Genomic DNA, 144,179 nt, shown 5'->3' on the forward strand with positions numbered 1-144,179 from the left:
ATGAATTTACTGTTGGCATTGATAACTTTGATTCCAGATCAGAATAATTAGCAAAATAAACAAATAAATAAAATCTATGAAGCCACACTAATCTAAAACCATACAATATTCTGAAGAAGAGTTAAAGTGCTGACTAAATTATGCCAACAAATCTGGAAAACCACTAATGGTCAGTAGCTTGGCATGATGTTTTACACACTTTGGTTACATTAATGACAGAAATGGTATCTACTTGTTGCACAAGATTCATCAGTTAAACAAGTTTAATGTCAAACAGTCAATTTTGTATCTCCAATTAACCTAACTGCTTTTCTTTGGACTGTGTGGGGAAACTGGTGCTCCCGGAGGAAACCCACGCAGACACGAGAAGAACATGCAAACTCCACACAGAAAGGACCTGGACCGCCCCACCTGGGGATCAAACTCAGGACCTTCTTGCTGTGAGGTGCCAGTGCTACTCTCTGAGCCACCGTGCCGCCCCTGCCTATAAAACAAACACAGTGAAACAACAAATATCGTCCCAAATGTACCTTAGATTAATAACTGACTAGAGCAACACATTTTACTGTTGACCAGACTTATGGAATGTCTCAGGGTGATAGGAACATCAGAGCAACTCTTTATTCAGCTGAGAAATCTTAACTCTGATCAACAAGCCACAGATGAACAAACAAACATACTGGTTCCACATTGGCAAAGGAGTTAAAAAAGACTGTTTTCTGACATCATTCCTTTTTAACCTGTATGCTGACTATGTAAAGAGAAGCAGGACTGGAGGAAGATGATCAAGGATTCAATATTGGTAAAAGAAACATTAATAACAGTATGTGGATAAGACAACACTTAAAGCAGATAATCAAAACAATCTGAAGGCCCTCATAAGTCAAGTTAAAGAACAGAGTGAAAAGATGGGATTTTAGGTCAATATGAAGTGGACAAAACTCATGACATATGGAATGGCCAACAGCTTTACATCCTTTGATGAAGAAGATATCAATATGTTGGACTATTTTTGCCTAATTTGATCAATTATTAACAACAAATGATTTAGGGGTCAGGATATATGACACTGATTGAGACTTGACTGAACGGAAATGAACTGGAAAATATCATTAAATGCAACAATTTGCCACTCCAAAAAGATCAGAAGTGTCCAGAAGCATCTTCTCTGTGGTTATTTATGAATATGAAAACCTGGAAAACAGAAAAGTGGGACAAAAAGAATGCCTATCAATGCCTTTTTGGTGCTGACAAAACTTTGAATAGAACCATGGATGGCAAAGAAGAAAAACAAATTGATCCTTGATCAAATCAATCTCAGATAACCAATTTGACGCTGTCTTATTTTGAGCGGCCAGCAGCAAGATGGATGGATACAATAAGAGGAACAATAAATGATACATTAAATAGCCTAAAGACCCAAACAGAAGACAGGATGTCCTGGGGAAACACTAAACATTTGCTAGGAGCTGGAACTTGACAGCAGCAATAATAATAATAATGACAACACATGAATTAAAAATATAGACATTATACAAATATAGACATTACATAGATATTAAGAATAGACAATAATTAATTATTATAGGTAATGCAGTGGTGCAGCAGATAGTATAGGTGCCAGTATAACAACAACAACAATAATAATAGCTTTTATTAGGTATGTTTATTAAATAAAAAGTCTATAATAAATAATAAAAATAATTTTGTCTTTTTGTCATTTTTTTTATTAGGTTATTTTGTGTTACAATCTGCATACACACCAAGAAAAGCCTTCCTATCTACCCAATAACTTAACTATTCACAAATGAAAACATGACGGATGAAAACCACAAAATTCTACCTAAAACATTTTTAAAACTCAACCACAAATTAGCACATGGATGATAATAAATAGACCTGGCAACCCTGTCACCAGCCATAACCTAGAGATTGAATAGTGCTGAATTTAGAAAGTGCTGATGGAGGGAACAGCTGATTAACTCGGTAAATGTGGGAACTGTAGTCCTAAGAAATAATGTGTCAGTGCTGATATAAACTCGAACAACCATGTCTTTAGCCAGTACCACTGCTGTACTTTGGCTATTATGTGCTGTTTTGGCATTTACCAGTTCAGAAGAGTGTGAAGGTAAGAACAACTTCTTAAGTTTCAGAGAGCCTGAATTTCAGTGTAAAAATAGCAACTCAGTACACATGAACGTGGCAGTACAGGCTTGTGCTTTAAGTGTGAAATGAAAATGTGTCCTTATTAAATGTGACTTGTTTTTTACACTTTGCATGAACGTTGTAGAGGTAAAACAGTGTGCAGTTAAAGAAAGACTAGAAATTAAAGTATCAAATTGTATTAACTAATGGAGAAACACAATACATGCAGGTGATTTGAGAAAAAATAAGGGAACCCTTTAATCACACATTGCATCTCAATGAACAAAGGATTTAAGTAAAAAATTTACTGATATAAATTGTGGAAAACCAAAATAATTAACCCACTGAGGCCTGGATTCAAAGAAGTTAATTATTGAAATCAAAGGCTGATACAATTTGCTTAAAAATGTGCCTCAGTAGAGTAGGACCCCCACATGCCTGTATGCACTCCTAACAAACTGAGCATGGTCCAGATAAGATGGCATATGGTGTCTTGTTGGATCTCCTTCATGACCTGGATCAGGGTACCAATGAGCTCCAGGAGTTTGTGGCACTACTTGGTGGGTTCAAATGTACTTATACATAACGCTTCAGATGGGCGGCACGGTGGCTAAGTGGGTAGCACTGTCGCCTCACAGCAAGAAGGTACTGGGTTCGATCCCCAGGTGGGGCGGTCCATGTCCTTTCTGTGTGGAGTTTGCATGTTCTCCCCGTGTCTGCGTGGGTTTCCTTCGGGTGCTCCGGTTTCCTCCCACAGTCCAAAGACATGCAAGTGAGGTGAATTGGAGACACTAAATTGTCCATGACTGTGTTTGATATAACCTTGTGAACTGATTAACCTTGTGTAATGAGTAACTACCGTTCCTGTCATGAATGTAACCAAAGTGTAAAAACATGACGTTAAAATCCTAATAATAATAATAAATAAGCGCTTCAGATGTTTTCAAGTAAAGGTCTGGGGAACATGAGGGACAGTCAATGGCTGGATCAGGGTACCAGTGAGCTCCAGGAGTTTGTGGCGCTACTTGCCGGCTTCAGCTGTACTTATACATAATGCTTCAGATGTTTTCAAGTAAAGGTTTGGGGAACATGAGGGACAGTCAGTGGCGTCAATGCTTTTGTCATCCAGGAACTACCTACACACTCTGGCCACATGAGGCCAGGCATTGTCCTGCACCAGGAACAACCCAGGGCCCACTTCACCAATCTAAGGTCTGACACTGGCTCTAAGGATTTTATTCCAGTACCTAACAGCAGTCATGGTACCGGTCATGCTGGATTATGTTGCAGGCAGCATAACATTCACCGTGGCATCTCTAGACTCTTTCACGTCTGTCACATTCTCAGTGTGAACCTGCTCTAATTTGTAAAAAGAGCGGGGTGCCAATGGCAGACCTGCCAATTCTGGTGTTCTCTGACGAATGCCATTTGAGCTGCATGGGGAACATGAGTGACTGTCAATGGCGTCAAATTCTTTGTCGTCCAGGAACTACCTACACACTCTGGCCACATGAGGCCAGGCATTGTCCTGCGCCACGAACAACCCAGGGCCCATTTCACCAGTCTAAGGTCTGACACTGGAGGATTTTATCCTGGTACCTAACAGCAGTCATGCTGGATTATGCTGCAGGCAGCATAACGTTCACCGTGGCATCTCTAGACTCTTTCACGTCTGTCACATTCTCAGTGTGAACCTGCTCTAATTTGTGAAAAGAGCGGGGTGCCAATGGCAGACCTGCCAATTCTGATGTTCTCTGACGAATGCCAATCGAGCGGCATGGTGCTGGGCTGTGAGCACATGTCTACTTGAGGACATCAGGCCATAATGCCACCCTTCTAACATTTTGGTCAGAAACATGAACACCAGTAGCCTGCTGGAGGTCATTTTGTAGAGCTCTGGCAGTGCTTCTCCTTTTCCTATTTGCACAAAGGTGCAGATACCGGTCCTGCAGCTGGGTTGATACCCTTCTTTGGCTCTGTCCAGCTCTCTTCATGTAGTGGCCTGTGTCCTTGTATTTCCTTTGTTCTTGAAACTGTGCTGTGAGATACAGCAAACCTTCTTGTGACGACGCATATGGACCATCCTAAAGGAGCTGGACTATCTGTGCAAAGCTGAATGTGCTACAGGTACTGCCTCATGCTAGCAGTAGTGAAAAAGACACTAGTAAAACGCAAAACTAGAGAAGAATCAGCCAGGAAAGATAAAGAGAGAGAAATTATCTGTAACCACAACCTGCAAAACCATTTCTTTTTTGGGGATTGTCTTGCTGTTCCATCTCTAGTGCATCTGTTGTCACTTTTATTTGCACCAAAGCAGGTGAAATTAATTCACAATCACTTATGGTTTTTAATGCTAATTTTAATTGACTTTATGTTATACTGTCATGATTAAGTGATCCTTAAAAACAGTGTAGATATGATTAATCACTTAACATCTTACCATGGTCTATGGCATGTACGTAAAATCTTTAGCTGGCCCAAATTATTTTTAATGAAGAACAATAAACCATCTATATAATAATAATAATTCTTTTAATAATCAAAATTTTATTGATGCACAGATAGCAGAAACTTTAATAAAGTTTGCTGGCCTTTAAAATTGTGTCTCTGTCATGCACATGAGATTTGACCATACATGCCATACATACATGTCTGAACTCTACAGTGAGGAAGACTGGTGGCCCTGTTACGCTGTAGTGGACATTATGCTGGTGTGGTTTGGGCCACTTGTCTCTGTAGAAGGAATGGGCTTTGCATATCAGTTCAAAGTTACTCTGATTTATCACTTGCTCTGTGTAACTGAACAGTTCTATTATGATGAATGTGGTCTTTTACTGATTGACAATGCCACCATCCACAGAGCATGAATGGTCATAAAATGGCTAAATAAGAATAGAACAATTCTAAAAATCATATGCTGTGTTCACCACAGTCACCATATCTCAGTTTTGTCATTGGGCGATTTATTTTTACCTAGTTCCTTCCTTGTGTCATCTTACTCCTAAAGTGGGGTATGCTTGTTGTTTTGGAATGAAATGTCCAACAAGCGATTGGTCAGGTGTCCACATACTTTTGGCCATATGCTGATGCAGATAAACTATACAAATATTTAAAATTTTGATCACTGGTCCTAATGATAATTAGACATAATAAGATAATAATTAAGTGTTTGTAAGATTCATTTAGTCTGACCTGGTTCTCACTTAAAAGGTGGGCCATGTCTCATAAACAGCCAATAAGTGCATGAGCTTTTTGAAACAGAAGTACTTTATGTCCTGCTGAAACACAGAAAAGTAATGCAATACTCCACTTACCATATACGTAGAAGCCCTTTGTAGTTCTACAATTACTGATTGTAGTCCATCTGTTTCTTCATACTTTTTTTAGCCTGCTTTCACCCTGTTCTTCAATGGTCAGGGCCACCACAGAGCAGGTATTATTTAGGTGGTGGATCATTCTCAGCACTGACATGGTGGTGGTGTGTTAGTGTGTGTTGTGCTGGTATGAGTGGATCAGACACAGCAGTGCTGCTGGAGTTTTTAAATATTGTGTCCACTCACTGTCCACTCTATTAGACACTCCTACCTAGTTGGTCCACCTTGTAGATGTAAAGTCAGGGACGATCGCTCATCTATTGCTGCTGTTTGAGTTGGTCATCTTCTATACCTTTATCAGTGGTCACAGGACGCTGCCCACGGGGCGCTGGTGGCTGGATGTTTTTGGTTGGTGAACTATTCTCAGTCCAGTAGTGACAGAGAGGTGTTTAAAAACTCCATCAGCGCTGCTGTGTCTGATCCACTCATACCAGCACAACACACACTAACACACCACCACCATGTCAGCGTCACTGCAGTGCTGAGAATGATCCACCACCCAAATAATACCTGCTCTGTACTGGTCCTGGGAGAGTCCTGACCATTGAAGAACTGCATGAAAGGGGGCTAACAAAACATGCAGAGAAACAGATGGACTACTGTCAGTAATTGTAGAACTACAAAGTGCTTCTTTATGGTAAGTGGAGCTGATAAAATGGACAGTGAGTGTGAATGTTATGGCTGATCAGTGTATATAGTGCACTGTATCAGTATTCTGCTGCAAGAAAACATAGGCAGAAATTTCAGGAATTTAAATTGTATTTACAAAGCAGACAAAAACTTCATAAATTATCAAATTGCAATTTAACCATAGATTAAATGCTAAGGCACTGCTAAATTACTAACCACAGAAAGAAACGTATTAGCAAATCATGCTGGGCTAAAACCTTCTAACCAGACCAAGCCAGATGGGACACAGACACACAGATTTAGCATTTTGAGTTGTGTAGTGAAAGCAAATCTTTCATGATTAATTTTGTGTGTGTACTGTGCAGTTTGTGTGGGATTTTTGGAGCGTCTGTACAGGTCTCTGGTGGCCACACACAGGGAGCTGTCCTCAGCACTTGTAGAAGATGAGCTTATAAAAACATGTGCTGTAGCTACAGGAAAGGAAAATCGTCTAGTAAGACCCATACACACTTACACATTCTCCCAACTGTGAAATGAACTAATTCTCTTCTTATTAATTGCATGTCTTTGTCTAGCCAGTTAATCACAGCCTCTAATGGCTGGGACACATATAAATAATGCCCATTGTTATTATTACCCTGTCTGGTCTATTATGTGCTGCCTCAGTAAATTCTTTGTTGTTTAGCTAAGGCAAAATTTGTGTGGGAAGGCCAGAATATGCACAGCACTGAAGTAAGCTAGTTGCTAACAATGTCTATGTAGTTAAAATATACATTGCAAAATTACAGTATTTTATAACCTGTTGAATTTACTTGCTCCTTTATGTCCTGAATACAAAGAACACATGGTGTGATCCCCACACACCTGTAGGTGTCAAGGGAAATAGAATATAATAGATATGTAATATATTTAATACATGTAGAGCAATACTGTGGCTAAAAGCCACTAACAAAATAGGGGACAAATTGCAAATAGATAAGCGGCCAAATTTTTATAAAGTAACAAATTAAAGACACAGTTACATCTGCAATCCTCAACGTGAATAGAAAAGTGAATAGAAAAGGGAATGTGAACTTTGGGATGGTCCAGTGGCACAGTGGTAAAACAAGCTAGCACACCAGTACTGACATCTCAGACTTGTGAGTTTGAATCTCAGCTCTGCTACCGGTAGGCTGGGTTAAAATACAGACAACGATTGGCTCATCTAAAGGTGGGATTGCCAGAATGGATTCCTCATAACTACTGCAATTACGACCTTTGCTCGATGCTGGCATCTTCTGGATGAGACGGGTGATAATGGTAATCGGTGCGTCTATAGTGCACGTCAGTAGGGGGTGTGTAATGGTCATGGCTCTCCTTGGTCAGGAGTGAAGGTCTGCAGTAGTAGAGGGAGTGAAAATGCAATCGGTAATTGGACATGTCTATATTGGGAGAAAAATTAGAAATTGGAAATTCAGACAATTGGAAATTCACCTTAAAATAGCCGCTCAGGTGGCGCAGCGGTAAAAACACACGCTGCAACCAGAGCTGGGATCTCGAATACATCATATCGAATCTCAGCTCTGCCTTGCCGGCTGAGGCTGAGCGGTCACATGAACAACGATTGGCCTGTTGTTCAGATGGGCTGGACTAAGCCGGATATGGGTCTCTCTCTGTCAGACTGGTGCAATTACGACCTCTGCTGGCTGATTAGAGACGCCTACACAGAGATGAGGAAAGAGTGCTCTTAGGATGTGTCTCTCTGTACACAACGCCAGGTGGCACAACACTCGTCAATGTGTCAGAGCAGGGATCAGCATAGGTGGAGAGGAAGCTTGATGCAATTGGGCAATTGGACGTGCTAAAGGGGGAGAAAAAGGGGAGAAAATGCTTTGATAACGAACAAGTTTAAAACTGTAGCTAATAACCAGAGTGACCTGAGTCAGGTGATCAACAAATCCAGCTGGCTGCGTCTGAGGGAGAAAAATGCCTTGCTTCTAAAAAATCCACTCCTACTGCATGGTTAAGATGTCCAAATGAGCAGGATTGGAATTCAGGTCATAGTGTTATCCATTGTATGTGTTAGGGCTCTCTGTAAGAATCCATTATTGACCATGTACAGATCTAGCTGACGGCTGCATATGTGCTAGACTGTGTGTGTGCTGGCCTGTTTTCTTCTTCGACCAGTAAGAATTTAGTGCAAGCTGCAGTGGTCGAGAGAGTGCAGAAAAGGAATTGCATTTAGCCTGAACCACTTAAACTGCTCTTTAGTTACCTAAGGTTTCACATTATTTTTCTTCCTTTCTTAGTGCTATTACCTTGGAGCATCCGTTGATGCTGCCGCCAAAGTAACTGGGGAGGTGAGTCGTCCTCTCAGTGCCCATGTCCCCGTGCAGAAGATATGCGAGCGACTCCAGCGCAGAGACCAGCAGATCTGTGAGCTTCGATATGGTACAACCCTGTAAACCCCATTCATCTCCATTCACTGATCTCACTGTATATTAGCACTAAAACACTGAGTAATATAGGCTGTTGAAGTATGTACTTTATGTTTTATCACTTTTATCCTTTAAAATAAATCTTTACTGTTTATATTGTGATTTAAAGAACATATGCTTGCTTTTCAGGGTTTGTTTCTTTATAGCTTCAATTATATTTTGAAGTTACTATTACAGCACTGTGTAAATTGCGCATATAAATCACACATTGTCACAAAAGGTATTTGGCTAACACCTTTCCAGAGTAATACTGTGGAAATACTGTGCTAATACTGTGCTAATTTGAAAAAAAAGTGTAGCTAATGTATTTAACAAAATTAAAAGTAGAAAAGTATGTTACTAAATGTTAGTGTTAAGACTAACTAAATGTTAAAGTAAAAGAATGTCCTTAAAAAGCCTTTCTAACTTAATGTTTAAAACATGATGTATTTTACTGAGAGCAAGAGGTACATATCCATGTGGTTTGTACTACACATGCATAAAACATCTGCAAAAATCATCCAAAAAACATCGTCCTTTGCTAACCACAGCAAAAACAGAGAAAATAAAGAATCACCCAGAACAAGACATGCCAATATTCTGTAATACAGTATATCATGACATTTAACCCCCAGCTACAGTTATCAAATTTGTAGAAAATAGACAGCAATGCTTTGCAAATTCTTTATGAACTGCTTCCACTCCTCTGGGAAAGCTTTTTTTTTTTAAAGATTTTAGAGCGTGTATGTGGGAAGTTTTTCACATTAATCCATTAGAGTATTTGTGAGGTCAGATGCAAGGGTCTGGCTCTCTGTCTCCATTCTAGCTCATCCCAACAAAAAATATTAAGCTAAAATAAGTGAGAGCACAAAGTGGAACTGCAATTGAATACAACATTAGCTACTCAATCCACCAATGTGCCACAAAACGATCACTACTTCTTTAAACCCTCAGATCTCTTTAAAGCTTCAATGCTATGATGCTTTTTACTATTAAACTTTACTTTTTAATTTAAAATTTAAAATTATTAGTTTTTAGAATGTACCTTTTTGTTTTAGCACATGTAAACACTGTGCACTCAGCCTAACTCAGAGCTGGTTTATGTTGCATTAAGTATTTGAATCCTTATAACATGTACAGTAGTTTGTGTACAACTACTGCTTGTTGACCTGTGCTTCCCTCTGCTGGTGGCCACTGTTACTTACAAAAACGGTTGAAAGGTGGACTCTTTTGGGCAGATTTTCACTTATGTATTGCTGTATTTTTTTGAGTATGTATGAGTTTTTAAAGCTAATTATGCTAATAACAGTGTCAGCAGAGGGTGCTCTGCACAATCACACCATCACTGAGATTGAATCTCAGCCGTGCCACCAACCTTGCCGGGTTTCCAACAGTCACAGTTGGCTACATCTGTAGGTGGGAGGTTGGACCTGGGTTTCTCCTATCTGTTGCTGCATACTGCCTTACCTGTCAGAGCTGAGCTGTAGAAAAACTTACAGAGATAAGCATTACTCACTGTACATGACAAAGTACCATGTGAGCACTCACTATTGACTACTACTGCAGGCGACAAGGGGGCACGTGAAAGTCTGCGGCCATATTGCAAGGTGGTGCAAGTGGCAGAACAATGCAATAAGCAAGGGGAATTAGAAGCACCAATTTAACATAAAAAAAGGTTGTGTTTCAGAATCATACCGGCCTTTAATGACTTGTACAAGAGACACTGAGGTATGAACATGGCCGTGTTTCTGCATATATCTGAAGGTGTGTTATGTGTGCTTTAGAGCATGAGGTGCTGGACTGGAGCCGAGAAGCTCTGTCTAAGATGCGGGTCCTGGAACTGAAGCGAGTACTGGCCTCGTGGGGAGAGGAATGTCGAGCATGCCTGGAAAAGACTGACTTTATAGATCTTATCCAAGAGGTGGCCCCCAAACACAGCCCAGCACATCATGCAGCTGAGCTCTAAGGGCCTCATCATGCAGCTCCACAGTGAGGGCACACAGCACAGTCCTAAGAGAAGACTTCAACTTTTCTCAAAGCAGTATTTTAGTGTTTTAACCTAATCGTTATGTAGTACATCTGTGGCATAGCAAGTGCCAAAGACAGTTATTTTGATGTACAAATCTTTATAGAGAAATGATCAGAAAAATTATTAATTCAAAACCCCTTATTGTGGGAATCCTAGTAATGAATGTAATCAAAATACATTTTAAATGTAAATATACAATTTGATTTAATTTAAAATCAAGACTAATATAATATGATGTTTTCTAAAGCTGTTATAAATGTAATTTAATTTAAGTATTTTTTAAGCTTGTTATTTACAAAGACAGTTCATAAAAGGTTGGAACAGTATAATGTACAAATATAAATTAAAAATACAGCAATTATTTGTAAATCTGTTTTGACCTATATTCAGTAAAAAATTCATGATTAAAAAGTTTTAGTTATATAAGAGTTGGGACAAGGGCATGTTTACCACTGTATTACGTCATCTTCTCTTTAATCAAATTTGTCATGATTTGGGAAATAAAGAGTATTTTTAGTGTAGGACTAAATGAGTTTTTACTTGCTAGCCTACTTCAGCTGCTCAACAGTCTGGAGTCTTCATTGTTGTATGTTAAGCTTTATAATGCACTGAACGCTTCGATGTGAGACATGTTCGGATTTCAGGCAAGCCAGTCTAGCACCTGCACTTTTTTATAGCAAAGCTATGCAGGTAAATGTGGCTTGCATTAGTCAATATTAGATAAGTTTGAGCCCAAAGGTGTTGGAAGCATTTCTGATGTTAAAATATTGCATTTGTGGAAGAAGCCCAAATATTTATACTGATTACAGAAGCATGTTGGTTTTTACTTCAGTGCCATCTGAGGGATCAAAGGTCAAGGGAATTCAGTAATGTTTTGGCTTTGCCCTTTATGCACAGAAATTAATTAAGATTTTCCACATCGTTTTAATAATGTTTTGAACTGTAGATAGTGAAATCTTTAAATTCCTTACAATCATGTTAAAAATGTATTCTGTGTTGGACCAAAAGTGTTGGACTATTTAGTTGTGCAGTTTTTTGCAGAGTGGCGAACTTTGACCCACACTTTCTCCTAAACGACTTTTATGCTTCATTTATACCAAATCATGATAGCATTATCATTATAGCATTAATGCTTCTTCCCCAACTTATTTATTATTGTGTTGCAGGTAATAAATTATGAATTATCATATAATTACAAAATCATACAATCATAATACAAAATCTTAAAGTTATGAAAGACAGTTTAAAAGACCCCTGGAATGGACAGGGTTAAAGGCCTTGCTCAAGGGCCCAACAGTGGCTGCACAGCAGAGCCTGGATTAAAACCGACAATCTTACAATTAGTGGCCCAAAGCTCTACCCACTAGGCTACCGCTGTCCCAGTTAAATTAACAGATAAATTACAGTCAAACAGTTAGAGCAGTCAAACAGCAAGTGTGTACAATATCTAAGTGCTCTTTTTCTGAAGACTTACTTATGTGTTAAATTATTGTTTACATAACTATAAACCTTATTACACTAGCACAGTGTATATGAACAAGTAGAATAACCTACCCATCATGTAAGGCTTGACCAATTGTGGTGATAAGACAATCTAAAAGACATTTGTAAAAATAAATTGCTGAATAAAAAATACATCATATTTAAAAGTGAGAAAATGAATGCTGGACAAATAAATGCAGTATTGTGCTGAGGTGGGATAAAAAGTTGCTAGAGTGGGCAATATGCAAGACTTAAAAATCAGCCCTGTGCAATACATACTTTGCCAGAGGTTTAGTGGTATTTATGCAATGGCACATTGCATACATTACACATTTACTTTGATAATACATAAAATACATAGCCCTGTTTTAGACCAGATTATTCAGACAAATTAAATAATTAATAAAGCTTTAATTCATAATATATTTTAAAAAGAATTATGAAGAAAATTTTTTTGTAAAAAGTAAATTACTGAAAATATATTACATAAGTCTTAAAAGTAAAGATCAATTGTTGGCAAAGGTATAGAATAAATTTCTTTGACATTCTGTGAACAGAAACAGTAGAAACCCCAGTAGTGTGCAATAATGGGATAATAATAGGAAAAGTTGCCACAGTGAGGTTTTATTTTGTCCCGTCTTAAGATGTGCAACAGTACGGGGTCGTTGTTGTCACATTCTTCATTTCAAAATCCTCCACACATTCTCCACTGGGGACAGGTCAGGACTGCAGGCAGGCCAGTTCAGTACCTGTACCCTCTTCTTCCGCAGCCATGCCTTTGTAATGTGTGCAGCATGTGGTTTTGCATTGTCTTGTTGAAAAATGCATGGACGTCCCTGGAAAAGATGACATCTTGAAGGCAGCATACGTTGCTCCAATGTACTTTTCTGCATTAATGCTGCCATCACAGAAGTGTAAATGACCTTTGCCAAGGGCACTGACACAGCCCCAAACCATGACAAACTCTGTCTTTTGGACTTGCTGATAACAGTCTGAATGGTCCTTTTCGTCTTTAGTCCAGAGCACACAGTGTCCACCTGGAATGCTGATTCATCTGACCACAATACACGTTTACACTGTGTGATGGTCCATCCTAGATGTCTCCGAGCCCAGAGAAGTTGATGCCGCTTCTGAACTGGTTAACATAAGGCTTCTTTTTTGCACAGTAAAGTTTCAAGTGACGTTTGTGCATGTATCTCCGTATTGTAGTGCTTGACAAAGGTTTGCCAAAGTAATCCCTCACCCATGTGGTTATATCAGCTATTGTTGAGTGGCGGTTCTTGAAGTAGTGCCGTCTGAGGGATCGAAGATCACGAGCGTTCAGCTTAAGCTTGCACCCTTGGCCTTTACGCACTGAAATTCCTCAGATTCCTTGAATCGATTAATGATATTATGCTCTGTAGAGGGAGAAATATGCAAATCCCCTCCAATCTTTCTTTGAGGTTCATTGTTTTCAAACATTTCAATAATTTTCTCACACATTTGATGACAAACTGGAGATCCTCTGATCATCTTTGCTCATCAAAGACTCAACCTTTCATAACATTGTGATTGTTGTGCATGTGTTAGTAAAGCAATAAGCCACGAGAGGCCGTGCATTACTGTGATTTTAGCACGGGGATGACGTTTTTGGCACGACGCGAAGCGGAGTAATGCACGGTCTCGAGTGGCTTATTGCTTTTATAAAACGACGGTCAACATAAAATATAATAAATACAACAATGTTTAATTCATAAATGTATTTATTGTGTATAAACTTACAATAAAGCATTCTTCCGCGACGCAAAATAGTTCGATTAACAGTGTTGCTAGGCAACATGAGGGCGAAAATAACATAAATTTTTTTTATTCAGTGGCGTATTAATATGGAATGATGTGAGGTGGTCATAGGTGTGAGTTTATCGGGGATTTTACAACGGCTTCGAACGCGGCTCAGCCAATCAGATTTTAGGACCGGAACTATCCGTTTTATAATCTTGGTTTTACTATATCTACTACATTCACTTGAACATTCTTGGTGTCCATCAGAAAACACATTGATGGTCATGGTTGGTAAAGCATTTTTCACATTACTAAGAAACACTCTACTAAATTGCTAAAATGTTTATGTATTAGATATTTAGTACAAAATTATGTACATCGGGATAGAGACAGAGTTGCTCATCAGCTACTGGCTTTGCTGTATACTGAATGTACTCTAGATTGATGTATTGTACTGCACTGGACAGAGCTAATAGCCATGATTTGATTTCCATTCACATTCATTACTGATGTGAATGACTCAAGGTCTATTTCTGACTGGATGACACATGGTCACACATAGTATGTTTTGTCAAAGGTTCAAACCTGGTGAATTTTTTTTTTAAATGGGCGTGTTATTTCTGAGCCTGGTCATGTGGTCTGTTAACGTGGACAGTCAAGACTGTTCATCTGAACGCAGCTTTTATCGTCCGTGTGTTGACGCACATGCTGCAATATGTGAGCGCGCGGTTCGAGTATGAATTGCATAATTGCGTGTGTCACACTTGTGGCCTTCAGTGAGAATTGCATTGTTGTGATGGGAACATCAGACACACACTGAAAGCAGCACACCCACGCACACACACTGCAAGACTGCTGATGTTTACATTTAGCCGGTTGCCGTGGCAACCATTAGCATTGACTTTCCTATTTCGGATGATCTACATAGGGTTGTTTTTTTTTCTGCTGACAAAGTTCCTAGATCATTGAGCCGATCTGATTGGGTGGCTTTCTTGATCTTCGCTCGTCTCCAAGTCTTGTTCATTCAGCTTTTACCACTTGTTATGACCGGTGCCTCTTCTCTTCTAATATAGGGGTAGAGAAAATAAGAAGAAACGAGAGATTGAGAGAGAGAAAATGAGGTAGGCCTTGCCCACGCAATGGAGTGGGAGACTGAGCCTCTCTTGCTTGCTGTCTCTCTTTAACACACACACACACTCAATAACTCACACATCTAGTCAGTGTATCATGCTTGCACTGTGTGGGCTGAGCTGAGCATTCCTGTCATACAGTAACAGTCTTTCTGCCTCCGCACTCTCTCTCTCTCTCTTTCTCTCTCATCTCCATCTTTCTCTCCCTCCCTTTCTCTTTCTCTACCCTAGTCCCCTCTTCTCTCATACACAATTACAAACACACACTTACACACATACACACACATATATATATATATATATATATATACACATGCACATGCTCACACAGAGCGGAGACGGATTCCTGGGGAGGAAGTCAAGATGGTATGCAATGAGAGTCCTGGTTATATAGGGTAAGTTTTGCTCGACTTGTATTTACTCATAGATTTATTATTCTAAGTTTAAACGGCAACTGTGTGATTGAGTTGTGGCAGGTTGTACAATGAGGGTGTCGAGTGCCCGTATTTTACAGCGAACACTTTGGGAGAATCAGCACAACAGTGGTATTTAATCAGAGGAATTAAAAGCACTTTTGGCTAGCTGGCACTGTGGGCATGTGAGTGTGTGTTGAGTGCTCATTGGATTTTCAGTTCTTGTACTGAAGGCACCAATCTTGCCAAGGTTTGTCTGACATCCCCATAGGCATGAATGAATTGTACATACCGGGTTGTGCAATTGCAGCATTTATCATCGTTGGAAAGGCGCGCACACTCCCAAGCTTGCTCCACATCTTTACCTGTCACTGCCTTATTTCCCTTGCTTCAGAGCCCCAACGCCCACGCGTACTCCTCTCCCCATCCTCTTTTTCTCTCTCGCTTCCTGTCTTTCCCTCTCTCCCCCTCTCTTTCGCTCTCTCTTATCTACCCTCAGCCCCCTCATCCAACAACCTCCACTTTAAACGTGTGGTCTGCGTGGCAGTGCGTCTGCTCCTCATTGCAGACTCCTCATCGCAAAGCTTTGGCCCTTTTGGAAGAGAAAAAAAAAGCATCAGGCAAAGTTTCCTGGTGATCCATTTTTCTGGTTGCCATAGCGATGTGTGAGGACTTGGAGAGGTGCGGCGGTATTGGGATGCAGCGACAGCACTTTGCTAGCAATGTGAATTCACACGCCGCCAGGGATGGAGCTTCTCCGAGACTGGGCTCGGAGCGAGCGTCGAGGTGAGACGCACACCCACACACAAACACACACACACACACACACACACACACACACACACACACACATGAACTTACATACACTAACATTCATTATCTTTGATTGGAGCAAGCTGTGGAGAGTCGTACTGTCCCTGCATGGGTGTGTTAGGTAGCAGGAATAAAGAAACACACCATTTAAAAGGGGGCGTATGTGAGTGGTAAAGTGTACATTTTCTTGTTGTGTATGTGAGCATATACATCTCAAAAGGTGCAGAAAATTGGGGCCCCAGGTAAAAATACATGGGGCCATTTTAAGTGCATTTCTTACTGACTACTTTTAATGTTGGCAATTTACATATAACATTACATGTAACATTATTACTGGTTTTAACAGTATATATACAGTATATATATCACGGGAATCTAGTGCATGTGCTAATGTCAATGTATCTTTTTAAAATGTTGAGATTTAATTGCCTTTGTAACAGGTCTTTGGGTTTTTTGGACCATTGACAGCTATCTGACCATTGACATCAAGTCAAAAATGTACTTGGAAGGGACATGTGTAGTATGTCAGGGCAGTCTTTGGATGTAATTGGGGCATGGGCAATGGTAGCTCAGTGTATAAGGTACTGGATAAATTTTTTTGAAAGGTTCCTGGTTCAAGCCTAATCAATACCACTTTGCCACTGCTGGACCACTGAGCAAGGCCCTTATCGCTTGGATTGTATATGAAGTTTGGATAAAAGCATCAGGTGATCCAGGTCCTTTCTGTGTGGAGTTTCCATGTTCCCCCCATATCCATGTGGGTTTCCACTGGGTGCTCTGGTTTCCTCCCACAGTCCAAAGACATGCGGTCAGATTAATTGGAGAGTCTAAAATTGCCTGAAGTGTGGGTGAACGTGTGAGTGAATGTGTGTGTGTTTGCCCAGTGATGGACAAGCGACCTGTCCAGGGTCTTTCCTACCTTCCACTGTGACCCTGAACAGGATAAAGTTGTGGTACAGACAATGAGTGAATGAATGATTGGCATACATACATTACTTATTAGCCCAAAAGGAATGTTCACAGAGTTCAGTTCTGTGACAGATTCATTGTGGAGTTAATTGGGCTGGAATAATAATATACACACAACTAATAAAAATTATTAACACATTATTGATTTTCTCACTCACTTTGTAAGCCGCTTATCCTAATCACGGTCGTAGGTGGTGCTTTAGCCTAATCCAGCTCTAAATGGCCGCAAGGCACACAGAAACACCCTGGACAGGGCACCAGTCCATCACAGGGTAGACACACAAACACATTCCTACCTAAACACACACACACACACACATCTAAGAACAATTTTTAGTATCTCAGTTTTTTAAATATTTTGTTTATGCATTTTCTCCCCTTTTTCTTCCAAATGTAGTGTGTTCAATTGCGATTGCATTGTGCTTCCTCTCCACTGATGCTAATCCCCACTCTAATTGAGGAGAACGAAACTAACCCCGCCCCCCCAAAACGTGTGCAAAGGCCAACTGCATCTTTTCACCTGCACTAGGCGAGTTCATATGCGGATCAGCTTTGTGTATGGAGAGCCACACCCTGATCAACACCCTGTGCAGGCGCCATCAATCAGCCAGTAGAGGTCGTAACTGCATCAGTTATGAGAGAGTCCCCTTATCCGGCTCCCGTCTGTAAGAACAACAGCCAACTGTTGTTCATGGAGTTTCGAACCGATGAGTTTGAAATGTCAGCTCTGGTGTGCTGGCGTGTTTTACCGCTGCACCACCTGAGCGCCCTTAGTATCTCTAATGAACCTGACTGCATGTTTTTGGACTGTAGGAGAAAACTGAAGAACCCCAAGGAAACCAACGTAGACACAGGGAGAACACACAGAAAGAACCCTGATCTCTCCACCTGGGAATCGAACGCAGGATCTTATTGCTGTGTTGTAGAAAGATTTATGGCTATGACTGCATCTATTAAAATAACCCAGAACAGTGGTCTTAAAAACTTCCAGGCAAAAAAAGAAAAGCTTTGGTTTCAGTTTTAATTGATCAATTTAGTGATCTTGAGCTTTTTTCTAGCTGGGCAGCCTCTGTGGCACAGAGGTGACTTCTCATCCACAATTCCCCGCCTCAGACATGGCTACCTGCATTGTAGTAAGCAGAATTCATGGTTTCAATAAGTATAGCAAGTTACCTAGGCTCTGAAGCAGCAAAGTATCCTCACAGTATCACACTACCTCCACTGTGGTTAAATGTTGGAATGAAATTTGTGTAGCTTTACAACAGTATTAACAGGACTAATGCCTTCCAAAAAGTTTAATGTTTTGACTCATTAATGTATAGAAGAGCATCTCAAATGGCCTTTATGTTACTCTTGGTTTTGGTTAGCAGTGATTTTTGTCCTGCAGTGTTACTGTTTATACCATTTGGCCTATTCTCTTTTCATTAGTAGAATCATGAATGCTGACTTCATCTGAGACGAGCAACATTTGTAGGTCGTAAGATATTTGTCTATAACTATTCAATATACACCAATTAGGCATAACATTATGACCACCTCCTTGTTTTTACACTCACTGTCCATTTTATCGGCTTCACTTACCATAAAGAAGCACTTTGTAGCTCTACAATTATTGACTGTAGTTCCTCTTTGTTAGCCCCCTTTCATGCTGTTCTTCAATGGTCAGGACCCCCACAGGACCACCACAGAGTAGGTATTATTTGGGTGGTGGATCATTCTCAGCACTGCAGTGACACTGACATGGTGATGGTGTGTTAGTGTGTGTTGTGCTGGTATGAGTGGATAAGACACAGCAGTGCTGATGGAGTTTTTAAACACCTCACTGTCCCTGCTGGACTGAGAATAGTCCACCAACCAAAAATATATCCACCCAACAGCACCCCTTGGGCAGCATCCTGTGACCACTGATAAAGGTCTAGAAGATGACCACCTCAAACAGCAGCAATAGATGAGCGATCATCTCTGACTTTACATCTACAAGGTGGACCAGCTAGGTAGGAGTGTCTAATAGAGTGGACAGTGAGTGGACACAGTATTTAAAAACTCCAGCAGCGCTGCTGTAGAACTTTAAAATGCTTCTATATGGTAAGTGGAGCTGATAAAATGGACAGTGTGTGTAAAAGGAGGTGGTTTTAATGTAATGGCTGTGTAGTTATAATAGCTCATACTGTGAGCCTTGGAAATGACTTTGTAACCCTATTCTTACATTAGCACCCAACCCCCCATACCTCCTAAAAGAAAATGGGCATGAGGTTTTAGTAAGTGCATGTCAAGTTCAGAGATTCAGGGGTCGTCAAAAAGTGTCTACACTTTTTTTAAACTCTGTTTATTAAAAAATTCAAAAACAAATTACATCACTTTTCAACATAATCACCTTCCGATGCATTTTTCCCAGCATCGTACAAACTTTATTATGCCATCAGCAAAAAATGTTTTTCGTTGAGTGTGTAGCCACTGATCCTCCACTGCTTTCACATCATCATCACATGAAAATCTTCTTCCCCTTAAAGCTTTTTTAAATGGTCCAAAAAGGTGAAAATCAGATGGCGCTAAATCCGGACTATAAGTTCTCTCTCAGTGTCTCAGACATGACCAATCACTACTCCTCCTGCCCTCACCATTTCCAACCAAAATAAAAAAGTGTGGAAACTTTATGAAGATCACTCGTATATTAAATGTTAGGCTGATGAGATGTTGTAGTTACTCGTGATAAATGTGTTAAATGCAGCATATATGGGCAAGCATAAAGAGCTGAGTAACATTGATAAGGTTCAAAACATGATAGTCAGACACTTGGTTGAAGTATCTCACACAGCAAGAGGTGCTCACAGGCTGACATGCTAGGTACCCACTAACAGTGGTCCGAGAAGGGACAATCCATGTACCACTGACAGGTTGTTGAATGGCCAAGATTCATTCATGCCAGAGGTCATTAAGGATATGTTGTATAGTACAGACCAACAGAAGTGCTACTGTGGCTCAAATTGCAGATCATTGTAACACTGGTAATAAGCTAAATGTGTCACAACATCATGAGGACAGCCGGGTACATGTAGATCATTTATCTGCAGAAGAGATAGCACTAGGATTCACTGTAGGACAATCAAACTTGTACATAAGTTATGTCCTGTTACCAGATATCACAGGATCCCTTAAAATCTTTTGGGAAGTCCATGCCTAATTGGTACAGAGCTGTTTTGCCAGTATATTAGGCAGGTGGTGGTGGACTTATAGTATATATTTATTTTTGATATATTTTAACTTTCTTATCTTTGCGACATTTTCTTTTAACTGCGGCACTGTGGTGTGTTTGTTATAATCTTATTACTTCAGTGGCTTTATTTAAGTGATGATTATCTATAGTTCCCAGTTTCTCTTTCCAAGTATGCACATGTGCCAAGTGTGTGTGTTTACTAATTGACAGTGATAAATGATGCATTATTGTAAAGCTGGTTAATAACGGTTCGAAACTCAGCTCTGCCCTCCGGCTGGGCGCCTACATAAACAACAATTGACTGTTGTTCATAAAGTGTGGGAGCCGGATAGGGACTCCTTATAACTGAGGCAATTACAACCTCTGCTGGCCAATTGATGGCGCCTGCACAGAGACGAGGAATAATGAGTTGATCAGGGTGTGGCTCTCTGTACACAAAGCTGATCCACAAATGAACTCGCCTCGTGCAGGTGAAAAGATGCAGTCGGCTACTGCACATGTGTCAGAGGGGGCGTGTGTCAGTTTCTCAATCAGGACAGGAATTAGCATCAGTAGAGAGGAAGCATAATGCAATTGGGTAATTGGATACGCTAAAAGTAAGGAGAAAAAGGGGAGAAAATGCATTCAAAAAATGTGAACACCTGATATCATGAGCTTGTTAGAGAGCCTGCTCCAAAACCATAGGCATTAATGTGGAGTTGGTGTAACAGCCTCCACTCTTCTGGCAGGGCTTTACACAATTTTTGCAATTAAATAAATTCAAAGTAAATTTAAGAAACACTGTTTTTGTTTGAATTTTTTATACTCGCCCAACTTTATGATTTGGAGGTGCATTTGAAGATAGATGTTTGAAGGAAATCATGGCTTACCTGCAGAAACATTACTGCTCCTCTGATATTTGCCTGGATAATTTTTAAACCAAACTGAAATGTTGTTTAACAACCAGGGTCTGGAAACAAGGAAACACAGTATTTCATAAAACACTATATAGTAAAACACTATACCAACATGTAAACATGTGGAGGTGCTTTGCAGTGTCAGAACCTGGATTACTTTGTTAAAGAGATGATGAACTTTTGGCCGCTCAGGTGGCACAGCGGTAAAATACGCTAGCACACCAGAGCTGGGATTTCTAATACATCGTCTCGAATCTCAGCTCCGCCATCCGGCTGGGCTAAGCAGCAATACGAACAACGTTTGGCTGTTGTTCATCCAGGGAGGGAGCCGGATAAGGGACCTCATAAGTGATGCAATTACGACCTCTGCTGGCTGATTGATGGCGCCTGCACAGAGTTGAGGGATAATGCGTTCAGGGTGTGGCTCTCCGTGCACAAGGCTGATCTGCATGTTAACTCGCCTCGTGCAGGTGAAAAAATGTAGTCGGCTACTGCAAAAAAAATGTGGGAAGAGATGGTGAACTGTTCTTAAGGAACAGTGGCTCAGTGGGTAACATTATCACCTCACAGCAAGAAGGTCCTGGGTTTGATTCCCAGATGAAGTGGTCTGGGTTCTTTCTCTGTGGAGTCTGCATGTTCTGTGTTGGTTTCCTACCACAGTCCAAAGACATTCAGACAGGTTAATCGAAGCTACTAAAATCGCCCTTGGTGTGAATGTGAGTTCCCTGTGATGGACTGGCAACCTGTCTACGGTGTTCCCTACCTCTTGCCCAGTAAATCGTGTTTATGCCAAATGTGGGTGCCTACTGTTGCAATGGCATGCAAAGTTTAAATATGTGCTGCTGTTTGTGAATCATCTTGATGGCTTGCAGTAGAAACGGAAACTAATGGTTTACTGTGGTTTGTTCTGTACCATAATTAATGAGGGTAATTACTGTGGGTGAAATGGGTGTTAGATATTTCTTAAATAAGTAAAACTAAACAACAAAAATCATTTTAAAATGTGTTGTTCCCTTAAAATCATGTTTTGTTCATCTGAAAATCAGGTAAAGCAACAATAATGCAATTACACAGGGAATCATAAAAGAGAAAGTTACTTTTTAGAAGCCTGTTAGTCACTTTAATCAATCACTCACCTTGTCTGTATTGTAGAGTTGCTTTTGGCATCTCTACATAACCACCACATCAACAACATCAACATCAAGCTGGTATGGTGGTGCATCATGTCATTTTAAATAGCTTCTTAACACATATTTGATCCCTTGATGTCTGGTGACTGTCAGTGTAAGCTTTAAAGTATACTCCCCATGTCTGTTTGGGCTTATTTTTGAAAGTTTGCCTCCACCCTTCAAAACATGTCGTTATGAAGATTGAATGCATTCACATTTTAGGCATTTAGCAGATGCTTTTATCCAAAGTGACTTACAGTACTGTGACAGTATACAGTGTAAGCATTTGAAGGTTAAGGGCCTTGCTCAAGGGCCAGCGACCTTTCGATTACTAGTCCAGTACCTTAACCACTAAACTACAACTGCCCTGAATATACACTAAAGTTGCCCTATGAGAGAAAATGTGTGATGCCCTGTATCTAGGATGTATTTACTGGAGATGAACGAGCATAGTGGTGCAGCGGGTAGTGTGGGTCTTAAACCTGACCTGAATTTATTCTTGCTACCATTCTCTGTTTGTGTAAAATATTGGATTTTCTTTTGAGTTTCCTTTAAATACTCAAAAAATAATTATGGCAGTATTTAAAAAAAACAAAAAAACAAGTACTACTATAAATTGCTAATAGGTGTAGGTTAGTGAATAAGTGTGAGCATATAATGCCCTGCAAGGATTAGCTACCTCTTTTTGGTGCCCAGAGTTGGTTGGTTTCTGGGTAGGCTTAGATCAGGAGGAAGCAGGTACTAGAAATAATATAACTAAATCAATAAATGAATTAACAAATGCTTCATCAGTGCAGCTATTAAGTGTATAAAAAATAAAGCAAAACTTAAGAAGGAATGCTGTTTTTTAAAATACTATTTTATGACAAAATACTAAATAGTGCAGTAGAGTAAAATGTATAATTTAAAGAGAAAATAATTTAAAAATCCTTGACAACTCATGCTGTAGTCCTTGCTGACTTATTCAACAAAGACAGCAAGACTAATGCCAAGTTTACACTACACGACTTTTCAAGTCGTCAGGTCGCTGTACAGTTCACACTACACGACTAGATCTCTTGTAATCGGGAGTCTTTCAAGTCGGTGTGGCTTTCACACTACACGACTGATCGGCGATAGGGGTTTTTACACTACACGATCTATCACCAACTGGAATCGCAGGCGAGCTTCTCTGGTCTCCCAAACTACATTTTGTCATGAAAACAAGCGCGAGAAGTGACGAGGGGTTTAATGATACCATGTCCAAAAATGCACGTCAACAAGTAGCGAGCGATCAAAGTTTGTGCGCTAATGTGCAGCGTAAAATCAAGGAGAAAAAATAATGAATCTAAGTGGATTTAGCTATGCGAACAGCAGGGATTGTTCTGCGTTTCTCCTCACACCGTGTCTTGCTGTTTTGGCTGTTTGACATAGCACTCATTGCCAGTTGTGCAACTCAGATCCAGATATTTGACGTCATAGAAATCTCTCGAGAGCCGCTCGGATCGAGTTGTTGAGTAGTTCACACAGCGATTGAGAGCCGAGTTTCGATCACCGAGTGAACGCTGAGTTGCTCCCAATTCGTGTAGTGTGAACCAGGCATAACAAGAACAGTATACACTCTGGGAACTTTACAATAATACAATAATTATACATTGTAAAACAGTTTTTTAATTCTAAAACTGTCATCATACATTAAAATTTTAGGCATTTGGCAGATGATTTTATTCAATGCAAATTAGTTTTTAAGGGTCAAGGGTCTAACTGGCTAGTTTGTGGTGGTGAGACTTGAACCAGTGATGTTCTAATTATTGGTTCAGTGCATAAGCCACTAGTTTACCATTGACCTATAAATAAGGTCATACATTTCATTTCAGTATGGGGGGGGGGCAATAAACAGTCAAATTTCTCAAATGCAATTCCTGAAGGATCACAAAGGGTACTACCAAAAGTACAGTTATTTTAAATAGGCTACAGGGCGGCACGGTGGCTCAGTGGGTAGTACTGTCGCCTCACAGCAAAAAGGTCCTGGGTTTGAGCCCCAGGTGAGGTGGTCCGGGTCCTTTCTGTGTGGAGTTTGCATGTTCTCCCTGTGTCTGTGTGGGTTTTCTGTGGGAGCTCCGGTTTCCTCTCACAGTCCAAAGGCATTCAAGTGATGTGAATTGGAGATACAAAATTGTCCATGACATTTAATCTTGTGTAACCAGCAACTATCGTTTCTGTCATGAATGTAACCAAAGTGTGTAAAACATGACGTTAAAATCCTAATAAATAAATAAATAGACTACAGGTTTATATGTTCAAGCAGTAATACCAAAAATGGCCTGTAGAGAGCCCACTACAGTATATGGACAATCATGCCACCAAGCTTAAATATGGACAATACTTTATAATTTACCAACTGTAACAGTTTTAAATAAAATAAATAAAAATAAGTTAAAGTAGATTAACCAAACTGCTTTGTGTTATAACCTATGTACCTGTGTAGCACACTAAAACGTTTTTCTTTGTCATAGGAGGAGACATGCACTACTGAGCTACTCTACTAAACAATAGAACCAAATGCATTTCTTTGGGTGTGGTTGATCTAACATATTCCTGGCAGATAATTTTCTTTTCTCTGTCAATTTAACTGGTCTGGCTGGCTGACAAATAAACCACACTCACGCATCATCTGTAACCTGTATTATAAATACATGTTTGGCATTTGTAACAAACCAACCTGCTTAACAATCAGTCGAAAATTCAGTGTGTAATGCTGATTTTTACAGTAGCTCTCCTGACTAGACATAGTTTACTGGTTAGCTAATTTAACTACATATTAGGAGACGTAATTTCACCTACAAAATACAGTCTGGTTTATTCTATTAAGTGGTAAAAGTTCATAGAAATGTCTGACATGTCCTTAATTTTAAGTGAACTTTTGCAAAGTACCTACTTACTGAAGATCAGCCAGGACTGACACACTTCCAGGGTTCAGGTGATAGTAAGCAGAGGTCCAAGCCACTGTGAGGCATATGAAGGGAGGAATGCAATCTTTTAAAACTATTTTGTGTCTAATTATTACCACAAGTTCTTTCAATGCAGCATATTAATATTTATTATTTTTGATTACTATATATTTTTTTTTCTCTGAATTTCCCCCCCAATTTTCTCCCTGAATGTAGTCGTATCCAATTACCCTTGTTGTGTTATACAACCCTCCACTGCTGACTAAGGAGTTTCGCAACTGACACACGCCCCCTCGGACACGTGATCGGTACCGACTGCCTTTTTTCACCTGCACGAGGCGAGTTCATATACAGACCAGCCTTGTGTATGGAGAGCCACAGCCTGATCAGCATTATTTCACAACTCTGGCACCATCAATCAGAGGTCGTAAATCCACCAGTTATGAGGAACCCTGGTTCGGTATACCAACCCTGTGAACAACAGCCAATCGTCGTTCATGTGGCCGCCCAGCCCAGCCAGATGGCAGAGCTGAGATTCGATACGATGTATTCGAAATCCCAGCTCTGGTGTGCTAGTGTGTTTTCCCGAGGCGCCACCTTTGCGCCTTATATATTATCTTTTTAAATGATTACACTGGGGAGGACAACTGTTATTCCTGCTGGTGTGGGGTGGGGGGTATGTACACATAATTTCCCTCCACGCATATAAATTAAATAGTAGGTTCTTCTAGATATTCTTTTAGTCAAGCGGACAGCTGATCATAGAAATATTTGACTTTTTGAGTTTCTTTTTATTTTAATTATTTGAGAATAAATGTTATAAATTTGACTTATCTGTCTGTTGACTTTTGTCATTATTGGTTTTGAGACATCAAACATTTCTATTCCCATGTAAAAATATGTTTTTAAATCTTATTAAGATGTAACTAAGAAATTCAGGAGGCTGTCTTGCTTAAAGAGCACTTTTACCTTCAGGGCCTAAACATAGATCTTCTCTCAGATGCCTAATTGCTAAATTGGTGAAAGCATCTACGTTGGCATAGAAAAGAGGGTATTGCCTTCTTACCTTGTCCTCTTTTCAGCAAGCTTTACACACTTCTATTTGTATTTAATAACAGAGAGAGGACATGTTCAGCTATAACTTCCTTATCATTTGATAGTATCAGGGGAATTAGCTTTCTTATCATTTGATAGTATCTGGGGAATTAGCTTTCTTATCATTTGATAGTATCTGAGAAATTAGCTTACTGCAAAGTCTTGTAACTCCTTATGCTTTAAAATAATAAATATTTACCTAGACCACCAATTGATAGTGATTCCAAAACATAATAATAAAAACACTTGGCACATATGCCTACTTGGCAGCACAGACTGAATCTATATGTGTGCTATTGTATATGTACTATATCAGAGAATTTAATGAATGTGGTAGTGTACTCATATAGTGCCCTTCAGCAAAGGAGATATTTTTAATTCTGTCACTCTGTATGCATTTAGGATTGATCAGGGGTGTATGTGGGTGGGAGGCAGCCGCTTTTATTTCTGGCCTGCTGTGTGTGTGTGTTTGAGCTAGTAAAGGAAAAGGCTAAGCTATCAGTGGCGACCAGCCTTTCCTTTGCTTCCTGACAAAACATCCTGAGGAGCCTTGGACTAATCCAGCTGGGAAGAGGTGTGGGAAGTTAGGTTGAGATCACAGGAAATCACTTGCATGATTTAAAAAAGAAAGGAACATTGAAGTCTTTTATATTAGGAGTATAAGCAGAGGCCTGCTGATCATGGATGTCCAATTTTCCAATCACAGATTACGTGTATGTATATGTGGGAATATGTGAGGGATGACATGGTAACAAATGGATATGTTTCTGATGCTTTTACTGTATTTGAGCCATGGGAGGTTGCTGTGAAGTAGTGCACATTTATTATCCAGCCATTAAAAATTAAGTACAGTGGTACCTTGAAACTCAGCGTCAGTTGGTTCTGGGAGTGGCATTGAGTTATAAAGGCGTTGAGTTTCAAGGTATTTTTTTTCTGTTAACCTGAACTGCATATATTTTAGGCTTATGTAAAAAAAACCACTGAAATTAAATTGAAAACAATTAAAAATTAAAAATCAAATAAAATACAATAAAACCTGCACTTTACCTTTACTTCTTTATTGTTTTCTTATGCTTCTTAATCGTGGAGATGCTTGATCTTGGAATAACATATTTTGTTCATGGAGATCGTGAAGATGCTTGCTTTGTTCAGTAAAGGCGCATTCACATGAGAAGCGGCACAATAGCTTTTGTGCTGCCTGTGCTGTTATTTCCTATGAAGCTTAACGTGACTTATTGTACTAAAACGAGTGAGGAATTTCATTAGTGGAGAGAACTTATAAGCAGTAATAATTAAGAGACGTTTTGTGTTCCTGTCTTTTTTTAATACATTAAGTCACATTAAGCTTTTTTTTTACGCTACGTGTTTTAGACTCAGAAAAGCTGATTCTTACAATTTCTCAGAACCTCGAGCTATAACACAAGTTTAAAAGTGAAACAGTGAGAAAAATCCAGCTAAACACAGGTACATGTGGATGCTTTCAGGGTGAATTTGCGCAGATTCGTCTCATATGCACACTTTGATGAAGTCTTACCGCACTGCTGAAGCAAATAGCTGAGCAAAGTGGTTGTTTATTGTTAATTTGAAATTAAATAAATAAATAAAATAAAAAAACTGAACACGTTAAGTTTAAGGTAAACATTTAGATTAAGGGTACAAATTTCTCGAAAGGGTTTTGAGTTTCAAAGATTTTGAGTTTAGAGGACTCGAGTTACAAGGTACCACTGTATTAAATCCTAAAGCACTATTCTTAAACTCTTCTGTAAAATGTGACTGCAAGTTAATATGGCCCTGAGGCAGCAAAGCAGTCCCAGAACCATAATAGGATGAGAAAAATATTTAAAAAATGCACCAGAAGCATTGCAGTATACAGTATCTACATATACCGTCTTTTGTATACTTGAGCAAGTTTTCTTTTATTAACACTTTTATTTGCTGTGTATTTCCTCAAGTAGACATGTGAGCTGGCATTTTTGCAGGTATTTTACTGTTAACATTGTGAATTAATGACAACCCTTAGTCATGTTTTGTAGCCTTTTGCAGCATCATGCACTTGTAATTTGCTGTCTATCTTTAAAGGTTCTCTAAAAATCTTTGATTAGAGACATGCTTCATCTGAATGGCTCTTTTCGGAAAGAAACAAACTCATATTTAGTGCGTCTTTTTTACAGACAAGGCACTTTAACAACCTAATTTAAAATTATTATTTGTAAAATCTGTAGCTTTAAGAATGAATTTACATATTCTTTTAAAAGAATAAATGTCCACTAAAGAGAATACAAAGATCTTTTATTAGTTGCTCAGAATAAGACTAAATGCTGCTAAATGTTATTAGTGTACTAATAATATAAAAAGTACCCTGACTCCATTACACTATTAAGGCCACATTTACAGTAGGTATAATGTTCCTACTTTCAAATAATGATGCTTTTTTTTGCCAAACATAAAGACCATTGCTGTCAACTTTTTTTTTGGATTTTGTGAATCAGTTAATTTTGATCGGTTCAAAGCATATTATCTCAAAAGGTTTTTTTTTGCAAATGCCTGATGAGTTATGATGTTTGCTTTGGTTAACAGTGATTTTCTCCCTGTTACCCTTCCATAAATTAAATGTTTTTTTCCAATTTTCACACTATACTGACCTTACTGAACACTGACCATAGCTGATGCTAAAAACATCTGCAGTTTTTTAGATGTTTTCTTTGGATCTTTTGATGGGGATGATGAGTTTTTGCTGAGTCCCTGAAAACACTTTAACAGACCAGACTTTTCTGAGTAGATTTACCAAGTTAGTTTTTTTAATTTATTTGTAGATCTTTTTTTTTTAATTTCCTCTGATTACAGCATAGTGTTCCTGTAAAAAAACGTCTCTTTAAAGATCAGACAATATTTTACTGGGCTGGCTGTAATAAAACTGGACTTCTGTTAGCTAAATTCCTTAACAAAAGAACACCTGTTCATAGCATAGCCATGAGGACCATTGCTTTTTAAAAAAAAAAAAGGTCATATACGTTGGATTCAAAAAGTATTCAGGCCCCAATATAAACTTTATAATGTTGTGGATTTGATTTTGAACACATATGAGTTTTTTCAAAATAAATAAAATAAAAATCAAAAACTTAAATCTCTTATTCACAAATGTATTTATTCAGTTCTTTGTAGGAGCCCCTTTGGTAGCAATTTCATCTTTGGGATAAGTCTCTAAAAGCTTTGTACACCTGGATTTGGGGCAGTTATAGGCGAGCAGTTAAGGTACTGGACTAGTAATCAGAAGGTCGCTGGTTTAAGCCCCACCACTACCAGGTTGCTGCTGTTGGGTCCTTGAGCAAGGCCCTTAACCCTCAATTGCTCAGACTGTATACTGGCACACTATTGTAAGTCACTTTGGTGTCTGCTAAATGCCGAAATGTAAAAACTTGGGCAGTCTTCACATTCTTCATGGCAGATCCTTTCAAGCTCTGTCAGATTGGATGGGCTTTAGCTGGGTCTCTCAAGAACATTCAGACAAGAACATTCAGACACTTGCCCCAACACTTCAGATTTTTTTGGCGGTTAAAACTGTTTCCCCAGTCTGAGTTTGCATGCACTGGAGGAGGACATTCCTGTATTTGGCTACATTCATCCAACCCACAAATTTCTTCTGCCACTGGTACACGCCCTCCCAACGGAGAATCTTTTTCCTCATAGCAAACTCCATGCAGGCTGTCATATGCCTTTTAGTAACTTCCAGCTTTGGTAAAAAGGCCTGATTTATGGTGTGTGGCAGAGATGGTTGTCAGTCCAACTAGTTCTTCCAGCTCAGCAGAGGACTTCTGGAGCTCTTTAACAGTGACCGTAGAACACTCAAACCCGTAGATATTGTTTTATATTCTTGCCCTGATCTCTGGCTTGCCATAGTTTATTGCATAGAGTTGCAGACTTCTTTCTGGACTTTGTTTCTTGGACTTCATGACATTATTTGGTTTCCAAACAATTTTTGCAATGTGGCAGAGCACATTATTCTGCTAATAGAGGTCACTATCATTAAGAATACCTTTGCTATGAAGGGGTGTGTATGGTCTGCAACAATGTTTAGGCAGATGGTATGTGTCTAAATAACATGCCAGTTTTCAATCACAGACAGCATGAACATTTTCAGTAATTGGTGCTACGGCATCTCTTCTTGGACCACTGTTCGCAGGTACCAACAACCGAATAGCAGTCCTCTCACAGGAAGAAGGTCCTGGGTTTGATCCCCAAGTGGGGTGGTCCGGGTCCTTTCTGTGTGGAGTTTGCATGTTCTCCCTGTGTTTGCGTGGATTTCCTCCTGGTGCTCTGGTTTCCTCCCACAGTCCAAAGACATGCAAGTAAGGTGAATTGGAGATGTCCATGACTGTGTGCAATATAACCTTGTGAACTGATGAAGCTTGTGTAATGAGTAACTACCATTTCTGTCGAGAATGTAACCAAAATGTAAAACATGACGTTAAAATCCTAATAAACAAACAAACAAACCCAAAACAATGACCACCAAACAGCCCAAAAGACTTGCCATTTTGGAAATGCTCTGACTTAGTCATCTAGCCATCGCAATTCAACCCTTGTTATAGTCATTCAGATTCCTACACATTTTTTCTGGTTCCAACACAATAACTTTAAGAATGTATTGTTCACTTGCTGCCTAATATATCCCACCCCTTGACAGCTGCCAATGAAATGTAATAATCAATGTTATTCATTCATGTTATAGCTGAGCAGTGTAAATTGTTGGCCATTATAGACCCAGGAGTGTGTCTTTCCAATATGTCCTTGTAATTTAAATTGCAACAGGTGGACTACAATTATGTCGTAAACACATCTCAAACATAATTAAAGCAAACTGAATGCACAGCAACATGCACAGGTGTCTAAATACTTTTGTAAATAGGAAATTCCCATTTAAAATTCCCAAGGGTAAAATAGCAATTATACCAACTCAAAAAATGTGCTACTATACTCAGGTCCTTGGAATCATCCCCACACTTCCCTTTTTGGGGGCCAGACTGTTAACCTTGCATCTGTGTGTAGATTCTGTTAATATTGTTGCTAAATAGAGGTATGATTTGAAGATGTAAAAACCAAGCTGACATAGTAAAACAGAGGTTGGTTCTTGCTAAAATTCTTCTAAAAAAGGTCAGTTATTGGTTGAGGTGTCTAATGCAACAATGCTGGTTGGCTGAGAGGTACAGAGCAGGAATTGGGCCCTTCCTTTTGTAGTTTCCTTTTTCCTGCAAGCCATCCTGCTTTTTGGCATGCAGAATCTGGGCTGGGCTTGATGTTTCCTGAGTTCGCAGCTACTGCTGAGAAATTCATCTCTTTTACTTTTTTAGGTGTACTTGGAATCACATTCAGAAGAGTGTCAGTAGACTGCTAATTGTTTTATCTGTTATTTGATGATTATTTGAACGAAATACTGAATTTTCTTTAAAGAAGATCCCAAGGTGCTGTACTTACTTGTCCTAAGTGTTTCATTGGAACATCACATGGGACGACCAGGTCAAAGGTGAATAAGATAAATACTGTAACATCTTAGATATAAAGATTTTAATTACTGATGCTTATTATTTACCACTGCTTATATTAGAATATTAGAATTGGTGTATTTGTGAGGTATATGTAAAGGCTATATATGTAAAATTGAACTTTTGTCATGTTTAATATAAATTATTTGATTGAGTTTTACATTAAGTACAGATCTGGATAAAAAAATGAAACATAGGACAATGGTAGAATTATTACTTAAGACAAAAAAAATCTGGCAGATTAGAACAGATATGTTAGAAGGACTTTGTAGGTAGGGTATTTTAAAACAGAGGTTTGGCAAGCAAAGGATGGTATTAGTAAACGTTGGTACAAGTTATATATTGATCACATGCAGATTGAGAGCTGCCTCTTACATAGATACAGTTGCTTACATTATTAATTCGGTATCAGTTTATAATGTCAGTTTCTTTGTGGCACAACCTCCTGATTCCTTAATAGTAATTATGATTTGACTGCACTCATTATGCTGAGCCACAAGCATTAAAATGTGAAAATATAGGCAACTATGTGCAGATATTTCTCTAGGTCTCAATATCATCTGTACAAATGAGTACATGAAGCAGTGGTCTCTTTACCAAGACAAAAACTTTTATGAACTTGGCATTATTTGGTTACAGTTCTATAATGTCAATTTCTCTGTGGCATTATTAATTTGGTTACAGTTCTGTAATGTCAATTTCTCTGTGGCATTATTAACTTGGTTATAGTTCTGTAATGTCAATTTCTTTGTGGCATTATTAATTTGATTACAGTTCTGTAATGTCAATTTCTCTGTGGCATAATTAATTTTATTACAGTTCTGTAATGTCAATTTCTCTGTGGCATTATTAACTTGGTAACAGTTCTGTAATGCCAATTTCTTTGTGGCATTATTCATTTGATTACAGTTCTGTAATGTCAATTTCTTTGTGGCATTATTCATTTGGTTACAGTTATGTAATGTCAATTTCTTTGTGGCATTATTAGTGTGGTTACAGTTCTGTAATGTCAATTTCTTTGTGGCATTATTAACTTGGTTACAGTTCTGTAATGTCAATTTCTTTGTGGCATTATTAACTTGGTTACAGTTCTGTAATGTCAATTTCTTTGTGGCATTATTAATTTGGTTACAGTTCTGTAATGTCAATTTCTTTGGGGCATTATTAATTTGGTTACAGTTCTGTAATGTCAATTTCTCTGTGGCATTATTAATTTGGTTACAGTTCTGTAATGTCAATTTCTCTGTGGCATTATTAATTTGGTTACAGTTCTGTAATGTCAATTTCTTTGGGGCATTATTAATTTGGTTACAGTTCTGTAATGTCAATTTCTTTGTGGCATTATTAATTTGGTTACAGTTCTGTAATGTCAATTTCTTTGTGGCATTATTAATTTGGTTACAGTTCTATAATGCCAATTTCTTTGTGGCATTATTATTTTGGTTACAGTTCTGTAATGTCAATTTCTTTGTGGCATTATTCATTTGGTTACAGTTCTGTAATGTCAATTTCTTTGTGGCATTTTTCATTTGGTTACAGTTCTGTAATGTCAATTTCTCTGTGACATTATTAATTTGGTTACAGTTCTGTAATGTACATTTCTTTGTGGCATTATTCATTTGGTTACAGTTCTGTAATGTCAATTTCTCTGTGGCATTATTAATTTGGTTACAGTTCTGTAATGTCAATTTCTTTGTGGCATTATTCATTTGGTTACAGTTCTGTAATGTCAATTTCTCTGTGGCATTCTTAACTTGGTTACAGTTCTGCAATGTCAATTTCTTTGTGGCATTATTAACTTGGTTACAGTTCTGTAATGTCAATTTCTCTGTGGCATTCTTAACTTGGTTACAGTTCTGTAATGTCAATTTCTTTGCGGCATTATTAATTTGGTTACAGTTCTGTAATGTCAATTTCTCTGTGGCATTATTAACTTGGTTACAGTTCTGTAATGTCAATTTCTTTGTGGCATTATTAACTTGGTTACAGTTCTGTAATGTCAATTTCTTTGTGGCATTATTAACTTGGTTACAGTTCTGTAATGTCAATTTCTTTGTGACATTATTAACTTGGTTACAGTTCTGTAATGTCAATTTCTTTGTGGCATTATTAACTTGGTTACAGTTCTGTAATGTCAATTTCTCTGTGGCAATATTAATTTGGTTACAGTTCTGTAATGTCAATTTCTTTGTGGCATTATTAACTTTGTTACAGTTCTGTAATGTCAATTTCTTTGTGGCATTATTCATTTGATTACAGTTTTGTAATGTCAATTTCTTTGTCGCATTATTCATTTGGTTACAGTTCTGTAATGTCAATTTCTTTGTGGCATTATTCATTTGGTTACAGTTCTGTAATGTACATTTCTTTGTGGCATTATTAGTTTGGTTACAGTTCTGTAATGTCAATTTCTTTGTGGCATTATTAATTTGGTTACAGTTCTGTAATGTCAATTTCTTTGTGGCATTATTCATTTGGTTACAGTTCTGTAATGTCAATTTCTCTGTGGCATTATTCATTTGGTTACAGTTCTGTAATGTCAATTTCTCTGTGGCATCATTAGTTTGGTTACAGTTCTGTAATGTCAATTTCTTTGTGGCATTATTCATTTGGTTACAGTTCTGTAATGTCAATTTCTCTGTGGCATTATTCATTTGGTTACAGTTCTGTAATGTCAATTTCTCTGTGGCATTATTAACTTGGTTACAGTTCTGTAATGTCAATTTCTCTGTGGCATTATTAATTTGGTAACAGTTCTGTAATGTCAATTTCTTTGTGGCATTATTCATTTGGTTACAGTTCTGTAATGTCAATTTCTCTGTGGAATTATTCATTTGGTTACAGTTCTGTAATGTCAATTTCTCTGTGGCATTATTAATTTGGTAACAGTTCTGTAATGTCAATTTCTCTGTGGCATTATTCATTTGGTTACAGTTCTGTAATGTCAATTTCTTTGTGGCATTATTCATTTGATTACAGTTTTGTAATGTCAATTTCTTTGTCGCATTATTCATTTGGTTACAGTTCTGTAATGTCAATTTCTTTGTGGCATTATTCATTTGGTTACAGTTCTGTAATGTACATTTCTTTGTGGCATTATTAGTTTGGTTACAGTTCTGTAATGTCAATTTCTTTGTGGCATTATTAATTTGGTTACAGTTCTGTAATGTCAATTTCTTTGTGGCATTATTCATTTGGTTACAGTTCTGTAATGTCAATTTCTCTGTGGCATTATTCATTTGGTTACAGTTCTGTAATGTCAATTTCTCTGTGGCATCATTAGTTTGGTTACAGTTCTGTAATGTCAATTTCTTTGTGGCATTATTCATTTGGTTACAGTTCTGTAATGTCAATTTCTCTGTGGCATTATTCATTTGGTTACAGTTCTGTAATGTCAATTTCTCTGTGGCATTATTAATTTGGTAACAGTTCTGTAATGTCAATTTCTTTGTGGCATTATTCATTTGGTTACAGTTCTGTAATGTCAATTTATCTGTGGAATTATTCATTTGGTTACAGTTCTGTAATGTCAATTTCTCTGTGGCATTATTAATTTGGTAACAGTTCTGTAATGTCAATTTCTCTGTGGCATTATTCATTTGGTTACAGTTCTGTAATGTACATTTCTTTGTAGCATTATTCATTTGGTTACAGTTCTGTAATGTACATTTCTCTGTGGCATTATTAATTTGGTTACAGTTCTGTAATGTCAATTTCTCTGTGGCATTATTAATTTGGTAACAGTTCTGTAATGTCAATTTCTTTGTGGCATTTTTCATTTGGTTACAGTTCTGTAATGTCAATTTCTTTGTGACATTATTAATTTGGTTACAGTTCTGTAATGTACATTTCTTTGTGGCATTATTAGTTTGGTTACAGTTCTGTAATGTCAATTTCTCTGTGGCATTATTAATTTGGTTACAGTTCTGTAATGTCAATTTCTTTGTGGCATTATTAATTTGGTTACAGTTCTGTAATGTCAATTTCTCTGTGGCATTATTAACTTGGTTACAGTTCTGTAATGTCAATTTCTTTGTGGCATTATTAACTTGGTTACAGTTCTGTAATGTCAATTTCTCTGTGGCATTCTTAACTTGGTTACAGTTCTGTAATGTCAATTTCTTTGTGGCATTATTAACTTGGTTACAGTTCTGTAATGTCAATTTCTTTGTGGCATTATTAACTTGGTTACAGTTCTGTAATGTCAATTTCACTGTGGCATTATTAACTTGGTTACAGTTCTGTAATGTCAATTTCTCTGTGGCATTATTAACTTGGTTACAGTTCTGTAATGTCAATTTCTTTGTGGCATTATTCATTTGGTTACAGTTCTGTAATGTCAATTCCTTTCCTGATTCCTTAATAGTAATTATGATTTGACTGCACTCATTATGCTGAGCCACAAGCATTAAAATGTGAAAATATAGGCAACTATGTGCAGATATTTCTGTAGGTCTAGACTCTAGGTCTCAATATCATCTGTACAAATGAGTGTTCTAAGACAAAATTGTAAAACTGTTAAAAATATACCTGGATGGTCAGAAAAGAATGGTATGCCATACTTTGCTCCATGGCCATTATGTGCTTATGTGGTGCCAGGCATTAAAATGGCTCCTGCTTCAAAAGCACCTTAAAGCTTAACTAAAGTCAGTTGCTGATAACATGAAAAAAGAAAAAGCTCTCCGGAAAAGAGTTTTTGGTCAGATAAGCCACAGTGAGCAGTAGAATGTTTGGAGGAGAAAAGTGAGGCAGTTTAACCTAGAAACACTGTACCTACTGTCGGGAAAGGTGTTGGCAATATATTTGTTTGTGGCAGTTTTGCTACCAGTGGAACTAATGTATTGCAAAAAAGTTTTTAGAGCAGTAAAACAGAAAAATGATCTTGGTTGGAACAGTCACACTGGCATTGCAATGATTAAATGAATGTTTCATTAGTAGCATAGCTTTGGGGATGGCCAAAGTCATGGCTGTAACATTATCATAAATATGTGGACTGTAATGAAAAGTCAAGTCCTTGCCTGAAAACCAACAGATTTGGTTGAACTCTACCAAGTAGCTCAACTAACGATTAAGAAGCTTTTTGATGACAATTAATAGCTTGTTTTGATGACATCCAAAGCAGCTAATCAATGTAAAATAAGCTACAAGACATATAATAAAAATATTAGGTGTGCTGTATTTCTGGACAAAAGCATTTTTTCTATTCATTAAAAACATTTTTTTTTTGCATTTTCTGTTTATGCATCTCCTTCCAATTTTCTCCCAATATAGTTGTATCCAATTACCTGACTGTAATTTGCTTCTACTGCTGCAGACCTCTACTCCTGACAGAGGAGGGTTGCAACAGTCACCTTAACAGCACCCCAAGGAATACACATGTTGCTTTTTTAATATGGGGATTTGTTATATGACTCTCACACCTACATTATACCTGGTCTCATTGTGCTGGCACCATTGATGAGCCAGCAGCTATGAGAAATCAGCTATTGTTTAGCTTTTGTCCCACCCCTTACAGACACACAGCCAATCATGTGTCTGTGTAGATGTCCAGCCAGCTGATAGCAGAGCTAAAATTCAAACTAGAGAGCTTGAGATCTCAGCACTGGTGGGCTAGCGGGTTTTACCACTGCACCACTCAAGCCTTCCCTGTTCAATGCAAACATATTTATACAATTATTTGGGCAATAAAAGTGCCATTCTATGTATGTCAGTTAATTAACAGTCAACATGTCATGTGACAGGCCTAACTGTAGTCTTTATATGTATTCTTATCTTTCCAGAGGAAAACAAACAAAAAACATCAAACAAAAAACCTTGATATAATTTATAATGGTCTCCGTTACTATTGTATTAGAATTGAACAGTTCCAGTAGGCCCTTTTTTCTATTGCTATATTTAATGTTATATAGTCTTGACAATAAATTGGTAATTGTGTATCTTAAATTCGATATCTATGAATGTAGTATATAATCAGTATTTAATTCAGATAAATCACTATTAGATTACAGTTTACTGAAACAAGGCCAATACCAGAGGACACCAGACTTGTAAAACACAAGTAAATCCTGAATGTTCAGAATCAGTTACAGCTCAGTGGTTATATAGCAAACTCAAAAACATTGCTGACCAAGGCAATATTTAACAAAAACAATGAACTAATAGTATTTGGGCACCGGTCCATAGCAGGCAAAATACAATTTCCACATTGATTCAGTTATGTACTTCTAGCACCAGTTAAAATAGCTAGTATACCATCTGCTTGATTTGGCAGGTTGAGATAAAAACAGTGCACCTGGAGGAAACAACCCCAAAAAATGTCAGTCTGGCAGTCATTTGATGAAATTGTCATATAAACAGTATACTTTAATCATCTTAATTTTAGTCCATGTTCTGATTATTAGTACTGTAAATCAAATACTTAACTTTTTGCCTAGTTATTAGGTGATTCAGCTCATATATATGGGTATTCTGCTTTGTACAACAGTGCATGTGTGAGAGAACCCTTGTTGCCTTGCCCCCACTCAACATTCTAACACACTTCCATGAAGTGTGTAAAACATGACGTTAAAAACCTAATAAATAAATACAGTTATTAAACAGTTTGGATTTGGCCATTACTATGCTGATTCACCACGAGGTAATCTACTCAATCAAACCAGAAAGATATCATGATATCAATATCGTGCTTTTGGAAAAATATACAGAAATATGCATTTTGTAAACTAAAAATATATTTAAATCATAGAACATACATACAGTGTATCACAAAAGTGAGTACACCCCTCACATTTCTGCAAATATTTTATTATATCTTTTCATGGGACAACACTATAGACATGAAACTTGGATATAACTTAGAGTAGTCAGTGTACAACTTGTATAGCAGTGTAGATTTACTGTCTTCTGAAAATAACTCAACACACAGCCATTAATGTCTAAATGGCTGGCAACATAAGTGAGTACACCCCACAGTGAACATGTCCAAATTGTGCCCAAAGTGTCAATATTTTGTGTGGCCACCATTATTATCCATCACTGCCTTAACCCTCCTGGGCATGGAATTCACCAGAGCTGCACAGGTTGCTACTGGAATCCTCTTCCACTCCTCCATGATGACATCACGGAGCTGGTGGATGTTAGACACCTTGAACTCCTCCACCTTCCACTTGAGGATGCGCCACAGGTGCTCAATTGGGTTTAGTCCATCACCTTTACCTTCAGCTTCCTCAGCAAGGCAGTTGTCATCTTAGAGGTTGTGTTTGGGGTCGTTGTCGTGTTGGAAAACTGCCATGAGGCCCAGTTTTCGAAGGGAGGGGATCATGCTCTGTTTCAGAATGTCACAGTACATGTTGGAATTCATGTTTCCCTCAATGAACTGCAGCTCCCCAGTGCCAGCAACACTCATGCAGCCCAAGACTATGATGCTACCACCACCATGCTTGACTGTAGGCAAGATACAGTTGTCTTGGTACTTCTCACCAGGGCGCCGCCACACATGCTGGACACCATCTGAGCCAAACAAGTTTATCTTGGTCTCGTCAGACCACAGGGCATTCCAGTAATCCATGTTCTTGGACTGCTTGTCTTCAGCAAACTGTTTGCGGGCTTTCTTGTGCGTCAGCTTCCTTCTGGGATGACGACCATGCAGACCGAGTTGATGCAGTGTGCGGCGTATGGTCTGAGCACTGACAGGCTGACCTCCCACATCTTCAACCTCTGCAGTAATGCTGGCAGCACTCATGTGTCTATCTTTTAAAGCCAACCTCTGGATATGACGCCGAACACGTGGACTCAACTTCTTTGGTCGACCCTGGCGAAGCCTGTTCCGAGTGGAACCTGTCCTGGAAAACCGCTGTATGACCTTGGCCACCATGCTGTAGCTCAGTTTCAGGGTGTTAGCAATCTTCTTATAGCCCAGGCCATCTTTGTGGAGAGCAACAATTCTATTTCTCACATCCTCAGAGAGTTCTTTGCCATGAGGTGCCATGTTGAATATCCAGTGGCCAGTATGAGAGAATTGTACCCAAAACACCAAATTTAACAGCCCTGCTCCCCATTTACACCTGGGACCTTGACACATGACACCAGGGAGGGACAACGACACATTTGGGCACAATTTGGACATGTTCACTGTGGGGTGTACTCACTTATGTTGCCAGCTATTTAGACATTAATGGCTGTGTGTTGAGTTATTTTCAGAAGACAGTAAATCTACACTGCTATACAAGTTGTACACTGACTACTCTAAGTTATATCCAAGTTTCATGTCTATAGTGTTGTCCCATGAAAAGATATAATGAAATATTTGCAGAAATGTGAGGGGTGTACTCACTTTTGTGATACACTGTATATTGCTGATTAACAAACTAAAACAATTTGACTTTGGGCCACTCAGGTGGCGCAGCGGTAAAAACACACGCTGGGACCTCGAATACATTGTATCAAATCTTAGCTCTGCCCATGGCTGGATTACTGACCGGGCCAGTGGGGCCAGCGCCCAGGGGCCCTTGAGGTCAGGGGGCCCCGGGGGGGCCCTGGCCCAAAACATTTTGCGATGCCTATCAACATTTATGATACAATATATTTTTATTTCCGAGGGCCCTCCATTTTAAGGATCCTCTGACTATTAGGGACTTTGACCCCAGGGCCTCTTGGGGGCCCTAGCGATGCTTTTGGGGCCCCTAGCCATGCTTTTGGGGCCCCTAGCCATGCTTTTGGGCCCTAGCCATGCTTTTCGGGGCCCTAGCCATGCTTTTGGGCCCCTTATGAAAATGGATGAGGCGTTGTGGCACTGCTCTGACTTCGACTTCTGGCTATTAGGGGTCCTAGGAAAGAGGGGGGCATATTTTTAGAGGGCCCTGGTTATGAGAGCCCCTACCAGGGGGCCCTAGAGAAGAGCAGGGCATACCATTAGAGGGCCCTTGATCATGAGGGCCCCTGCTATGGGGCCCTTGACTTCCATAGAAGTCGTTTACCATGGCTCCTTGACTTTCTAGGGACCTACAAATTGCCAGGCAAGCTACCATATTTCATAACAGACGTTTTGTTGCAAATATGCGATTCAGGCCCTTACTTAATGTTTCTGAATTTGTATTGTTTCAAAATTATTATGTTCAATTTCTCTTAGATTTTTCTTAGATTCTTGTGTTAGGGTTAGTTATTGACAGGTTGTTTAATGTATTAATTTATTTATGTTTTTGGAGGGGGGGGGGGGCGCGCGGGGTGGGGGTGGGGGTGTGTGACTATCCTTAATCCGTCCTTGGCTCTGCCTGCCGGCTAGGCTGAGCAGCCACATGAACAACGATCGGCCTGTTGTTCATATATGGGCGGGATTAAGCTGGATAGGGTCTCTCTCTCTCATAACTAATGCAATTACAACCTCTGCTGGCTGATTTATGGCGCCTGCACAGAGATGAGAAAAGAGTGCTGTCAGGGTGTGTCTCTCCGTACACAGTGCTGAACTGCACTGCACTTGTCAAAGTGTAGGTGATAAGATGCATACGGCATGCTGCCCACGTGTCGGAGGCGGTGTGAGTTAGCTTCGTTCTCCTCAATCAGAGCAGGGATTGGCATCGGTGAAGAGGAAGCATGACGCAATTGGGCAATTGGACACACTAAAAGGGAGAAAATGCATAAATTATATATATATATATATATACAGTATATACTGGTGCTGGTCATAAAATTAGAATATCATGAAAAAGTTGATTTATTTCAGTAATTCCATTCAAAAAGTGAAACTTGCATATTATATTCATTCATTACACACAGACTGATATATTTCAAATGTTTATTTCTTTTAATGTTGATGATTATAACTGACAACTAATGAAAACCCCAAATTCAGTATCTCAGAAAATTAGAATATTGTGACAAGGTACAATATTGAAGACACCTGGTGCCACACTCTAATCAGCTAATTAACTCAAAACACCTGCAAAGGCCTTTAAATGGTCTCTCAGTCTAGTTCTGTAGGCTACACAATCATGGGGAAGACTGCTGACTTGACAGTTGTCCAAAAGACGACCATTGACACCTTGCACAAGGAGGGCAAGACACAAAAGGTCATTGCTAAAGAGGCTGGCTGTTCACAGAGCTCTGTGTCCAAGCACATTAATAGAGAGGCGAAGGGAAGGAAAAGATGTGATAGAAAAAAGTGTACAAGCAATAGGGATAACCGCACCCTGGAGAGGAATGTGAAACAAAACCCATTCAAAAATGTGGGGGAGATTCACAAAGAGTGGACTGCAGCTGGAGTCAGTGCTTCAAGAACCACCACACACAGACGTATGCAAGACATGGGTTTCAGTTGTCGCATTCCTTGTGCAAGCCACTCTTGAACAAGAGACAGCGTCAGAAGCGTCTTGCCTGGGCTAAAGACAAAAAGGACTGCTGAGTGGTCCAAAGTTATGTTCTCTGATGAAAGTAAATTTTGCATTACCTTTGGAAATCAAGGTCCCAGAGTCTAGAGGAAGAGAGGAGAGGCACAGAATCCACGTTGCTTGAGGTCCAGTGTAAAGTTTCCACACTCAGTGATGGTTTGGAGTGCCATGTCATCTGCTGGTGTTGGTCCACTGTGTTTTCTGAGGTCCAAGGTCAACGCAGCCGTCTACCAGGAAGTTTTAGAGCACTTCATGCTTCCTGCTGCTGACCAACTTTATGGAGATGCAGATTTCATTTTCCAACAGGATTTGGCACCTGCACACAGTGCCAAAGCTACCAGTACCTGGTTTAAGGACCATGGTATCCCTGTTCTTAATTGGCCAGCAAACTCGCCTGACCTTAACCCCATAGAAAATCTATGGGGTATTGTAAAGAGGAAGATGCGATACGCCAGACCCAACAATTCAGAAGAGCTGAAGGCCACTATCAGAGCAACCTGGGCTCTCATAACACCTGAGCAGTGCCACAGACTGATCGACTCCATGCCACGCCGCATTGCTGCAGTAATCCAGGCAAAAGTAGCCCCAACTAAGTATTGAGTGCTGTACATGCTCATACTTTTCATGTTCATACTTTTCAGTTGGCCAACATTTATAAAAATCCTTTTTTTGTATTGGTCTTAAGTAATATTCCAATTTTCTGAGATACTGAATTTGGGGTTTTCATTAGTTGTCAGTTATAATCATCAACATTAAAAGAAATAAACATTTGAAATATATCAGTCTGTGTGTAATGAATGAATATAATATACAGTGGGGGAAATAAGTATTTGATTTCCTGCTGATTTTGTAAGTTTACCCCCTTACAAAGACTTGAACAGTCTATAATTTTTATGGAAGGTTTATTTTAACAGAGAGAGACAGAATATCAACAAAAAATCCAGAAAAAAAACATTAAATAAAAGTTATAAATTAATTTGTATTTAATTAAGGGAAATAAGTATTTGATCCCCTACCAACCAGCAAGAATTCTGACCCCCACAGACCGGTTATGTGCCCATGAGGCACACAAATTAGTCCTGTCCCTGTATAAAAGACTCCTGTCACAGAATCAGTTTCTTCCGTTCAAATCTCTCGACCACCATGGGCAAGACCAAAGAGCTATCAAAGGACATCAGGGACAAGATTGTAGACCTGCACAAGGCTGGAATGGGCTACAAGACCATCAGCAAGAAGCTTGGTGAGAAAGAGACCACTGTTGGTGCGATAATTCGAAAATGGAAGAAATACAAGATCACAGTCAATCACCCTCACTCTGGAGCTCCATGTAAGATCTCACCTGGTGGGGTAAGAATGATTCTGAGAAAGGTGAGGTCAGTCCAGAATTACACGGGAGGAGCTTGTCAATGATCTCAAGGGAGCTGGGAGCACAGTCACCAAGAAAACCATTAGTAACACACTTCGCCGTAATGGATTGAGATCCTGCAGTGCCCGCAAAGTCCCTTTGCTCAAGAAGGCTCATGTACAGGCCCGTCTGAAGTTTGCCAATGAACACCTGAATGATTCAGAGAAAGCTTGGGAGAATGTGATATGGTCAGATGAGACCAAAATTGAGCTCTTTGGCATCAACTCCACTCGCCGTGTTTGGAGGCAAAGAAATGCCCGGTGGGGATGGTGTTCTTGGGGTCATATCCAGCATTTCTCTGCAGGGGGACACGCCTGGCACTGCAGGATTTGAGTCCCTCTCGGCGTAGTGTGTTACTGATGGTAGCCTTTGTTACTTTGGTCCCAGCTCTCTGCAGGTCATTCATCAGGTCCCTCCGTGTAGTTCTGGGATTTTTGCTCACTGTTCTCATGATCATTTTGACCCCACGGGATGAGATCTTGACCCCAAGGGAGATTATCAATGGTCTTGTATGTCTTCCATTTTCTTACAATTGCTCCCACAGTTGATTTATTCACACCAACCTGCTTGCCTATTGTAGATTCACTCTTCCCAGCCTGGTGCAGGTCTACAATTTTCTTCCTGGTGTCCTTCGACAGCTCTTTGGTCTTGTCCATGGTTGAGTTTGGAGTCTGACTGTTTGAGGCTGTGGACAGGTGTCTTTTATACAGATAACGAGGTCAAACAGGTGCCATTAATACAGGTAACGAGTGGAGGACAGAAAAGCTTCTTAAAGAAGAAGTTACAGGTCTGTGAGAGCCAGAAATCTTGCTTGTTTGTTATTGACCAAACACTTATTTTCCACCATAATTTACAAATAAATTCTTTAAAAATCCTACAATGTGATCTCCTAATTTTGTCTCTCATAGTTGAAGTGTACCTATGATGAAAATTACAGACCTCTTTCATCTTTCTAAGTAGGAGAACCTGCACAATCAGTGGCTGACTAAATACTTTTTGACCCCACTGTATATATATATATATTACAATTTGGCTTTAATTAGTGCAATTTCACTATTGTCATAAAAACTGTGTACCAAATTATACTGTAGCTTCATATAATATAGCTTCTGTATCACCTCACTATTAAATTGTATTATTTAAGTTTTACTACAAACTGAGACACTCCTAAAAGATGACTTTGTTATTGTTAATCATGCAGAGCTGGTTTCCCAGCATTACATGTCCATGTATTAGATGACTAAACATTTTTCAGTCAGATTTTAACTACCCATAAATTTTCATAAATTAGTTACTTGGGAATTGAATGAAAAAGAAAGTCCAAATAAAACCCCTACTTCTTTTCCAGGTTTAAAATAGTATTGATAAAACATTATTTTTCAAGGATCCAAATCCAAAATAATTTCCAGCTGGAGCCATAGTGTCACGATAAATTTGCACATACATGAGCTGTTTAAAGATTTAAAAACAAAACCACAAAAGGGATTAGAAGTACTCAAAGTACCACTGATATGTAATGCCTGCATCAGAAAAAACTGTGACAGTTGCATAATAAGAGTAAAATGTTTTAGAATACTTATATATACTCTAAACACAATAAGTGGGTGAACTGATAACAGGTGCGGGTATTATGTTTGGGTGGGTATAAAAATGTATGTATCAAAGGTTCAGTCTGTGCAAGCAAATATTAGTCATGGCTCCCCACTTTGTGCCAGATTTCATGAGAGAAAAGAGTTTAGAATTAAAAGGTGTGCTGTGGTCAATGAGTTCATGTTTCAGCTTTTTCGGGAAAAACAGACATCGAGTTCTCCATGCCAAACATCCAGAACCATCCAGACTATAATTAGAAAGGTGCAAAAGCCAACATCTTTCATGGTACTGGGTTGCATCAGTGGCCACAGCATGGGTGAATTGCTCATGCGTAAAGGTAACATTCCCACAGGGGCATATATTTGGAGATTATAGAGACATTTGCTGGCACAGAGATTTCTTTTCTAGAGATGTCTTTAGTTGCGGTGCTCAGGTGGCGCAGCGGTAAAACACGCTAGCACACCATAGCTGACATCTCGAACTCGTCGGTTTGAAACTCAGCTCTGCCACGATTGGCTGTTGTTTATACAGGGTGGTAGCTGGACGGGACCTCATAACTGATGCAATTAGCTGATCCGCATATGAAGTCGCCGTGTGCAGGTGAAAAGATGCAGTCGGCTACTGCACACGTGTCGGAGGGGGCGAGTGTTAGTCATGGCTCTCCTCTACCAGGGTGGAGATCTAGAAACTCAATTGGATACGACTAGATTGGGAGGAAAATTGGGGAAAAATGCAAAAAAAAAAGACTATCTGTGTGTGTGTTTGACTTGCCTGCCTGTAGTCCAGATATCTCTCTTATTGAAAGTGTTGGTGCATCATGAAAGCAAATAAGACAACTCTGAACATGGATTGTTATGCAGCAAAACTGTAAAAGTATCCTCAGTTCCAAATGATTAAAAAGTGTAATAGCACCAGTGATGTAACACAGTGTTAAACATCTGTATCTGTTTCAAGTCTTTTTGAGTGTGTTGTTTCACTTTAGGTTTTCCCACTAGGACTGCTTTGCATAATCAAAGGGTCGCGCAAACCCTATCACTGAAATATTGCATAATCAGGTTTTCTGTAGTAATTATTGTTTATTGAATACTGTTCACATGTAAATGCACATAGCAAGGATCAACCCATTTGCCCTTAGGACCCATGATGCTTTGTAGCAGTCAGTAATCTATTTGTGCCAACAGGGCGGCACAGTGGCTAAGTGGGTAGCACTGTCACCTCACGGCAAGAAGGTCCTTGGTTCGATCCCCAGGTGGGGCGGTCTGGGTCTTTTCTGTGTGGAGTTTGCATGTTCTCCCCATGTCCAAGTGGGTTTACTCCGGGTGCTCCGGTTGCCTCCCACAGTCCAAAGACATGCAAGTGAGGTGAACTGGAGATACAAAATTGTCCATGACTGTGTTTGATATAATCTTGTGTGAACTGATAAACCTTGTGTAACGAGTAACTACCGTTCCTGTCATGAATATAACCAAAGTGTAAAACATGACGTTAAAATCCTAATAAACAAACTAACATTTGTGCCTACATGACACCTCACCAATAAAATTGGAATAGAACTGAAGGACTGTTAAAAGTCATCTGCTAAAACACTTATAATGGTGATTATGGCTATTTATGATCAAGGCAAGCTGACATCTTGGCCTTGTGTTTTTCTTAACTACTGTGTCCTCCTGTTTTACCGTGTTATATAAGTGAAGGCTTCCGCTCAGCCCTTCAGGACAATAGCGAGGGACTTTCTAGCACAGTGTGTGATTGCCCATGTAGTGTGTGTGTGTGTGTCTGTGTGTGTGTGTGGGAGGTGGGAGACGTGACTGCATGAGTTTCTAGTGGCAGAACAGGTGTGTGTGTGTGTGTGTAATTGAAGTTTTCTGTGGATGATAATGGTTTGAGTGGTACATGAAAGGAGTGCCAGCTGTATTTGTGTGTGTGTGAGGCATTGCAGTATGTCTATAAAGAGCAAGTGGAGGTGCCATCGCTCAGCAGAACTAGGAGAGTGCAGTGTTGCCATGGTGACATGAAATACAGGGTTCCCTCAAATTCCATTTTTTTCCCCGAGTGGATCTGTTTCTAGTGTCCATGGCAACCATTCACGACCAGCGGACCTGAAGTTTTGCTTTTGAAGTAACATGCCGACACAAAATAAAATGTCGAGATGCCCAGTTGACCTGATTACGACACCCAGAAAATTACTGTGTGTGTGTGTTTGTAGGGTTGTGAGGCCAGCGTGTTGAGCAGCGCACAACCACCCACCCCCACACCCTTACACATATTCCCAGAGCATGCCTATGAGTCCACCTGCCGACGGCAAACATGAGGCTCCAGACAGGCCGCGGCAACAGCACGCCCCTACCAACGGTAACCATGGAGAAGACAGCATTCGGACTTCTTCGGGAAGTGAGGCCGTCTCCAACGAAACCATGGAAGATCTCCATGGAAGCGCTGTCATCATTCGCATTGGAATCCCTGACCTTCAACAAACGGTAAGTGTGTGGTCCTGGCCACCCTCTCTGATTTAAATTTTAAGAAGAGGAGGAGCTTAGAATTCAGGAACCAATCCAACATTTCCATAATGCAAAACTAAAAGTATGGATATTATTCATTCACTTTTGTACATTTATGCATGTTTGGTTTTTTTAATGATTGGAATGCTTTATAGAGTGATTTAAAACGTTATTATGAAGCTAGAGTCATTTACGTAGGTAATCAGTTGGATGTAACTGTAAGCATTGGGTAAAGTAGCCACAAGTGGCGTTTTTCACTTTGCATTAATTAAAGTTTACATTTTACACCAAAATTACAAAATATTAACTCAGTATTAACTTCATTATTTTCTTCACTAATATAAACACCATTTCCAGAAAAAAATAAAAAATAAAAACAATAATCTCTGACTTGTAACATCTTTAACCTCTTTTTAACCAACAAAAGATATGGCTGACCGATTTGACTGTATTTTGTAAATATAAACAAAGATTGAATTTAATGCCGGCAATACACTCAAAAGAAATTGGGCAACAAGATAATGAGAGTACCTTGAGAGTGGTACCTTGAAACTCAGCGTTAATTGGTTCTGGGAGTGGCGTTGAGTTTCAAGGTATTTTTACCCATAAGGATGTATGAGAAACCTGTTAATGCGTTCCATGGTCCTGTGGAACTGCATATATATTAGACTAATGTAAAATAATGGGGTTGTTTTTGACACTTACACACTGAAATACAATTTAGAAACAGTTAAAAAACAATATAAAAAACAATATAACCTGCACTTTACCTTTACTTCTTTATTGTTTCCTTATGCTTCTTAATCGTGGAGGTGCTTGATCTTGGAATACCGTATTCCTTAGCGAGTTTAGTAAAGGCGCATTCACATGAGAAGTGACAAAATCACTTTTGCGCTTATTTCCTATGGAGTGTGGCGGTGTGCAAAGCTTAACGTGACTTATTGTACTAAAACAACAACGAGCGAATACATTAAGTCACATTAAGCTTTTTTTACGATAAGCGTTTTAGACTTGGAAAAGCTGATTCTTACAATTTCTCAGCACCCCGAGCTATAGCTAGAATTATTTCAAGTGAAACAGAGTGGAAATACCAGCTAAACACAGATACATGTGGACGCTTATAGACTGGTTATACCACACAAATGCAGATTTGTCTCATATGCGCACTTTGATGACGTTTTACTGCACCGCTCGCGCTGAACAAAGCAGCTGTTCATTGATAATTTGAAATTTTAAGGGTACAAATTTCTCCATGAAGGGTGTCGAGTTTCAAGAATTTGAGTTTAGGGGACGTCAAGTTACAAGGTACCACTGTGCAAACTTTATAAAATATTCAAGTTACACCATTTTGAACATTCCACAATAAGCAAGTTGCTTTCAAATTCCCCAGCCACACCCAGGCATTATCACTGTAGGGCTCTGGGACTCCTGCAAACTATAGTTAGAACCATTATCCTCAAATAGGGAACATTTCAAACAGGGGTGAACCTTCCCAGATTTGGCCGACCTACCAAATTTTACCAAGAACACACCAACAACTCATCCAGGAGGTCACAAAACATATAAACTGCAGGCCTCACTTGCCCCAGTTAAAGCCAATGTACAAGATTTTATAATAGATACACTGGGTAAAAATGGCATCCATGGGAGAGTTGCAAGTTGCAAACACTGCTGACCAATAGAACACAGTCTCGTCTTGTACTTGCCAAAAAACATCAAGTTGAGCCCCAAGGCTTTTGGGATATTCTCTGGACTGATTAGTCAAAGTTTGTGGAGGACTAGGGTTACTTTTCACCATTTACTATACATAATACTGTGAATACATTAAAGAAATCACAGTCCATGTAGGGTGAAGTTAAAAACCACTGTTGAATGTGCTTGACATGACCTTTACGCTATCTATGATTAATAAAGCCCCATGGGAACTAAGGTGCTTTGGCCAAACCATTAAAACCAGCCTCCGACTATTATTCAGAACTATTTTAAAAACAGACAGTGTTCTCCTTACAACTACCAAAGCCGGATTCTACCACCCAATCCATAAAGCTCCCGATGAACCGGACCTCTGTTAATGTTTATGCTTCCAGAAGCAGTTTGAAATGCAGTTGTCCTCTTGTCCTTGTTTTTGAGCTTGTGTGGCCTACAACTTTGTGGCTTAGCACTTACAGTTGACCTAGGTAGCTTCAGCAGGGCAAAAAAAATAAATAAAATAAACTCACTTACAGGAAAGATGCCATCCTGGGATATGACCATGTAACTGAGCTCTTTATGTATATAGAAATTACACAGTGATTGTGATGCTTAATTGTATTCACCTGTTGGGTGCAAAGGATGTGAATAAAGTTGTTAAGACCCTAATATATATGATTTACATAATAAAGAGGAGCATTTTCTGCTAGCTAGCTAGTTGAGTGGATACAATAAAAATGTCACAGAATCACTCAATTGGTACAGTGGTCTTTTATGCTAGTTCATCACTGCTGAGATATGGGTTTAAATCTCAGTGGTTCAATCTCCCGCTTGGCATCCACACAGACTTGATTGGCTATGTCTGGGGGTGGCTAAAGTCCTTTGATGGACTGGAACCCTGTCCAGGGTTTTTCTGCTTTGCACCTAGTGTTTCACGGTATTATGAGACCCGCTATAACCCTGACCAAGCGGTTGATGAAAATGAAAAATGTAGCAGAAGAAATATACCTGGTAGTAACAGAATACAGTGGTACCTTGAAACTCGAAGTCAGTTGGTTCTGGGAGTGGCGTTGAGCTTAAAAGACGTTGAGTTTCAAGGTATTTTTTCCACATAAGAATGTATGGGAAACCTGTTAATGCGTTCCATGGTCCCGTGGAACTGCATATATTTTAGGCTAATGTAAAACAATGGGGTTGTTTTTGACACTTAAACACTGAAACTAACACAAGTATAATATAAAAACACTGAAATACAATTGAAAACAGTTAAAAACCATTTATTAAAGGCGTGTTCACATGAGAAGTGGCACAATAGTTTTTGTGCTGGCTGTACCGTTTTTTTCTATGGAGTGAATTCGGAGCACCTGGAGGAAACCCACTAAGACACAAGGAGAACATGCAAACTCCACACAGAAAGGACCCGGACCGCCCCACCTGGGGATTGAACCCAGGACCTTCTTGCTGTGAAGCGACAGTGCTACCCACTTAGCCACCGTGCTGCCCAATACATGAAGTCACATTAAGCTTTTTTTAATGATAAGCGTTTTAGACTCTCTCGGAAAAGCTGATTCTTACAATTCGTAGATTATAACGAGGTTCTTCAAAAAGTTTCCACACATTTTTTATTCTGTTTATTTAGAATTTCATAAACAAATAACATCACTTTTCTACACGTTCACCTTCCCTTCCGATGCATTTTTCCCAGTGTTGTAACAACTTTTTAATGCCATCAGCAAAAAATGTTTTTAGTTGAGCGCATAGCCACTGATGCACTGCTGCTTTTACATCATCATCACATGAAAATCTTCTTCACCTTAAAGCTTTTTTGAGCGGTCCAAAAAGGTGGAAATCAGATGGCGCTAAATCCGGACTATAAGCTCTTTCTCAATCTCTCAGACACGACCAACTACTACTCCTCCCACCCTCACCATTTCCAACCAATATATAAAAGTGCTCAAACTTTTTGTAGATATTACACAAAGGACTGGTGTACCTGCAGGTTATAATACTATCCGATCACAAGCACACTTGATTCCACTTATTTAGTCATTAGCTCTTGGTTTTAAGCTGACTAATCAGTTGTATCAGGTGTGACTTCTGCCATTTGGGCAGTGGTAGCTCCATGTTTAAGGTAATGAGAAGTAATGAGAAGGTTCCTGGTTCAAGCCCCACCATTGCCAAGTTACCATAATTGGACCCCTGAGCATGCCCTTAACCCACAACTGCTTGCATTGTACTGTAAAAGTTGCAATTGTAATTCACAAAAAAACTGTAATGGTCTCCAGGTCTTATTGTATTATATTCTTTGGACTGACAGTGTAAAGGTGGAACTTTTCTGAAGGATACAGCCTCAGTTACATGCTTGAATGGCTTTCATTAAAGCTGCATTAAAGCCATTCTTCAAAGAAAAGTGAGCCAAACCTCCTTGTCTCAAAATTTGTCTTGATAGTCAGTTATAATTAATGGAGCAACAAAAACACGTCTGCCGTAAATTAACTGCTGAAATACTGGTGTCACTGCTAAGATTCAAGCAAGCGTTTTGTCAGTATTGACTTAGAGGCTGCTGATGGGGCAACACTTTAAAAGCCTACCTGAGTCCCAGCCACACTCTCTGGTTTTGTTACAAGTAACTCAGGGCAAAAAACTTAAAGCAAAGTGGTCAAAGATCCAGTTGTGCCAGAAGATTGTTGACGGCTATCAAAAGTATCTAATTAAGGTAAAAAAGTGACATAAACCTGATTATTAGGTGTGGTAATTATACTGACCCAGCAGATCATGTCGTGTTTAAAATACCAATAATAAACGTACAATAAAAATTTTTGTGACAAAGTTTAAACATTTAGCCACAGAAATATATTTAAATACACTATGTTGCCAAAAGTATTTACCTGTCTGCCTGCACACACATATGTACTTGAATGACATCCCATTCTTAATCCATAGGGATTAATATGATGTCGGCCCACCTTTGCAGCTATAACAGCTTCAACTCTTCTGGGAAGGCTTTCCACAAGGTTTAGGAGTGTGTTTATGGGAATCTTTGACCATTCTTCCAGAAGCGCATTTATGAGGTCAGACACTGATGCTGGATGAGAAGGCCTGGCTCGCAGTCTCCCCTCTAATTCATCCCAAAGGTGTTCTATCGGGTTGAGGTCAGGCTTCCACACCAAACTCACTCATCCATGTCTTTATGGACCTTGCTTTGTGCACTGGTGCGCAGTCATGTTGGAACAGGGAGGGGACATCCCCGAACTGTTCCCACAAAGTTGGGAGCATGAAATTGTCCAAAATCTCTTGGTATGCTTAAGCATTAAGAGTTCCTTTCACTGGAACTAATGGGCCAAGCCCAACTCCTGAAAAACAACCCCACACCATAATCCCCCCTCCACCAAACTTTACACTTGGCACAATGCAGTCAGACAAGTACCGTTCTCCTGGCAACCGCCAAACCCATCAGATTGCCAGACGATGAAGCGTGATTCGTCACTCCAGAGAACACGTCTCCACTGCTCTAGATTCCAGTGGCGGCGTGCTTTACACCACTGCATCCAATGCTTTGCATTGCGCTTGGGGATGTAAGGCTTGGATGCAGCTGCTCGGCCATGGAAACCCATTCCATGAAGCTCTCGTTCTTGAGCTAATCTGAAGGCCACATGAAGTTTGGAGGTCTGTAGTGATTGACTCTGCAGAAAGTTGGCGACCTCTGCACACTATGCGCCTCAGCATCCGCTGACCCCGCTCTGTCATTTTACGTGGCCTATCACTTCGTGGCTGAGTTGCTGTCATTTCCAATCGTTTCCACTTTGTTATAAAACCACTGACAGTTGACTGTGTAATATTTAGTAGCGAGTAAACTTCACGACTGGACTTGTTGCACAGGTGGCATCCTGTCACGGTACCATGCTGGAATTCACTGAGCTCCTGTGAGTGACCCATTCTTTCACAAATGTTTGTAGAAGCAGTCTGCATGCCTAGGTGCTTGGTTTTATACACCTGTGGCCATGGAAGTGATTGGAACACCAATAAATTTAATGATTCGGATAGGTGAGTGAATACTTTTGGCAATATAGTGTATATATATATATATATATATACAGTGTATCACAAAAGTGAGTACACCCCTCACATTTCTGCAAATATTTCATTATATCTTTTCATGGGACAACACTATAGACATGAAACTTGGATATAACTTAGAGTAGTCAGTGTACAACTTGTATAGCAGTGTAGATTTACTGTCTTCTGAAAATAACTCAACACACAGCCATTAATGTCTAAATAGCTGGCAACATAAGTGAGTACACCCCACAGTGAACATGTCCAAATTGTGCCCAAATGTGTCGTTGTCCCTCCCTGGTGTCATGTGTCAAGGTCCCAGGTGTAAATGGGGAGCAGGGCTGTTAAATTTGGTGTTTTGGGTACAATTCTCTCATACTGGCCACTGGATATTCAACATGGCACCTCATGGCAAAAAACTCTCTGAGGATGTGAGAAATAGAATTGTTGCTCTCCACAAAGATGGCCTGGGCTATAAGAAGATTGCTAACACCCTGAAACTGAGCTACAGCATGGTGGCCAAGGTCATACAGCGGTTTTCCAGGACAGGTTCCACTCGGAACAGGCTTCGCCAGGGTCGACCAAAGAAGTTGAGTCCACGTGTTCGGCGTCATATCCAGAGGTTGGCTTTAAAAAATAGACACATGAGTGCTGCCAGCATTGCTGCAGAGGTTGAAGACGTGGGAGGTCAGCCTGTCAGTGCTCAGACCATACGCCGCACACTGCATCAACTCGGTCTGCATGGTCGTCATCCCAGAAGGAAGCTGACGCACAAGAAAGCCCGCAAACAGTTTGCTGAAGACAAGCAGTCCAAGAACATGGATTACTGGAATGCCCTGTGGTCTGACGAGACCAAGATAAACTTGTTTGGCTCAGATGGTGTCCAGCATGTGTGGCGGCAGCCTGGTGAGAAGTACCAAGACAACTGTATCTTGCCTACAGTCAAGCATGGTGGTGGTAGCATCATTGTCTTGGGCTGCATGAGTGTTGCTGGGGACTGGGGAGCTGCAGTTCATTGAGGGAAACATGAATTCCAACATGTACTGTGACATTCTAAAACAGAGCATGATCCCCTCCCTTCGAAAACTGGGCCTCATGGCAGTTTTCCAACAGGATAACGACCCCAAACACAACCTCCAAGATGACAACTGCCTTGCTGAGGAAGCTGAATGTAAAGGTGATGGACTAAACCCAATTGAGCACCTGTGGCGCATCCTCAAGTGGAAGGTGGAGGAGTTCAAGGTGTCTAACATCCACCAGCTCCGTGATGTCATCATGGAGGAGTGGAAGAGGATTCCAGTAGCAACCTGTGCAGCTCTGGTGAATTCCATGCCCAGGAGGGTTAAGGCAGTGATGGATAATAATGGTGGTCACACAAAATATTGACACTTTGGGCACAATTTGGACATGTTCACTGTGGGGTGTACTCACTTATGTTGCCAGCCATTTAGACATTAATGGCTGTGTGTTGAGTTATTTTCAGAAGACAGTAAATGTACACTGCTATACAAGTTGTACACTGACTACTCTAAGTTATATCCAAGTTTCATGTCTATAGTGTTGTCCCATGAAAAGATATAATAAAATATTTGCAGAAATGTGAGGGGTGTACTCACTTTTGTGATACACTGTATATATATATATATATATAACCAAAGAACAAATCAGATATCTTGCAAATTCATCTGCAAACAATGTCTTGTGTGGTTAACTGATAGAATTATTTTGTGTTATTTTGCATCCTCTGTGCTATTTTATGTCTAAGACACTAGACACTAGACACACCACTGGATTGCCACTGCTTTAAAACTGAATCGCAACTTCCAAAGTTATATATGAAGGATGCTGAACGTTTCTTACAGCAAAGGGGGGGTTGGGGGGGGGGGGGGGGGGGGGGGGTGTTCGCAAAGTGGTGCAGTGTATAGTGCTGTCACCTAACAGCTGGGTTCAATTCCACAGACAGGTGGACTGTGGAGTTTGCACTTTCTCACCTTGTTTATGAGGGTTTCCTCTGTGTGCTCGGGTTTTCTCCTACAAGTCCAAAGACATGCAATCAGGAGCTACTAAACTTGCCCTACGTGTGTGTGTGTGTGTCAAATTTCAAATGTATCTGTATAGTACTTTTTACAGTGGACATTGTCTCAAAGCAAGACTGTGTGTGTGTGTCTGCTTTGTGATGGACTGGTGACCAAATGAATCAGATCCACTGCAACCCTGACCAGAATAAAGTGCTGGCAAGACAGACAATAAATGAATGTTTGTTTGTTTATTAGGATTTTATGTCGTGTTTTACACACTTTGGTTACATTCATGACAGGACAGGTAGTTACAGGTCACACATGGTTCATCAGTTCAATGTTAAATGCAGTCACAGGCAATTTTGCATCTCCAGTTTAGCTAACTTATTTTTGGACTGTGGGAGGAAACTGGAGCTCCCGAAGAAAACCCACGCAAACACAGGGTGAACATGCAAACTCCACACAGAAAGGACCTGGACCGTTCCACCTGGAAATCAAACCCAGGACCTTCTAATTGTGAAGTGACAGTACTACCCACTGAGCCACCATGCTGCCCCGATGAGTGGATGGATGGATGGATAGATGGATAGATGGATAGATGGATGGATGGATGGATGGATTAATGAATGAACATGTTTTGCAATGTTATGAAGATGTCTTGTGTATGTGAAAACAACTAAAGTACAAATTGTGGAATTTGGTTGTACAGAAGTGTCTGCGTTTGGACCTTGAAGCTCCAGTATGGGTGTGTAAGCAGCAGGTGCTGGTCACTCTGACCCAAAGCCTCACAGACGTGCTGAACTATGGCCTCTTCCTGCCAGCCTTCAATGGTCGAGCCGGCAAGTTCCTAGACGAAGAGAGACTACTCAGAGAGTATCCCTTTCCTACTGTTACACCTGTACCTTACCTAGAGGTACGTTTACACACACACACACACACACACACAGATATACTCTGTACTAATACAAATCATCTTGTTTTGTCTGTGTATGTCTACAGTTTCGCTATAAAAGACGTGTTTACACTCAGAGCCATGTGGATGACAAGCAATTAGCCAAACTTCATACAAAGGTAATGCACTTTTGCACATTTACTTAAAGTAAATGTGAATTTTGAAGGCCAGTGTTACAGAGTTTTATTATAAAGAAACCCTTCATTATTTATTAAGTGCGCTCTGCTTTTAGGCCAATCTGAAAAAGTTCATGGAGTATGTTCAGCAGAGGTGTGTGGAGAAGGTTTGCAGGTTTCTGGAGAAAGGGCTAGATCCTAACTTCCATGATGCAGACACAGGAGGTATGGATAATATTTCATTTCTTTTTTTTATATAATATAACATCTGTGGAATGAATTAGAAAATTAATTGCTCCAGTTTTTCAACAACAACAGTGCATAACCTCACAAATTCTCACAGATGCACTCCAATATCTCTAAAACATCCATGATTTTGGAATGGGATGTGCACCAAGCTAGTTATCAATTGTCCACATACTTTTGGCTGTATAGTACTTACATGCCCTTGTTTGTACCAATGGCTTTGGGAACTAAAGTTGCTAAGAAATGGTAGAATTCCTAATCAGTCTAATATGTGCACCTCAACTAGTTTTATTAATATAAGTACAGAGACATCACCAGCAACAGTCAATCATAACTACTAACAAGGAGTTAGGTGGGCACTCCACAAAGTTACAGGACATTATAGGACATCTACAAATGGGTGGCATGGTGGCTTGGTGGGTAGCACTGTCGCCTCACAGCAAGAAGGTCTTGGGTTTGATTCCCAGGTGGAGCAGTCCGGGTCCTTTCTGGGTTGAGCATGTTCTCCACGTGTCTGCGTGGGTTTCCTCCAGGAGCTCCGGTTTTCTCCCACAGTCCAAAGACATGCAAGTGAGGTGAACTGGAGATACAAAATTGTCCATGACTGTGTTTGACATTAGAGACTAAAACTGATGAATCTTGTGTAACCACTTGTCCTGCCATGAATGAACACATTATGTTTAAATCCTAATAAGAACATTTTACCCCTATTTTACAGTAGGGGTGGTGTTACCTGCCTGATTTACACCACACATACTGCTTAGAACTCAACTGGGGCTAAATTCTTTGTCAACACACTTTTTTTTCTATTTTTCTCCACACCAATTTTCTCCCCTAATCTAGTCGTATCCAATTACCCTGATTGTGTTAAGTGTCACCTCTGCCGATACAACCCTCCACTGCTGACTGAGGAGATTCGCAACTGACATACGCCCCCTCCGACACGTGTGCAGTACCGTCTGCACGAGGCGAGTTCATATGCGGACCAGCTTTGTGCATGGAGAGCCACACCCTGATCAGCATTATTCCCCAACTCTGCGCAGGCGCCATCAATCAGCCAGCAGAGGTCGTATTTGCACCAGTTATGAGGAACCCTGGTCCGGCTCGTCCCATCCCTAAACAACAGCCAATCATCATTCATGTGGCCGCCCAGCCCAGCCGGATGGCAGAGCTGAGATTCGATACGATGTATTTGAAATCCCAGCTCTGGTGTGCTAGTGTATTTTACCGCTGTGCCACCATGAGCGGCCATCAACACACTTTTAAAAGCTGATTTATATTCCATTCTTACAAGGGAAACAGTTTTAGTTGTTTTTTGAGAAGCTAAAAATGAAATCAGTCCTACTGTGGGTATTTGGTATAGCCAACATGGTGGCTACAGTCATTCATAAGAAATGTAATGAAACAGACTTGTATTGCTGTGTTTCTGGTCCAGAGTCGCCTCTCACCCTGGCAGCCCAGTTGGAGTCAAGTGCTGAGCTGATTAAGGTTTTGAGGAGTGGAGGAGCTCACCTGGATTTTAGAACCAGAGATGGCATCACTGCACTTCATAAAGCAGTGCAGGCGCACAACCATATAGCTTTAACGGTGAGTTAATGGCCTGTTTCTCACCCAGGTCCTTTTGAATTAACAACCATTTGTCAACCTGAACACCTGAATGTACAATATTTTATTGTCCCCATTTCTGACAGATATTACAAATAGAATATGGCCTTTAGTTTCATATAAAACACCTTCTCTCCACACACCAAGTTAAAAAGGAATGTATCCAAAGAGCAGGCCTAATATTAAGTGTCCACCTATTAGGAATGTATGCCTTAAAACCTGAGTGAAAGATATGAAGAGAGCTGTCAGCAACATTACAAAACTAAATGTTTCTCTCTTGTATTTTCTGCTGCCAAATCCCAATTCCTGACATAAATTATCTGTAAATTCCCAGTATGGGGCATGCTTCAGCAAATCTCCACAACCCAAGTCAATCTGGTAAATTGAATTCATCAGAATCTTTAATGACTAAATATCTCTGTGGAAAAACTCCTTGATTATGGCAGTGACTTGCAGCTAGAAGCACCTGCACCATTGTAAACTAAGAAAGATTTTTATATGCAGGGTATATGCAGGGTAAGGTGGCTCCAGGACCAAGATGAAATAAATAAGCAAACCAGTCACAGATTCAGCACATGTTTACAGTGATGCAGCTTTGACATCATCTGTCTCACCAGGCTATTACAGAAGACATACTACATAACTAGCATGGGCTCTGAGTCAATAGAGCTAAACCTCTGATACATAATGTTGTCTATAAAGGGCCATCGTAGCTGCCAGAGTTCAAATCAACTGGGTAGCAGCTTTACCTTATTCTTCTGTTCTGTAGTTCAAAGACCAGTTGATTAAAGAAGTGAAATCAGGTATCGTACTTGCCCTCCTGTGATACACATTTTAAATAGTAAACAATAAAATATTAACAATAATTATGAAATAATTTAATTAACAACTACAGTATGTTCCTCTGTCTGACACTGGGCACAAGGCAAGTATACACCCTAGAGGGCACCAATCCATCATGACTGGATATAATTGCCATTTTAATAGCAGCTATTTTATAGTTAACTGAGGTTTATTCTCAGTTATTATCTGTCAGCTAATTATAGCTTCATTTTTACTATTTTGCATCATTCTACTACATTCTATGCGATGCTTTTGTGAACTAATCCAATAATGCAGTGAAACTGAGATATGGATATGCTTGTTTTTTACAGTTATACACTTGATCCATATAATTAATTAGCCAATAACCACATTATAAAGTAAATTGTATTTAATAACAATTCATTATTATTGGATTTATACACTGTATGTTTGGGAAGTGATGAATGGTATTGATGCATGTATTTTTTACACCCATCACAACCCATCACAATCATGCATCAGATTTTTTGAAAAGGCATACCAGGTATTGTCTAAACCACTGCAATGGATGTTGCCTGAGTGATATTCTTTATCTTCATATTCTTCTTCTAATTTCTATTTTCTTCTACTTTGCTGTATGCAAACTGGCCTGGCAGTTTGTAAGATACTGATGCAGAACCAACTTTAAAATGGTTGGTTTAATTTTGAGCAGTGGGTTTAAAGATGAAGATAAAGATATACTTTATTTGTCATATATACAGATATGAAGAAGATATACTTTATATGTCATATATACATATACAGGTGTACAGTACAATGAAATTCTTTCTTCGCATATCCCAGCTTGTTTTTTTGAAGCTGGGGTCAGAGTGCAGGGTCAGCCATTGTACGGCGCCCCTGAAGCAGACAGGGTTAAGGGCCTTGCTCAAGGACTCAACAATGGCTGCATAGCCAATAGGATTTGAACCACCAATCTTCCGGTTGATAGCCTAAAGCCCTACCCACTAGGCTACCACTGTCCCTTTGTATGGAGTCAAAGTTTTTTTTGTTGTTGTTTTAAAATAGGAATGAATAGTGGAACTGTGGTCAAATCTTAGCACCCCATTATGTAACTTTAATACATTATGGGGTCCTGCAGTATTATGGAGTGCATAATACATAGCAGTACCACAGCAACCACCAAGCAACATCCTTGCAACTAATTAAAACACCCTAGCATACAATGCCACTAACCATCTACTGACTGATCAAAATTAAATTAAACATAGCCATTATTTCTTTATACTCTAGGCATATTAATATTAGTCCCATACGAGGGATGCTTTCGAAAAAAAATATATAGCTTTTTCAATAATCACAGTGTCATAATTCTGAACTTAATGTACACTTTATGTTAATTTATTACCATTTAGTTTCATTGTCCCTTAATGTCTACTGTTTCAAAAAGAGCAAAGAGTGTCTTTTTTTTTTTTTTTAACTCCAACTTACTCTTTGTTTTTGACGGAATATCAGTCCTTTTAAACTAAACTTGTTTTTTTTTTTTTATCTTTATTAATTATCATTTAAAAATAGCACATTAAGCCACTCAGGTGGCGCAGCAGTAAAAACATGCTGGAACCAGAGCTGGGATTTCGAATACATCGCATCGAATCTCAGCTCTGCCTACCGGCTAAGGCTAAGCGGCCACATGAACAACGATTGGCCTGTTGTTCAGATTTGGGCGGGACTAAGCCAGATGGGGTCTCTCTCTCATGACTGGTGCAGTTACGACCTTTGCTGGCTGATTAATGTCGCCTGCACAGAGATGAGAAAAGAGTGCTCTCAGGGTGTGTCCTCTCCATACACAATGCTGAGCTGCGCTGATAAAAGGCATACGGTACGCTGCCCACGTGTCGGAGGGGGCGTGGGTTAGCTTCATTCTCCTTATTCAGAGCAGGGATCGGCATTGGTGGAGAGGAAGCATGACGCAATAAGGCAATTGGACGCGCTATAAGGGAGAAAAAGGGGAGAAAATGCATAAACTAAAATATATATTTTTTTAAATAGCACATTAAAAATAATAATTAACATAATTTCTACTGTTCGATCAAGAAATTACACTAAAGAACATTTAATTTTTTTAGAGGACATTTTGATAAACAATGATAATATTGGACCCTTTTTAACAATACCAATTCAAGAATATTTATAATTAATGTATTTTCTTAGTTATTGGTCACTTTTGTACTGTTACTGTGTATGTTACTGAATGGGAGAGTACATGCAATATACAGGGTGTCCCAAAATGAACTGACATTTAAATTTTTTAATAAAACACATTTTTTATTTGAACATTAATAATGTTTTTTGCTTTATTTGAAAGTAAAGACATGGAGGTTATGTATGAAACAAAACGTCTGACAAATGACCGTGGCAGCACATGTTCACTTTTTTGATGAAATTTTCCATGACACGTTGACATAATTGCTGAGAAATTTCAGCAATGTTGTGTCGAATTTCTTCTTTGAGGTCCTCAGTGAATTGTGGTTTGTTGGTGTACACTTTATCCTTAAGATAACCCCAAAGAAAGAAGTCTAACGGCGTCAGGTCACATGATCTTGGCGACCAATTCACATCACCATTTTTAAAGTGAGTTTTTACAATTTCTACGCATTGTTTGATTGGGTAACTTTTCATGATTTAACCTCAACATTTACTAATGACAGCAATTTAAAAATCTCTAACAGGTTTTGCCGCGAAAAAAAGGTGCCAAATTTAAAATATCAGTTCATTTTGGGACACCCTGTAGAACATATAGATACTGTTACCTACATGTACCTAATAGGCTATACAAACTAATACACAGAATAAAGTTTAATTTTACAAATAAGGGTTCAAGTACTTAATGCAAGAACCAAAAACTTTTGTCAAATGTGTTTGTTCAGAAAAGTAATTTTTAATACATTTATTAAAATATAAAATATTCAGAGTATTTTATAAAATGTTTGTCATTTGACCATATTTCTATGTGACCATAAGCTAATTAAGAACAAAAAGATGTTTATTACCTATTTTAAAAAATGCAGTGTATTGTTTACTTTTCATTCCTAATTTTTGTCATTTTTTCTTTTATAGACAATGTTAGATCTAGGTGCATCTCCAGACTATAAAGATAGTCGTGGGCTGACTCCTCTGTACCACAGCGCCATGGTGGGTGGGGACCCATACTGCTGTGAGCTGTTACTTTATGATCATGCTCAGCTCGGGTACAGTGATGAAAATGGCTGGCAGGAAATCCACCAGGTAGCATGCACACACATGAATTGCCCTCAAACAATGAAATAAAATAATAACTAAATAAAAAGCTATTTCATGGGTGGCATTTTTTGCAGGCGTGTCGACATGGGAATGTGCAGCACCTCGAGCACTTGTTGTTCTATGGAGCTGAGATGAGTGCACAGAATGCCTCAGGAAATACAGCGCTGCATCTCTGTGCTCTATACAACCAGGTACACAAATGTCTGAACAAGAATTTAAATCTTTATCTGTTAAAACTTCTACACTGACAATATTCCATGGTTCTGGGCTGGATCGCCGTCTCCAGTCTGAGAGAGGTTTCTTGTTTTCCTTGTCTCTGTATGTCTTTAGCCCTGTCCAAGGTGTTTTTCGGATGGCTTTAGGATAAGACAGTAACAGTAACATGATGAAATGTTAATCAAATTAATGTTTGAGACTGATTAGATTAGAAAGCTTTTACTTACTATAGCAATTAACTTAAACTTTTAATGATAATATTATGCAAACAATACTTTCTTTAAGCAGCTGAATGTTCAATATGAATAAGTTGAATAGAAATAGATTCTAACTGCACGCAATTAGTTTATAGTCTACAGTGATACAATAATTTTAAGCAATGATTGATGGGTGTGGCTGAAACTCAATATCAATAACTAGGAAGGGTGTCCACATACTATATACATACATATTTGGCCATATCATGTACATTTATCTGAGAAGTATATGTAAACTTAATTTGTAGTTAATTTTTTAGTTTGTGTGGCCAGTCACATTTATAGTTTTAATATCAATTTTGAGTATTGTTCCTAAAACTGCATTTTTTATTGTAGTAAAAGAGTGTATTTTTCAAAGTTTTCATTTTAAATTAATTTTTATAATAGTTGGTTATAATAGTTGACCAAAAGTAACATTAGGCTAAAACAAATCAGATACTAAAATTAAATTTTAAACCAAATCTGTGGTCTAAAAATCTAGAATCATGTGTATTAAACTATAAACTAATATAATTAAGTCTGTGGTTTCTATGCAACCTGTGATGCTGTCGTGGAATTTTTCCTGTCAGAAAGCAAACTCAGACACAAGAGATTCTTTTTAGCTGGATTGAAGTTTAATGAAAGCACAATTGTGGGTTCTTACATACAGCATAGAAGCATACCGCTTCTGATGTAAAGTGATTTTACATAGGTCTTTTATAGCTCTTATCACCCTCTCCATCGCCAACCCCTCCTCCCCGGAGTCGGACACAAAAGAATACACACCTACTCATGTGTTATTCAAAATACGAAGTTACATCTTGGCGCCATAGCATCTGCTATGTCTGACATAGGTCTTGTGATTCGATAGCTTGTCTTTCTTAAATACACTTTGTTGTTATACCTTGCCATGTTTCTCCTTGCACGTTCTATCTGATTGTTCTGTTCTTTCTGTGACCTCGGTTGCTGGATATGTGAAAAACATCTTATACTTAATGATTACTAAATATGTGAAAACATACATTATATGATTTTTTAAAAAGCCTCTTACTCAGAAGCCTCTTACTCATATTAATTTCTATCACAATGCAGAAAGTAAGACAAGAAAGTAAGTGCTAATTTTATGTTTACACACAATGTTACACATTGTCAAGTGTGTATTCCTATATTCCTCTCTAAAGAATAAATAGAAATATAATAATGCGAGGTCGATAAAAAAGTGTTTAATTATTATATAAAATATTCCTTAGATTTAGATCCTGTTCCTAAACAATACCCAATTGTCCTACCCAAAAATCATACTTCAAACATTTACCAAACTTTGGCCTGCCACTATTTAATTTTAATATTTTATTGATTTTACTTAATTACTTGTAAATTATGTAAATTATGTCAGTGCTGTATCAATTTATTTTTCTACACGACATGCTGACTTGACATTTTACTTTATGTCTAGTAAAAAAGGTTTCTCCATACATACTTTAACTATCAATTATTTTATTTTATATACAGTATTTACAGTCTATCAAGTCACACGGTCAGTAGTTTTTTTTGGCATCTTATCAGAAACTTTGTTTGTTATGCTAAATGAAACAAATAATGTCTAACAAAGCTAAACGCAAAACATACCACATATTTCTTGTATCTGTGTAGGTTTTCACCAGGTACTCCAGTTTTGTCATGAACAAAGCCACACCGATTTAATGGTTTGGCAAAGTGGCATGTTTGTGAAAAAGAAAAATCTATAACCACATTTTATATTCAATGCCTATAAACTTTCATATTTAACAACATTTATATTTATACATTTTCTTGACCCTATACCAGTGTACCCTATCATCTCTCCCTAATCTGCACCCAAGCTTTTCTCTATCTTTCTGTCTCATACCTACAGTGTATCACAAAAGTGAGTACACCCCTCACATTTCTGCAGATATTTAAGTATATCTTTTCATGGGACAACACTGACAAAATGACACTTTGACACAATGAAAAGTAGTCTGTGTGCAGCTTATATAACAATGTAAATGTATTCTTCCCTCAAAATAACTCAATATACAGCCATTAATGTCTAAACCACCGGCAACAAAAGTGAGTACACCCCTAAGAGACTACACCCCTAAATGTCCAAATTGAGCACTGCTTGTCATTTTCCCTCCAAAATGTCATGTGATTTGTTAGTGTTACTAGGTCTCAGGTGTGCATAGGGAGCAGGTGTGTTCAATTTAGTAGTACAGCTCTCACACTCTCTCATACTGGTCACTGAAAGTTCCAACATGGCACCTCATGGCAAAGAACTCTCTGAGGATCTTAAAAGACGAATTGTTGCGCTACATGAAGATGGCCAAGGCTACAAGAAGATTGCCAACACCCTGAAACTGAGCTGCAGCACAGTGGCCAAGATCATCCAGCGTTTTAAAAGAGCAGGGTCCACTCAGAACAGACCTCGCGTTGGTCGTCCAAAGAAGCTGAGTGCACGTGCTCAGCGTCACATCCAACTGCTGTCTTTGAAAGATAGGCGCAGGAGTGCTGTCAGCATTGCTGCAGAGATTGAAAAGGTGGGGGGTCAGCCTGTCAGTGCTCAGACCATACGCCGCACACTACATCAAATTGGTCTGCATGGCTGTCACCCCAGAAGGAAGCCTCTTCTGAAGTCTCTACACAAGAAAGCCCGCAAACAGTTTGCTGAAGACATGTCAACAAAGGACATGGATTACTGGAACCATGTCCTATGGTCTGATGAGACCAAGATTAATTTGTTTGGTTCAGATGGTCTCAAGCATGTGTGGCGGCAATCAGGTGAGGAGTACAAAGATAAGTGTGTCATGCCTACAGTCAAGCATGGTGGTGGGAATGCCATGGTCTGGGGCTGCATGAGTGCAGCAGGTGTTGGGGAGTTACATTTCATTGAGGGACACATGAACTCCAATATGTACTGTGAAATACTGAGCAGAGCATGATCCCCTCCCTCCGGAAACTGGGTCGCAGGGCAGTGTTCCAGCATGATAATGACCCCAAACACACCTCTAAGACGACCACTGCTTTATTGAAGAGGCTGAGGGTAAAGGTGATGGACTGGCCAAGCATGTCTCCAGACCTAAACCCAATCGAACATCTTTGGGGCATCCTCAAGCGGAAGGTGGAGGAGTGCAAAGTCTCGAATATCCGCCAGCTCCGTGATGTCGTCATGGAGGAGTGGAAAAGCATTCCAGTGGCAACCTGTGAAGCTCTGGTAAACTCCATGCCCAGGAGAGTTAAGGCAGTTCTGGGAAATAATGGTGGCCACACAAAATATTGACACTTCAGGAACTTTCACTAAGGGGTGTACTCACTTTTGTTGCCGGTGGTTTAGACATTAATGGCTGTATATTGAGTTATTTTGAGGGAAGAATAAATTTACACTGTTATATAAGCTGCACACAGACTACTTTTCATTGTGTCAAAGTGTCATTTTGTCAGTGTTGTCCCATGAAAAGATATACTTAAATATCTGCAGAAATGTGAGGGGTGTACTCACTTTTGTGATACACTGTATATCCAACCCAACCCCTGCCCCCTCTGTACAGGATGGCTGTGCCAGAGTGCTGCTATTTCGTGGAACAAATAAGGATATTAAGAACTACAACAACCAGACAGCATTTCAGGTAGCCTACTTTGACAATGTTATATATTTCTGCTATGAGAAAACCATATCATAAAATAAATATCACAGCCAACTATGATTAGAATCCGAAAAAGCATAATTGGAACTGCTCCCTGGGTGGTAAAGATGCCATATATGTCTTTCTGTTCAGTTAGAGTGAAACAACCCTATAATGCTGAATGTGTGGCCGCATGAAAGATAAATTAGATGGCTTCATGGATTTTTAATAAAAGCACATATTGTTTTATACTCTATCACAGTAGTACTTGTAATAAGATAGAGGAAACGCAGATAGCATAATAATGGCTGTGATTAAATTGGGAGACAAAAGAGAAAAAAATTAAAACAAGAGAAGAAAAAATATTGCTTTTTATCATCATATAATGCATTAGCATGCTAAAATAATGTTTATACTGATACACTTGTAGGTGGCCATCATTGCAGGGAATTTTGACTTGGCAGAGATCATCAAGCTTCATAAAACCTCAGACGTAGGTAAGACCTTTCTTGACGTTACTAACCTCTCGTAACATGAATATACAAAAGTGGTTCCTATTTTTAGCATTAATTATACTAACTAAAAAGTTGCAGCACTGTAATCATTTAATCAAAAGTGGATTAAATGGAATAGGTACCTATTCAGTAAACATGTATTCACTAAGCACTTTAAAACTCTCAAACACTTAACTGAATGGTCAAATAACACTTAAAGACGCCACTTTAACTTGGTGAAATTATGATTTTTCCATTGAATGTTTAATTTCAAACGGTGAAAATACAATTATTAGGAATCATTTTATTAGTTTTAAATATCATATTTAACATGCTTGTTTTCAGTATTTTATTGCCCAAGAAAGCCCTAAAAATTACAAATACTTATCATCGATGTTCTGATTGATATTATTTATTACACTTACTATATTAGTTTATGTTTTACTGATAGGAGACACATATCAAAATACTTTTATATTCATGGTATTTGACAGACTTTATTATTCAGTAGAACAAATACAACTGTGCTTAACAGTATGTCAAATTAGTACACACTGAGTGATGTTAGGTCTGACATAATGTCATAGACATTATGCAATTTGCAACAGAGCTTTTTATTTATTATGGTTGAAGACAGCAAGCACACTAAATGCTGCTGATCTAATGAAACTCAAGTTTGTTGGGACAATAACAAATTTAGCACCTTCTTTCAGTTTTTATGCTTTAACCTGAAAACAACTATACGCTAATGCAAACATAATTGGCAATGGTTATTAGATGAGTATTTTTTTTACATCAGTGTTGTATTCTTTTGTTTTTTTCTTTGGCTGGAGCAGCCACGGACACTGGATGTTTCATGAACATGTTGTGGACTTTTCATTCAATTCAGTTTTGTGAGCCTTTTCTTTTAAAGAGTCAGTTTTAATGAAGCAAACATGACTCATTTAATCAATTCCAAGGAGAGGAATTGGTTATTTTATATTTAAAACATCAAAAAATATTTTCTAATACAAACCTTAGTATATGGCTTAAATATTAGATTAGTAAGCATATCCATTTACACCATTTGCATACTTTGTCATACCTTACAGGAACAACTAAAACGTCATCAAATGCTAAAAAACATAACTGTCAATAATGCACATTTATTGCATTGGCAGATATATTGTATACTTAGAATATTGTAAATATTCACACACTTACAGCCATATATCATACTGTCCCCTTCTTGATTTTCAAGGGACACGCATACCAGAAGAAATGATGCCAGCTTTGATAGACCAAAAAAGTCCTGTTAAGAATAGGAATGTGGCATCTGATGTTGATCTCACAGATAAAGTAAATAATGATTTTATTTTGGAATTTCATGGCTAGCTCTCAAAGTAAAAAGCAAAACTTAGAAATAAAGTTTAGATTTTTAGACAACAGACTTGAAAAACATACTCTGCTCTTGAATCTGTTTCTTCAGTTGAATTTGAGTCAAATATTGTACAAATTAACTCCAAATGCATATGCATGACTTCAAGTGTTACATCAGGTCCAAAAAACAATACATTTTACCACAAGGATAAAGAACAGTATACAATCCAGTTGACTTACTAAGCAAATTTAAGTGCTAATTGAACAAAGTATTAGGAAGGCAGGTAGGTTGTGAAACATTATAGTTTAGAAACACAAAATACATATAAGCTATTGCAAGACAGCTTGTAATATTATAAATGCCATATTTTGTGTAGTTTTAAGTTTACTTCAAATCAGAAGATGTTGAGACGGTGAAAAATGCAAAAAAGAAGACAAATTAAACCAATAAACAAACAAAAAAATGCCTAATTTTATTTAAATGAATCTGTATGAAAGAATGATTAATTCACATTGCTACTAAACATATATATTTTTATCAGCTTTGTAAAGTGATCAACTTTTTAAAAAGCTTTTTGACTAAAACTCCCTGACTCCTACATTAGTTAGATATGTACTTAAAGCAAGGTGTGACTGGCTCACTAGTTAAGCTCATTCATTTAAACATTATTTAGAATGTCTCAGTTTTAAATAGGAAAAACTGTGGTGTTACCGTAAATTCAATTCGGAATACAAATATCCAGTATATGATATTAATCAGTTATCCAGCAACAGTAACAGTGAAGTAGAATTGAATGTGTTGTTCTAACAAAGAACTGTCAGTAACACTTTATTTATACTTATATTGGGCCTTCATAACACATCCATAAGCATTACATATATCTTTTACTGCATTTTACAGGTTTTGTGCAGTATGTAAGATAAAATAGAACAAAAGCATTTATACTTATATGCAGAGGAGTGAGATTATTTAGACCATTGGCTGTTGGTAAAAGTACAACAGGCAGTGTTTGAAGCATTGGCAGGTGTACTGTATACTTGGAATAAAAATAAATTATACACTCTGTAGATGCCTCACTTTAATACAACCATAACAGATGCCTTTATTACTTTTTATGTAATCTCACAGATAGCACTGCTTATGTCAAACAAAAATGCTAAATAGTAAAAAGGCAATTTATCTTTATTTAGGATTTGTACCAGGACAGAGAAAGAACTAAGACCACAGGCTTACGCTTTTATCTTACATTTATTGCATTAAGAGGATACATTTAAATCCAAAAAGATTTGCATTCCAAGCAATTAAGCTTGAAGGTCTTGTTCAAGTGCCCAACAGTTGGCAACCTGCCTATTACCAGTCCAGTGCCCTAACCACTGAGCTATTACTCAGTACCCATATCTGATGAAAGTAATCAAATCTTTCAGTTAAATAATATATTACACAACTCTCTATTTGATTTCTCACATGCCAGCTAAAATCTGATTTCTGTAACTAAAATTATGATTAATTTTATATCCAAAGCACTGTACTTAAGCACTGGTTCCCATGTATAGTTAATAAAATTTATCATTTCTCCACAAAATTATCACCCCATTTACATAAGCCTAAAAATAACAGGTAGTCTGTCACAAGAATGACCATGTGTAATTAAATAGATCAGAAAAAAAATCAAGGTTAAAACTTACAGTTAAAAACAGATTACAGCTAAAAGACCTTGATAAATCTAACATGTATTTTTTGACCCTGTACAGTCATGGCCAAAAATACTATTGCCATGCCAAATTGTTGCAGTTTCAAATGCTTTAGTATTTATGTATTTATTTCTTTTGTTTGCATTAAAGCCACATGAAATAGCTGAGAGAAAAAGTCAAATCTTTTATATTTCCTCTTTAGAAGTGGACCAGACTAAATTTTTGCACCTTTACATAAAATGTATGTTTAATTTGTACTTAAATTCACCGGAGCTAAGTAAGAGATGCTGGCAATGTAGAAATTCCACTTGCAGCCACTTTAAAAAAGTGAAAAATTGACTCAGTCTTTGTGTCTGTATGTACCACACTGAGCATGAAAAAAAGAGAAAAGACTTGTTTGAGGATTTAAGAAATCCCCCAAAATTGTGCAAGCCTTCAAGTCCATCCTGTGTCCAATGTGTGCAACATGATTAAGAGGTTTACAGCCCAAGGTACTGTAGCTGTACTGGGCCCAACTGCCATGGAGAGCAGCTGGAGGGGGGGCAAGAGTTACAGAATCATGCCCATCTAACATGCAATGTACAATATAACCAGCAGAGAATGCATGGAGGTGCAGATGATTGATGTGCCATGTTTCTCTTAACTGGCAGTCATCTGTGCCTCATTTAGTGTTGACTGGCTTCAGGTAAAAGGATGTGTATTTAATGATTACAACGTGGCTGTAATGGGGCAAGTCACACCTCACTTTGCTATTGTTGGCTCGCACCGACAAGAATTGAAAATAAACCCAACCTCCAAGATGTTTAACCAAAATAGAATAATACTGTGGCTAAAGACCACAAACCGAAGGCTAGTGGACAAAATAATAGCCATAACTTGCAGCAGAGAAAATGGATAGAAAAAAGAAAGAATAACTGGTTGTCACAATAAGGTGAAACTCACAAGCCTGTGACAGGTGATACTTACCTGGCAGGTGCGAGACCGTAATCAAGAAGGTGGTTCACCCAGCCATTGTGGGACAGTGGTAGCCTAGTGTGTGGAGCTTTGGGATATCAGTCGGAAGATTGTTGGTTCAAATCCAGGCTCTGCTATGCAGTCACTGTAGGGCCATTGAGCAAGACCATTAACCCTGTCAATGTACAATGACTGACCCTGCGCTCTGACCCAAGCTTCCAAACATATTACATGCAGTAAAAGAATACATGCATATGGATATATGACAAATGATGGCATTCTTCTTCAACCAAGTTCTCAGAAAAAGATTAAAGAGAGGGCAGTGGATGCCTTGATTGTGTGCATGGAAAAAAATCTGAAGACCACTATTAGAGGTCTATTGGTCTTCCAGCTGGAGAGTTCTGAAGTGGCCGGCAATAAGTCTAGATCTATATTCCATCAAACACAAGTTGAGAGATCTCAAATGAACAGCTGGAAGAAAGCACACTTAAAGTCTGAGGGACCTCGAGCAGTTGGCAAGAGGAGATTGGTTCAAAATTCCATTAGAGAGATGTAAAAAAACGCATTCATGGTTACAGGAAGAGAATGAATAATATTAAGTTGAGGGTGCCAATACTTTTGTCCAGACTTTTTCTGGAGTTTTGTGTGGAATAAGTTGTGTGGAATGGAGTTTTTGCTTTTTTCAGCTTATGAATACCAGAATTTTTCTTTAAGAAGTTGTACATTTTTGAAACACGTGCAGGGGTGCCAGTATTTTGGTCATGACTGTATATAATCTAAGACAGTCCATCACTATACTAAGAATCTAAATTCATGTCACATGTTTTGACAGAGGCCTTTTATACATTAACCAGCAATGCTTTATATATTCTTTTATGTTTATAAATGTGTTGTGAAGGCCTGAGGTAAGTATTATTTTTAAATAAAGTGTATCCGAATAGTCTAGTAGACATATTATAATCTGTGTGGTTATAATCTGTGTGCACTCATTGTAAATCTCACTGTTCCTCTGTGTGATTTTGATGTAACTGTGAATCATCTGTTTGTAATTTCTGTATGGCTTGTTTGTGTGTGTGTATGTGTGGGTGTGTGTGTGGGGTTGTGATACATGATATATGTGTATTTCTGTGTATTCTCTGTATACTGAAGATTTCTCAGCTCAGTCTCTGGGTTGTCCATGAATATTTTCTGTAACACTTGTTCAATCCCTTTGCAATCCTTGTTCAGTCCCTCTTAAATGGGCGTCATTCTTAATGCCTTAAGACTTTTTATAGTTAGTTAAATATAAAAGCATACTTACAGTACTTAAAATAGCTCAGTCTTACACTAAGTACAAACCAACTCTTCGGTATTTACAACTTAGCGCTTAAGGCATGTTGAATAATGCCCACATATTTCATACTTTGTCCACTTCTTTTTATGAGTGTGTAAATGGTATGTGTGTGTGGTGTGAGTTTAATGTTATGTGCATGTTTGTCACCCTCGACAAATGCCTGGTGTCGTGCACCGTGAAGCACAGAGAATACACAGACACTCGACTCTGTGTATGCGTACATGACCATGAGTCGACGGTGTGTATGTGTGTGAGACTGTCTCTCTGTCGCAGTGCCTTTCAGGGAGAGCCCTTCATACTCGTCCCGCCGCCATGGGGTGTGCGCATCGCCTCGGCGCTCCCTGATGCGTTCGGCCAGTGATAACGCACTTGACGAAAGTCTACCTGCACCCTCACCAGCCCCCTCACTGCACAGCCTGCCCCCTCTGGAACCTGACAACATAGTACCAAGCCCACACAGCCCACAAGGGGTACACACACGCAGCCTCAGGAGACACACCCGCGGCCACCTCAGGTAGGCCTGACATAGAAATATCTAGATCTATATTATAAAGTTCTAACTCCTTAATTCCTTTGATTTTGTGTGCACTGAATTTGCATTGAATTTTAAATTAATATACAGTGGTTGAGTTTCAAGGTATTTTTTTTCCATAAGGATGTATGGAAAACCTGTTAATGCGTTCCGTGGTCCTGTGGAACTGCATATATTTTAGGTTAATGTATAATAATGGGGTTATTTTTGACACTTATACACTGAAAATAGCAAGTATAAAAAAACACTGAAATACAATTGGAAAAAGTAAAAAATCAATATAAAAATACAATAAAACCTGCACTTTACCTTTACTTCTTTATTGTTTCCTTACACTTCTAAATCGTGGAGATGCTTGAATCTGGAATACCATATTCCGTTTAGTAAAGGCGCATTCACAAGAGAATGGACAAAACCACTTTTTAATTGCCATTTCTACTCATGACTCTGTGCTTAAACACCCATAATGGTGAAAGGAAAACCTTTTTTTAATTAATTAAAAATCTAAAATTCAAATATCTTATTCACAAGAGTATTCAGACCCTTTGCTGTGGTTTCCAGCCTTGTGGTCAGGTACATTCTGTTTGCTTTAATTATCCTTGAAATTGGTCTAAATCTCAGCTGGGGTCCACCTGTTGCAACTTTATTTGATTGTACATAGTTTGGAAAGGCAATAAATAGAATATATCAGGACAAGGATATAACACAATATCTAAGACTTTGAGTGTTTCCAAAACCACAGTAGCCTCAATCATTTTGAAATGGAAGAAGAAACTTTGAACTTTCCAAAATAGGGCATTAAGAGAGGTAGAGAAGAGCCCAGCAGTTACTTTGAAAGGCTCCAAATGTTATGTGCAGAGATTGGAGAGCCTGTGGCATCTCAGTAGCATCTTATAACTCAGACCTTTATAGATGAGTGGCCACTGTTAAGTAAAAGACACATGACAGCCTGCTTGTAGTTAGCTGAAACGGCATGTAATGGACAATGGCAATATAAAGATGAGACAAAAACTGAACTATTTGGAACAGCAAGCACTTTATCTGGAGAACGACAGTCACTGCTCATCAGCTGGTTATTTCCATGCCTACAGTTAAATGACACTAGTGGCATCATCATGCTATGGAGTGCTTCTTAGTGACGAACAGGGAGACTGGTAAGAAATAAAGAAATGAATGATTGCAGTCAAATACAGTGTTGTGGAAAAATAAGGAACAAAGATGAGTTGACTGGATTGGAGAATATGGCCCTCCCTTTATACTGCTCTGGTCATATTACATTGGGTGTTGGACTTTGGAACCTAACTGTTGTTTCTTATCTGCTTACAACATTTTACGGAGCGGCACGGTGGCTAAGTGGGTAGCACTGTTGCCTCACAGCAAGAAGGTCCTAGGTTCGATCCCCAGGTGGGGCAGTCCAGGTCCATTCTGTGTGGAGTTTGCATGTTCTCCCCATGTCCGTGTGGGTTTCCTCTGGGTTCTCCGGTTTCCTCCCACAGTCCAAAGACGTGCAAGTGAGGTGAATTGGAAACACCAAATTGTCCAAGACTGTGTGTGATATAACTTTGTGAACTGATGAACCTTGTGTAATGAGTAACTACTGTTCCTGTCATGAATGTAACCAAAGTGTAAAACATGACGTTAAAATCCTAACAAACAAAACAAACAAACAACATTTTACATGTTGCTTATCTCTGTACTTTAGACTCCCAGCCACATCTCAAGCAGCCACATAAGGATTTAAAAACTATAAGTATTTAATGCACAAGCAGCAAAATACTAATATTCAGGTGATATTAAATATAATATCTAATTTTCCCACAACAACAAGAACACAAAAAACAAACAAAAATAAACTTACACACACAAACTCAGACTGGGGTGTTCAACAGCCATAACAACACTGGAGTGTTTTAAATCTGCGTGATGCATCTTTCCTTTGCTGCTGCAGACCCCTAGCCTGACCTAGGGGGGCTGTACCTAATACACCCCCTCCAACATGTGTAACGGTCAATCATTTTTTTCTTTACCTGCCGGAGGTGGGTAAATGCAGGGATCAGTGTTGCGTGCAGAAAGTCACGCATGGATCTCCATCATTCCCAATTTCTGTGCAGGTGCCATCGACCAGCCAGCTGAGGCTACAATTGCAGCAGCAACAAGAATTTTATTCGACCTGCCAATCCTCAGATATAGGCAATCACGTCTATGTAAGCGTCCAGCCAGCTATTATTAAAGCTAAGATTTAACTTGAGAGCTTGAGGTCTCAGCAGTGGTGGGCTTGCATTTTAGACCACTGCGCCATGCACCTCAGAGCCCAATGTTTAGGATTTTAACATTTTTTTCCATTTAAGTGTGCATTGTGTGTTTTTTTTATGCTGCAGCCCCGGCAGCCCTGTGCAAAGGGATCCCAGCCCCCCTGCTGTATCACGTGGATCCAAGCGGAGGCTCTACAGTGCGGTGCCTGGCCGTACCTTCATTGCTGTCAGCTCACACACTCCGCAGGGTGAGGGTGAGATCACACTCAACCGCGGGGAGAGGGTCAAAGGTCAGTCTGTCTTACAGTATATTAGGGACACATATACAGTGTTCCAAAACAGGTTTTTAATGTAATAATAACATAGGCAATAAATGTCATGTGGTACATATGGAAAACAGGTGGTAAAAGGTGGAATTACCTGGTGTAGCTTGTTGGACCATCCCTTTATTAAAAACAAATGGTATTAAAGTGTGATCTCTATGTCTTTTCAGCTGTAACTACAGCTACTCTTCTGAGAAGGCTTTTCACAAGACTTTGAAGTATGTCTGTGGGAATTTGTGCCCATTCAGTCAAAAGAGCAGTTGTATGGCTGGGCCAAGAAAGCCTCAACTGACTCCAGTTCAATCCAAAGCTGTTCAGTGGGGCTGAGTTCTGGGTTCTGTGCAGGTCACTGGAGTTTCTTTAAACCAAGATTTTCTTCATGCCATGGCACAGTAATACTGGAACAGGAAAGGGCCTTCCCTAAACTGTTGCTGCAAAGTCAGAAACAATTTATAATTGATTTATTAGACTTGATAGCAATTGTTGTGACTGAAACACATTAAGTTTGATAATTAGAAGGGTCGCGCCAGTATGTTTGTCCATATAGTGTTTATAAAACATGCTAAAATAAGTGACATTACATTAACTTTAATTAAACAAACCAAAAAAATGTACTTCATTTTATACTGTACTGAAATACAAATATAACCTGATGTTATAAAATGTAAATTTCTGTGGCAAGAAAGATTGCTTTGTTTGAGAACGTTTAAGATCATTCGTGAAACGTGTAAAACAATGTTTAACAATTCAATTTCTCTCCTAGTGCTGAGTATAGGTGAGGGAGGATTCTGGGAAGGATCAGTCAAAGGACGATCTGGTTGGTTTCCTGCTCACTGCGTGGAGGAAGTTCAGCTGAGACAGTACGACCCACGGCTAGGTCAGAGCACACCTATACACATACATGCACACTATACAGGTGGTGACAAATGGAAAAGGAAAAATCTCATAATACTTTGTCTAGAAACAGCCTATTCACAGAGGTCAATGAATGGCTTAAGAACTATGAAAATGATACGAAGAAACACAAATAAATACCAATAGAAAACTGGACCACCAGCACCCAGGTGGCACTAGCACACCAACGTCGAGATTCTGAACTCCTCGGTTTGAAACTCGGCGTTGCCACCGGTCAGCTGGGAGCCATCTAGCAGGCATAATTGGCAGTGCCTTCAAAACACTGTGTAAGGACCCTGATTAGCAGATAGAGAGGCGTCTGTGCTGAGTGCATAGGTGAAAAGGGTTCCGCTAAGGGCTGTGCGCGGGTCGGAGGAGGCATGAGCAGCAATATACCCAGCTTGACTGCAATTAGGGATCCCCCAGCAGCAGAGGACAAACTGACTACTGTTTGACTTGCACGATCTATGCCAAGGCACATTAAGACACTGAGACACATGATTTTGTTGTCACCTGTCCTAAAGTCCACAATAGTTGTGTGATATTTAATATAATAAATATACACCCACCTACCTCCCGTTTCTTCAAATAAAGTAAATAAAGTAATAAATATGGGGCTCTGACTGCAAAATCACCATGAAATCAAACTTAAAATTTCCTGTACCTTCCTCTACCATATTATAATTATCCTTCAGGTACTGCCTACATTTGTAAATGTGTTACGTAATAAATAATGATGTGCAAGTGTAGTCGATAAAACTTTGTTGGCCAATTTATAATAGGTGCACCTGATAAATTAGCTATAAGTGTGGCTATAAGGCAACAGTAGACATACATATATGTTTGCATAACATATATATCATGCTCATTGCACAAAAAATTGCTTATGTTTTGCAGAGACAAGAGAAGATCGCACCAAAAGGCTTTTTAGGCATTACACAGTTGGTTCCTATGATAACTTTACCTCGTACAGGTACACCTTTACTTTTTTTCTGGTTAAAAACAGTGTTACAGGTGTAATTTGGAAACAAAATTTTTTCTTACCTGTTTTACCTCAGTGATTATGTAATAGAGGAGAAAACGGCCACACTGCAAAAAAGAGATAGTGAGGGATTTGGCTTTGTTCTTCGAGGGGCTAAAGGTAGGCTACTTTCACAACAAGCACATGTATTTCTGTGCCCTACCAGTCCTACGCCAGTGATGTGTCTGTTTTACATTATCAGCTGAAACACCTATTGAAGAATTCACACCGACACCTGCATTTCCCGCTCTGCAATATCTGGAGTCAGTGGACCTGGATGGGGTGGCATGGAGGGCAGGACTGCGTACTGGCGACTTTCTTATAGAGGCAAGAGGATATATACTTTAAACTATTCCTAAATTAAACTATACAATTTAGAAAAGTGCTACTTACTTATAGGAAAAGCCAACTATGCTAAATAAATGGTTAGATGGTAATGTACAGTTATATAAGCCTTTAATTTAGAAATATGATCTGCTTTTCTATGTGTCACAGAAGGCATTGATTAAAAATAGATGTAAATACTTACACTCTAGGTACTGTTGAATTTAAAACTTTACATACACCTGTATGGGGACTTGTACGCCATGGCAGTCTTTACATTTTCATTTCTTCAACTGTTCTTTTTCTGTGACTGAATTATCAGAACACGTCTTAAATAAAAAAGAAAAACATATATGAATTTGAGGTTTTTTGAAGGGTGAAACAGTGGCTCAGTGGGTAGCTTTGTCGCCTCTCGGCATGAAAGTTCTGGGTTCGATTCCCAGGTGGAGTGATCCAGGTTCTTCCCATGTCTATGTGGGTTTCCTCCGGGTGCTCTGGTTTTCTCCCACAGTCCAAAGACATGCAGTCAGGTTAATTAGAGATACAACATTGCCCAAGGTGTGTGTGTGTGTGTGCGCGTGTGTGTGCGTGTGTGTGTGTGTGTGTGGATGGATGGACTGGCGACCTGTCCAGGGTGTTACCTGCCTTTCACACTGAGGGTAGCACCCAAATATATTCCTTAATTCCTTAAAATACACCTTTCTTGTGGTAAAGAGTTTTTTCTTTGTTAGTGATTGTGTTTGTGACATTACTGTGCTTATGTAGCCAGTTTAAAGTATGAAAAAAACAGCAGTCAGGGCGGCATGGTGGCGCAGTGGGTAGGCTAGAAGGGCCTGGATTCGCTTCCCGTTAAGGGTCCTTTCTGTGTGGAGTTTGCATGTTCTCCCTGTTTCCATGTGGGTTTTCTCCAGGTGTTCTGGTTTCCTCCCACAAGTCCAAAGACATAAAAATTGCCTTAAATGTGAGCATGTGTGTGTGTGTGCCCTGTGATGGACTGGTGACCTGTCCAGAATGTTTCCTGCTTTTCATCTTATGAATTAGACTCACTGCGACCCTGACCCGGATAAAGCGATGGTAAAACAGATAATGAATGAATGAAAAACAGCAAAAGGTCTCTTGCCAAAGGTCAAAAAGAAAACCCAAATTGAAATGCCCCTGTTCCTGCTTTTACTTTTTATGTGATCAGCAACAAACTTCAGTCAAGCATTAAGCTGCTGTTTAGGAGCAGACATTTATTTGTCATATAAGTGTAAATAAAATTTTTACTTTAACAATCAATCATATTGTGTGTGTGTAAATGTAATTTTTGGTCACTTTCTCAGGTAAATGGGGTCAGTGTGGTGAAAGTGGGCCATAGGCAGGTGGTTTCCCTGATTCGTCAGGGAGGAAGTCGTCTTCTTATGAAAGTGGTGTCAGTTACACGAAAACCAGACACTGGAGATGTTGTTCGCAAAAAAGGTACTTATACAGATACCTATTGTTTTATGTCTTCTTCTCCCAGTCTAGTCATATCCAATTATTGTAGTTGAAGTTGGGGCAGTTGTAGCCTAGTGGTTAAGGTACTGGACTAGTAATCAAAAGGTCGCTGGTTCAAGCCCCACCACTGGCAGGTTGCCACTGTTGGGCCCCTGAGCAAGGCCCTTAACCCTTAATTGCTTAGACAGTATACTGTCACTGTACTGTAAGTTGCTTTGGATAAAAAACGTCTGCTCAATGCCGAAAATGTAAATGTAACTATCCAGTTTTGTCCCTTCTCCACTGCTGTGGACTCCTGCCCTGAGAGAGGAGGCCCATACCTCAAACAAGCCCCTTCCGACACATGTGCAGTTGCAAATCCCTGTTATTTAATTGCCTGAGTAGGGTTTACACAGAAGGCAGTATAATATATGGAGAGTCACTCACTCCACTCTATCATTCATTATCTCTATGCAGGTGCAGCCAGCAGAGGCTGCAGTTACAGCAATAATGAGGATTCCCTTTGACTATCTCTAATGACAATCATTTCTGTGTAGGTGCTCGCTGTTCAATAGCACAGCTGTGAATCAGACTCCAATCTCAGCAGTGGTGGGCTAGCATATTAGACCACTGTGCCATCCGAGCATCCTAGATACCTATTCTAATTTTGTATTTTGTAATTAGTTTTTGCATAATTTTTTATTTAAATTTTAATTTACTTTTAGTTACTTTGGTTTTGTATGTTTATTATTTTATTTAAATTGTTATTGTTTAGTTAATTTTGGTAAATGGATTGCTGACAAATAAGGGTTTTAAACACAAGGTTTTATAAAAGTTTACAGTTACAGTACATAACTTTTTAGAATTCTGATAAGTCTTCATTCCGTTGTAGATTCATCTGATGATTGTGATTGGCAGGTCAAAACGCATTCATTTAATATTTCAAGTTATGGTGTTAATCTCATAATTGTCAATTGTTCAACCAACAGACTTTTAAATGTACATTTACATTCTACTATATGTATGACATTTAATTCCAGTATATGCTCCTAAACTATGTATTTCTTTTTGGTCTGCCTGTTGGCCATTTAGCTCCTCCACCTCCCAAGAGAGACCCCAGTACCAGTCTCACACTGCGCTCTAAAAGCATGACGGCAGAGCTGGAAGAGATGGGTAAAACACACAAACACACTCATTTTGCTATGTTCTCATAATGCAGGACATGAAGTAAAAACACTTTTTGGTACCTATTAGTGTATCAGCTTCAAAGTAAAACTCTCTCCTAGGCTTCACTTTCAGAAGCCAATTTAAACAAATCACCTTACATAGTGAGAGCGCAAGCCTAGCAGATACTGCCAAAGTGACAAATTACTGTAATAATCTGCAATCTGTAATAATTTTCTGTAGTAGTTTCTTCGTGTTAAGATATATGTATGATTGAAGAAGTAAGAATTGCCATAATACAGTTTACTGTAATATAAATCAGCATTTTTTTAAAGCACTACTATGACAGATTTCAAAATAGTATTGTGATAATTTACTGGATCACAGTATTTTAAACAGTGATAAGCTGTTAAATCCTGTTTAAAACCCAAGGACAAAAATCTGCTTTACTCCTTTTTGATTTAAACTGTGTGTATGTGACAAAGAAATAAACCACCCATTAATCAATATCAGCCAATATTTTATTAACTGGGCAGATATTAAGAGCCTTGACTTACACTTGCACACACAGGGTGCAGCCCAGGTTAGTTTAAAACAGCACACACACATGCTTTAATAACTAATATTATCTATATTATTCATAACAGACTAATTATATCATTTGATTGTCTTAAAAAAAAAACTCTGCATTTTCACAGCAGTGGCATTTGTTTGTTTATTAGGATTTTAATGTCATGTTTTACACTTTGGTTACATTCATGACAGACACGGTAGTCACTCACTACACAAGGTTAATTAGTTCACAAGGTTATATCGAACACAGTCATGGACAATTTAGTGTCGCCAATTCACCTCACTTGCATGTCTTTTGACTGTGGGAGGAAACCGGAGCTCCCGGAAGAAACCCACACAGACACGGGGAGAACAAGCAAACTCCACACAGAGAGGACCCGGACTGCTTCACCTGGGGATTGAACCAAGGACCTTCTTGCTGTGAGGCAACAGTGCTACCCACTTAGCCACCGTGCGGCTGTGGCATTTGTATCTGCTTTGTTTCTTCAAAATCACTTTTAAAATTAACCACACATAAAATAATAAAGACAAAATGAGTGCATTAACCAAACAGCATGGGGGAATTATATACACATACAGATTCAATAGTAGATTGTTAAAAAATTCTGTACAAAGCACTGCATATTTTGTTGCAGTATCAAACAATAATGTGTGCATAATAAATGACTACTTAAATTAAATGTTAAGTTGCAGGTTTAATTATTTTACCTTATAAATTACCAGCTTAAAACTGGCTATGTTTAGTAGACCAACAACCAATTACAAAAACAACATATGGTATAATGATTACTGCTTCTTATCCACAAGCATCAAGGAGAAGGAGGGGAGGTAAGATTAGACAAAATTAGATGGTTCTATGTGTCTGTGTTACTTCTTATTTAGCATGAAGAATTTTAATTGTCATTTTAATTGTGTGTCTTGTTGTGGATTGTGAATAGTGTAACCACAGTACACATGGATGTTTTTCATTAAACATGAATACAATGTATATAAATAGTAAAATATGTTTTTTTATACTTAGGGTCTTAGTATGTGTTAATATTTATGCCTTACAGAAAAACTGGATGAGATGCTGAGTTCACCTAAAGAGCCTGTAGTGGTGATGAGACAACGGCCTACAGACGTAGACTCCAGAGCAGCCACAGTGAAACAGAGACCAACCAGTCGACGTATCACACAAGCTGAGATCAGTGTAAAATGCCTGCACCCACATACATTTAACTTTACTATTTATTTTCTTTTGGTCAGGGTCACAGAAGGTCCGGTTCTAGTGGAAAACACTGAGCAGAGAGCAGGAAAACCATGGATAAGGTCTTAATCCATGATGAATGTTTTTTTTTCATGATAGTTAATATTTTTTATAAAGGTGATGTTGCGGTGTAATAGTACCAGTGCATCTGTGAGCTTTTTAAAGGAAAATTGGCTGAATTTTCACACAAAGTTCAAGTTAAGAAGTACTTAGTGAGTTACGAATGGGTTTGACTACTCGTAATTTACGAACGATTTTAAGTACTACGTTAGTTACGAAGGGTTTCGGGAAACATTCGTAAATTTAAGAAAACCATGGATAAGGTCTGTTGATGCATGCTCAATAATCCAGGTACACAAATCCACAAAGTTGAATCAGTTCATCTGGACACAAGTTTGTTGTAGAGATACGTTTCATCACTCAATCCGAATGACTTCTTCAGTCTGAAGAAGTCATTCGAAGGCACTCAGTCTGAGACTGAAGAAGTCATTCGGATTGAGTGACGAAACGTATCTCTACAACAAACTTGTGTCCAGATGAACTGATTCAACTTTGTGGACATGGATAAGGTCTTAATCCATAGCAGGGTTTCAGCCATCTTTCCTCAGCCCATCATCTCTGTGTAGATGCCCGGCCAGCCTGATTTCGGATGTCAATAAAAATTTTACACATTTCTTTCTGAAATGTTTGGTTCAAACACATTTTTAAAAATGTAAAGATGTACCTTCTGTAGAAAAATTGCATTTGTAAACAGTCAGCCATCTACATACAGACATGATTGGCTATTTCAGGAAGGAGGGGGGTGGCTAAGGCCACCTGATGGATTGGCATCCTGTCTGGGGTGTGTTACTGCATTGCGCCCAGTGATTCTAAGAAAACCGGACCCACTGCAGCCATGACCAGTATAAAGTGGGGGTAGTAAAATGAATAAATAATCTTTAGCTAGCAATGTGCTTAATGACCAAAGTGTTGCGCAATAATGATAATAAAGATCTAATTTAACTAATTTAACTTTTTAGAACAGGTGTATGTTGTTTGAAACAGAGCCAGAATTGTAGATGTTTATCTTAATTTAATGACTGAAGTATATAGAGGCATTTCCATCACATATTCATTGCCTATTCATAGATATTAATAGTTTCTGATATTAGTATTTAGTGTAAAGATGTAGAAATGGCTTAGAAATGTTTAATAATTTACTTAGCCAGTAAAACATACTACTATTTTTATTCTATTGACACTAGTCTTTGTTGGAGAGGCAAGGTTTGCCAGTGTCAGCTGGAGTATCTCTTGGTGTGGAAAAAAGTCACATGCACCTGCACGGGATGACCAGAACCAAATCATTTGGTAAAAAAATTCACACAATCACACAATGTAGGCACTTAGAGCAGGTACCATTGGGATTAAAGGTCTAAAACTTGGGATATTCCGCTAGCACACCAGTGCCGAGATTCTGAACTCCTCGGTTCGAAACTCGAGTTGACACCGGTCGGCTGGGCGCCATCTAGTGGGCATAATTGGCAGTGCCTGCAGCAGACACATTACTGCTAGGGTGGGATGAGTGGACCATGTGGGTGGGGTCTTCAAAACACTGTGTAAGGACCCTGATTAGCAGATAGAGAGGCGCCTGTGCAGAATGCATAGGTGAAAAGGGTTCCGCTAAGGGCTGCGCGTGAGTTGGAGGAGGCGTGAGCGGCAATATACCCACCTCGACTGCAATCAGGGATCCCCCATTTTAGCATGTCCAATTTTTACCCAAATGCATTATGCTTCTTCTCTACTCGTGCTGACCCCGCCCCGAATGAGGAGAGCGAACTGACACACGCCCCCTCTGACACGTGTGCAGTAGCTGCTTCTTTTCACCTGCACAAGGCGAGTTCATATGCCGATCAGCCTTGTGCACGGAGAGCCACACCCTGATCAGCATTATTCCTCTACTCTTTGCAGATTCCATGAATCAGAGGTCGTAATTGCATCAGTTATGAGGTCTCTATCTGGCTCTCTACCTGGATGAATAACAGCCAAATGTTGTTCATATAGCCGCCAAGCTCAGCCCGATGGCAGAGCTGAGATTCGAAACGATGTATTTGAAATCCCAGCTCTGGTGTGTTAGTGTATTTTACCGCTGTGCCACCTGAGCTGCAAAAGTATCAATTTGAATGAGATTCTGATGAGAAGATTTTGGCTTTTTAATCCCAATGGTTCCCCAACATTAAGCATGTAAAATGTGTCTAAATAAACTGTTGTCAGATATGGTGTAGTTAAATTCACATTTAATAAATGAATGTGCAGGTACCCCAGAAGATGAAAGAATCTCTGCTTTAATTGGGGAGCACCGGTTTCCAAGAAGCTCCTCGATGACTGACAGCTTCCGACAAGACAGCATTCCTCCTCCTCCACAAACTGCACCTCCTCCCCCTCCAACACCATACTTTCTGGACTCTGGTCCTCCTCCATCTTTTCTTCCTCCTCCACCGCCAACACGTGCTGCCAATCAGACCCGTTCAAGCTTCCGTCCAGGGGCAGAGCCCAAGCTTCACGGTCCTGTCACAACAGACCGGCAGAGGAAAGCTCGCTCTATGATTATTCTTCAGGACACTGCTCACCTGCCAGTAGAGCCTGCCCCCATTCCCAGACCAGCAACACCTACCTCTGGGGCAGCTCCTCCTGAGCGAGGTCGTAGAAGAGGCCACCCTGTAGAAAACCCATACGCCAATGTGGGCCGTTTCAGTGCAGTCTATACCCCTGCCAAACCCCAACGCAGGAAGAGTCCACTGGTCAAGCAAGGCCAGGTAGAGGAGGGTACTTCTACACAAGCTGGATCTAGTAGGGATCCTTCACCTTTAGGAGGGGCTCGCATACCACACAGCAGCAGAGCAGAGCAATTTCAGCAGCAGGTGCTCTCCGAAAGAGCCAGGATTACACCGCCTGGGGCCCGTCGCAGAACTAGTGTGTTTCTCTCAGTAGAGGGAAGCACTACAGAGCCTCAAACTACCCCCTTACTGTCTCAGTCACACTCAGTAGATGAGCTGGCTGAGCTGCCTCCACCAGCACCTATGCTTTCCCCAGGTTTGCCACCAGGGGGCACTACTTTTATACATCCATTAACAGGGCGACCTCTTGACCCCTCATCCCCTTTAGCACTTGCACTGGCTGCACGAGAACGTGCCCTTAGTGGCCGTACTACTCCCACACCCACACCAACTCCGTCACCATCACCCACTCAGGGCAGAGCAGTAGAAAGACCGGAAACTGAAGGTGGAGTGACACCTCCTGCTGCTATTAATGCCCCAGCCTCTGATTCCTGGAGGGATGAGCCTGTCAGCATTACTGCAGAAATAGCAAGTCAGGTAACAAATGGAAGCCCTGTGTCATCACGAAGTTTAGAGGAAACACTGGTGTCACCAACTGTGCAGATTGTTCAACCCTCCCTGATGGACACACACCACAACCAACCAGTGGTTCCACCTTCCATGCCCTCACCTGCCCCAACACTCTCAAACCTTGCAGGACGAAGTATGACCATGAGCTCAGAGGAGGAAGCAGAGCCCTACACAGTCACACTACCCCCAGCACTACTTACATCCAGTGATGAAGAAACCAGAGAAGAGCTCCGGAAGATTGGCATCGTCCCACCCCCTCAACCTTTTGCTAATGGCCTTCTCAATAAGGAAATGGCCAAAGTCACTCTCACCATTTCTCCTGGTGCATCACGGCCTTCTATAGCTAAGACCTCCTCTGGTAAAACAAGTGATTCTACTGCAGACTCTGGTGTTGAGGACCCCCACATGGAGACCACTAGTACTGTTTCTACAGTCTCTAGCATGTCGACTTTGTCATCAGAAAGCACAGACTCTGCCCATGGTGGCAAGCCACGTTGTGGGGTGGGCCGCAGCCGCCCCGCCCATCTCAGGGACCCACTGCTTAAACAGTCTTCAGACAGTGAGCTGCTTCCACACCCACCGAGCACAGGCCCTGTCCGCCCTCGTTACCTGTTCCAAAGACGCTCCAAACTCTGGGGGGAGGAGCCCAGGGCTCAAGTGGGCATTGCTGATGATAGTAGGCCCGCAGCCATGGGGGCAGAGTTACTGAGTAAAGACACACATTCTCTAGGGGAGGAGCCACCCATGGGAGCGCTTGACCCTGGCAGAAGATCACCAGTGGGCGGCGCAAGGTAAGAAACTCATGTGAGTCACACAACTACTTGACCTGCATGCACACTGCAACAAACCTTTAAGTAACACACACAGGCACTGTTCACAGCTGTTAGTGTAAATCTTTGTCACATGGTTTTCATTTACACACCTTGTTTGAGTGCATAACACATTCTATATATCCTTGCAGATGTGAGGAGAATGGAGAAGAAAGTAAATCGTAGGTTTTTAGCTCTCTGGGTAAAATACCTTATTCACTAAAACTCCTAAAATCCCAGCACCACTCCTAATAAAATATTAAGGACATAACTGAACTAATTTATCTAACCTTGTTGCAATCGATATGTACTGCATAGCTGCAGCCTGTTCCTGTGGGCTCTTCTGCTTAAGCTTTATTACACATTCTAGTTATAACAGTTTGTCCTCCGCTTTCTTAATCTAACTTTGGTGCAAAATTCTGCAGATTTTTATATTTGACATGCGATTCTACTGCTTTACCAGCTAGGCATTAACCTGATTCTTTATTGGTCTGAGGTCATCTCCTGGTAAAAAAGTGAAATTATGTTCCTCAGACATTAATTACCTAACCCAAATGTATTTACTGTAAAACTTCATCCAATAATGCACATTCATGAACTGCATTAGAGACTGCAAGAGACACAGTAGGTTCAGATCCTATTTCAGAAATCCTGGATGCAATGCAGCAATGTACTCAAAACAGAGTGCCTCAAAACAGAGATCTGTATCAATTTATTTATATGTATAAATATAGTTATAGTCATTGTCATTAAAATACATACAATGGATACAATGTATTTAGAAAGTATTCAGATCCTTTGACATTTTGTACACTTTATTGTTTTGTGGATTTGGGGCGGCACGGTGGCTAGTGGGTAGCACTGTCGCCTCACAGCAAGAAGGTCCGGGTCCTTTCTGTGCGGAGTTTGCATGTTCTCCCTGTGTCTGCGTGGGTTTCCTCAGGGTGCTCCGGTTTTCTCCCACAGTCCAAAAACATGCAGCCAGGCTAATTGGAGACACTGAATTGTCCCATAGGTACCTAGCCGCTAGGATGCATAAACTAGTGCATTGTATTGCCGGTCCCAAGCCCAGATAAATAGTGTGTCAGGATTGTGTCAGGAGGGGCATCCGGCATAAAGACTGTGCCCAATCAATAATGCGGATCACTATCCGCCAGTGACCCCTATTGGGAGCAGCCGAGGAAATAAATAGAGATTGTTTTGTGTATTTGATTTAAAATATTAATAAGTGTCATTTCTACTAATCAGTCTTTATTTATTTACTCATAATGATTAAGTGAAAAAATTTTTTAAAAATAAATTAAAAATCAAAACCTGAAATTTTATTTGCAACAAGTATTCAGACGCATTACTGTGGCACTCCATCTTGTGTTCAGTCCATCTGATGCTATTTAAATTGATTGGACGTAGTCTGGAAATGCACATACCCAAGTCTAGAGCTCACAGTTTACACTGCATTGTCACGACAAAAACCAAGCTGTGAAGTTCTGAGAATTGCCCATGATCAAATTGTGGCATAGATTAGGGCAAGATATAAGATATCAAAGGCGTTCCCAAAACCACAGTGGCCTCAATATTTTTAAAATGGGAAAAGCATGATACAATCTTAAACCTTACTAGAGTTGTCTGTCTGGTGAAATTGTGCATCCAGGCATGAAGGGCCTTGAGGGAGATTAAAATGGTCACTGTAAAAGAACTCCGAAAGTCCTGTGCAGAGATGGGAAAAACCGTTGGATAGACATTCATCTCTGCAGCACTTCACAATTCAGGCCAGGACAGAAGCCAGTGTTGAGTAAAAGGCATCAGTCTTTAATAGCCAAAACAACACTGGAGTGGCTTTGAGGCAAGTCTCTGAATGTTCTTGAGTTGCCCAGCCAATATCTAGTCTTACAGCCACATCTGTGGAAAGACCTGAAGATGGCAGTTTACAGATGCTCGCCATTCAATCTGATGAAGCTTTAGAGAATTTGACATGAACAATGAGATAAACTGTTAAAATTCACTTGTGCAAAGCTTGTAGAGATGTTTCTAAGAAGACTTGCAGCTGTGATTGCTGCAAAAGGGGAATCTACAAAGTATTGACTAAAGCAGGGGTCGGCAACTTTTTTTGTACTCTGTGCCATGGAATTCATCAGTCATGTAACACAAACTGTTGTTATGTATGTGACATAAACCAATTAATCAATTAATTAAACTTACATGTCAGTGTGATCCTTGTCCCTGACTTTCTCTGCAAAGATGATCCATCTGTGGTGTATATGAGGTGAACTTTTACCATGGCATAAATTCTGAAGAACACTCATCTGTTTCTTGTACCTTGAAATTGCTCATTTGATTGATTCCATTTTGTCAGCATCATGCTTAAATGAGCTTTGGTGCTTTGTCTCATCTGTCCAGTATTGTTGAATCGAATGACTCAGGTGCATCACTTTTGCGCGTTTAGCAGCCATGCTGTACTAAGTTCGCACAAAATTGAAAGCTGACTTACTCCCGACACCTTGATTAACCTTAACTAGCATAAATTACTCAACCTTAACTGGCTATAGGGGGAGGTGCATGGCGGAGGCAGTTAAGGTGATACAAAAATGATTTTTATTAAAAAAGCAAAAAATATAAAACTGAAATAAGGATTTGTGATGATCAAAAACAAGTTAATTGAAAAATTCATGGAAGTTTAAATGACTAAATTAATTTATTGCAAAGATATAGAAAATAAAAACTCAGTTGGGTCACTTTTGACCCAGGTTGTGCATCAAAGGGTTAAAGTGCTTTGTGATAAATAATCAACTGTCGTTTCCATGAAATTTTATGTGCAGAACCAGGTGTAACAAATCTATAAAACACTAAGGTGTGCTTAACCTTCTGCCTAATGTAGAACTATAGATACAACTGCATACTAACAATTCTGCTTACAGTACTAACTGAATGCCATTTGCACAGTACTAATGTGAAACATAATAACTTTTCCTGCTTTGAGAGCAACTTTAAAAGTTTATTTTCATTGTCTAACTTGTCTTCTTACACTCATGTTTCCGCCTGCTAGACTCTTTAGCAGCCTTGGTGAGCTTCACACCATCTCCCAGAGGAACTATGGCACCACTTTTACCATACGTCCAGGCAGCCGCTATCCAGTGGCCCGCAGGACACCCAGCCCCGGGGCCACCTCTGAGCGAAGTGAACCGCTTGGGCCCATGCGGACTTTTGGTCCCCATCATCACCACCATCACCACCACACCATCCTCAAGTCCTCCAGCCTAAGCCTCCCACAGGAGCCCAAGGAAGTGCGCTTTGTTATGCGAAGTGCCAGTGCTCGCGCCCGGAGCCGTTCTCCCTCCCCATCGCCCTGTGCTTCCCCTTGCCCCTCACCGGTCCTGGGTGCTCCACTTTTGGCCCTGCGGCCTTTTAGACAGCGCCCTCTTGCACTTTGGAGCAAGTACGACGTGGGGGAGTGGTTAGAGAGTGTGGGACTAGGGGAGCATCGTGCCCGCTTTTTGGAGCACGAGATCGAAGGAGCACATCTATCTGCTCTTACCAAGGACGACCTAGCTGAATTGGGGGTGACACGGGTGGGGCATCGGATGAACATTGAGCGAGCACTTAAACAGCTGTTGGAGAGCTCAGGAGCCTGATGAATTTTAGAAAATATAATTAAAGTTCTTACTAAACAAGCAATTTTTTAGCTTTTCACATCTGGCATTTTGAACACTGTATACAATTCTGTCACAGCAAAATCACTACATTAACCCCTTTATCAACAAGCTAACATAAAAGAACCACTTAAAAGGGTAAGAATGATATGTCTAAAGTAGTTTTGTGATTCAGGGCTGCTGTTGAAATCATTTGATTATTAAGCCATGTGCACCAGAGTTTTTAAATGAATTATCCTGAGAGCCATCTCCATCATGCAGAATATGTTTAGTATGTGGTTATGCTTAACTAAATATACCAGGACTGGCATGAATGCCATACATGTCGTGAGGAATCTGAGATATCAGTAGTTTACAGTTAAGAGCTAATCAAGTAGAACTTTTAAGTCCATGCTTCCAGAAGCCTAGGTCTTAAAACCCATCATTTTGTTCAGTCTTGCCAGTTAAAAATGCCATTCTAGTAATTTAGGATGTTATACAGTAACCAGATCAGGCATGTATGTTTACATGTTTGGACATAAAATCAGTAAATGACAATCTGCCTTTAAAGGTGCACTATGTAGGAATATTTTTGTAGTATTTTCAGAGATGGCCATAATTAATAATTATAAATTGTGTGTTGAAGTTTAAACTGGTTTGTTTATTAGTTAGTCTGTGGTTTTTGTAATAATGTAAATTAGTGTTCGTAGAATTAATACAATATTTATACAGAAAACACAGAGGCAAAACATTTGCAATGATTTCTGAAAATTTTTCAATGATTTTTAAAGATGTTAAAGGTTAATTAGGTTTAGTGTAAAAAATCCAGCATAATGCACCTTTAATCCTAATATAATTTTTTCATAATACAAGTGTGGCCTTGAGATAGTACTGCCGCCATCTAAATTTGATAAAGAAAAACCAGAGTATTTTCAGTAAGTACATCAATTTTCTATGTGTATGATATATATGGGCTTATATATTCAAAGAGGAAAGTGTATGAGTTTTAAGTAAACTATGTATGTAATGCCCTGTAAGTGTGTCTATATGATTATATTTTATCTTTGTTACATTAAATATTAATTCATGACATAAACCCAAACCTATTTAATTTATCCCCCTTAGTATTCCATGTGATTTCCTAGACCTAAAACCTGCAGTATAACAATATATTTCTTACAAATGGAAAGCTGTTTCAAAATGTTGAAACACTTTTTAGTTATGTCAATTATGAATAAATGTGAGACAAGATTGTATATTGAGTATTTATTTAAATCAGAGCAACAATTACGTACATACTGTGGGGAGTAGGTAGCACCTTTGTTACCTTATGTGTTCTAGATGGATTAATAGGGTGCGTGTTGTTGATATAACATTTAAAACGTTGATTTGTAAACTTTTGTTAATAAAGGTTTCAGTTATGCTACTTAAGGGCTTATAATGTAAAAATCACAATATAAGATTCTATGATGTTCATGATGCAGTGTGAATCTATACAGCTGTTCAGTGAAAGAAGAAGACATATATGTAGGTATATATCAATGAAGTTGTAGTTTATGTTTTTGTCTTTTTTAATGTGTGTCTTTTTGGTTGAATTTAGTTTTTAGATAGTATGGCTTGCTTGGTTAGCATTTATTGTATTTTAATTTTAGTACTCTTAGTTCTGGGAAAAGGCTAAAACTTATTTTAATGCATTCTTAAATGAAGCATGCACAGAAAAAGTGTAAATCTCCATAATATCACTGAAATAACTGGAGTAACTGTTTACAACAATGCATTTGCTCTGATGTCATAATTTTAAGGCCCTTTTGAATACTGTAGCCATCCATGGCTAGAGGCACCAGTGTAGTTTGTTTTATGAACAGTTTGCTGATGAAGGGTGAAGGGTGCAAAAAATGATCTTAGTAAGTATAAAAAAATATTTGGTGCAAATATACTTAAGTACTGTTAATATATTACGCAGGATCAACTGAGTAAATAATAATTCTAAATAAATTAAGAAAGCATATTAAACATATGTATAAACATATGCTTTACAATGAACATAAGCAAGCCTTATCTGTAAAATGCATAGTATATACTCCTAATGCAGTTAATTCCTGCCCCACAACACAATAAACCATGTATATGTCTGTGATGAAACAAGACAGTAGCTGTGTAAAGAAATACACCCAAACGTTGGTGTATTACAGCTTTTAATTGTTTGGATCATTATAGATTTGATCAGATCACAGCAAAAATTAGCTTTCTTAAGCTAGCATTTCAAACTTATTAGTTTGTCCTTACACACCAATGAAAGGGAAACTATAACTCCCAAAGTGTTATCAAAACCGACTTCCAAAAATGTTGGGATGTTTCGTAAAGCACAATAAAAATTAGACTCTGTGATTTGTTAATTCTTTAGAATCTTTATTTATCTGACAAAAGTGGAAAAAAAAATCCAGTGTTTTCACTGATCAACTTCATTGTATTTTGTAAAATTTAAACACTAGAATTTGATGCCTGCAACACACTCCAAAAAGCTGGAGGTAAAATAAAACAGTGAAAAGGTTACAGTGTTCTTCAATAAGCAGCTGAATTGGTAACAGGTGAAGAATTCATGATTGGGTATAAAAGGAGGATCCACCAAAGGATCAGTCTTTTCAAGCAATGATGGGTCTCTGCTCACCACTTTGTGCCAAACATCAGCAGAGAATTGCCAATCAGTTTAAAAAGAAGAATTCTTAATGCAAGATTGCAAGTAATTTAGTCTTTGGTGCAGCATGAAGAGGAGGATCAGACGATGACAACCATGGACTGTTGAGCAGCTGAAGTCTCGAATCAAGCAAGAATTGACAAAAATTCTGCTTGTAAAACTGCAATAATTAGTGTCCTCAGTTCCCAAAGCATTAAAAAAGTCTTAGTAATAGGAAAGCTGATGGAACACATGGGCTAAACACACCTCGGGCCCAACTTTTTTGGAGTGTGTTTATATTTAATAAAACATTAGAAAACCTTTCTTACTACTTTGATCAGTTAAACAAAAATTCAAGAGAATTAACAAATCACAGATTCTTTATTTACTTAAAACGTCCCAACTTTTCTGGAAATGGGGTTTGTATACACTATATGAACAAAACTATTGAGACATCCATTCTGATCGAATCCACGTGTTTCAGCCACAACAATTGCTAACAGGTGTAATCAATTAATTATATAAAGAAAAATATATGCTTCCAACTTTGCAGCAACAGTTTAGGGAAGGCCCTTTCCTGTTGCAGCATGACTGGAAGCACGTTCTAAAAAGACATAGAGAAAAACTTCAGTGGCCTGAACAAGAGCCCTGACCTCAGCTCCACTGAACAGCTTTAGAATGAACTGGAATATTAATTGAGGCTTTCTTGACCAACATCAGTGCCCAGCGAAACAAATGCTCTTTTGACTGAATGGGCATACATTCCACAGACACACTTCAGAGTGTTGTGAGAAGCCTATTTTAGCTAAAAAGATCAATGTTTAATACCATTTGTTTATTAAACAGGATGTCCAATATATATTCACTATATGGCCAAAAGTACTTGGACACCTGACCACTTGGTACTTGTGTCTGATGTAACTCGATTCGATTGTCAGATGAGGTTTCTCCTCACTGTCCCTGCAATATGTGATACTATAGAATGCCTTTATTTGTCATATATACATATACACATGTACAGTACAATGAATTTTTTTCTTTGCATATGCCAGCTTGTCAGCCATTGTACGGCGCCCCTGGAGCTGAGAGGGCCCAACAGTGGCTACATGGCAGAGCTGGGACTTGAACTCTCAACCTTTCAATTGATAGCCCAAAGCTCTACCGATTAGCCCAAATACCCGGGACTGGTCGAGGCACCTACATATGTGGTTAGGGAATTCACATAGAGCATTGCTTGTCTCTCCACATGTGGCATGTGTTTGTGTGGAAGCCTGCTTCTGCACCAGTCTGTGGCTCTCCCTGGCTGGTACACAGGTGATGCCTATTTTTAGAGGGACTACGATAGAGAATTGGAAACAACTAGATTGTTTCTAGGAAGAAAAAAGATTTTTTTTAAAATACTACAGGTTACTTAAAAGTAAATGTTATATGCCAGTACCTTCCTTTGGTCCCAGTGGATTTACATGATTGTTGCATTCAGACATTTTCAACCCCCTGAAGAAAATAAGTGATAGAGTGATATTTTTTAAATGTACGACCCTATAGATAAATATAGATATGTAGATAATTAACAAACAAAAATGGATGATATATTATTTCAAAGCAGCAGGATATTTTGGTAATACTGCCATGTCATAATTATTAAGCCCCTACATAATACTACTGTTCTTAAAACCTACTGCTCTTCTGTATGTCCTAAAGTTGGGTTACAGCATGATTGAACCACTTCATCTGTAATATAAACACCACCTAGCGTTGTGTTCGAGGTGTGTTGCAACCATGGTAAAAACTAAGGAGCTGTCACAAATGCTGAAAGAGGAGATCACACCTAAAGGACAAGACCTTGAACATTTCTTGAGACTTCATTTGGGAGTATTGTCTGGAAGTTCCAAACTTGGTGTGGCAGCAAATCTGCCTGGCCACTGGAGGAAGCACAACATTTTATCCAGATGTGTTAGCAATCTCAGTGAGGAAGCTAGAAAAACCTCTGTGTTAAAAGTCTTGGATGGCATAATAAAAATATGTCAGTGGCAACCACTCAGCAACCAAGGAATCACTCAACAACCAAGGACTTCATGGTTAGATTCCACAATGCAAGCCGCTGTTGACCAGGAAGCACAAAAAAAGGGTAGACTGGAATACGCCAGAATAGGCTTGCAGAGTGATTAGTCAAAACTGGAAGTTTGGCCATATGGATCAGCGGTTTATCTGACTCAGGAAAGTCAAAGCTTATAAGCAAAAGAATACATGATGATAAGGGGATCTTTTTCTGCTTTTGCAAGAGATTCACAAGAGAGATGTCAGAAGAGAGATGTCATTTTTAGAGATTATCAAGGCAAATGGATGTTCCACCAAGTACTGAGGCTCAGAAAAGAACCCAGATGAACATAAAGAACTGCAGGCCTCACTTGCTGTAGTTAGGGCCAGTGTATATGAATCCACAATAAGAAAGACATGGCATTGATCAAACTGTTGCAAGTCGCAAACCACTGCTGACCAAAAAGTACACAAAGACTCATCTTGCATTTGTGAACAAACATCTAGATAACTTACCCCCTTTCTGTCCCAAGCTGTTTGTGGCAATACTCTGTGGCATTATGAGTCAAAGGTGGAACGTTTTAAAAAATATATAGGTCCTGTTATATCTAGTGTGTGATGGTCCCGGGCAAATATTTTATTGCAGTTATTAGGTTTAGGGGGCAATTACTTATAGGTGATATAGGTTTTGAACAAAGCTTTATTGTCAATAAATTGAATGATCAGTAAGTTGCATTTGGTGTTTGCTCATGTTGTCTTTTTTATTATTAAAATTAGTAGGAAGATCTGAACCATTTAAATGTGACAAAATAGCAAAATTAGAAAAAAATCAGGTAAAAGGCAGATACTTTATAATAATGAATACAAAGCTATAAACTAACAGCCAGACATGGAGGCGTATGTACAGATTTACATTCAACAATCAAAAGGAATTCATAATAATGGTGCTAGGTTTTCTTGTAATGGTGCGTGAACAACTAGAGGCTTGTCATCAGAATTCAAGGTTAATGGATTTTTATGGAGGGCTAATACTGCTTTTCAGAATGTCCAGTTTGCACACTCATGTGCTTTTTAGTCTTTTAGTCTTGCACTTTAAACTCACCTAGCCATTATAGTAAGTGCAGGATACATTTCACTTTATGCCTCCTGTCAATCTGTCACCAGAATTTTACTGTATAAATCAAGAGACTCACACTTGCCTCTTGTCCAGATGATAAACATGCACAAAGTGGAGGGTGCTAATTTTAATAAGCCATTTGCATAGAACACTGCTGTTCTATCTACATCTCTCGCTCTCTCTGTCTCTCTCTCACTCACTTTTTTCCCCATCATCTCATTTTATCAAATGCTCAGACACATCCCACTCAAGCACAGAATGATACAGAGCAGCTTCATCAATGTTGGCAGTACCCAGTACACAGCTGGCAGTCTCAGTATGCATGTATTATCCAGCAGGGTTTAACAGATCTTGTGTTATTAAAGCAATTAACTACTATAATGAACGGTCTGTGCTGCACCCACTCGCTCAGTTTAAGAACTTAAGACACCTTTTTTTTTTTACTTATTAATGTTTTTGTATTTGTTGTTTAATTAAGTGAGTGCTTTTCAGAAATGATTGTACCCAAATATTAATTTGACTTGTTAATCACTGTAAAATCTATGTTGTACTATAAGAGATATTGAATGAAATGAAAGAGGGTGGCTATTTCTTGTTGTGTTCATCCACTTATTTAAGTCCTGGTAGTCTATAAAACTGCACTGTATGTTTTCTCAAACATAAAGTTATAAGAATTGTTTGTGACTGGTTTGGATTTTCTGTGTGAAAAATGTGTCATTATAATATAAAAACACTAGCTAGCACACCAGAGCTGACATTTCGAACTTGTAAGTTTGAATCTCAGCTCTGCTAAACAGACGATGATTGGCTCATCTGTCAGGGTTAGATGCCCGAGGGGATTCCTCATAACTGATGCAATAAATAACCTCTGCTGGCTGATCGATGGTGCCTACATTAGAGGCGAGGGATGATGGAGATGAGTGTGTGACTATCTGCGTAAGACTGAGCCCCATATGAACTTGTCTCTGGCATGTCACCTTGGTCAAGAGTGGAAGTCAGCAGCAGAGAGGAAGCAAAATGCAATGGGGTAACTAGGCTGGAAAACCCTTTGTAAACCTGAGTTTTTTTAAAGTGATACAACACCCTCTTTTACAGAATCATATATCTTGTAGCTCTGATCAGGCAGTGAAAAGACAGGCATGAACAGAAATTCTAGATCATTTTGGATTACTTGCTTAAACAGCCTTCTTCTTGGCACATTATCTTAACTGCCATTCCAAAATAAGTTTTTTTATTATTATTATTTTTGTTTATGCATTTTCTCTCCTTTTTCTCCCGTCTTTAGCGTATCCAATTACCCAATTGCATTATGCTTCCTTTCTACTGATGCCGATCCCCACCCTGATTGAGCAGAGCGAGACTGACACACGCCCCCGCGATACGTGTGCAGTAGCCAACTGCATCTTTTCACCTACAAGGGGCAAGTTCACATGAAGATCAGCTTTGTGCACGGAGAACCACACCCTGATCAGCATTATCCCTCGACTCTGTGCAGGCGCCATCAATCAGCCAGCAGAGGTCGTAATTGCCTCAGTTATGAGGAGTCCCTATCCGGCTCCCATCTGTATGAACAACAGCCAATCGTTGTTCATGTAGGTGCCCAGCCGAATGGCAGAGCTAAATTTAGAACTGACGAGTTTGAAATGTCAGCTCTGGTGTGCTAGCGTGATTTACCACTGCGCCACCTGAGCACCCTGGTGTTCACTTTTTGATAAAATTCAAATATATTGTTTCCTTAAAGTTTTCCAGTCAATGAGTAAGCAAACCACACCCCAAACAATGATGCATCAGAAAATATCCAAAGATTACATATGTAAGTGTCAAAATAATTTGTGAAACCCTGCTTGCAGTAACCCCCTTGTGCAGCAATACCTGAAATTAAACAATTCCAGTAAATGTTGATCGTTTCTGCACATTGGCTTGGAGAAATTTTAGCCCATGTCTACTTATAAAACAATTTCAACTTTGGGGTGTTGGTTGGCATTCCCACGTTAACTTCTCACTGCAGATGAAGATGCGATCAGCTAAGTATATGTTGGAGGAGGCACGTGAAAGCCTTGCGGGTGGGGTGGCACCAGCGACCAAGTTTCAATCGGTCACAACTGAATTGAGTGCAAAAAGGGGAGAAACATAACTGTTAAGTGGTTTATATAAAAATAAAATAGCAACAATAAATATTTTTATTACAAGGTGCTTCGGTGATGGAGCAGTAAAACACACTAGCCCACTACTGCTGAGATCCAGGCTTTGTATTTCTGCTGGTTGAGTATCTACTTAGACATGATTGGCTATGTTTGGGGAGAAAGTGGCTCTAATCGAACAGGCTAGAGACTAAAGGGTGCAATTGTAAGTGTGCTCTAAGTGCTAGTCCCAATCCCAGATAAAATGAGGAGGGTTGTGTGAGTTAGAGCTCTTCCTGAAACTAGGATACTAAGAAACTAAGATTCTCTGTAAAGTTAAATATTTACCTTCTGCAAATATACACTGTAGGTTTCATTAAGCATGGTTGATTCATGCTAGTCATAGACCATTTTTTATCAATTTTTGTCCTTTAATGGGGTGTTTTAATGTTAAATTAAATCTTTAATGTTAGGAGCTGTGTCCCTCTGCACTGCCTAGTATGGCCAATAGATGGGGCATAGAGGCATAGTTCGTGATCTGTCAAATTCTCTTGATTTACAATCACCTGCACATCATGAAGTGCAAGGTTTCTTATGACTCACAGCTTAACTCCTACTTTTTTGGCCAGCTCCTTGGTTGGCATACTTCACTGCATTTCTCTGAAGCTGTGATGCTGATTTTTTGCTGATAAGAATGTCAGCATTCTGCCTATATCTGGGAACTCACCCCGGTGTTGCAGCGTGTTGGGCCTCACAATTTAGACACCATGGGACTTCCCTTTTCCTAAGTTGGATTCACTGAAGTTTATGCAAACAGGCATCACAAATGTGGCGACCCTCAATGCAGCTAAAAAAGGAAGAGAAAGAAGATTTACAAGCTCCCTGTCTGTTTAAAAGCAGTGTGGACATCTCTTCAGACTATTTCATAGCAAAACAGAAGTTGTGACTGAACAATATTTGAATTCCATTTTAGAAAGAAAGCCTTGAGTGTGTTCAGTTGTTGAGCAAATCAAGTGTTACATGAAGCAAAAGTAGAAAAAAATATCACTTTAATAAGTACAACAATTGTTGTCACTGTGATGTAACGTGGCAAACATGCCCCGCCCAATAATTTTCTGTAACAAGCATACAGTATATGCAAAAACAATTAATAACACATTAAATATCTTGCCTTTTAATTGTTTTCTAAATGTGTGTTTTATTTACATATTATTTTGTACAATTGCATATTAAATTTTCTTACACAATATCCAGAAAAGTTGGGACATTTTGTAAAATGTAATAAAAACAACAACAATGTGGAATTTCTTAATTCTCTTGAACATTTAATGAACTGACAAAAGTACAAAGAAATTACTTTTAATATATCGGCTGTAAATATAAATGAAAAATTCGAGGCCTACAACGCTTAAAAAAGTTGTGACAGGCGCAAAATAAAAGTGAAAAAATGGATAGTATATAAACATTCCACAAACAGCCATACATTAATTCTATACAGCAATGCTGTTGAGCTTTCTGGGCCCAAGCTCATCTCAGATGGATGAAAAAATAATAAAAGCCTGTGTTGTGGTCGGATGACTCCACAAATCAGCTTGTTTTGGAAAAATATATATATTTCTGAGAAAAGGTGAAAGGGCCATCGAGACTGTTATCAGCAAAAGGTCATGGTATGGGGGTGCACCAGTACCCACGGCATAGATTACTTGCGTGAAAGTACCATTGACGCAGATATATGAGTTATATGCTGCCTCCCAGTTGACTTCTAGGCAACCAGACCTCACTCTATCTTGCAATGATATGGCATTTGCACATTTTTTCACAATATCCCAACTTGTATGGAATTGGAGTTGATGACAAATCATAGTGTAATGTGGCGGCCGCTGAGGTAGTATTTGGTGAATTTTAAAATGAAAAAGGCAACAACCCATACTGTTGCACACCCTAAGACGTGATTGCAGGAAGAAAGACATGATTGAAACACTTGAAACACATGATTGCTTGGTATCCTCGGTGCCAAAATGTCTTTTATGTGTTGTGAGAAAGAATGGCAGCATTACAAAGTGGTAAATGCATTACTGCATTTATTGCATTTATTTACTTCATTTATTTATTTATTATTTATTTACTGCAGATTGCACCTGTGTTTCTTTAGGTGTGCTACTGTGTGGTTTTATATTACTAAATAAAATGAAGCTGACCAGACAGAACATGAAATATATTTGGATTCATACTGTCTTTTCCATACTGTCCCAAAGTTTTCTGATTTGGGTTTGTGTCAACTACTTAATACCACAGTGTGGTGCTTCTTCCTCAACCCTTAGGAAAACAAAACGGGTACAAATATTCAGACCACTGAATCAGTGAATCAGATAGATGATCCGCTTTAGATGATTCAGCTTCACCGAAAGAGAAAGAGGGATCCAGGACACAGTTCCACTTTAGAATAACAATTGCAAAATGGTTTTTTTGAGAATATAAAGCTCTCTCAATATATATTTACCAGATGCATCTTGCCAAAGCAGACTTTGTGTCATTCTGAGCTCTGAGATTCATTATACAGACATGGAGTCAGTTGTCCTATATTAGCGCTGGTGAGTATAATCACTCGTTTAAGTCTGTAATGCATCATTATGTGTTTCTTGCCAGGAGATGAAGTAACCAGTCAAAGGTGATCAACTTGATTCACCACCCAAAAGGTGGGTAAACAAATTAGATACGAGAAGTGCAAAACAAATTAACATTTTAGTAAACAAAATTGCAAAAGTAAAAACAAATTTACAAGAGCTGAAACACTTTTACCAATGCCGAAACAAATTTTCAAACGGCCGATCAAACGGAAATTCTGCACGAAAGACGGTACAATTCACATGAAGTTCTTGTTGCTTATCTGCTGTCAATCAAACTGTTTCGCGGGGATGAAGTGAACGGAGTTTGTGATGGTAACGCTAAACAATGTTTTGTCCATTTTGTGGAAATCATTTTATCCAGCTGACCCACAGTTGACCCGCTTTTGTTTTTCTTGTGGGAAGTTCTTTGATTTTTTAAAAGTGCAGACGTTTAGACGTCGCCTGTGCATCTCTATCTAAACATCTAAGGAATTCCCACAAGAAAACAAAAGCGATAATAAAATGATTTCCACAAAATGAGCAAAACATTGTTTATTAGGGACGGAACATTTGATACCGAGGCTTCGAAGCTGGTTTCACTTTTGTAACACTCGCCGAGTCGACTCGGTGTATCGGGGCTTGTATTAAACCACCAGGAATGTGCGGGACTGGTTCAAAGCTTTGGCGCTGTCTTTTATCTTACTGAATATATAAGAGACAGTCGAACCCCTGATCACTCTTTGAGTCTCAGAGAATTGTACATGACAAATTTCAACGCAATGCTTTATTAAAGTAAAGATTATTATTTGCAGATGAAAACAAATATTTGGTGATCTATTAAACCACCGAGGGTTTGTATGTTTCACAGTGTTGAGTATATGCAGGCGGCAATGTATTCTTAAAGCAACCAGGTGTCACTCTGCTCCGATGTCCACTTTCAATGCTTCAATGCTTCAAATCATTTTCAGCACAATCAGTCAAAAGCTTTAATCAGGCTTCATCTGCCCATCACTATTGTTTAGCATTATATCACAAACTCCATTCACTTTACCTTCGCGAAACAGTTTGATTGACAACAGGTAAGCAACAAGAACTTCCTGTGTATTGTACCTACCCTTTCCGTCTGATCGGCCGTTTGTAAATTTGTTTCGGTACTGGTAAAAGTGTTTCACCTCTTGTAAATTTGTTTCAGTACTGGTAAAAGTGTTTCACCTCTTGTAAATTTGTTTCGGTACTGGTAAAAGTGTTTCACCTCTTGTAAATTTGTTTTGGTACTGGTAAAAGTGTATCACCTCTTGTAAATTTGTTTCGGTACTGGTAAAAGTGTATCACCTCTTGTAAATTTGTTTCGGTACTGGTAAAAGTGTATCACCTCTTGTAAATTTGTTTCGGTACTGGTAAAAGTGTATCACCTCTTGTAAATTTGTTTCGGTACTGGTAAAAGTGTATCACCTCTTGTAAATTTGTTTTGGTACTGGTAAAAGTGTATCACCTCTTGTAAATTTGTTTCAGTACTGGTAAAAGTGTTTCACCTCTTGTAAATTTGTTTCGGTACTGGTAAAAGTGTATCACCTCTTGTAAATTTGTTTTGGTACTGGTAAAAGTGTATCACCTCTTGTAAATTTGTTTCGGTACTGGTAAAAGTGTTTCACCTCTTGTAAATTTGTGTCGGCATTGGTAAAAGTGTTTCACCTCTTGTAAATTTGTTTCGGTACTGGTAAAAGTGTTTCACCTCTTGTAAATTTGTTTTGGTACTGGTAAAAGTGTATCACCTCTTGTAAATTTGTTTTGGTACTGGTAAAAGTGTATCACCTCTTGTAAATTTGTGTCGGCATTGGTAAAAGTGTTTCACCTCTTGTAAATTTGTTTCGGTACTGGTAAAAGTGTTTCACCTCTTGTAAATTTGTTTTGGTACTGGTAAAAGTGTATCACCTCTTGTAAATTTGTTTTGGTACTGGTAAAAGTGTATCACCTCTTGTAAATTTGTTTCGGTACTGGTAAAAGTGTTTCACCTCTTGTAAATTTGTGTCGGCATTGGTAAAAGTGTTTCACCTCTTGTAAATTTGTTTCGGTACTGGTAAAAGTGTATCACCTCTTGTAAATTTGTTTCGGTACTGGTAAAAGTGTTTCACCTATTGTAAATTTGTGTCTGCATTGGTAAAAGTGTTTCACCTCTTGTAAATTTGTTTCGGTACTGGTAAAAGTGTTTCACCTCTTGTAAATTTGTTTCGGTACTGGTAAAAGTGTTTCACCTCTTGTAAATTTGTTTCGGTACTGGTAAAAGTGTTTCACTTCTTGTAAATTTGTTTTAGTACTGGTAAAAGTGTTTCACTTCTTGTAAATTTGTTTCAGTACTGGTAAAAGTGTATCACCTCTTGTAATTTAGTTTCAGTACTGGTAAAAGTGTTTCACCTCTTGTAAATTTGTTTCGGTACTGGTAAAAGTGTTTCACCTCTTGTAAATTTGTTTCGGTACTGGTAAAAGTGTTTCACCTCTTGTAAATTTGTTTCGGTACTGGTAAAAGTGTTTCACCTCTTGTAAATTTGTTTCGGTACTGGTAAAAGTGTTTCACCTCTTGTAAATTTGTTTTGGTACTGGTAAAAGTGTTTCACTTGTAAATTTGTTTTGGTACTGGTAAAAGTGTTTCACTTGTAAATTTGTTTCGGTACTGGTAAAAGTGTTTCACTTGTAAATTTGTTTCGGTACTGGTAAAAGTGTTTCACTTCTTGTAAATTTGTGTCGGCATTGGTAAAATTGTTTCACCTCTTGTAAATTTGTGTCGGCACTGGTAAAAGTGTTTCACCTCTTGTAAATTTGTGTCGGCACTGGTAAAAGTGTTTCACCTCTTGTAAATTTGTTTCAGTACTGGTAAAAGTGTTTCACCTCTTGTAAATTTGTTTCGGTACTGGTAAAAGTGTTTCACCTCTTGTAAATTTGTTTCGGTACTGGTAAAAGTGTTTCACTTCTTGTAAATTTGTTTCGGTATTGGTAAAAGTGTTTCACTTGTAAATTTGTTTCGGTACTGGTAAAAGTGTTTCACTTCTTGTAAATTTGTTTTGGTACTGGTAAAAGTGTTTCACTTCTTGTAAATTTGTTTCGGTACTGGTAAAAGTGTTTCACTTCTTGTAAATTTGTTTCGATACTGGTAAAAATGTATCACCTCTTGTAAATTTGTTTCGGCACTGGTAAAAGTGTTTCACTTCTTGTAAATTTGTTTCGGTACTGGTAAAAGTGTATCACCTCTTGTAAATTTGTTTCGGCACTGGTAAAAGTGTTTCACTTCTTGTAAATTTGTTTCGGCACTGGTAAAAGTGTTTCACTTCTTGTAAATTTGTTTCGGTACTGGTAAAAGTGTTTCACTTCTTGTAAATTTGTTTCGGCACTGGTAAAAGTGTTTCACTTCTTGTAAATTTGTTTCGGTACTGGTAAAAGTGTTTCACCTCTTGTAAATTTGTTTCGGCACTGGTAAAAGTGTTTCACTTCTTGTAAATTTGTTTCGGCACTGGTAAAAGTGTTTCACTTCTTGTAAATTTGTTTCGGTACTGGTAAAAGTGTTTCACTTCTTGTAAATTTGTTTCAGTACTAGTAAAAGTGTTTCACCTCTTGTAAATTTGTTTCGGTACTGGTAAAAGTGTTTCACTTTTTGTAAATTTGTTTCAGTACTGGTAAAAGTGTTTCACCTCTTGTAAATTTGTTTCAGTACTGGTAAAAGTGTTTCACCTCTTGTAAATTTGTTTCAGTACTGGTAAAAGTGTTTCACCTCTTGTAAATTTGTTTCAGTACTGGTAAAAGTGTTTCACCTCTTGTAAATTTGTTTTGGTACTGCTAAAAGTGTTTCACTTCTTGTAAATTTGTTTCGGTACTGGTAAAAGTGTTTCACCTCTTGTAAATTTGTTTCAGTACTGGTAAAAGTGTTTCACTTCTTGTAAATTTGTTTTGGTACTGGTAAAAGTGTATCACCTCTTGTAAATTTGTTTCGGTACTGGTAAAAGTGTATCACCTCTTGTAAATTTGTTTCAGCACTGGTAAAAGTTTTTCACCTCTTGTAAATTTGTTTTTACTTTTGTAATTTTGTTTACTAAAATGTTAATTTGTTTTGCACTTCTCGGCCACCGTATTAGATGATGACTGAGACATTTTTACTACTGATTTAATGTATCCATCTATCATCTACTTTTCATTATATTTGTATTTGCAGTTGTTTAAATGTTATGTTTATGTAAAATTTTGTAAACAGTTATAAATAGTACATAATACATTTTTTTTATTCATATTCTACTGGATGAAACACATTAAAAAATCCCATTTCAGGCAGGTAGTATGTGGAAGAAGTTTGTTTTGGTTGCTCTCCACACACCTTATTAGAAGGTGTAGATACAGAAGAGTACAGATAAAAGTGTCACTTAGCTGTAGGAACTCATGACCTGAAACAGCGTATGGCAAGTAGTTATTGCAGTATTATGACATTTTTAAGGTAAAACTGTCATTCTTTAAACTTGCGTGTACTTTGAACAGTTGTTAAATATATATAGGATTTACTAGTGTGTCTGTCTGAAAATGCATGAACATGAATCTCTGAATACTGAACTACAGTGTACAGAAAAAACAATGTATATTTGTTTCTTACCGATTTTTCATACAGCTATCTATTTTGTGTTTAAATTTACAAATAATGTGTGCATATCTTTAATGTTTATGCTATTTAATATAACATTATAACTAAATGTTTCTGTTTTTAAAACAACATGGCTTTAATATTTTTTACTCAGACTAATTTAATTCTTCATATTTGTACAGCTTTCTAATCTTATTTAAAAGCTGTTTTACCAAGACTTAAAAAAACATGTTTAAAATAATCAGATTAGATAGTAATGGGAAGAGAATATCTGTCTGCAGACGATACATTTTAAGAGATACACGTGTATGATTTTAGGACAATGTCTGTGTGGCCTTGTACAAATGCAAACTGGGAAGAGAATATCTGTCTGCAGACGATACACTTTAAGAGATACACGTGTATGATTTTAGGACAATGTCTGTGTGGCCTTGTACAAATGCAAACAAATTTTATTAAAATGAGTGAATGACTACTGTGCGAGACACTGACAGTCTTCCAGGATGAATTTGTTAGACAATGCTTTCTCAAGTTTACTGCATGATAGTGCATGGCTAATTATTCTCTTTAATGGCCAAAAATGTTAGTCACATACTGTATTTCTGTACTTGCCATAATGAATCATTGTTTTCGTCTCCGATCCTCAGTGTTTGAACACAAAGAAATACACAGCCTTTAAAAATAATAATAGAAAATAATAAAAAAAAACACAAATTACATAGGTTTTGTATTATTAAAATAACATACATTTATTACACAGCTTGTTCTACACAGTAGCTCCTTCATTTGTGTAAAACCAACTATCCTGAATATCAGAGTTATTACAGCACATCATTAACATGCTCTTTATGTAGAAAATATATCTGCATGCATGATAGCTGTTTTAGTAAATAGCCTACAAACAGTTTTAAGCAAAATGTTTCTAGTTAAATAAATGTATTGTTCTAATCCTAAATCATGCAAAATTCATGTGTGAAAGAATAAACCTTTTGTGACTTTATAAAATTATAAATAAACTATTTTTATTCTATTAGATTGTACATTTATACTATACAAATGAAATGAAATGTGAACTTAGACAACAAACTGCACTTGACAGAATGTTTCTGAGTTGCACAAGTCAATGACAGCAACTGAAGGTGATGTTTTATGGATTAACCAAATCGATTCTACACCAAAAAGCCCTTTCTTAGAAGATCCAAGAAGACATGGCTTACTGGAAAAGCATGTCTTTACTAGCAAAGAATAGAGAACACTTTCCAACAGACTCTTACAGTCTGACAACAATAAAATGAAACTTTTCTAGGACTTCTAGGATTCCTTCAAGGGAATAAACAAAACACAGATTCTTGTTTGTATTGCCTTTAGTGTCATACCTTTTCCAGAAATTAGGTTTGTATATGCCTTGTGCATAGTTATATTGTGGATACACTTTCAGTATTTTTGGGAGAATTTTTCTGACGTATTTGATGCTTTGCTTCTGGTCAGAGAGAAACATTGTTGTTACACACAATTAGCAATTAAAAATTTTTTAAATACCTAACATTATTACCTTTTTCTCTTATTTTAGATGCTTTGCCTTTATGAGCTCTTGCCCCTCAGAATTTAATGCATGGCCTTCATGTCACACAGGACACTAGAACAGGATTGTTGCTTTTCATGGTTAATGTGTCACTGACAGGTGGGTCTAAGGGAGCTGAGTTATTGGACCGCAGTATGTGAGTCTTTCTGAACTTGGGATTTTACAGTATAGTCAATACATATCTGCCTGTCTAAATAAGGTAAGTTTCTTTTGCTTTTTTTAGATAATCAAATATTCTATGTGCTAATTACATCATATTTCTAAATGTAAATATAATGTAATAAAACTGGTCAGATAATTTGTTACAACTTATGCAATATTTAGATCTCACTCACTGAGAACAAACAGCTGACGGCTTCAGAAGTGCACACCAGCGTGAGAACAACAATGTCAAATACAGAGGGTGCCCATAGTTTTCCAGACATGATCAGGCAGAAACGAGATGGTGGTCAACTCAGCACGGAGGAGATCCATGCTTTTGTACAAGGAGTAAAGTCAGCCACCATTCAGGAGAGTCAAATAGGTGGGCTATCACATATTTTTATTATTATAGCGTATTACCACAGTCCCACCTGAAGATAAGTGGTTAAAGTGGAATATATGATAGAAATGTAAAAATATGACAAAATCTGATGGGTTAAAAATATATAAAGCAATTTAGAACAGAAGGGTGGCATGGTGGCTTGGTGGGTAGCACTGTCGCCTCAAAGCAAAAAGCTACAGGTTTGATTGACAGGTGAAGTAGTCCGGGTCTTCTGTGTCTTCTGTGTGCATGTTCTCCCCATGTCTGCTTGGTGTTCCCCTGGGAGCTCCGGTTTTCTCCCACAGTTCAAAGAGTGTGTATGTGTGTTTGCCCTGTGATGGACTGCCAAACTGTCTAGGGTGTTTTCTACCATTCACCCAGTGAATCTGACCCACTGCAACCCTGAACAGGTTAAAGTAGAACCCATGATATTTCATGTTTTATCTGCTCAACTTCATATTATTTGTTAATATACGTCCATTCCTGCATTTCAGGCCTGCAACACATTACAAAAAAATTGGGAAGGTAAAGTATTTATCACTTTGTAATGCCATTCCCTCTTACAGGACTTAAAAGATATTTTGCCACTGAGCAAAGTACATGATGAAGTGTTTCAGGTGTTATTTTGTCCCAGTCCTTACTCCCCACCACCCCACGACTGTGCCATCAACCTTCTTCTGTGCACCGTACCACCCCAGGAAAGGTTGTCTTCCTTTGTTTTTCTGCTAGACCAGCCCTTTATAAGAGTTCCAGCGGTACGCCCGATGGCGGGCAGAGGGCGCCGGCGAGGCAGATGTGCGCAGTCTGCTGGAACTACAAATCCCAGTCGAGCCAGCGCAAATCAGCCACAATAGGCTACAGCTGCAAACCATTAATGAGGAAGGTGAACTCCCGCCCTCATTGGCATTTAAACAGAAGAGTGGGCAGAGTTCACTGCCGCACCTTTGTCTTTACTACGCGCTCCACGGCGCCCGTTTATTCATTAGGGATAGTTGGTAACGTCAAGCCGCATAGCGGGGCGACGGTAGGGCAGTGCCCGAGGTAATATCAGTTCATAGGGAAAGAAAGACTTGTTTTGTGGGTAACACTTTATTGAAGCGAAAGAGAGCGGTCCGTCTTCCGGGTTTGGTTTCGCGAGCAGCGGTGACGTTCACTCGGCGGTGTCCCAATAACTCTCATTAGGGAAAGCTGGTCACGTCAAGCCGCGTAGCGGGGCGACGGTAGGGCTTGGCCCGAGGTAATAGTTGCCGTTAGGGAAAGAAAAGAAATAACGAAAGAAATAAGTGAATGAAAGAAAAGAAATAAAAGAAAGAAATAAGTAAGTGAAAGAAAAGAAATAAAAGAAAGAAATAAGTGAATGAAAGAAAAGAAAGAAAAGAAAGAAATAAGTGAAAAATAGAAGACATAACTAATTAGTTTGGAGCTTCTAGACAGGGCTTGGTCCCTCAGTTTAAGTTTAGTGCTTTTCTTTACTTAGTTTAAAGAGTTAACCTTTGTTTGAGTTTGTCATCTTTGACGACTCCTTAGTTTGTCCGTTTCTAGATTTTGTATCTACCGTGAAAATTCCACAAGCACCATCCTCACATTAATACATGCTCCACATCTCTGCCTGTGGCGTTCCTAGTGGTAGCAGTCCAGTACTGCTAAGAAAATAAAACTAAACCAGTCTGATCTCTCCGTGTGTTTGGGTCCAACCACACTCCCCATCGTAACACCCTTGGCTTTATACACTCCTTGAGTTTTTTCTTTGTGGGTCCCTGAACCCTTGCATAGGCTACAATGGCCTTAACCGTATCACTCTCAAAGACAGTTACCCCCTGACACTCATGAATTCTGCTTTTGAGTCACTGCAGCAGGCCTCACTCACTCACTCACTCACTTTCTTAACCGCTTATCCAATTAGGGTCTGCTGGATTCTATCCCAGCTTTTCAATGGACGGGGTGCCAGTCCATCACAGGGCACACACATACACACACCCATTCACCTATAGGACAATTCAGTGTCTCCAATTAACCTGACTGCATGTTTTTGGACTGTGGGAGGAAACCGAAGCTCCCGGGGGAAACCCACGCAGACACAGGGAGAACATGCCAACTCCACACAGAAAGGACCTGGACCGCCCTGCCTGGGGATCGAGGCGACAGTGCTCCCACCGAGCGACTGTGCCGTCCATCAGCAGGCCTCAGTATTTACTAAACTGGACCCGTGCAGCAGATTTAACTTAATGAGGATAAGGCAGGAGGATGAATGAAAGACAGCATTCATCACCCCTGCCAGGCATTATGAACAAAGGCCAATACTGGCAACTCATCGGTCCAACATTTCATCTGTCATTGGAAAAGGGCCTGGCAGAAGGCACAAGCAAGCCTTGAATACTAATTGAACTAATTGGTGTGTTTGGGAAACAGATCCTGTTTACCCCTTTAAGAGTCTCATTTACTGCATTCTTTTGCTAGCTCACTGGTTACCTCGTGCTGTAGAGCACTAATCTTTCATGCTCTACAGTGTGGTATGAATTCTGCCTTGTGTGATTTTTTTATTTGTGTGTGTGTGTGATTTTTGTATTTAGCCATTCTGTTCAGTGTGGCTGTTATTTATTTTCATGGGCTTCCTTCCTAATTCTGTTCAGCCTCTGCTCCTTGGTCCGGAATCAACTTGGTGGTGTTTCAGTGTACCATCGTTTTTTACAACCCATTACAAAATAAAATATGTCTTAGACATAGAGAAGAAACATTAAATAACTTTGATTTTCAATATTATTTTAGTAAGTACAGAGATATAGAAAATGCATGATTGGGTTACATTCAATTATGTTTTTTTTTTTTTAGGTGCGATGCTTATGGCCATATGGCAGAAGGGCATGGTTCCTGAAGAAACCCTGGCATTAACACAGGAGATGATGATGTCAGGTGAGGTTTTCCACTGGCCAGAGGAATGGGCTGGACTTGTGGTGGATAAACATTCAACAGGTGGAGTCGGAGACAAAGTTAGCCTCCCATTGGCCCCCGCTTTGGCTGCTTGTGGGTGCAAGGTGGGTGGAATATATTTAAGTATGTGTTTAATATAAAATGCTATTCTAATTTTTTACAATATAAATATTATAAACAATTACCACTCTTTAATAAACTATACACTGTTAATAGTTTCAAAAGAAAGATTCTGTAAAATTCTGTTTTCCACAGTAAAGCATTGGTTTAAACTTTTGTACTCCTTTTGGTTTCTTTTGTATAATGTCTAATAAGTTGCTGGATTTCTCAGGTTCCTATGATAAGTGGACATGGATTGGCACACACTGGTGGCACACTGGACAAGCTGGAGTCTATCCCTGGTTTTACAATCAACCAGCCAGTAGAGCAGGTACAGATATGACACTGTTGATAGTGACTATGGGAGTTAATTTTGGGTAGGGCAGTAAGGTGGTGCCACAGCTCATGTTTGTTGATGTTTGTTTGGTACTGTGGGTGCCATAGTGCACCAGGGTCCTAGGGAAGTGGGTTTAAAACCTGTCTCCAATCATTGACTGTGAGGAATTAGGCATGTTCCATTGGGTAAGTTGCTTTGGTCTGAACACTTCAGCTTTCTAACACCACCCAAAAGATGCAAAATGTAGTTCTGCTTGAACTACCCTTAAGTGTAAATTCATTACTGAATGTGTAATAGTGTGATGCCTTGAAATTGACTAGCACCCTGTACCTCTGCCTTGTGTCCAGTATTTAGAGGTAAATAAATAATGAATAAAATAAGATTCCATCAAAAAGGTAAATAAAATCATTACAGTACAGAGGTACTCTAGAACAAAGTAGATGTAATCTAAAATAATACTAAATTAATAATAATAAGTAATTTATGTATTCTTTTTCAAACCAACTTAACCAGTTCAGGGTCATGGTGGATTTAGTGTCACCTATTCAATCTGAGTGCAAGACAGGACTACACCCTGGACATGGTGCCAGTTCATTCCAAAGCACCACACACTCATACAGCCGCTAACTCATTCACTTACACCAAGAGGAGTAAATTATGGAAGCACTTTTGTAAGACGCTCTGGTTAACAGCATCTGCTAAATGCCGTAAATGTAAATGTAAGAGAAAATTAAAGGTTGACCAGAGATTTGAATTCTAGGTGTACCCTTGAATTCAAACTGTGATTGTTTTAATGCAAAGATTTTCCAATCAATTTGGATTATAGATGAAGACTAAGGTGTTTATATGTACACTCTCCTTAACAATGTAAAGAAATTCTCTATTTATATGCACGTTGCAAGTAATCCAATCCAAAACTATGTGCACGTTCAGAGTACGACTTCATGTACAGGTTGCCATGACAACGAGTATCATGTCCAGTCACACAGGTTTTCAGTTTTCTGTTGGTTTTCTGGTTCTTGCTTTACGGTGCTTTACGGTTGTCCACCCTGCTACCTATTTTTAACTATGATGCAAATTAACATGTACTGAATGGGCGCCCAGGTGACGCAGCGGGATATTCTGCTTGCACACCAGCACCGAGTTTCTGAACTCCTCGGTTCGAAACTAGGTGTTGCCTCCGGTCGGCCGGGTGCCATCTAGCGGGCATAATTGGCAGTGCCTGCAGAAGATACTAATTGACCACCGTATCTGCAGGGTGGGGGCCGGACTATGTGTGGGTGGGTCTTCATACACTGTGTAAGGACCCTGATTGGCGGAAGAGACGCCTGTGCAGAATGCAGGGGCGAGAGGAGGAGGGCTGTACACGTGTCGGAAGAGACGTGTACAGCGACGTGCTCTCCTCGGATGCAATCTGGTATCTCTGGTAGCAGCGGAAGACAAAATTGAGTGCACTAAATTGGGAGGGGAAAAAAAACTGAATGTACTGAATGTACTTATACTTTCCGATTGGGAATGTAATCATATACAGGTTTTTACATGGCTATTTAACAGATTATTAAAAGGAAATTACATAACTATTTAACAGATTATTAAAAGAAATTTACATGGCTATTTAACAGATTATTAAAAGAAATTTACATGGCTATTTAACAGATTATTAAAAGGAATTTACATGGCTATTTAACAGATTATTAAAAGGAATACCTACCTTGTTCAATCAGATAAAAATTTAATTGAAAATAGCCTCAGTGGGACTAGTGTATTCTGATTACGCTGCATACATGACCATATTCTATTGTGATTTAGCTAGTGGTCAGATTATTAACAGATTATCAGGCTGCATGTGAACGTATGAAGTTTGGTTATATTTTAATAACACCTCGTTCTCATGCATCTTTAAGCCAGAAACTTTGACATGCTTTTCCAGACTTCAAACCAAAATAAAGTCTGGCACAACAAAACATTGTTTTAACCAAACTGGACAGTGCTCTATCAAAAAGCCCCTGAAAACTTAAATATCGTCACTGTCCGTTCTCCACTTTTAGCGGTTTTCACTTTTTTACATGTGTTGATTGTGGGTATAAATCTCTGTCCACAGCAGCGAATATCAAAATGACCAATGAAAAGATGAAAAATCACGCAATCTCTTTAACGAGTATCTCCATTGGCTGCTAGACCTGTCCATCAAAACCACGAATCTCCTCTTCCTTCCCCTCCAGTACTGTTTGAGAAATGCATAATGTTTGATCTATACAGTTTATTCAGGTTATTCAATTGCATGGTTGTAAACATGATTTATATTTGTACACATAAGTCCATTTTACATATGAAACCGACGGACTGACGACCTGATAAAGATGCACTTTTATTTCTGTGCTGAATTGTATCTAAATGTTGCCATCTGTGTTTTGTTTGCACCGTTAATGTTAGGGGAAAAAGTTTTTGGAGATATGTGTTTTTCATCTGACAGCGACGATATGTTTGTGGCTAGGTGAAGCAGATACTGCAGGATGTAGGCTGTTGCATTGTGGGTCAGACAGAGGCTATAGTGCCTGCAGATCGTGTTCTCTACACTCTCAGAGATGCCACTGCTACTGTGGAGAGTCTGCCACTGATTACAGGTAAGAATGGAAGAAATTGTGTGTTAAGTATGAAATAAAATATTTAAAATGTATTGTATTTAGATGAGTATAGTGTATGTGCTTTGTTTTTAAATGTTTTTTTGGCCCAGCCTCTATCATTTCGAAGAAAGGAGCTGAAGGTCTAAATGCACTTGTGGTGGATGTGAAGTTTGGTAGGGCTGCTTTTTATAAAGACCTGAACAGCGCTCGAGCCCTCGCTAAGTCACTGGTGAGACAAAACTCTACATATTAAAATTAATATTCATTTATAAAGGCATTTAGTCTGTGTGAAAGATTGTGTCATGAACAAGTATACATACATTGTACACCCTTAAATCAGAAAAAGTTGGGACAGTATGGAATATGCAAATAAAATAAAAATGCAGTGTTCCTTACATTTACATTCTTGCAAATCTGCTTTAAAAAAGTTGGGACAGCATTTCCAAATAAGTAAGATAGTGCATAATATTATTAAACTGTTCAAGGAGTCTTAAGGAATTTTAGTGTGTAAAAGCCTAAGATGAACACCCATGATCTCTGATCCCACAAACAGCACTGCATCAAGAACCATCATTTATAAATGGCTGATATAACAACATGGGCAAGGGATTACTTTGGCAAACCTATGTCAAGCACTACAACACAGAGTTACAGGACATGAGTACTGGCCTTTCCTGACCTGTCCCCAGTAGAGAATATGTGAAAAATATTAAAATAACCCCTTACTGTTGCACACCTTTAGACATCTTTGCAGAAAAAAATAGACAAAATAACAACTGAAACACTATCGTTTGGTATCCTTGGTGCTGTAATGGCAACATCGTAGGTGCTGTAATGGCAACATTACAAAGTGGTAAATGCTTTACGGTCCCAACTTTTTTGGATTTTGTTGCAGGCTTGAAATGCAGGAATGGATAAATGTATAATAACAAATAAAGTTCACGAGACAAAACATAAAATATCTTGAGTTCATATGGAATTAAAATTCAAAGTAAATTAAAAAATACTGTGTTTTTTGTATTGCCATTCTTGTGTATTTCCAATTCCAAAAATGTTCCATAATGTAACCATTGTGTAAAATGCTTATATAATGTGTACATAATTTAAAAGATAATATAAAAGATACAAAAGGTACATTCAGTAATGCACTAAAGAATACACTAAACAATTTTTATGTCAGACAGCTTTTGACTACAGACAGACTGCTAGCACCTGCACTCTGATTACCACTGGGACAGTGGTAGCCTATTGGGTAGAGCTTTGGTCTATCAACTGAACAGTTAAGAGTTTGAATCCCAGCTCTGCCATGTAGCCACTGTTGGGACCTTGAGCAAGGCCCTTAACCTTCTCTGCTCCAGGGGTTCCATACAATGGCTGACTCTGCACTCTGACCCCAGCTTTCAAACAAGCTGGGATATGCAAAGAAAAAATTTTCTTGTGCTGTACGTCTGTATATGTATATATGACAAATGAAGGCATTCTATTCTGATAACACAGTTATTCTGTTGCAACATGCAAAACATAGATTATGTCATGCATGGGCATCCCTTAAAACCCTTGCTGGGTGTTATACTATCCTTTGTTAACTATCTGGATGTTATTTGCTAAATGTTGTTTTTGTATTATACTTGTCTGGATGTTAAGAGTGGCTAAAACGTTTTCCAAAAAATGATTACTATTATGCTTTAAACTGAGCAACAATTTTCCTTTCCACCTGTCCTGAAGCTGCACTTTTGTCTGCAGGTTACAGTGGGAAACAGATTGGGGATAAACACAGGGGCAGTGCTTAGTCGGATGGATGCTCCTATCGGTCGTTGTGTGGGAAACACTGTGGAGGTGTCTGAAGCCTTAGAATGTCTCAAGGGCCGTGGCCCAGATGACCTCAATGAACTGATTACGTCTTTGGGTAAGAAGGATTTGTTGTGTGGTTTAAATTAGGGACGTACAAATAAGAAGACTTTTAAGGCTTTTTAAAGATGCCCTACAGCTTTTGTCCAACTAAATGGCCAAAGGTATGTGGGCACTTCTGCTATTGATTTAGAAAATCATGGCAGAGAGTTTTGTTGTAGATTAAATCACTCCTTATGACTGAAAAATAGTTTGTCTACAACAAGTAGACAAATACAAGTAGACAAGACTTGTTTCCTCTTTGTTAAGTTTTGGTGTTTCAGCCACACCCTTTGGAAAGATGTGCTTAAAATACATTATAAGCCTCCTAATTAGTGACAATGTTTTGGGAACATTTGTCTTCTGTTCCGACATGACTTTTCTTCTGTGCACTTAAGTCATAAGTCATGTTTTGACAAGTTTGGTGTGGAGGAACTCCACTGTCCTACAGAGAGGCCACATAGTACCCCTTTGGGATGAACTGAAACATAAATTGCAGCCTATATATATATATATATATATATATATATATATATATATGTATATACTTATAGCCACAAACGAAGGACAACTTTATATTAATGTCCATGGTTTTATAATGGGATGTTAAAGCTCACAGTCAAAAGTCTGTAATTTTGGCCAGATAGTGTATTTAGTTAGAAAACAGCTTTTTGTGTCTCTCAGGCGGTCATTTTCAAAATAACCATGACACTCACTGGTTCCATCTGTTGGACATAAACTTGTGTAACTTCTAACAAGTCCCAGAAGAGAATGCAACAATGACCCTGCTACACTGTGCTCTTGTGTGTAGGTGGCTACCTGCTGTGGATGAGTGGGCGATCAGCGACACTGGAAAGTGGACAGAATGCAATTAGCAATGTCCTGAGAAATGGGATGGCCCTGCAAAAGTTTCAAGCCATGCTGGAGGCTCAGGGGGTGCCGGCTCCTGTTGCCCGCAGTCTCTGCTCAGACCAGACTGACTACTTTCAACACATGAGACCCGCAAACTACCAGACAGAGCTTACAGCATCTGATGAGGGTAATACACAAAATTACTGCAATATAACATGAAGCAATGCTAGATATACAATAACAGGCAAAGACAGTATAAATTTATTTGGGACATTGGGCAGCACATGCAGAGAAGCTGGTAGTGCAGATATTGCACAGCAACATGAGTGTTGGAGACCAATTTTTGATTCTCACCCTCTTTTAGTATTTGGGAGGAGTTTGCATGTTGCAAATTGCTGCTAGGTATAAATAAGAAAGATAATGTACAATGTGTGTGTTGCCCTCCAAAGGGCTGATGTCCTGTTCAGGTTATATTCCCACCTTGTTTTTACTGTTTCTGGGTAGATCCAAACCCATTGTGTCAATGACCAGGAAAAGCAACAGGGCAGTATGTAAACAGCTATCTAAATAAATAATCTAAATTATTTTTTTACAAACTCCATTTTAATGTTTAACTTCTTTTTAATGTCTTACTGACAGTGAATTGAATTAAAACAAATATGATGCCTGCAACACACTAACATCACTTTTCTATTAACAGCACTTTTTAATGGTTTGGGAACCGAGGACAGTAATTCAGTTCATGGTTGTCATTGTGTGCATACACTTTTAATAAAGAACTGATATGAACTGCAGGCAGATCACTTAATTGCACAGCATGAAAAAGTGCAATCTTTTGTTGAGAAAAGTTCTTTTTGAACTTGGTGTCAGATCACTCATTTGGTTTCAGAAACAGGATCGTGTCAAGGCATAATTGCTGCAGCTTTACAGGTCCCAAAGAGCACAGTGGCCACCATCATTCATAAATGGAAGAAGTTTGGAACCACCAAAAATCTTCCTAGACCTTCCTAGACAAATTAAGCGATCGGGGAAGACGGGCCTTGGCCAGGGAGGTGAGCAGGAACCCGAGGGTCACTCTAACAGAGCTCCAGCGTATCCTTGTGGAGATAGGAAAACCAGAAGATCAACCATCCAGGCAGCGATCCACAAATCACGCCTTTATGGTAGAGTGGCCAGACGGCACATGACAGCCCACTTGGAGTTTGCCAAAAGGTACCTAGAGGATTCTCAAACACTGAGAAACAAGATTCTCAAACTTTTGGCCTGAATACCAAGTGTCACATCTGGAGGAAACCAGGCACCGCTCATCACCTGGCTAATGCCATCCTTACAGTGAAGCATGGCGGTGGTAGCATCATGATGTAGGGATGTTTTTCAGCAGTGAGACCGGGGCGACTAGTCCTGATAGAGAGGGAAAGATTAATGCAGCTAAGTACACCGAGATCCTTAAATAAAACCTGCTCCAGAGCGCTCTGAACCTCAGACTGGGGCGAAGGTTTACCTTCCAACATGACAACGACCCGAAGCACACAGCCAAGAGAACAAAGGAGTGGCTTCGGGACAACTCTGTGAATGTCTTTGAGTGGCCCAGCCAGAGCCCAGACCTGAATCCAATCAAACATCTGTGGAAGGAGTTGAAAATGGCGCTCCCCATCCAACCTGAAGGAGCTTGCAAGGATATGCCAAGAGGAATGGGCAAAAATGTCCAGAAAGAAGTGTGCCAAGCTCGTAGCCTCTTTCCCAAGACGACTTGAAGCTGTAATTGCTGCCAAAGGTTCTTCAACCAAGTATTAGGCTAAGGGTGTGTACACATATGTAACCCCTAAATAAACCATTTTTGTCAGTAAAATAAAATTGCATATTTTCTAAACCCGGTTTTTACTTAATAATTATTGGCGATTGTGTGTAGATGTCTGAGGCAAAAAAAGAACTTAATCTATTATAGAATGAGTCTGTAATGTAATAAAACATGGAGAAGATGAAAGGGACATGCAGACTTTCCGGCTTGACTGTATATGTTAAGTTGGTCATCCAAGACAATAAAAGTCTTTTTTCTACTTAGGTCAGTTAAATGAGAATGAACAAATTCCATATTCTTGTTTTTATTGCATTTAAAAAATTGGAAATGGGTTTTGTACTTAAACTAGTGTTTATAAATAGGTTAAACCAAAACCTCAAACCAAATCAGATGACCTAAGTTCGTGCAAAAATCATAGTATGGTCTAAATTTCCTTATGACAAGCTAAAAATGTAATTGCTGAAGGTTCTACCAATTCTATCATTAAATACAGGGGTTAACATACTGTTTAGCCTGTACTGATAATAATTCACTAATAGACAGTAAGACAGGAATACACTATGGACACAGCAGCAACATCATTGCAGCACATCACAAACTCACCCAACCAGGGCAGTCTACCTGCTGGCATATTGTGGAAAGTACAAGGCAACCAGAGTAGCTGGAGGAAACCCACATGCACACAGGAAAAACAAATGCAAATTTCCACAAATGCAGTGACAGGAAATGAGGTTTGAACCCTGGTCCACAGGACTCAGGTGCTGTGCCCTGTACGATTAATATAACATGCTCACTAAAGATAAATGAATAATAATAAGTTATAAAAAAAAAAACACTGTTAGTAAATGGCCTTTTATGATTTCCAGGTACCGTTTTGGACATAGATGGGATGGCCATTGCCCTGGTACTACACAAGTTAGGAGCAGGCCGTTCCAAAGCTGGTCAGCCAATTAACCACAGTGTGGGAGCAGAGCTTCTGATAGACCTAGGAAAAAAGATAAAGAAAGGTAAGTAATGAATCGTGTTTGTGTGTGTGTGTGTGTGTGTGTGTGTGTGTGTGAAGGCCCAAAAGATAAATGTTTATTTATTTATCAGGTCAGCCGTGGATCAGAATCCATCATGATTGCACAACACTGAGCCCACAGTTACACTCTGACCTGCAGAAGGCTTTGCTCATTGGCAGTGGAGACAGTGACCAGGCCAGCAGCCGGGTGACGGAGTTCATCCTACCGCACTAACATCCCTCCCACACATTTTCTCTTAACCTGGTGGAAGCACAGCAGACTTTCCCAGATAAAATAATTGTACATGTTCTATTTATGTATGTACATCCTATATAATTGCATTAGGCAATTTGAGACACAGCGTTAGCTGAAAAGTGCTCAAAATTAGGCACATTTTTACACATAGAACAAATATTATTATATTCAGCAGATTTTGGTGCATAACTATTTATATGCTAAATTTAACATACTGGGGAAAAATATAAAATACTACTGTAAATAAACAATTTAATTTTTTAATTTTCAATTTGTAAAAACTCATCAAATAAATAGTAATTGTGTGTTAAAGTGTGCATGCGTTTGTTACCTGTAATGGATGTATATTTTTAAAACATCAAAAAATCAACACTGTTGCATAAGACTGTATGTACTGGAAATAGCTAGAAGGTCCTGGGTTCGATCCCTTGCATGTTCTACCCGTGTCTGCGTGGGTTTTTTCTCCGGGAGGTCCGGTTTCTTCCCACAGTCCAAAAACATGCGGTCAGGTTAATCGGAGACACTGAATTGCTCTATAGGTGAATGGGTTTGTGTATGTGTGTCTGCCCTGCGATGGACTGGCAGGGTGTTACCGTGTGCCTTACTGTAAAGCTGTTGAGGTGTCGTTCCTTTTCTCCAAATACCTCTAGATGTCAGCAGAGGATCTTATAAGCTTTTTAAGCTTTTACATTTCATCCAGGCAAACGTTTTGTGCTCCCTAAATATAAATATAATATACACAATATAAGCATCCATGTTTTTGTAAACATCTCTATACTCTGTAACTACTATAAACTCATATTTTAAATAAAAATTTTTATTTACCTCAGCATTTATGTTTTGATTTTTGGAATGAATTATTTTTTTCAACTCATTTGTAATATAATTTACATGTCAAATTTTAAAAGCTTTTTTTTTGTTTGTTTTTTTAAAGCTGGAAGCGTTTGCACAAGATTTGCACAATATTTTACAAGAGATGTGTCAGAAGCATGTTAACCACTTAACCAAATCACATACTGAAGATTATCAAGACAAAAGAATGTTCAACCAAGTACTAAAGCTGGGGATTGTCAAGAGATCTCTCAAGAGGACTAGACGTTTTTCAATTAAACTCAAAATTATGTCAACATTACATTAGAATTAATTATAAAAACAGTTTTAATAGTTTTTATAAATTTCTACAATTCTGTTTGTCTATTGAAAACCACTGATGGTTTACAAATTCAGACCACAATAAAGATGAGCAAACATATAGCAATAAAGTAGCACCCATGATAGAGGAGCAAGAAACTGGTCTTAAAAACTAACACTCTGGTGTATACAATTTCTTTATACTGTACATAAATTGAAAACAAGTATTTAACCACTTCTGTTTTTATTCAATCTACTGTACTTTTAGTGCATATATTCACTTTAATTTCAATTTCATGTCTTTTGACATATGCTGTAAACAAAACGTATTTGTAAGCATAACAAAGAAATTATTAACAGTAGTTAACTATAAACTATAAGCAGTACTGCTGTTTTTGGAAAGTATATACTGTATCTAAATATACATAAAATAAATAATGTTTTAGATAATAATGTAGCAAATCTGAACATACAGAATGTTCTCATGCAAATTGCACCTGGTTTGATTATAAAAGCCATTGTCATTGGACAGATTTTACACAAAATGTAGCAATCATGGTGAAGGTCAATAAGCCAAATTATTTAACAACACATATAAAAAGTCACAGAGCCATAACCACACCTTAACATTCATCCTAGTACAATAGTTCTAATAATCCGCAAGTGAAGAGTTAATAAAACCACAGGTAATCATACTTGTACAGGTGTGCCATGCAAGATTTCACAACATTCTTTCAGACTAAAGATAAGGAAGATAAGTGAGAAGCCATTTTAAAAAAGGAATTACAGAATACAGCAGAACAAGTCAACAACTGCATCACAGTCATTACTGTTTCTACACCCCACAAGATGCATGTCCAAAATTTGCAAATATAATATTGCTGACCTTAAATGACTGCTAATCTGTATGACCTGAACATGATTAAACATTTGGAAACTCAGTAGTAAACATTTCCAGAAAAGTTGGGACATTTTGTAAAACAAAACAGAAAAATCTGAGATTTATTAATTTTCTTTAACTTTCATTTAACTGATGAAAGTAAAAAGAATTCCAAGAGTTTTCTAAGTTTTTACTTATCAACTAAAGTGTTTTGTCACTGTATTTCCTAAATATACACTGATCAGCCATAATATTAAAACCACCTCCTTGTTTCTACACTCACTGTCCATTTTATCAGCTCCATATACCATATAGAAGCACTTTGTAGCTCTACAATTACTGACTGTAGTCCATATGTTTCTCTGCACACCTTTTTAGCCTGCTTTCACCCTGTTCTTCAATGGTCAGAACCACCACAGAGCAGGTATTATTTAGGTGATGGATCATTCTCAGCACTGTGTTAGTGTGTGTTGTGCTGTATGAGTGGATCAGACACAGCAGCGCTGCTGGAGTTTTTAAATACCTTGTCCACTCACTGTCCACTCTATTAGACACTCCTACCTAGTTGGTCCACCTTGTAGATGTAAAGTCAGAGATGATCGCTCATCTATTGCTGCTGTTTGAGTTGGTCATCTTCGACGTCTTCATCAGTGGTCACAGGACACTGCCCACAGGGCGTTGTTGGCTGGATATTTTTGGTTGGTGGACTATTCTCAGTCCAGCAGTGACAGTGAGGTGTTTAAATACTTCATCAGCGCTGCTGTGTCTGATCCACTCATACCAGCACAACACACACTAACACACCACCACTATGTCAGTGTCACTGCAGTGCTAACAATGACCCACCACCCGAATAATACCTACTCTGTGGTCCTGGGAGAGTCCTGACCATTGAAGAACAGCATGAAAGGGGGCTAACAAAACATGCAGAGAAACAGATGGACTACAGTCAGTAATTAGAGAACTACAATTGGTGTGTTTACCTCTGTGTTCCATCACCATTCTTATGAGACTTTGTTTGTGAGAATTGTTTGGAAACTGAGGACACTGAACACTAACTGCTGTAGTTAATTCATTCATTGTTTTTACTACTTCTTTATCCTGGTCAGGGTCACGGTGGGTGCAATTCACTGGGTGAAAGGTAGGAAACACCCTGGACAGGTCACCAGTCCGTCACAGAGTCAACACACACACTGCATGCATGTCTTTGGATGCTCTTGAGTCAATACATTCTCTCATATAACTGTGCCCTCAAAAAATGTGCAGTTGATTTTAAGTGCATATTTCTTTAAATATATGTAGAACTAGGCATTACTATTGTTTAAATTTGAAGTAAATACATGCACTAAAAGTAAAATAAATTACAAAAATTAAAGACATTGAATGTTTTTTCTTTTCTCTTCACTGTTTATAAAGGTTTGTGAATAATAACATTCCTAAAAAAGTTTACACCATGTAAACGTAAGAGAGGTCCTACACAAAGACTAAATACCATGACTCTATATGGCATGTCTTTAGTAATCACTTAATCTCAGGCAGGGTCACAAACTATCTAGTACCTGTCCTCCAGAGAGGAAGCTAGTCCACTACAGGGCATATTAAACAGCCTTCCCTTACCTTGATTTAATTAACATGTCCTGGAGTTTCTCTGTGTTTAGCACAGCTGTATGATGAGACTGGAGAGCAACAGTTTTCTCCACCATGTAACACGAGCAATAAAATAACTGCTGTTTGCTGCCAGCATAATCAAACAGTTCTTACATTTGGCAGTGTCAAAATAAAGCTGTTTTATATAACAAAATTGGCTTCTATGTGATGCTTCTGTTTGTGTTACCATGTCATATTAAAAGAAACAGTCAATAAAAACCTTGTGCAAGTTGCAGGCATTAGAAACAGATCTGATAAATAGTAATGGGTAAAATAAAGTTCTTCCATTCAGTTTTTATTGATCGGGGTGACAAAAGCAGATTTTAATATGTTGTCTTTTTTCCAAAAGGTAAACCAACATTTAGAAATCAGGCAGACAAAAAGACCACCCTTCCTGCTTCTACAATAACTAAAAGACTAATTTGCAGCATGGTGTTATTAATTCAAATGATCTAGAGTGTGACAACCTCTAACCATTTCCTATTACTGTGGATACCACACATCACATGAAATATCATAATGTAAACACCAGTTTCAGAGTTTAGAGTATATTTAACACTCACTGCACTAGATCAAAGTAAAGTAAATATATTAAAAGGTTATGAAGCTTGACACGATATCATTATATCAAATCCATTTTTGCCTGCAGCATTTATTAATGAAACAGGTCTGGGCAGAACATAGCTTTCCTTTCCCTACAAGGAAACAAATTTTAGACCAAAAGCTTCCACAATTTATTTGCTCTTATGATCAGACATGTAAAAAAGCTAAACACGAAGTATCATTTTTACAGATTAAAAAACATTTCAGAAACAATTCTGCTTCATTTGGCTGGTACTTCTTGAATTTTGTAGGAAGGAGAGGCAGCACAAATACTCGGCACTGTTTACATCTGAGAGAATGAGTCCATCCTTTAGCAAACTTGCACACTGTTGAAAATTAGTGCGCCACAGAGTTTAGTGGTTCTGCTCTTATGTTACCGAGATCCAGTGCAGAGTCTGTTTCGTCATCGATTTCACCAATAACAGCCCTAAAACATAGAGATGTGTTAATTCAGATTACTTTAGTACCGCAATAGCAATAAACAACCAAAAATACATATATTTACATATGTAAATATGGTTTATACAGTGAATTTAAGTAGTATTTAAACTTGTGCAGCAGATTTGATTTTGCATGGATTTATAGCCATGGCTCAATCTTAGCGGGTTCCACATTAGCTGACTGATTTACGGGTTTGCCAGTGTAACTGGATTTTTTTTTTTTTACATGTGAGACACACTGTGAAAAAAGAATACATACAACATATGCATTATCAGTTTATTAGATCCATTCCTACCATTAATATATACATAAACTTTTATAAATACCTATGTTTTGTTAAAAGTTTCAGAACTGCGAGCTACATACTGGCTTTAGAGATACTACCTCTTTGTCTCGCTAATGTCCAGTCATGTGTTTTTCTCCTGCAGTGTTTATATCTCACACATTTCGGAAGATTATTTTAAGAATCAATAAATTAAATATATTATTCACAAGTACTTAGACCCTTTATTCAACACTATGTTAAAGGCTTTCCGTCTAGCTGTATAGCAATTATAGCTGCAGGTCTTTTTGGGCTCATGGATTTAGGGAGTTTATCCCATTCTTCATGGCACAACTTCTCAAATTATATTAAATTAAATAGCAGGAATTTGTGAAATGCTGTGTTTGGGTTTTTTCTAGTTATTTAATTGGGTTTAAGTCTGAGCTTTGGTTGGGCTACCTAAGGACATAGACCTAGTCAAATTTAGCTCCTTTGGCAGAACAGCTAGTGAAATTTCTGGCACTCCACCAAGCTAATACCATCTATGTATCATCATACTAGGGGGTGCTTTTCAACAACATTAACAAGGATTCTGGTAAACCTCTATAAACCTCTTCAGGGGTGCAAGCAGACTTAAGACTGCAGCAACAGTTCACTCTTCCATTTGACCTGAAGCATTCAGCCACAATACCAACCAGGCTCTCTGAATGTCCTTGAATGACATGGCCAAAGCCCAAACTTTAACACAATTGAATATCTGTAGAAAGACATGAAGATAGCCTCTTACAGACCTTAAGAGTATGCCATGAAGTCTGAGATAAACTGCCCAAACCCAGGTGTGCAAAGATTATACAGGGTGGGGCATAAAGATCTCCCACATTTGGAGTGGGCACCGTATGGGCTGTAGTGGCAGTAGAGAGGCGGGACAGGTTTCATTCGGTAGGCTAGGCTCTACCATTTTGTTGAAATGTTGGAGAACTTTCTGCGCCCGAAACTGGATGACTTGGATACAGAACATGTATGGTTTCAGCAGGATGGGGCCACAGCTCACACAGCACGACGTTCGCTTGGAGTGTTGAGGGAAATGTTTCCTGGGCATTTGATCTCTTTAAGGGGAGACGTGGGGTGGCCGGCAAGGTCACCAGATTTAAGCCCTTGTGACTTTTTCCTTTGGGGATACCTAAAGGAAAAGGTTTTCCGACATCGTCCTCGAACTCTTGAGGATTTGAAGGAAAGGATCCGAGAGGAAATCGACGCAATACCACCTGAGATGACACAGAGAGTCTTGGAGAACTTCCGGGAACGACTCCATCAATGTATTGCCAACAACGGCCGCCATTTGTCTGATATAATTTTTAAAACCCATTAAAACAAAACTGTTTTTTATGTACTTTTCAGAAATATAAGCATTTTTTTTTCTAGATAGTTGGGTTCTTTTGGTAGATTCATTCAAAATGTGGGAGATCTTTATGCCCCACCCTGTATTATGTTTTTGAAAAACATTTTCACTCCATTATGGATGATTACATGTGGACTGACTGGATATAGCAATTTTTACCATTCAAATTCAAATACACAAAACAAAGCATGCAAAACTGAATACTTTTAAATGCACTATATACTTAACAAGCACTGTATTTGTTTGAATGGTCACATGAAATACAGAAATCTCCCATAAAACGCATCTGCCACTAATAAGAGGCTGCTGGAAAATAGACGACACTGTCAAGCAAGCTTTACATCTCCATAAAGAAAGAAGCCCCTGCTGCAAAACTGGCAACTACAGCTCAACTAAAGTGTGTTATTGTTATGAGATATTTATTTATTTATCAGGTTTTACACACTTTGGTTACATTCATGACAGAAACAATAGTTACTGGTTACCCAAGATTCATCAGTTCAAGTCTTTAACGTCAAACACAGTCATGGACAATTTTGTATCTCCAGTTAACCTGACTGCAAGTCTTTGGACTGTGGGAGGAAACCGGAGCTCCCGGAGGAAACCCACGCAAACATGGGGAGAACATGCAAACTCCACACAGAAAGGACCTGGTCGAACTTGGGAATCAAACCCAGGACCTTCTTGCTGTGAGGCGATAGTGCTACCCACTGAGCCACTGTGCTGCCCTTATTATGAGATAAACAATGGAAGCACAAGCAGGAGATTCATTCCTGTATGGCAGCCTCCTAGCCCATAGCAATGTCAAGTTTGCTTGACTGTGTACAGTGTCGTCTATTTGACCAACGTCTGGACAAACATCCTTACAGCATTAGATTGGATTTTTTAAGGGGTGCAGTAAAACAAGCAATAATAACATAGACACAAATAATTTACCCGCTAAAGTCAATCAAATTAGGAGGCCCTGCCACAATGTAAGTTGATGAACAGTGCTGTGAAAAAACATATGCGCTCTTTGCAATTTCTTATAATTAAACTACTTTTAACATTAAACAACGGTATCCCAAGTAAACAGAAAATGCCTATTAACACAAATGCTGTTCAGCTCTACATTACCCTATGTAGAAAAGTAAATGCCCCTTTAGCTACTAAATTAACCAGTTAACCAATTTCAATTGACAAGTGGGTTCAATTTTACAAGCCACACAGCCATGATTACTGTTAGACCTGTTAAATCACTTAAAGCATCATAAGTGTATGTAATCTTATCTCACTACACTAGTTCAAATCTCTCTGTTGTTCTAGCTTCAAATAAAGATTATGATTAATCTTAGTGCAAACATGAAAAGCACTATTCAATTAATCTAAATCTAATTTAAATATTGATGTGATAATAAGTCGGCTATATTAAATTATTTATTAGTTTTAGTTCTTGGAAGCAAGTTAAGATATATAAAAATAAAATATAAAAAAATAAATAAATATAAAATGTCATTAAAAATGTAAGTGCCATTTTCTTACACTCTTGTGAGCACAGTAAAATAAATTAGAAGCTGATGACTTCTAAATAAAATAAAAAGCAATACATATTTAACTAGTGTTTAACTAGTGCAGGTTCCTTGTAAATAACAGGTTCTCCACAACACTAATGACATGCAAATATGTACTGGTATATAACTAAATAAATAGAATTTGTAAAAGAGTGATAGCATGGCTTTTCCCATTCATATTTGCTACAAAGGATAGGAGAGTATATGAGAGAGATGTGAGATGAGGAATTAACTCTGCAGTAAGCCTATAGGTTAAGCTAAAACTCTTCAACTAAGAAGTGCCTCAGTTTGTGCTCCTATAAATCCACATGTTTCTAATGAAATAGTGAAGAAGCAGTAAAGCTACTTTTAGAGTGCAGTGAGAAAGCTGGATACAAACAATTAAAAAAAACACTTATCTTATAGTCGATTGTATTTATGGCGTCTGATCCTGAACTTAACCTGCTTTTAGACATTTACATTAATGTCATTTAACTGACGCTTCTAGTCAAAGCAATTTTGAGCATAAGCAATGCGAGTAAATGAGGATTAAAAACCTTACGCAGGGGCCCAACAGTGACAACTGTTGATTGTGACTTAACATTGTGGGAGAAAAGTTGCTTTACTCTATGACTGACGGTGCTAATGCTGTGCATAGTCTGGTGTAAAGCTGATTTTGTGTGATTTAGAAATCCAGAACATATCCAATTAGCTTATTAAGAGAAGCATGTTTAAGCTAGACATGCTCTTGATTTTGCTGAGTGTGCATCATACCTAAAAACTAAGAGTGATTCTTACACTTTGGACATCCTACAGATACAGTATCAGAAACTAGGGTATAGGCCGAGACCAGATAATAAAGTCATAAACCCTAAACAGTAAGTGACCACCACTTGGCTAGAGTATGACTTACACATTATCCCCTCTAACAATGTACAATCCCAGCACAACCTGCTCCACTCCCTGTGTGGAGCTGAACACTCGCTCGTGGCTTTCATCCAAAATCAGGTTGATTGTCTGGTCGAAGCCCTTAAGCGTACCCTAAAGATAAAAACAAGAGATTAATGATGCACAAAACCCAACACTAGGAGGATGACATATCAACTGTAGTAATCCAACAGCAATTTAAGCTAATAAATCATAAAAAAATTATTTATAGTCACCAGCATATACATATATCTGCTATAGGTGTTTTTAAACCACAGCCAACATGGCAGGAAGGGCTAAGTGATATAGCAAAAAATTATAATTCATTTGATTTTATTAGGATGTTTTATACACAGGACTATACACATGATCTATCAGTTACAACATTTAATCACAAACTGCATGTGTTTAGGTACAGTGCTGTAAAAAAGTATATGCCCCTTTCCCAATTTATACTGTGTTATACTACTATCATCGAACTACAACTACACCTGCTCAGGTATAACTAGCACTATGAGAAAAAGTCTTCTTCCCTCAGCTACAGAATTAATCAGTTAACCAAATTTAACTGACAATTTTGGTTTAATTTCACTAGCCACACCCAGACATGATTACTGCCAACCTGTTGAATCTAGCCATCACATAATTAAAACCTGTCTGGCAATGTAACGCAGGATAGAAGGTTTTAAGAATAGAATGTAGAATATAATGCTACATTCTAAAGAGATTCATATACAGATACAAAACAAAGTCATTGAAATCTGCCAGTTAAAGGGTTACAAAGCCATTGCTAAAGCTCTGTGGCACCAGCGAAACGACAGTGACCGCCATTATCCACAAACACTGCATTCCACCATAAAAACATCATACCAGCAGTAAAACATGGTGGCGCTAGTATTATGGTCTAGAGCTGCTTTGCTTGTGCAGGACCTGGACGACTTGTCATAATTGATGGAAACATGAATTCTGCTCTAAGAATATCCTAAAGGATGTTCCCCCAACAGCCTGTGATTTAAAGCTTTAGCACATTATGCAGCTGGATAATAATCCAAGGCGCACGAGCAAGTCCACCTCTGAATGGCTCTAAAGAAACAAAATTAAGGTTTTGGAGAGACCGAGGTAAAATCCTGACTTGAATCCCAGTACATGATGTGGCAAGAACTTAGTTTGGCAGTTCATGCTAGACTGATTCCAATTTCAAATACAACTGTTGAATATTTTAAATCAAAAACTGAATGTGATACTTGAAAAATGAATGCTCAATGCTGAATGCTCAATTCCTTAAGCATTGTGGTGTACACCATTATTAGATTGCTTATTAGTGATTAAACTGATACCCACCACAATCATCCGTCCATCTGATGTAATAATGGCTACAGTCCCTTTAGGAACCAGTTAAGGAAATAAACACACACACACACACACATTAATTATTAATTGATTTTCCTGTTCTGCCACTCAGGTGTTTGCATATTAAACTGTAAAAACACATATAGACATTTTGAAAAACAAACCACCATTAACAGAATACATAGATATTAGTGTTGAGCAACATAAAGACTAAGTTGTTGAATCCCTTGAACTTTCAATTTCACTGATAAAAGTACAAGTAAAACATCTTTAGTGTTTTCACTGACAAACCTAATTACAATTACAATTGTATAATTGTCACCAAGACTGAGTATAAAAGGAGTATAAAAGAAGCATCTATTAAAGGCTTAGCCTTTGCAAGCAAATATGGGTCATGGTTCACCACATAGTGCCAAACTTAATGAGAGAATTTTCAGTCAGTTCTAAGACAAAGGCACACCTCTCTTTCAGATTTTTTAAGTATGTTGCAGGCATCAATGTCTAAATTTGTTTATATTTAACAAACAAAAAATTACATTCGTCATTGAAAATACTAAAAATCTTTTGTGTCCTTTTGTCGGTTAAGCAAGGTTCAAGTGAATAAACAAATTACAGATTTCAGTTTTACTCCATTTTTAGAAAGTGTCCCAACTTTTCTTGAAATTGGGTTGAAATTAAAATAAGCTAGGATAGTTGGTGACAGATTCACCATACACTAAGAATATATTAGCAACGCTTGTCTCCAATCATAAAGAAAAATACCCAACAATATACACCAATCAACTATAACATTAAAACCACCTCCTTATTTCTGCACTCACTGTCCATTTTATCAGCTCCACTTATCATATGGAGCACTCTGTAGTTTTACAATTACTGACTGTAGTCCATCCGTTTCTCTGCATGCTTTGTTAGCGCCCTTTTATGCTGTTCTTCAATGGTCAGGACTCTCCCAGGACCAGTACAGAGTAAGTATTATTTGGGTGGTGTATCATTCTTAGCACTGCAGTGACACTGACATGGTGGTGGTGTGTTAGTGTGTGTTGTGCTGGTGTTGGTATGAGTGGATAAAACACCTCACTGCCACTGCTGGACTGAGAATAGTCCACCAACCAAAAATATTCAGCCAACAGCGCCCCATGGGTAGCGTCCTGTGACCACTGATAACAGCCTAGAAGATGACCAACTCAAACAGCAGCAATAGATGAGTGATCATCTCCGACTTTACATCTACAAGGTGGACCAACTACATATGAGTGTGTAATAAAGTGGACAGTGAGTGGACACGGGATTTAAAAACTCCAGCAGTGCTGCTGTGTCTGATCCACTCATACCAGCACAACACACACTAACACACCACCACCATGTCAGTGTTACTGCAGTGCTGAGAATGATCCAGCACCTAAATAATACCTGCTTTGTGGGGGTCCTGACCATTGAAGAACAGGGTGAAAGCAGGCTAAAAAAAGTATGTAGAGAAATAGATGGACTACAGTCAGTAATTGTAGAACTTCAAAGTCAAAATCAAAGTCTATAACAAAAAACAAGAGTGAGGGATGTGTCTCTAGACACATAGTGCTGTGGCTGCAGTCAAACTATTTTATAAGGGCACAGATAACTTACAGTAAACTAGTAAACAAGCACAAATTCGTGAAATTCAAATAAATTTGTTCCAAAAATCCTAAAGAACCCAAGACTACCATGACATATACGTCTTACAAGTGTAACTTGAACTTATGTTAACTGTAGTTCCAAATGCAACTTGTATTTAACTTGCCTTAATAATTAGCAATAATGCTAACGTTAGCTATGTTTACTTAGTTCTTTGTGGAGTCAGCGTGCGTTATCCTTCTTGCAAGGAATTAATGCTACAAAAAACCCATATATTGAAAAACATTAGCCAAATAAATGCTATACCAGACACACTGCTAACATTAGCATGTTATCAAAACCCAACACGTAAAGATGAGCAGTTTCAAGCAAGCTAATGTAGCAACGCTCTAACAACACAGAGGCGCGCCGGCTACAAGCAGCCAGTCATTGTTTGACAAAGGATACTGTTGATATAACTCTCCAAAGCGGTAGACATTTTCCACTGGTGTTTGTTACAAATTAAATAACGCTCCTGTATCACACCAAACAAAGCACATTAGCTACTGTAGCTACTGAAGAGAAAACCACGCAAGGAAAGACCACACTAGACAGTCACCTATCTGTAAAATCCATAGGCATTTCTAGTCGATCGCAGAGCAGTCGTGTACTGCGGGCTTTGGCCAGTAGTAGGCAACTAGCACAATACTAGCATAATAGTTGGTAGAGGGTATTTCATTGCATTTCATTTTATTTACATGTTTTGCCACCACTTTATCCTGTTAACGGTCACAGTGGGTACAGGTTCACCGAGTCACTGGGTGCAACGCAGTGACACAACCAGTACAGGACACCAATCCATCATGGGGCTTCAGACAGGGGGTTAGTGAAACATTAAAACATGCATATACAGATCCAAAATATAAATCATTTACATCATACATAAGGTATTGCAGCAAAATGAAGGTAATACAGTGGTACCGTGAAACTTAGCGTCAATTGGTTCTGGGACTGGCGTTGAGTTTAAAAGGTGTTGAGTTTTAAGGTATTTTTTCCCATAAGGATGTATGGGAAACCTGTTAATGTGTTCCATGGTCCCGTGGACTTGCATATATTTTATGCATATGTAAAATAATGGGGTTGTTTTTGAAACTTATACACTAAAAATAACACAAATTTAATATAAAAACAGAAATAAAAAGCTGATTCTTACAATTTCTCAAAACCCCAAGCTGTAACACAAGTTTAAAAGTGAAACGGTGAGGAAAATCCAGCTAAACACAGATACATGTGGAGCTTTCAGAGTGAATTTGACACAAATGCAGTTTCGTCTCATATGCACACTTTGGTGATGTTTTACCGCACCGCTCAAGCCGAGCACTGAGCAAAGCGACTGTTCATTGGTAATTTGAAATTAAATAAATACATTTTTAAAAAACAAACTGAACACATTGAGTTTAGGGGAACATTGAGTTTAAGGGTACAAATTTCTCAACGAAGGGCATTGAGTTTCAAAGATTTTGAGTTTAGGGGAAGTTGAGTTACAAGGTACCACTGTACATTGCAAAGGCATGCACACCTATACATGTACACAAAGAGTTAATAAAAGTACCATCATAGCAGTGGAAACATCTCTTGCTTTTTTGTTTTTAATTTTTAAGAATTGACGATGCTCCAAAATAGTTAAGACAGAGGCAAAATAAAACTGAAAAGTTTATAAAATTTTCAAATTACAGCACTCCACAATAAACAGGTATACTGTAACCGGTGACTGAGTCATGATTGGGTATAAAGGAAGGATCCACCAAAGGATCAGTCTGTACAAGTAATGATGAGTCATGACCTATCAGTTCAGGATTTATGCAGGATTGTAAATAATTAATTTTTTTTACCATCGACTGTTCATAATATTGCGAAAAAAATAAAAAAATTGGAAGAGATCTCAGTCTGTGTAGGCAAAGCCAGAAACCACTGTTTCAGGTCAGTGACCTTAGAGCTCTGAGGCGGAGTTGCATGAGAAACTGTCCTGCTATTGTGATAAATATAGTGACATTTGAAAAATTCAGAAAACCATTGTCAGTTAACAAAGTCCACCACTGCATTAAAAATATGTGTAAAGGTACCATTGACATAGAGGCATATATTGGGACTTTAGAGAGACAAATGCTGCCATCAAGGCAATGTCTTTTCCTGGAAAGTCCATGATGATTTCGGCAAGAAATGCCAGGCCTTATTCTATATGTGCAACAACCACAGACAGAAAATGCCTGCAGTCCAGATCTCTATCCTACTGAAAACGTATGGTGCATCATGAAGAGGAGAATTATACACCAGTTACCACTGACTGCTGGGCATCTGAAGTCTCATATCAAGCAAGAATGAACAAAAATCCACTTGCAAAACTTTAACAATTAGTATCCTAAGTTCTCAAACTAAATAAAAGTCTCATAAATTGGAAAGATGATGGAACACATGGGTGCCTTTGTCCCAGCTTTTTTGGAGTGTGTTGCAGGCATTAAATTATAAATGTTTTTATATTTACAAAATACAACGATCAGAGAAAATAATATAAGTAAAAACTTTTCTTTTTACATTTATCAGTTAAGTAAAGATACACGAGAATTAACAAATCAAAAATACTCCTTTTTGTTCCATTTTTCAAAACATCCCAGCTTTTCTGGAAAAAAACTAATTTTATATACAGCCCCAAATCAGAAAAAGTTGGGACAGAATGGAAAATGCAGTTTCTAACATATACAAAACAGAAATATCTCAGGTTCATACTGTCTGCAATGAAATAAAAGTCGAAGTAAATGTAAGGAACTCTGTATTTTGATTTTATTTGCATTTTTCATAATGTCCCAACTTTTTCTGATTTGTGGTTGTAGATAGTGTTAATGATACTGTTAATGTTTCTTTGAACCATATAATAGTCTAGAACAGTTGTAGTCAGAAGTAGATGTATGAATGTAAAGTCTACCTGTTAAACAATAGGGATATATTTAATAGTAACTAACACAATGATAGCAGAAAAATATTCTTTAAAATGATTGTGTGATTTTATAATTTTACAAATATTATAATATTATCCACAAATATAATATATATTAAAAAGGTTACACATTACGTACAAAATTAGGACTGGTTGTCACTGCTTTTTTATTTAAAGCCATAGTAAGAAAACAATAAAAATGCAATGTGATAGTGCAAAGAGAGAAAGAATTCAAAACACACACACATCAACTGACAAGGTTAATGATTGGTGTTGCTATGAGGAAGTGAACTTCAGTCGTAAGGGTGTAATAAAGGGCTTCTCATTAAACAATTCAGAGAGACAGGCAATGGCTTCATAGGGCAAGGACCATGAAAATAAACTGTATTTAGGTTGTCATTTTTTTCAAGAAACCAGGTAAAATCAGTTAAGGTAAAAATGTTAACAATTCTTCTATCCTAAGAAATAGGAATGTCTTTATTTTAGTTTTGTACTTAATGTTTTTCTTTGACTACCTGTTTTATTTAGTTTCTTTCTAAAAAAATGAAGGCAGAAGACAAACTTCAGATATGGAAATTTATTTTTATTCTGTTCCACTCCCTCTTTGTGGTGAGGCAAAAGAGATTTCAAGATTCAGTTTCAATTTCTGCTTTAATTTAGTGTTATATTACTTATGCTGAAGAAAATATGTGCTAGTTATGATGATAATACATTTATTTCATAAAGTAAAAGCTAATTAAAATATATATTTTTAAATGTTTTGTACAGTATAGGACAGCATTGTAAAATATATTGTATTTATGCATGCATGTATGTATGTATGTATGTATGTACATATGTACTGTGTATGTATGTATTATGTATATATGAGTAACATTATTATTTTCTGATAGATTCTCGGTATCAGCCTTTTTGGATGTTCTGTATGGATCTTATTCGATAAAAACAACATAATAACTGTTTTAAGCAATGGTAAGTTTTTGTTTTTTATTTCCTGTTGGCCGAGTTACCCAGGAGTTAGAAGTGTAAGGTCTTTAAACAAAGGAAATTGAGGAAGTGTTATTTGATCTCTTTTGGCAAGGAAAAGTGTCTAAGCTTGTGTTGTTAAAAGCAAATAAAATTGCGTTTAGAATTACATTTTTGTAGTATAATGGTGCAAACTGATGCTTTGTGGGTGGTCACTGATTTCACAGAGGCAGATGTCAAGGTACTGGCTGGAGGGCTCTTCGTGGTTGGCTTGGTAGTTGTAGCGGTCTTCATGTTGGGCTGCTGTGGTGTCTATTTAGAAAACAGATGTTTCCTTGCATTTGTAAGAATTGCCACACTACACTACAATATATAACAAATTTAAAAGTATTTCGTATATATCAAATTTCAGGTCACACCTGACCAGACCCATATTGTTGCTGTTGAAACAATGTTATTCTATATTATAATATTTTATATTTTACTGATAATTAAATTTTTAATTGATTAATATGCATTAACTTAAACAGATAGAAAGTTACACAAAATAGAGTCATATTAGGTAAAATCCTAGCCAAGACTTTTATTCAGATGGTGCCTGAAGGTTAAATTAAGAGGGTTCATTTAGCACAATGCTATGAAATTTTACTATGAAATTCAACCTTCATCCCTGCACAGGAACAAAATACATAAGCAAAGTCAATAATGAAAATAACCCACTGTAATATAGTAATATCGGTAATATAGTCTGTTTCTTGTTTTGATGCTCATTTTGTTCTTTTATATATTTTTCAGTACATGGGCCTCTTAATTGCCACAGTTTTAGGTCAACTTTTCATCACCTTTCTTCTGTTGTTTAAAAGAAACCATGTAAGTATAAACCCAATGCATGTTTAGCATTTTTCTTTTGATTTGTAATTCATAGTTAAACATCAAATAATACATTACTTACTAAGCAAGCTGTAACCACAAGAGCAATTCCAAAGATAATACTGACATGTCATATTTCGTGTAATCTTGTGACACCACATTCCCAAAATAATGCTTCCTGATACTGTACAATCTGCATTACCTATTACCTATTCAGGTTTATTGCTGTTTGAACTTGTTAGCAGATAAAATCCTTTGTAAAACTTGTTCCTTCCTTTAAACAGATTGAAAGGGTTTTGACAGAATATACAGACAACACCATCCGCACATATGGGGTTAATACAACTGAAAGCACTTGGAGGCTTCTAGACAGTATGCAGCAGTCGGTGTGTACTGATTATACTTCCTATTCATCATTAAATAAAGCATACTGATTATCCGTAATTATTTTAGTTTGTTAATTAATTTATTCAAATGAGTTTAACTGTAATAAAAAGAGCAGCTGGCTTTCATCATTATTATGATCTGGTGTGTTTTGTTTTTCTTTTTTCTTTTTTTCTAGGCGAAATGCTGTGGCAGACAGGCTGCCAGTGACTGGAAGACAAACACACTTATTCAGGTCCACAACATATCTGACATTTACCCCTGCTCCTGTTTCAATGGCACCTGCCACATATTCTTGGCCAACGAGATGTACAAGTTTGGAAATGGTTCACATATCTACACAATGGTATAATTCTCACTCACTCACTTCAGTACTAACTCACTCACACCTCTCTCTTGCCTTGAAATAATATAAGTCTGCATTAACATTTGATGGGGGCACAGCAGGCAGTGTTGGGGCATCTTAGCACCAGGGTCCTGGGGTCCTGGCTTTGAACTTCAGGTGTATTCCTGACTTGCATTCACTGTATCCAGATGGGATCACACTTACCACAATCCAGATCAGGATGAAGTGCTTACTGAAGATAAACAAATAAATTTTTCTCTAGATAAAAGTAGACAGTGACATATTGACACATGCCACTTTGTTAATATGCAATGTAAAATACATCTGAAAATCAAAATTCATAATTTTTAACTTGAAGTTTCTCACCTTAATTAGGTCATAAATTCAGTGCCAATTTTTAAATCACACAATGTTGCATACTGTTTTTGTTTTTCTGGTAAATATTTGCTGTACTTTTCCGCACTACCTCTATTTTATTCAAAAGATAAAGGTGAGAAGCTAACTAGCACAACTAGTACAACATAGATGGTATGGTTACTATTTTTACACACTATTTAAAAGGTATTGTGAAATTTGGAATGCAGCCAAGCTTTTTACCACAGCAGAGATTATGTTTCCTTACATGGTCAGCTGTAAAATACAAGCTACTGTGCTACAATCCAGCTGTCTATTTGATTTTCTAAACCTATTAACACAATTATTCCAGTAAAAAATTGGATGTAAGCTGTTTACTCAAATGCTTCATAAATCAGGTAAATGTAAAAATCTGAATATTTAGGTACAAAATCCTATTTCTGGGATATTTTGTAAAATGTAAAAAAAAAAAGAAGCAAACATTTTTTATTTTTCTTCAACCCTTTTAACTGACAAATTCATGATGAAATTACTTTTAATGTTTAGACTGACCAACTTGATTGTATTTTGTAAATATAAAATATAAACTTGTTCAATCAAACATCCAATATTGGGGTTCTAGAGAGACATATGTTGCCATTAAGGTAACATCTTGTCCTAGGAAGTCCATGGTTATTTCACAAGACAATGCCAGGCCTTATTCTGCACATGCTACAACAGCATGACTTTGTACAGAGTATGCATGCTTGATTGGTTTGCCTGCAGTCCAAATCAGTTTCCTTTTAAAAATATATGGCATATCAGGAATAGAAAAATCAAAGAACGATGACAGTGGGTTGTTAAGCAATTTAAGCCCTTTATCAATCAAGAATGTAAAAATTCCCAAAAAAAGTGCAACAATTAGTATCCTTAGTGCCCAAACGATTAAAAAAGTGTAAATGGAGAGGTACATTTCCTGAAAAAAATGAGAGTGTGACTGCAGCTCAGCAGTGGTAGAGTATGTGGTGGGTTGATGATTGAATAAGTCAGGTTAAAAATCTTTACTGCTATTAATTGTGTAATTTGCTGAGAAAAAAATAATGTAACAATGGTCAGTGGAAACCAAAATCATCCAGACGGTTAAGCCTGGATTCAAAATCACACGGAAATTCAAAGAAAAAAAATTTATTACAGGCTTTTCCACAGCAACTCATAATGTGACTCAGCCATACTCAGTTTATGGTCTTCACATGCCTGTATGCACTTTCGACAATGTCTGGGCATGCTCCCAATGAGACTTGCAGATGGTGTCCTGGGAGATCTCCACCCAGACCTAGATCAGGGCATCAGTGATCTCCTGGACAGTCTGTGGTACTACTTAGTAACAGCAAATGTGCCTATACATAATGTACCAGAGGTTCTCAATATTGTGTTTATTTAAGTATGTATTTGGTGGGGATGTGAATACTTTTGCACAGATTTTATTAATGTGTGTATGCACGTATGTATTTGATGGAAGTGTGAATACTTTCCCTCATATATGTAATTGTGTACATACACGATTTATTTGGTGGGGAAGGAAAACTTTTGTGATTGTGAGTTTCAATTTATGTATTTGGTCAGGGTATAAACACTTCTGCTCATAAATGTGATTGTGTACATACGGGCGGCACGGTGGCTTAGTGGGTAGCACTGTCTCCTCACAGCAAGAAGGTCCTGGGTTCGATTCCCAGGTGGGGCAGTCCGGGTCCTGCGGAGTTTGCATGTTCTCCCCGTGTCTGCATGGGTTTCCTCCGGGTGCTCCGGTTTCCTCTCACAGTCCAAAAACATGCCACCAGGCTAATTGGAAACACTGAATTGTCCTATAGATACCTAGCTGCTAGATGCACAAACCAGTGCATTGTAGTCCCGGTCCCAAGCCCGGATAAAATAGGGAGGGTTGTGTCAGGAAGGGCATCCGGCGTAAAAAATTGTGCCAAATCAATGCGGATCATGATCCGCCGAGAGCCGACCCCGCAACCGAACGGGACAAAGGCCGAGGAAGAAGAAGAAGATGTGATTGTGTACATACAAGAATTATTTGGTGGGGAGTGAAAACCTTTGCTCAGATAAGTGATTGTTTGCAATTATGTATTTGGTCAGGGTATAAACACTTTTGCTCATATATTTGATTGTGTACATACAAAAATGATTTGGTGTCTCAAGTTTTTGGAGTGATTTGCTGGCATAAAATTTTATTTTTATTTACAAACACAATTAAGTCAGTACATGAAAACATTGGACATTTGTCTTTGTACTTGTACTAGTTAAATGAAGATTCAGGTGACTTATGAACTCACAGATTCGTCACAGATTTTTTTTGCATCATACAAAATGTTCCAACTTTTCTGAAAATGGGATTAGTACAATCTAACACTAATTGTGTGGTTATTTCTTAATGCAGGGCTGTGGGGACAAACTCATGGACTGGCTGGAAAAAAATATAATTGGGATAGTTGGCATGGACATTGGACTATTAGTCATACAGGTATCTATGCTGCTTACAAAAATATGCAAAACATATTAAAATTTTATCTCTATTCTACAAACCTTTTACTGTCTTCTTCAGATTGTGCAGTTTGCCCTAGCAATTCACATCTTCAGAAACGTTGGTTTTAAGATTAAAGAGCAAGACTCCAACAACCTTCTCAATGCAAATGAAGAAAATGTACCTGATTCTGATGTTCATCCAGAAAATATGGAGGACTACCAGCCAGACATCTACAGTCATGACCATCCCAACCCAGATTATACTGATCAGAATTTTTACCAGGGTCACCAACCATACAGGGAGCCAAACAATGCAGTATATAACCAGGGTCATGTCAATATGTATGGTCAAGAAGATGGTGATCAGTATCCACCACATCAACAGCTCCGGCGTGACCCTGAGCAAAACAGTTATATTTATAATCAAATGTCTGACCACTCTTATGGTCAAGAATATGTCACTCAGCATCATCAAGACCAGCATTACCTACACGAACATGACCGGGACTACAGGCAGCCCTATAGTGACCATTATAATCAGGGTTATGTTCAAGATTAAAATATGTTATTAATGCTTTTATTTTAAAAAGTGGGATGAAAAAATCCCACTTATTTTAACACGGATCAGTCACATGACCTTTTGTAAATGTCTAGATCTTGTTTTAAATGTTTAGATGTGGTATAAATGGCTGATAACATTCAATTAAAGACAATTATTGAAGGGCAAATTATTTATATAATGTGTGTAAAGAGTGAAAGAAAATTGTTTTTTACCATACAATGTATGGTAAACAAAAATGAAAATAGAAAAAACAATAATAAATACATTTAATACTAATAAAACGATGGCAGTTTTTGGCTGAAAGATTTTTACAAATAAAGTTACTTTGAAAATGAAAGGGAAAAGAGTAGTACAAAGGGACAAAACAGCAAAATAAAAGTTTAAAGGTCTTAAATTTGGCCGCTCAGGTGGCGCAGCAGTAAAACACACGAGTACACCAGAGCTGACATTTCGAACTCGTCGTTTCGAAACTCAGCTCTGCCATCTGGGCGGCTACATGAACAACAATTGGCTGTTGTTCATACAGGGTGGGAGCCGGAGCTGGGACCTCATAACTGATGCAATTACTGATGCTGGCTGATTGATGGAGCCTGCACAGAGTCGAGGAATAATGCGTTGATCAGGGTGTGGCTCTCCGTACACAAAGCTGATCCACATATTAACTCGCCTCATGCAGGTGAAAAGATGCAGTCGGCTACTGCGCATGTGTTGGAGGGGGTGTGCGTTAGTCTCGCGCTCCTCAATCACGAGTGGAGATCAGCATCAGTAGAGAGAAAGCGTAATGCAATCGGGTAATTGGATACGACTAGATTGGGAGGAAAATTGGGAAAAATGCAAGTCTAACAACTAATAATGACTAATAATTTATATAATTTTTAAACATCTATATTTTTAAATACTTTGAATACATTATTATTAATACAAAAATGCACTTCATATTTATTTAGATTTAAATATATATATATATAATTTGAAACTTATACTGGTTATTAACCAGTAAACCATTTTATTAAGTTTATTCCACAGATCATGTATTGGCATTTTATTTAATAATCAGACTATAGAAGTACTGCAAAAAGTTTATTCAGCTTGGTACTTTAATTAAAATACTGCTTTATAACATTATAAATACTGTAATATGAACATAAGGTGTAGAAACATAAAATAGTAGGGTAGCAAGCTATTTAACAGACCCTACTAATAATCTGTTTTAAGTAGCAAACTAATCCTACTAGTGAATGATCATTATAGTAAAGTACAATCAGACATATAAAATACTGTCAAATTTAAATAAATACTGTTTATAAAGTTAAAGTTGGAAAATACAAATACAGAAAAAAACATGTACTATGGTAAATGTAAATCATTTAAACTTTTGTCACTTTCACTGTTTTAAACAAATAAATTATACTACAAATAAAAACATGTCACATACTGTACCATTTCAGATCCTTTAGTCTCTCTCAACTCAGCACAATATTTTGATGTTGCACTGGTTTCAAACAGATATCTTTGTGAGTCACTAAGATATTCCCCCACTCAACGAATGAGACGATGTTAACATCATATGGTGTTGATCAGTGATGTCTGCTCTTTAAACGCAGGGGGTATTTTGGTCTATGCACATCTGCATTGTAGCCTTGCTGTTCAGAGCTGTGTTGGTGTGTAGAGTGGGCTTAGATGACTAACGACACTCTGGCCACCATTAAAAGCGCCATGTCTGTGTGAATGAGAGAGCTCTTTGTTAAAATCCTGGTACGGTTGATGATAGCCAGTCTGCCATTACTGACCTCATTTATTGCAAGTTGGAGGTCACGCTTCACGAAATCATGGACAGCACTCGCATTGTTAGTTTGTGAGAGAGAATTGATGAATCATACTGAAAAAAAGATCCTCAGACTTCCTCCACCTAAACCTGAATAGGCGAAAATTGTCTAATTGTCCTATCTAATACTGGGACTTGAGTCAGTAAGCAATTGCTCAGCACTGATGATGTTTTTGGAAGAAATGACAGTTCAGGCTGGAAAAGCTCTGTAAACAGTTGTATTCACAACTGGTATTTTATATAGCTGCAGAATAGACATTCAGGAACATATTTAAAGATTTTCTTGCACCAGTAGTTATCTTTACGTCATGCCACAGCTTTTTAACTGGGTCTAGAATTTGACTTGGTTGTTTCATTTTATCCTGTTCTGTTTTTAATTTACTTGTGTATTTTGGCTCATTGTCTTGTTAGATAATCCAATTTCTGTGCAGCAAAGCAGGCCCAAATCATAATGCTCCCTTCACCAAGCTTAACAGTGGGGGATATGCGTTGGTGTTAGTGTGCAGAATCTTTTATCTTCCAAACATAGTGCAATGTTAAAAAAAAATCTCGTATATACACAAAACATTGTCCCTGAAGTATAAGACATTTAGGTGTTTTTTTTTTTTATCGTGTAGCATTTTTCGAGAGCAATAGTTTTCTCTGTAGTGTCATTTTATGAGTACAGTAGACCCTTGAGTCACAAACGGATTACCATACAAACATTTCGGGTTACGAACGATCTTTATCAACTTAACGTACGAACAAATTTCGGATTCCGAACAGAAATTCGCAAAACACGTTACGTCACGAACAAGTTGACTCCGAGCGTCTCTCTCTCTATATGTATATACAGTGAGCGAACATTCGGACAGCGGACTGTGTTTTTCCGGTGTTTTCTTTATATTTTGTAAAATTCTATATTAAAATGTCCCCAAAGAAGGTGCAGAGGAAGCGCAGTGGTGAGAAAATGAAAAAAATCACTATTTGTTGTTGTATAATTACTCCTGCCAGTAGCTGTCACTGTGTATCAGGCAGAGGGGACAGTGAGTGAGAGAGAAGAAGGAAATTGGTTCAGTAAAGTATTCTTTCTTTTGTGCAATTACACCTACAAAATTCAACACTATTAAAATAAAGAAGGAAATATTAAAGAAATATGATAGTTATTGTTGTTTCTGGTAGATACATTTTATATAAAAAGAAAGGAAATGTATTATGATGTATGGTACAGCACACGTACTGTACTGAAATGTGATGTGTTTTTATGTACAGTACTACTGTGTATTGTTGTTTATTACAGTAATGTTCTATAATTTAATATTTAAGGGAAAATATAGTTGTATTTATAACAAAAAAGACCATTTAAGACATTAGAAAGGTTAGGTAAGGGGGTGGTTTGGGAGGTCTGGCACAGATTATTTCTATTTACATTATTTCTTATGGGAAAAATAGGTTTAACTAACAAACATTTTGACTTAGGAGCAGCCCTTTGGAACCAATTAAATTCGTAAGTCAAGGGTCTACTGTAATTGATGTAGAATTCCTCAGACTTCACCTGAATAGGTGAAAATTGTCTTATTGTCCTAAGTGCTGACCCGGTCTAAAAAACAGGAGCATATCACCCCATTATTAGAACAACTCCATTGGCTTCCAGTCAATAAGTGTCTTCAATATAAAATTCTAGTGCTCACTTTTAAGGCACTTCATGGTCTGGCTCCCTTGTATCTGGCTGATCTTTTACACCACTATGTCCCTTCCCGCAAGTTAAGGTCGTCTGATGCTGGTCACCTGGTTGGTCCTAGGTTTAGGTTGACCACCGTGGGTGGTAGATCATTTAGTGTTGCTGCCCCTACACTGTGGAACCCTCTTCCTCTCCCTCTTCGTCTCTCTTCCTCTGTCTCTGAGTTTAAATCTCTTCTTAAAACGTTCTTGTTTACTCAGCACTTTCACTCGTCTTCTTTTGTTTCTTTTTGATCTTGTTTGTGATTATGATTCCTATGTAAAGCGTCCTTGGGTACTATGAAAGGCGCTATATAAGTTGAATTTTTTATTATTATTATTATAGAAATCTAAGTAATCCAAGCTGTGATGCAAATTATTGTTAGAAGAACATTAGCAATATATAAATGTTATGGTTTGATGACTGTGCTAGGCCTAATCTGTGCCAATAAAACTGACTGTAATAAATTATTCACAACAGTTTTAGCTTGTGGTCAGCCTTGTGTCATCTGCTAAGAGTAAAAGCATCATCACAGGCAAAGTAAAACAGACACCAAACGTGAGAATTAAATTATGGGATGTGACTCATGTTAGTGTGACAGTTGTATCATGTGACCTCAATT

At 38.5% G+C, this 144,179-nt stretch overlaps 5 protein-coding genes across 6 annotated transcripts; 4 read left to right on the forward strand and 1 right to left on the reverse strand.

Annotated features, from left to right (window-relative positions):
• Nucleotides 1–2,049: 2,049 nt before the first annotated feature.
• cdnf (cerebral dopamine neurotrophic factor) lies at nt 2,050–10,598 on the forward strand. The gene is made up of 4 exons (XM_063005322.1): nt 2,050–2,128; nt 6,515–6,642; nt 8,438–8,579; nt 10,390–10,598. Exons 1-4 carry the CDS (start codon nt 2,050–2,052, stop codon nt 10,569–10,571), a joined length of 531 nt encoding a protein of 176 aa, XP_062861392.1. The 3' UTR covers nt 10,572–10,598.
• A 21,347-nt stretch (nt 10,599–31,945) lies between these two features.
• On the forward strand, nt 31,946–91,663 carry shank3b (SH3 and multiple ankyrin repeat domains 3b). The gene is made up of 24 exons (XM_062994924.1): nt 31,946–32,027; nt 47,630–47,900; nt 56,394–56,597; nt 56,684–56,755; nt 56,869–56,977; nt 58,434–58,585; nt 62,522–62,689; nt 62,779–62,895; nt 66,723–66,800; nt 67,228–67,294; nt 72,885–73,143; nt 75,540–75,703; nt 76,500–76,613; nt 77,528–77,603; nt 77,689–77,771; nt 77,854–77,978; nt 79,298–79,433; nt 80,523–80,603; nt 81,975–81,995; nt 82,223–82,359; nt 83,661–83,763; nt 84,709–86,590; nt 86,761–86,790; nt 89,652–91,663. The coding sequence occupies exons 2-24, from the start codon at nt 47,700–47,702 to the stop codon at nt 90,235–90,237; spliced, it is 4,965 nt and encodes a 1,654-aa protein (XP_062850994.1). The 5' UTR covers nt 31,946–32,027; nt 47,630–47,699; the 3' UTR covers nt 90,238–91,663.
• Nucleotides 91,664–106,873: 15,210 nt separating this feature from the next.
• Nucleotides 106,874–120,650, forward strand: tymp (thymidine phosphorylase). 2 transcript variants are annotated; one of them, XM_062994942.1, is made up of 10 exons: nt 106,874–107,184; nt 107,310–107,508; nt 110,338–110,540; nt 110,768–110,866; nt 113,367–113,496; nt 113,607–113,725; nt 115,240–115,402; nt 116,195–116,422; nt 118,900–119,040; nt 120,227–120,650. In XM_062994942.1, the coding sequence occupies exons 2-10, from the start codon at nt 107,373–107,375 to the stop codon at nt 120,286–120,288; spliced, it is 1,281 nt and encodes a 426-aa protein (XP_062851012.1). In that variant the 5' UTR covers nt 106,874–107,184; nt 107,310–107,372; the 3' UTR covers nt 120,289–120,650. The 2 variants fall into 2 exon arrangements, with proteins under 2 accessions (XP_062851012.1, XP_062851004.1); XM_062994934.1 differs by lacking the exon at nt 120,227–120,650 and adding an exon at nt 119,129–120,121 and having other exon boundaries at nt 106,903–107,184.
• A 3,010-nt stretch (nt 120,651–123,660) lies between these two features.
• lsm8 (LSM8 homolog, U6 small nuclear RNA associated) lies at nt 123,661–131,662 on the reverse strand. Its single transcript, XM_063005323.1, has 4 exons — nt 131,520–131,662; nt 129,453–129,493; nt 128,098–128,225; nt 123,661–123,980 (listed from the first exon to the last, which is right to left on the reverse strand). Exons 1-4 carry the CDS (start codon nt 131,548–131,550, stop codon nt 123,890–123,892), a joined length of 291 nt encoding a protein of 96 aa, XP_062861393.1. The 5' UTR covers nt 131,551–131,662; the 3' UTR covers nt 123,661–123,889.
• A 349-nt stretch (nt 131,663–132,011) lies between these two features.
• si:ch73-139j3.4 (leukocyte antigen CD37) lies at nt 132,012–140,211 on the forward strand. Its single transcript, XM_063007933.1, has 8 exons — nt 132,012–132,017; nt 134,937–135,015; nt 135,237–135,352; nt 135,805–135,879; nt 136,164–136,265; nt 136,442–136,609; nt 139,386–139,469; nt 139,551–140,211. Exons 1-8 carry the CDS (start codon nt 132,012–132,014, stop codon nt 140,028–140,030), a joined length of 1,110 nt encoding a protein of 369 aa, XP_062864003.1. The 3' UTR covers nt 140,031–140,211.
• Nucleotides 140,212–144,179: the final 3,968 nt, after the last annotated feature.

The sequence above is a fragment of the Trichomycterus rosablanca genome, chromosome 1, assembly GCF_030014385.1.
Source record: "Trichomycterus rosablanca isolate fTriRos1 chromosome 1, fTriRos1.hap1, whole genome shotgun sequence".
Classification (NCBI taxonomy): domain Eukaryota; kingdom Metazoa; phylum Chordata; class Actinopteri; order Siluriformes; family Trichomycteridae; genus Trichomycterus; species Trichomycterus rosablanca.

What these genes read in the sequence shown, in the direction of transcription:
- cdnf (XM_063005322.1), top strand. Translation starts at nt 2,050, where the DNA reads ATGTCTTTAGCCAGTACCACTGCTGTACTTTGGCTATTATGTGCTGTT. An exon ending in CAGTTCAGAAGAGTGTGAAG is followed by an intron (nt 2,129 to 6,514) that starts GTAAGAACAACT and finishes TGTACTGTGCAG; the next exon opens with TTTGTGTGGGATTTTTGGAG. An exon ending in CAGGAAAGGAAAATCGTCTA is followed by an intron (nt 6,643 to 8,437) that starts GTAAGACCCATA and finishes TTCCTTTCTTAG; the next exon opens with TGCTATTACCTTGGAGCATC.
- shank3b (XM_062994924.1), top strand. Translation starts at nt 47,700, where the DNA reads ATGCCTATGAGTCCACCTGCCGACGGCAAACATGAGGCTCCAGACAGG. An exon ending in ACAACCATATAGCTTTAACG is followed by an intron (nt 58,586 to 62,521) that starts GTGAGTTAATGG and finishes TTTCTTTTATAG; the next exon opens with ACAATGTTAGATCTAGGTGC. An exon ending in GATAACTTTACCTCGTACAG is followed by an intron (nt 77,604 to 77,688) that starts GTACACCTTTAC and finishes GTTTTACCTCAG; the next exon opens with TGATTATGTAATAGAGGAGA.
- tymp (XM_062994934.1), top strand. Translation starts at nt 107,373, where the DNA reads ATGTCAAATACAGAGGGTGCCCATAGTTTTCCAGACATGATCAGGCAG. An exon ending in TGGCTGCTTGTGGGTGCAAG is followed by an intron (nt 110,541 to 110,767) that starts GTGGGTGGAATA and finishes TGGATTTCTCAG; the next exon opens with GTTCCTATGATAAGTGGACA. An exon ending in AGGAAAAAAGATAAAGAAAG is followed by an intron (nt 119,041 to 119,128) that starts GTAAGTAATGAA and finishes TTTATTTATCAG; the next exon opens with GTCAGCCGTGGATCAGAATC.
- lsm8 (XM_063005323.1), bottom strand. Translation starts at nt 131,550, where the DNA reads ATGTCTACCGCTTTGGAGAGTTATATCAACA. An exon ending in CAGATGGACGGATGATTGTG is followed by an intron (nt 128,226 to 129,452) that starts GTGGGTATCAGT and finishes TTTTATCTTTAG; the next exon opens with GGTACGCTTAAGGGCTTCGA. An exon ending in ATTGTTAGAGGGGATAATGT is followed by an intron (nt 123,981 to 128,097) that starts GTAAGTCATACT and finishes TCTATGTTTTAG; the next exon opens with GGCTGTTATTGGTGAAATCG.
- si:ch73-139j3.4 (XM_063007933.1), top strand. An exon ending in TAGACAGTATGCAGCAGTCG is followed by an intron (nt 136,266 to 136,441) that starts GTGTGTACTGAT and finishes CTTTTTTTCTAG; the next exon opens with GCGAAATGCTGTGGCAGACA. An exon ending in TTGGACTATTAGTCATACAG is followed by an intron (nt 139,470 to 139,550) that starts GTATCTATGCTG and finishes TGTCTTCTTCAG; the next exon opens with ATTGTGCAGTTTGCCCTAGC.